General features: G+C 36.6%; 13 protein-coding genes across 24 annotated transcripts in view; 6 read left to right on the forward strand and 7 right to left on the reverse strand.

The window, feature by feature from the left end:
* The first annotated feature begins 19,851 nt into the window (after positions 1–19,851).
* LOC113056991 (uncharacterized) lies at positions 19,852–21,367 on the forward strand. The gene is made up of 4 exons (XM_026223966.1): positions 19,852–19,991; positions 20,107–20,173; positions 20,545–20,582; positions 20,688–21,367. Exons 1-4 carry the CDS (start codon positions 19,984–19,986, stop codon positions 21,214–21,216), a joined length of 642 nt encoding a protein of 213 aa, XP_026079751.1. The 5' UTR covers positions 19,852–19,983; the 3' UTR covers positions 21,217–21,367.
* Positions 21,368–21,430: 63 nt separating this feature from the next.
* Positions 21,431–24,064, reverse strand: fuom (fucose mutarotase). Of its 2 annotated transcripts, none has more exons than XM_026223968.1 (6): positions 23,738–24,064; positions 23,151–23,219; positions 22,753–22,824; positions 22,509–22,603; positions 22,160–22,233; positions 21,431–22,050 (listed from the first exon to the last, which is right to left on the reverse strand). In XM_026223968.1, exons 1-6 carry the CDS (start codon positions 23,862–23,864, stop codon positions 21,984–21,986), a joined length of 504 nt encoding a protein of 167 aa, XP_026079753.1. In that variant the 5' UTR covers positions 23,865–24,064; the 3' UTR covers positions 21,431–21,983. The 2 variants fall into 2 exon arrangements, with proteins under 2 accessions (XP_026079753.1, XP_026079752.1); XM_026223967.1 differs by having other exon boundaries at positions 22,509–22,607; positions 22,757–22,824; positions 23,738–24,047.
* Positions 24,065–26,160: 2,096 nt separating this feature from the next.
* Positions 26,161–28,735, reverse strand: echs1 (enoyl CoA hydratase, short chain, 1, mitochondrial). Its single transcript, XM_026223965.1, has 8 exons — positions 28,582–28,735; positions 27,987–28,184; positions 27,774–27,901; positions 27,592–27,691; positions 27,351–27,455; positions 27,148–27,267; positions 26,919–26,986; positions 26,161–26,829 (listed from the first exon to the last, which is right to left on the reverse strand). Exons 1-8 carry the CDS (start codon positions 28,670–28,672, stop codon positions 26,764–26,766), a joined length of 876 nt encoding a protein of 291 aa, XP_026079750.1. The 5' UTR covers positions 28,673–28,735; the 3' UTR covers positions 26,161–26,763.
* A 924-nt stretch (positions 28,736–29,659) lies between these two features.
* Positions 29,660–36,771, reverse strand: lgalslb (lectin, galactoside-binding-like b). Its single transcript, XM_026223969.1, has 5 exons — positions 36,466–36,771; positions 35,970–36,056; positions 35,795–35,883; positions 33,859–34,051; positions 29,660–33,307 (listed from the first exon to the last, which is right to left on the reverse strand). Exons 1-5 carry the CDS (start codon positions 36,496–36,498, stop codon positions 33,164–33,166), a joined length of 546 nt encoding a protein of 181 aa, XP_026079754.1. The 5' UTR covers positions 36,499–36,771; the 3' UTR covers positions 29,660–33,163.
* Positions 36,772–42,242: 5,471 nt separating this feature from the next.
* sertad2b (SERTA domain containing 2b) lies at positions 42,243–75,406 on the reverse strand. Of its 8 annotated transcripts, none has more exons than XM_026223972.1 (2): positions 75,147–75,406; positions 42,243–46,439 (listed from the first exon to the last, which is right to left on the reverse strand). In XM_026223972.1, the coding sequence occupies exon 2, from the start codon at positions 46,433–46,435 to the stop codon at positions 45,320–45,322; it is 1,116 nt and encodes a 371-aa protein (XP_026079757.1). In that variant the 5' UTR covers positions 46,436–46,439; positions 75,147–75,406; the 3' UTR covers positions 42,243–45,319. The 8 variants fall into 8 exon arrangements, with proteins under 8 accessions (XP_026079757.1, XP_026079758.1, XP_026079756.1 ...); XM_026223973.1 differs by having other exon boundaries at positions 42,243–46,442; XM_026223971.1 differs by lacking the exon at positions 75,147–75,406 and adding an exon at positions 55,891–56,317.
* A 4,062-nt stretch (positions 75,407–79,468) lies between these two features.
* On the forward strand, positions 79,469–88,205 carry slc1a4 (solute carrier family 1 member 4). Its single transcript, XM_026223979.1, has 8 exons — positions 79,469–80,148; positions 81,627–81,669; positions 83,162–83,227; positions 84,975–85,141; positions 85,284–85,517; positions 85,751–85,945; positions 86,330–86,464; positions 86,670–88,205. Exons 1-8 carry the CDS (start codon positions 79,634–79,636, stop codon positions 86,929–86,931), a joined length of 1,617 nt encoding a protein of 538 aa, XP_026079764.1. The 5' UTR covers positions 79,469–79,633; the 3' UTR covers positions 86,932–88,205.
* A 588-nt stretch (positions 88,206–88,793) lies between these two features.
* cep68 (centrosomal protein 68) lies at positions 88,794–95,322 on the forward strand. The gene is made up of 7 exons (XM_026223980.1): positions 88,794–88,964; positions 90,388–90,770; positions 91,246–92,631; positions 92,713–92,835; positions 93,416–93,512; positions 94,015–94,143; positions 94,348–95,322. The coding sequence occupies exons 2-7, from the start codon at positions 90,435–90,437 to the stop codon at positions 94,368–94,370; spliced, it is 2,094 nt and encodes a 697-aa protein (XP_026079765.1). The 5' UTR covers positions 88,794–88,964; positions 90,388–90,434; the 3' UTR covers positions 94,371–95,322.
* A 502-nt stretch (positions 95,323–95,824) lies between these two features.
* rab1ab (RAB1A, member RAS oncogene family b) lies at positions 95,825–101,851 on the reverse strand. The gene is made up of 6 exons (XM_026223984.1): positions 101,661–101,851; positions 98,980–99,052; positions 98,670–98,765; positions 98,011–98,106; positions 97,770–97,901; positions 95,825–97,023 (listed from the first exon to the last, which is right to left on the reverse strand). Exons 1-6 carry the CDS (start codon positions 101,672–101,674, stop codon positions 96,826–96,828), a joined length of 609 nt encoding a protein of 202 aa, XP_026079769.1. The 5' UTR covers positions 101,675–101,851; the 3' UTR covers positions 95,825–96,825.
* A 301-nt stretch (positions 101,852–102,152) lies between these two features.
* On the reverse strand, positions 102,153–105,212 carry zgc:153169 (N(4)-(beta-N-acetylglucosaminyl)-L-asparaginase). Of its 3 annotated transcripts, none has more exons than XM_026223981.1 (10): positions 104,966–105,212; positions 104,439–104,577; positions 104,099–104,255; positions 103,925–103,973; positions 103,687–103,725; positions 103,386–103,474; positions 103,226–103,241; positions 102,983–103,050; positions 102,552–102,656; positions 102,153–102,396 (listed from the first exon to the last, which is right to left on the reverse strand). In XM_026223981.1, the coding sequence occupies exons 1-10, from the start codon at positions 105,072–105,074 to the stop codon at positions 102,304–102,306; spliced, it is 864 nt and encodes a 287-aa protein (XP_026079766.1). In that variant the 5' UTR covers positions 105,075–105,212; the 3' UTR covers positions 102,153–102,303. The 3 variants fall into 3 exon arrangements, with proteins under 3 accessions (XP_026079766.1, XP_026079768.1, XP_026079767.1); XM_026223983.1 differs by having other exon boundaries at positions 102,153–102,422; XM_026223982.1 differs by having other exon boundaries at positions 102,153–102,432.
* A 413-nt stretch (positions 105,213–105,625) lies between these two features.
* On the forward strand, positions 105,626–109,296 carry tbp (TATA box binding protein). The gene is made up of 8 exons (XM_026223987.1): positions 105,626–105,743; positions 106,305–106,434; positions 106,916–107,250; positions 107,403–107,490; positions 107,700–107,791; positions 107,899–108,066; positions 108,334–108,428; positions 108,536–109,296. Exons 2-8 carry the CDS (start codon positions 106,381–106,383, stop codon positions 108,613–108,615), a joined length of 912 nt encoding a protein of 303 aa, XP_026079772.1. The 5' UTR covers positions 105,626–105,743; positions 106,305–106,380; the 3' UTR covers positions 108,616–109,296.
* Positions 109,297–109,522: 226 nt separating this feature from the next.
* pdcd2 (programmed cell death 2) lies at positions 109,523–112,319 on the reverse strand. The gene is made up of 6 exons (XM_026223986.1): positions 111,919–112,319; positions 111,311–111,550; positions 111,075–111,218; positions 110,889–110,989; positions 110,677–110,790; positions 109,523–110,287 (listed from the first exon to the last, which is right to left on the reverse strand). Exons 1-6 carry the CDS (start codon positions 112,232–112,234, stop codon positions 110,123–110,125), a joined length of 1,080 nt encoding a protein of 359 aa, XP_026079771.1. The 5' UTR covers positions 112,235–112,319; the 3' UTR covers positions 109,523–110,122.
* Positions 112,320–114,011: 1,692 nt separating this feature from the next.
* rhoua (ras homolog family member Ua) lies at positions 114,012–118,471 on the forward strand. Its single transcript, XM_026223988.1, has 4 exons — positions 114,012–114,121; positions 114,241–114,594; positions 115,379–115,437; positions 117,052–118,471. The coding sequence occupies exons 2-4, from the start codon at positions 114,345–114,347 to the stop codon at positions 117,502–117,504; spliced, it is 762 nt and encodes a 253-aa protein (XP_026079773.1). The 5' UTR covers positions 114,012–114,121; positions 114,241–114,344; the 3' UTR covers positions 117,505–118,471.
* A 24,002-nt stretch (positions 118,472–142,473) lies between these two features.
* Positions 142,474–143,769, forward strand: part of rab4a (RAB4a, member RAS oncogene family) — a 7,014-nt gene continuing 5,718 nt past the window's right edge. For both annotated transcript variants that reach the window (XM_026223995.1, XM_026223996.1), the window contains exons 1-3: positions 142,474–142,610; positions 143,042–143,122; positions 143,218–143,332. In XM_026223995.1, the coding sequence (XP_026079780.1) occupies positions 142,595–142,610; positions 143,042–143,122; positions 143,218–143,332 (212 nt within the window). In that variant the 5' untranslated portion in view covers positions 142,474–142,594. The remainder of the gene's footprint in view (positions 142,611–143,041; positions 143,123–143,217; positions 143,333–143,769) is intronic.

A 143,769-nucleotide genomic window follows, 5' to 3' on the forward strand; every position in this document is an offset into this window, starting at 1 on the left:
GCTCTTGTTTTTTTCTGTAAAATGTTTGGATGAACCCTCAAACACATGATTACGTTACGTTCTGCTCTTGCATTCTGTAAAAACTTGGTTTTGCATCGATGTGACAAATTGATTCAAACAATGTCCTAAACTCTGCAATGATTTTCTCCCATTTTTCCTCCCTGAAAAGTGCAATTCCTCCCCTGCAACAAAAAGCTACTGTAATACTCAGTAGGGTTATCTGTCAGCCCCGCCTCTCCCCCCATAAATGCAGTTCTGCGGCCTGACTGTCTTTAACCCAGCTGATAACGCTTTAGCCTCCTCGTAAAGAATAGGTCTCTTTTAAGTGATCCATTAACGTCCTGTCCCCAAGAGTCTGCCTCAGTCTACTGAAACAAACCAGGAAACCTTGAAGGAAAACAGGATGACAGACAAGCTCCAAGATCAAAGACCCCCTTCGATTCCCTCCTCTCGCTCCCCAGACATCTCCAGGCCTCCTCCTAATGTTTTCAATTAGGGCCTCTGAGAATGTTTCAAATCGTAACGTTATCAATTAGTCAGCAATCCCTGTGTTTGGTTCTAATGGCCTCAAGTTAACAGTGAAGATTTAGTGCCTAAGAGGGAGATATCAGTACAGGAAAGAAAGGTTTTCATGTAGGGGAATTTACGACTGTCTGCCTGCAGGTCTGCTTTCCAGAGTTACATTCTCCACAGAGCTTTTGGGTCTGTAGTGTCCAATCCATTCTGGCTCCTTTGAATAACCCATAATGATTTAAAATAGCGTTGTAATTTTGTCAGTGACAGGTCATAGACATTGTGTTTCTATAACTTCAGAAAACAATACATTGGCCTGTTGCTCTTTTGGAGAAATATATCAACTTGTGTGATTTTATTTTATTTCTTTTTGACTTCCACAAAAAGTTAATTTGTCTGTTTGTAGTTTTTGCTTTTTGTATTCCAGAGTGTAAGTTATAAGAATGGTTTGCCAGAAAAAGAAAATTTGCTGGAAATTTACTCACTAGATTTTCCCCGTCTGAACAGATTTGGAGAAATTCAGCATAACATCACTTATTCACCAGTGGATCCTCTACAGTGAATGGGTGCCGTAATAATGAGTCCAAACAGCTGTTTACAACAATAATCCACATGACTCCAGCCAACCTATTGATATTTTGTGAAGTTAAAAGCTGCGTTTTTTTAAATAAATAAATTCATCAAGACATTTTTAGCTTCCGTTGCTTCTGCCTAAAATATGCAAATTCTATCCATAATATTAATTCAAATGTTAAACAGTTAGATTTTAACATTTTAGAAATGTTCAGCAATTTTTTAATCTTTGGGCAAACTATTCCGTTAACCTAAAAATCTGCTTCATGTGGTAACTTCCAAATTATTATTTTGACTATTTTTCCTTGATTTTCATAAAGGCATAAATATAATTTAATTTGAATAATTATTCCCTAAATCAACTTAAATACATTATGTTACACCAACAAAACTGAATTTAAGAGTTAGATGAGTTAGAAATGATTCCTATGGTAACATTTGCAGTTATGTCCTTGCAAATTGGACAAAATTAAGTATCAAACAAAAAAAATGTTGGTTTCAATTATTTGTATTTAAAGTATCTAACTCAAGTAGACCCTTTAATTGGGAAAACTGGAGAAATTGAGAGAGCCAAACCAAAATGTGCATTTAAGTGATTTGAATTTACCGTATTCGTGCAATAGTGCTAGTGTGATTTTTATCCAATTTGATCCTATTTTTTATGTTTCCTGGTCAGGTCATATAAAATTCAAATTTCATCTAATATTAGATTAGTGTTTACATTGTATATTAACCCCAGTGGGCTTCAGAGGGTCCTGATTTATCCGTTCATTCATTTCTGTGTATTGCTCAGTGACGGCACTCTGGACCTGACTGCATTAGAGAGGTCAGGGGGCTCCAGCTGGCAGGCAGGGGCCACAGTGGGACCTGGAGACGGGTATTTCAGACGCCAGCATGGGGGAGACACTTTCACCTGACTGAGCGCTGGCCATGTGTTCAACCCCATGCTGACTCTGTCCTCACAGTTACCGAGATGCACAGAGTGGCCATTCTGAATTATTGCTGTTGTTCACTGTAAAAGTAAAAAAAAACTTTAACAGAAGCTATTTCTACTTCATCTGATCCATAAAACAACTGGTGTAAGCCAGATTAAATAATACATTTGTGATGAATAAGGTCAGTTAATTTAGATTTTACCACATGATGCTTCATTTGTTAGATGATAAATATTTTTATAGTTTTGTTTGATTCGTTCTCAAACAAATTTAACGTGAGCCTTGTGTTTCAAAGCCATTTTAAGTTGCTCTCAACAGTGTTATGTTAATTAGATGTATGTTGCAGGCCAAAGACTTGACAAAGTGCTCAATCACCGTTTAGTTTAGACAAAGAGTAATTAATTAAATTTAGCAATTAATTAGACATCATTAATAGTGCATTAATTTCTGACAACGCACCGTTGAACAAATCACCTGTGACTCTTAACACACGCTTTTTGTTTAACAAACATCCCACAGATCTCCTTGTGCATTTAAAAAGATCAGGAGTTTACATGTAAGCAAAGGAGCAGCCAAAGGACAAAAAGGGATACACATAAAACGTGCTTTAATGTGTGTCATTTGAGTCCTGGTAAACTCCAGTTAATCACCTATCAAGAAAATGATGAAAAATGGTGTTCTCAAATGTTGTGCATTTCTTCCAGCCAAAAAGACATAGTTTGAATATATCAGTAAGAGATTATAGCCACAGAGTACAATTCTCATTCCCCTATTTCAAGGACATTATGTGTGATAATTCTACCCACAGATCACTTCTTCTACAGTGTCTGGGAATTATGGGTGGAGTATGACAGGAACTATGGCTTTTTTATGTTTTTCTAAAGGTGGTGTTGTAGAGTGTACTTACTGTCTTGAGAAAAGTAGGACACAATCAGTCATTTTTGCCATATATTACTGCAATATTAATTCAAATGAATTATAGAACACCCTAACTTACTTATACTTTAATATACCGTGGGGCAAAAGTATAATGAAAACATTTTCAGATCTTTCAGATGTAAATGTGGTATGCAGCTTACTTTTATTATCTTTTTTCATTAGATTGATTGCAATAGCAAAGTATATTTAACAAGCAGTTTCATATTCCATATCAATTAGGTACATGTCAGTTCTGAATTGAGTAATTACCTTAAAAAAACAAATTCTTCCCTCTTTAGCCGCCAAACGAGAAGTGCCCAGCCTGCCAGCTGTTATTCTCCTGCCAAAAGTACAAAGAACCAAATGCTTAATGGGCCATTTTAGGCCTCCTGAAGTTGTATCTGTCATCCTCTTAAACAAAACATTATTTACAGAGTCTTTATGAGCTCATTTTGAAGTGATTTGTAGCGTGCTTGTTTATGCATCCTGTTTTGTACATGAAAATATAAATTTGAGATAATACAATTTGATGCAATATGCTAGAATTTCATGTCAGAAAAAGTCCAACAGCTATCACATAACCAGTTTAATGGTTAGAGGGACTGTGAAGTGTCTGTGTTTCTGCTACTCGTTGCTTTTCCTCTTCCATGCACGATTGAATTTTTAAGTTATTAAAGATTCGCCGTCACTCTCCCTGTGAAACAGCTGGTGGAGTGTTATGGCTCTGTGGCACAGGTTTGTGTCCCATTAGAGGTTATAGTGCTCTGTGACTGTGTAAAACCATAAAACAGGTCACAGCTGAATGTATGAGTGTCCATTTTCATATTAGAGTAAGAGTGAACACATGTCCCGTTGTGCTGCCACAGAGTCAGGTTTCATTTTTGAAGGCCTACGGTGCGCAGCGATCGAGACTCGTTGTAGATGGCAGAACTACCGCTGACCTCAAAGGTTGAGCCTGGCCAGCTCTCATGACTGTTTATTAAAACTGCATGATTCACGCTCTGCCAAAGAGCCTTTTTTTCCTCGCTGAGAGAGTCTCGTTTATTGTTATCAGGGCGGCCCAGTGTTGCTAAGGAGAGCAGGGGCTGATAGCCTGACATCAGCTTCTTCCAGCCTTACGGAGGTAATTGTTGTTTGACTTTTTCCAATACACAAGTGCATCACTTCACACGCAGATGTAACAGCTAATGTTCTAAGTGCTGGCACAATAATAATGTAATTCAAAACAGAAAAAAAGTGGTTTTATGAAAAAATAGCATTTGCAGAGTGGAAAATGTGTTTAAATAAAAAAGTACAGATCACAGTAAATAGCTATTAAATGGATTTAAGCGTTACCATATGTTTATGCATGTGTTTGTGGCAGGGAAGGTGTGTTTGTGTGTGTGTGAGTGCCTCTCTGTGTTTGTGAACTACAATAAATGTATAATTAGGCATTTTAAAAGAGCCTAATTAAGGGGACGTTAAAATGCAGGGCACCCTGTAGGCATGGCTGTATTTTATTCATGTACTGAGCTTTCAGCAGTTACTGTCCAGCTTCACACCACCGGCTACATTATTGCCTTTATTTGGTCAGTTTACCCTCTTAAACATCATTTAATAACTTTTTAATGCATTTATCACAAAGGTACAATGAAGCAGTGCTGTATGCTAAAAGAAGTGTTCATTCCAAAATGTAGTCATTATTTAGTCACCCTCATGTCAATCGCGGAAAATAAAAGTTCTTTATTGGCATTGATGGTTCCATGAAGAAACTTGAAACTTTCCATTGCACAAAAGGTTCTTTATCATGAAAAAAGTTCTTCAGATGATTACAACATTCCTCATACTAAGATTTTTCTAAAAACTCTACACAGAAAGGTTCTTTTTGGACCTCCAAATGGTTCTTCCTTTGCATCATTACAACCCCCCTGCCCTTTGAACCTTTACGTGCATCTCCCCCAAAATGAAACATTCTGTCATTATTTACAGAACGACTTCAGTGTTCTGCAAATAATGACAGAATGTTTCATTTTGGGGGAACTATCCCTTTAAGAGATACATGATGACTGATGCAATGTCATCATTTACAGAACAGGACCTAAAATCCAGAGAAGATGATGTAGAAAGCATATCATTAATCCATTGCTTTTGCAAAACATAAGTACTTTAATACAGCCGTCACCGCCAAAATGACTTCCATGAGTGGTTTGTGTCACGTTAAAATTTGCAATAAAAATCTGCAAAGCCATCGTAAATCAAGTATCTGTCAGCAGATCAGTGGTCTCATGGTGAATATGAGGGTTGAAGTGTGGTTGAAAGTGCGCTGTCTGTGAGGGGGAAGCCACAGTCTGCCCATGACTGTGCCAAGCAGCTCCAGACACACACACACACACACACTCATATGGCTTGTTTCTGCTCTGGTGTAAAGCACTGGAGAAAGATAGAAGCCACTGAAACTTTGTGGGGGCAGTGAGATGATGTTAAACCTCAAGTGTGATGAACTCTGGCCACTGTGATTAACCATGGATGCTGTTCAGAACAATTGGAATAACAGGCTCCATTCTCACTGAAGGAGGATAAAAGGCTTCCAGTCTGAATTATGTATATTGCTCTTCTAACACCTACATATACAGTACATTTTTATTCATATAGGATTTTTTTATGTAAATGTATATGCATTACTTTAAATTGTAAATAGCACTAAAATAATGATATAATAAAATTAATTGTTTCATATAAAAATTTTTTTTATACATTACCAGTCATTATATCATTACCAAAAATACTGCAAAACTGTTTTCTGTGTTGATACTGTATATTTTAAAATGTAATTTATTTTTGGGATGGCAAGGCTGAATTTTCTGCATCATTACTCAAGTCTTCAGTGTAAAATGATCCCACAGAAAATATTGTAATATACTGTTTTCTTATGCTTTTCTTTTTCTGATTATTTGATGAATAGGCAGTAAATCTTTTTGTGACATTTAGAAATGCATTTTTGCATAATGCATTCTTGCTGAATAAAATTAAAAAAATTATAAATAAAAAAACTATGCTCACTTTTGCTCTTTCTCTACCAGCCTCATTATATATTGCTTCCTTTTTTTCTAAGCTGATATGAAAAAAAGCACCTTCTAAATGAATAAATGTAAGTATATGTTAGATTTACAGCAGGAACCATGAACACATGGACATTATGACTAGTCTCAGTAACTTCCCTCACTGCTTAAAGTCATATCATATTCTGTTCTTAAGCAGCTTAATGTCCATTTAGTACACAAATGGGTACCAAGCTGTGTATTAGTGTTAGAGATGGCCTTTTCACTAAACAGGACTTTTGTGTCGTTTCTTTGACTGCAGTCTGAGCTGTTAAGTGACAAGAGAGATTATCTCAGTCCACAATAGAGCCAATCATTCTCCCCTAAGTATAGGGCCTAAACTCCCCTGAAAAGCATAAAGGCCCTCACATTTAAAGAGCCAGTAGAGGGAAGATCCCATTCATGACTTAATAGCCAAATGAAAGTTCCTAATTCAGCAGTTAGAACTGTGGCGAGAGCTCAGCCACAGCATGTCAGTTCTGGGCTCTGGGACTGAGCTGGCTTTGTTGGCCAGTAACAGTAATGGAGGGGGGTCCGAACGAGGCCTCATAATAACGTCCTGTTGTACAACTCCAAGGCTTTTCCCACGTACGAGAAAGCCGGGGGACAATGCTCCCCGCACTGTTCTCTCTGGTTCCTCTCTCTCCCCCGAGAAGAACAGGCTCCGAACGGCCCCCCTCAGCCACCCGCCCCACTAAGCTTCGCTCCGAGCTCATCGCCGGGTCAAGGGAGCGTTTAGTTCCATGATGATGGAGCGTATAACAAGGCTCCATACAGCAGTCAGCTGATGGCTGTCATCACTGTTGGCTTGTGTGTGTACCTGACTGTCCTCTCTTCCCTTAATTACCCATCCTCACTCTCACAGCGAGGTCCCCTCACAAATTACACCATATTGTTGGAGGAAGATTGGCCTGTCATCACGGAGAAGGGGAGCATTTCAGCATTGCCATAATGGCCCCGATGCCCGGCAGTGGCTGTACGTAGCAACCCTCAAAACCATCACCCCCCCAAATGCCCTGCCTCGCCGGCCATTACCGCTGGTGCCAGGTGACTCTGTGACCCAGACAGCTTTCTGCTATGTCAGCAATTCAAATGCACGGCGCCACAGTGTGGGGCTCGCTCCTATTCTCAGACAATGGGCAGATTCGAGCTCCCCTAAAGATGAGTTAGGGCCTCTGATAATACAACTCCTCCACTTTCGCTTTTTTTCCCACTGCTCCTGTGGAGCTCAAAGCAAATGAGATCCAAAATAATATGTGGGCCAGTTGTCTTGCTTGAACCGGTATCTGTCATTATAAACACAAATGGATGGAAATGACTTTGTTTGGAAAAGGAATGCCTCTAAAAGATGGTTTAGTTTACAACCATTAACACTGGTGTAAGATGTGTTAGGGAAGCTCCTTTAAAACTAAGATTCAAGCTTATCCTACTCAATCTATAATCAAGCTATATTTGAAAAAAGTAAGTTTGTTAGCAACAAAGAACTTCAAACAAACAAAAAGTTACCTACACTGAAGTAACTGAAAATGGTACTTTTTTTATTTCTTTTTTTTATACGTCCAATAATTATAATTCTGTTCCATAATGAATTATTTAATCATAGCCATAATCTGGCACAAAAGTCAATAGTGGTTTAAAATGATGAAGAATCTAAAAAAGGCTCACAACTTACTCAGGCAGCAAACAGTTATTCTATATAATACAACACCCTCATTGAGAAGAAAAACAAGTACAAAGATGCTGAATAATTGTGTACATTGCTTATATGATTCACCCAGTGAGTTGATTCACTAGAATGAGTCGACTTCTTAATATGAGAGAGGACCGGTTGGGATCAACTGAATAAAGTCATTGGGAAAAGTAGGTTGTTTGTGGGACTGTTTCGTAAACTGTCACCATACTGAGAAATGTCGGCAAAGGGATAGTTGACCCAAAAAAGAAAATTCTGTCATTAATTACTCACCCTCATGTCGTTCAAAACCTGTAAGTCCTTGGTCTATCTTTAATAAATGTAGGAGAGTACTATGACGCATGTGTGCACTTTCCCCAGAATGTTGACATCGCTGATTATGTTGATTACATTCAGGGGAAAGTGCACATATGGAAACTTGTGGAGAATAATTGTTGAAAAAAATTACATTGCTTTCTTTGCTCATAAAAAGTCTCATAGCTTTACAAAACTGAAGTTGAGCCACTGATGTCACATGGACTGTTTTACCGATGTCCTTTTTCTGGTCCTGGGATAAGTTCAGCTGTGTTGTTGTCTATGCAGGATCAGAGAGCGCTCCGATTTCATTAAAAAGTATCCTGATTTGTTTTCCAAAGATGAACGGAGGTCTTACAGGTTTGGAAAGACATGAGAGTGAGCAATTAATAAGAGAACTTTGGGATGAACTAACCATTTAAGTTAGTAACTTCAGAGTTTACTCTAACCCGGATCAATCTAAAGATCAATGTGAATTACTCAAAAGGTAAATTAATGTTTTTGTGACTTATGGTGACATATATTGTTGGACATCGCAGGCAGGGATGTTTAAAGACTAAGGACATTTGCCGTAAATCATAAGTGATATTACAGTAGACACAGTTAGAACAGACTCTAAGAGACTTTCTTAGAGAAAGTTTTACACAAGCTTCATTCATGACATGAGTGTCGTTTTCATGGGCAGATGTTATTCATTTCTTTTATTCAGCTGCTTGGTCTTGGTCTGTGTCATCAGTAAATCTTAGCTAGACTCTTCTAGTAGCTGGGTGAAGGGCTGTCTTTTTTCTGTCATGTTCATCCACTGCATGTATTGGAATGAAAATCAAATGTGATTTTATTGCATAGACACCATGACCATTCATCATAATAAAATTTTATATTGTCGTCAGTCAGTCATGGAGGTCTTAGTGAATGGCTTGTAATTCTTGCACTTTTAAGATGCAGTTTAAACTGTCTCATATGTTTTTATTATATGCTGGGAAGGTTTCTAATTACGCTAATTACTGCTCATTGACTTAATTGATGGGGTCTTTTCCTCTACCATAACCATTTTTTTTTGTTTGTTTTTGGATGTGCAAGTTAAATTTGAAGATTACAGAAACTAAAATAATCACCAATTTTAATGACTCTAGCATATGCATAATATAGTTAACTGATGACAAGTCAAGATAACAAGCAACAATCAGTCATAAAACTGAGAATACCTTTCATCTTTTAGCATGTTACCCAACACCCCAGTTGGCAAATTGTCATTTGGTTAAAAAGCCATAGGCTACTACACTCAAAAAAATGAATTTTTAGTTTTGTTCACTTTACCTGAACAATTCATGTTGAATTAATGCCATTTTGGCTATTTTTCATTTCAACATTATTGTGTCATGTTAAACTGACTTAAAACTGTCTCTCGTTGGTTTAACATAAAGTTTTCATTTTGAAAGAACATGTTTCAATCAAGTCCCTCAAAATAAGTTTTACACTTCCCATCATGCTTTGCACAGGACTGGATATGGGGAGAGAAAATGTTGAAATAAAGTGTTATTTTATGCAGTTTTTAATAAAATGTGATAATAAGGAGACTTTTTCATGTATAATGCTCTATTATGTGGGCATTTTAAAAGACTTTATATTGGTGTATTTTGTGCGAGTTACCATTGTGGTGAAGTGTGGAGCTTGTGGTTGGGTTGAGGACCTGGTTGAAAGAACGTCTAAAATACTAAATAAAAAAAAGCAACTTTAATGAGAGTGCTAGTGTATGATGTACACATAGTAACATCCTTAAACTGCAAACAATTAACATCATGTGTAAAGAAAAGTTATATCTTACTTGCTAATGTTTTTATAACACTTTGGCTAAACTTGCGTGGACAGTGGTTCTACATGATGTAAACATATTATCTCTACTCAGATATTTCATGTAGGATGAACTAAAGCAAACTGAGTAAACTCAACTAAAGGTAGACAAGTCCTTATAACTTGATTTATTCATGTCCAAATAACATTGTACAAACATGTGGAACCACTGTCCATGAAAGAATCATGTTCAGCCAAAGAGTCATTTGTTTGAGTGTACTAAGAGTTTCTACTTCTGCGTTCTGTTATTTTCTATTCATTAGTAATAATTTGGGAAGAGATAATAAGCATAATATATTATATTGAAACCATGTTGAAACTGAATCATTGCACAACTCATTTTTCCACTGGCCCATAGCATAAAGAGATTGAAAGGTGTTGTTGCAATGAATTGAGATAGCCTTCCATCACATGAGGCGTATCTAGCAAATGGCAGTTGTGTATAAAAAACAAACACGTTGTAAATGATAATTGTATGGCCTCGAGGTCCGTGAGCCAAACATTACGCCGATTTCCTCACTATTACCAGACAGTCTGCCAAATGAGTTATTTCTAATTACTCACACATGCCTAGCAAATGTGGAAATATACTGCGGCCTTGGCTGACACTGGAGACAGTACTTATCAATTTACCACAGAACAAAGCATGCATATTTCCATTGCGTTCTTTAACTTGGTTGTAAAGAAAATGTAACACCCAAATAGTATGTGGATGACCGTGACTGTAACCTCCCAACATTTCTCTATATGGAGTATATTCATAAGCACAATTGCTACGTCAAGCAACCAGCTGAAGGTTGGAAAATATTTTTTGAGTTTCATGGGATCCTCTATATAGTACTTATGACCAAATGAAAATAACAAAATTTTTAGTGTCAACATTACCTCAGCCCTGGCATTAAAAACAATGGCTAAAATGGTGTGGCTACGTGCTAGTCATTGAAATAGTGGCTCCTCTACAGTACTAAGGCAGTACTAAATTACAAAATATTTTCAAAACAAAAGACTCCAGCAAGCATTTAGTTAAACAGATCAGTGGATAAGTACAAGGTCTGTTCTATGTAAACTGTCTTAAGAATAGGGTTCAACTCTATCAATAAATAAATAATAAACGAATCACATTTGGTATTTGTTAAAAAGGGAAACGTAACAACAGAGGCTAAACAACTCATCCAACATTGTGGCCACATCCTTGAGCGAATGCATATTTCAGAGTGCTTTCACACTTGAATCATTTCAGAGGTCTGAGAGCTGTTCACATGAATCTTGATAAATGTGGGAAAAATGTAAAAGAATATCTTCCCCAGAAATGAAAATTGGTTGAAAATGTACTCACGCAAGATGTAGATGAATTTGGGGAAATTTAGCATTGCATCATTTGTCCACAAATGGATTCTTTACTGTGAATGGGTGCCGTCAGAATGAGTCCAAACAGCTGAAATAGCATGAAATAACAATGATAAAAACATTACAATAATCCGCAAGTTATCCACCCAGCTCCATTCCTCCAATTAATGTCTTGTGAAGATGATTGTAATAAACAAATTAGTTTTAACTCTCATTCAGATGGCACCCATTTACTGCATAGTGATGTAATGCTAAATTTCTCCAAATCTAATCTGATGAAAAACAAATTTTTCTACGTCTTGGATGGTCTGGACAAAAGGTGAATGCATTTTTAGCACATTTTCATTTTTTGGGTAAACCGTTTCTTCAAGGGTTCTGAGTTTGGTTCTTTTAAGCAGTACTAACAGCATTTCTGCATGTTTTTAAATCTCCTTTCAACTGTGAATTCAACAAAATTCAGTAAACACAGGGTTAATTCAGGGAAATTGAGACACCATTGAGATGAGAAGGAAAAATGGCCTAATTACCCTGAATGAACCTATTCAAGAGCCCATTTGTTACTTTGTTGACAGTTTATCATCATATGCAGCGTATCAACCTTCATTTTCCATGAAATGTGTGAATAATCAGTTTAAGAAAAAGTGACCTTTATGTACAGGCCATGTGATTTAGACTACATCACATGGTATGTGAAAATTACACATCAGTTCAGTTGAAGAAACAGAAGGTTGTTCAAAAAACATTAGCACAATCTGGCCCTTAGGATATATGTACACACTTGCTGTATTTCATGCAACAGTCAGCCAGTTGCAGTGTTAATTAAAGAAGAATAAGCCTAATAATGCTGTTGAAACAAATCAAAGCATTTTGTTTTCAGTTTCAGTTATGCCATCCATGGACCGTGAACTCCACATGTGTAGAATTTGTGAAATGTTTACCGTGAAGGACCGTTGCAGTCCCTAAATAGATTCAAAAATGTATAACTGCTCCTTTGAGCCAAATTAATCCATATAAATATATCAATTTCAATATGGGACCACAGTCAAATAGTCGTTTTGGTGGTTTTCCCCCCATATAATTTAAATTGCTGCAAGCTGCAGCATTTGGAAAATGTTCGAGCCCACAATGCAGTTTTCTGTGCATAAATCACACCATAATACTGCCTTTAAATAGTTACAGACAGATAATTTATTCTTGGCACACACTGGACTCCATACCTATGCCAGTGCGAGTGTGTCACGGTTAGTTGCCAGCAGTCATTATTTGCTGACAGCTCACGAGTCACTTTACTCTTTATTGTTCCTTTTAAAACACTAGTTTAACACCGCTCTCACGGTACGGTGATTATTCTCAAGCAAACACGGCAGGTGAAGATAGGATACTGTTAAATGTGGTTGGCTGTGACAAAGTTTTCTTTAACTCTGAAATGTACTAACCAACCGTCGTGTTTCCACAGGACTGTGTGATGGTTTTTCAGACCAGATGCAGATAGGACAGAATCCAAACGAATTGCTCTGTTTCATTTAATTCGTTTTTAGTAACTATAAACATGCTACACCTAATTCGACAGGTTTCCACTAATTGTGGCTATTTGTTTAAATTTTACCCTGTGTGATTTACGCAATGCACAGGCTGGCTCGGAGTATTCTGATAATTACTCTAACAAAACAAAAATCAAAATCCAACTGCGATCTCCTGCCTGCGATTCACCAGAAATGGCCTTATCCAAACTGAGCTGGCACTCGTTTTCTCCACGGTTTAAATGAAAGCACGCATGGTTTAGATTAAAGCATTGTGCCCCAGCTATTCACTAAGAGCCGAACGCTAATGAAAACCAACTCTGCTCTTTTATAATTCATTTGTACCATTAGCATATTAGCTTCAGCATAATGACAGGATGTCATTAAAGGATTTGGTCTATGACTAATGACAATATTTGTGCTCTGAAGTAGGTCAAACAAAGTAGCCAATTACTGTTCTTCCCATTACAATGATGAAAGCTAGAGATTAGCTACGCTTAGTTTTGGATAGATTGTTTACTAATAAACGTAAGGGGTTTTCGAGTCCCTCTTCCAAACAGGTTTAGCTAATTTAATGGTTTTTAAATCCATTTAATGATGATATTGTGACTTTGAAAAGGTACAGAACTCAATTTTTCCACTTTAAAAAATAGTTTGTAATTGTATGCACATAATTCTTTCTTTCAGAGTATTCACCAGGCCATTATATATACACAATAAAATATATGTAATAAAAAAATGTAACATAAGAAAATGTAACATTAAGTATTTCTCAACTTTTTATATTGTTTTTGGATACAGTTTTTCTTTATATCAGTTTCATCCTGTGACTCTCCAATCAGTCAATGCTTTGATCTGCCATATAAATGTTTAGCTTTTGTCCAAATGAAAAAGCCTTTTCTCTCTCTCTCTCTCTCTCTCTCTCTCTCCAGGTTTCAGTATGAATATCTCATCATCAGTTGGAGTGCTTCACTTTTCAGCAAATTCTACCACCCGTTTTTGCAATGCATGTAGATATACATGTCCTCTGGGTGGCAGTATGTTTAGAAAGTGGAGTCTCCAGAGCCTCCGAGGGAAAACTGACACACATGGATCCAATATAGGCAAACCTTCATACAGTTGAAGTAGACGACATGGAGCCATCCTTCGTTCAGAGGAGGAAGTTAGTGGTGTTCATGTCTGCTACTGTTTTTCATTTGCAGTCACAAAACTTTGGAACTATTTCCAAACAACTTCCCCTTTCACAAACGCAAAGGTGTACCTCCAGCCAATGTGATTTGTAAAGATGTTCAGATTGTAACTGATGTCTGATTTTTTAAAGCTATTACTCTTCATTTTGCCCTGTAGAATCAGAGACATTACTTGTTAGTCTGTCTTCCTTAAGTCAACGAACATGTTCGGCTTGTTAGCAGATTTTTACTTAACCTAAAACATTTAGCACACTACAAAAATTACACATTTTTCTTAATATTTTTTATTTTTTTATTTTTTCCTTGTTTTACTAAAAAAGATACATTTTAGACACAATTTTGTTTTCAATGTGCAATTAAAAAAATATACAAATTATACCAAACAATTAATTAAAGTTATACAGAATAATGTAACTTCATTGCAGCTATAAATTCATTAACACACATTTGCTGATAACGGTAACATAAAGTGATTTGGTTAGAATTTCTAATACATTTATTTTGATAATACAACTGATTTTACAATCATTTTTGAGAAGGCTTGGTATGAGAATTATAGCTTAAAATACAACTTTAGCTACAAATTGTGCCATTAAAATTAGACCTGACCAATAGGTAAAATAAAATCTTACTAATGACGATATTAGTCAGAAAAGAATCAGAAAACATCTGTTGTAGTTTGCTACAAGATGAAAACACCATCAGCAGTAAATCAGTTAACGTGTTTCAATGCACCGTCATCCACTAGTCTGAAAATTAGGGGGTTCTAAGTCATGAATGCTGAGTAATCAAACCCAGTCAAATCTGGCATGAACTAAGTCCTTTAGAATAGAGAGCATGAACAAGTAAATATCATTTTCTGCCACTTAGCACTTAATGTACCTAAAGTATATTTGGCTTTGACAATTCAATACAACCTGTGGTTTCACAGATTTACAGTGACACGTCAAAATAGTCATCCACATTAATTGGCGAGATGCTGAACAGAGGCAGACTTGGGTGACACATTGACTCCTAAAGTGAGGCGAGCAATTTTGCTAGAGTTACATCCATGATGGAATGTAGGTAACATGCTTGTCTGAGTCCAATGCCACAGACTGCTCTTTGACCAACTAAAACAAATAGTGTTCAACTGCTAATGTGCAGCCAGAACAAATAAATCAATCAGCTTGTTTTCACTGTGCTTAGTCCACAGATTTAGTAAAAATTAAAAATCGACTTTGCATATATTTGGTGCCGGCCAAGCTTAAAATGAGGGTTTACAGAATATAAAAAGGAATACCATCACTCGAAGTAATTTGAATAAATCTCTGACACCTACAGCAACAAAAGGTGTATCATTGCCACGCTGCAGTTGATTCTGCTTTATTTAAACATCTGCAATGACAGTAAAAACAATCAGTGTTGTGTGCCGTATAAATGTGTGGTTTAGGCATGTGCTGTAGCGCTCCATATGCGACAGTGAACGCAGGCAGAGTTTCACACAGAACTCGTGTTTCTCTGTTAGCCGCAGTGACTGAGCAGCACACAGTTCTGGAACATTCCTGGAGAGACTCAAAGAAGAACATACACAGTGGGAGTTTGGACGCAGCCCAAGAAAAATAAATCCAGGTTTACATTTTATGAGTAAATGAGATCATATCTAGTCGGCCCTTGAAAGTTATGAGAGAAAAATGCATGTCTGTGCTGCTGTTAAATCAAGATATTTCATTTAGATTTGATAAGTCATCATGTCTGCACAAGGCATATGGTTTGTGTGGGAGTTTGGGGTATAGAAATATGCCTTCAGTGATGTTGCTGACATCTGTGGTTAAGGGTTTCATGTAGTCGTGTTGATTAATAAATCAGCTAGTTCTTAGCAGTAAATTTGTTGCGTTAGGCACTTCTGAAGAGCTCTGTCTAAACACACACAAAGCATTTTCTCGAAGCATATTTAACTTTTGTGTAAATACTGAGTGTTTGTGTATTTTCAGCGAATGCTCTTCATTTATTGCAGAGGGGTCAAGAAAATACGTTTGCATTGATGGTTGTAAACCCAGTAGCTGTGACGACTGCCCACAAACTGTTCAATACGGGTTTATGTGACAGTGAGTACATAAACATTTGGAACTTGGATTTACAGTGAGTCAAGTGTCTACACTTAAAGGTCAGCAATGTGTCTCACATGTTCTTTGGTGTTTGACATTTGATTAAATGAAATTGCAGTAGGCATGATTAGCGGTTGTCTTAATCAGGCACATTCATGTTTTATTGATCATGAGATGCTGTCGATTATTCTAGTTTTTGTTTACTACGTCTCGTCTATGATCTTTACACAACCACTCTAGTGCTTCTCTCTCCCGAAATGTTTCTATATACAAACCCTGATTACCTTGGCAACAAGAGAAGGTGCTTGATCAAGCACGAGGTCCACATAACTGGCCCCAATAAATACTTTGTAGCACTTAATTTAGTTCCATGCCGTGGGCCATTAGCTCCTACAGTCCGTCACTCAGCAACTGTGCGGCTGATGGAGACAAAAGGCACAGCAGTGTCAATTTAATTAAATCCAGCTTGGCTGGGTGTGGCTGTTCATCAGCCACATGTAGCACATTTCTGACAGGACCAGAAATTACTATCGATGCCCTTTTACACAAAATGTTATTTTAAGTTATATGTGTTCCTGAGTTTATTCTGTTATTAAGATAAATTAGTGGACTGCCAGAGCTTAAGAACACAATGCAAATCTTGGGAACCCTAGTATTAAATAAAAGTAAATAGACAATAATTGTCATTGTTTAAAATATATTTATTTATAGACATTTTATTGAATTGGAAAATAATTTACACTGTTTGACCACAGAGGAATTTTGAGGGTCATTATATTAAGAAACATTATGCTTCACTCATTCTTTTTAAAATTAAAAATAATAAAATCAAATGTAATACAATGATCTGTAGAATTAGCAGAGTATGAATGACCTGCAATATTAAAAAGTGCATAACATTACTCTGGGATTTCTGGGTAAAGAAAATCAGTTGCAAAGATAAAGTAAACTTGAACCAGAATCAGCATATTTGTGTAAAGAGATTATTTTGCTCACTTCAGAAAGGTGATAACACACACAACAAAAATATTATTCTGATAAACAGATTTAGTGTAATAACGCTAAGGATTTATTGTTTAAGATAACTGATAACCCTCATGACCTTATAATAATAATCCTCATAACCATAAAAATGCTGCAGCAACTCATTTAAACTCGGCAAGACAGTACCCCGCAAAAAAATGACAAAGGCTAAAGAAAAGGCTGTTTAAAATAAATTTATTTCAAACTAAGTATTAGTTCAAATCTATTAACATATTTACTGACATATGGCTTGAGACTTACTGATATAAAATGTATAATTCAACTTTATTTGGAGTACCACTCGTGCACAATGCACACTTTTTAATGTTAAGTAAAAATGTGATTTACTTTCATCAATGAGGATTTTATGTTTTTATGAAAAATATTGTTTTTTAAATGCAAGATATTTCAAGTGTACCTGAAGTCCTTGTAATAGTTCTGCTTTAACACAATCAAATATAATTAAGAATGTCTTTAGTTTGACTTCAGCACTACGTCCGTAGTGTAACAACTCATTTTAGAGTTGTTACAATTTAGCAGACATTAAGTATACCAGTTCAGTATACTAAATATACAATTGCAGGGTATTTTTTTAATTATGCTTTAATACCTTTCAACTTAAAAGTCATATCCCATAAACTTGACTAGTTCAGTGTGATGTTTTGCAGCATGTTTCTTTACATGTGCCCTGAATATTTGGGATGGAAATTATCTCTAAACAAATAATCCATTGTTTAAAAAAAAAAAAAAAGACATGACAGACATTTGATTGTTGATTTACACAGTATCCTCTCAGGTTCCTCTTAGTTGCACTTATGTTTTCCTTCTATACTATTTCCTGTGGTTTGAACAGCATAAGTCTGCTTCATAAAGTTACCAAACGTGTTCTCTCTAGTCATTGTTTATGAGGGGAGCATATATTAATTTGTCACAAAACAAATCTTCATTCATTTAGAACAACAAATAGACATCATAACACGGTCCACAAGACTATGTAATGTAGATAATGCTATAATTTGTATTCATTAACCAGGCAGGTTTAATCGTTCTCTGTTTTAATCACTTGAGTATTATGGCTGTGAAACAAGCATCAAAGCGCAGTATGGGGCCCCACAGGTTTCGGCTGTATTAAAATCACAATCTGTCTAATTACAGGTATGCACAGTCACAGCGGTGAGAAAGGGAGAATGTTTCCTACAAAGATGCCTTGAAGGCTTTGTTTAATACACTGACTGGAATAAATTCCGCATGCGAGGAACTCAGGTGCCACATTTCCTGAGCTGAGAACCTTTTGAAACAGCCTTCCAGGTGAGAGTGAGACCGTGACTCAAGTTGTCTGCACTCGAGCCGTGAGTAAACATCATCTCGCTCTTGATCCTGCAAAAAAGCCTAATAATGAGGCCAAGCACTTGGCATTAAGATCACAGAGTGCTCGTCTGCCCTCAGTCTCATGCCGCACAGTCAGACGCTGTTTGCTGCTGCACAGATTTTTGACTCAGTTCCGTGGGAGATGAGAGCGTCTGCACGGGTGCTGTTAGTCACCGTGGGACAGCAATCACTTTTACAAAGGGGCTTTCTGAACAAACATGATGCTGTGCGGCCTATCACGCAGCAATTTTTGGAATGTGAATCAACTCCAATTCTGGGTCTCAGAGGCTTTTTAGTGTGATTTATTGGCTGCAGTTGTTTGCCCTGCCACCGAAGCATTAACAATTTTTAGTTAAATGCAAAATATAATCAATAAATATGTACAGTAAATGCAAAAAAATATATAATTTCCACTTTTAAAATGTTGAAACTGATCATGAACTAGTTTGTGGTTCATCACACACTAAGCCTCAGGTTTTGTTCCTGTTTTGTTATTGTTTAGACTAATTAGCAAATTTTACATCCAAGTTTACTCCATAAACAGAAGTCCACCTTCAACAGCATGTGCTTTAAAAATAGTAACTTTTAGTGACCTCTGAGATTAGTTTATAGTTTTCACATACACGTTATAAGCTACACGGATACGATGGAAATGACTTGAAGAGCTCTTGTGCATCTTGCGGCGGAGCGCCGTGTAACCCCGTGACTCAGGGTTGTGTTTTTATTTGATGCTTGGGAAAAGAGCACCACTTGGGTGGCTGGAGCCTTGGCAGAATCCTGAAGTCTAACTAACCTTTAATCCTTAATCCTCAACCCAAACCTGACCCTACTGCATTTATTCGCGTCTAGTTGTCGGATGTCTGTCTCAAACATCATTAAAACCAAAACGTCAGGATTTTCGTGTTGAATAAAAATGCTAGAGGCTTTACGTTATTCTTATTTATTTTATTTTTTTATCATGTCACTACTAAATCATTGTTAATTTATTAAATATTCGATAGGCTACTGGTCCTAATGTGTTTCCATAAACTTTAAATACGAAACAGGGATAGTCTGCAATAGCCTAACTCTGGAACTGAGTCCAAATGCCGATTCAGTCATCTACACGCGCATAATTTATTAATCTTTGACAATATACTGTAGGTCAGATAACTGCGAATGATTATCTGTTTTCAATTGGTCTGTACTTTCGACTTTATGTTGACAGGTAAGGAGTGTCTTTATCACGACAGATATTACATAATATCAGTGTTCGGCATGAATTGCTGATAATAGCCTACCAAATAATTTTAATCGGGGGATCTATGTAGGCAGCGTTGCATAGAGATTATTTTAATGAAGGATTAACTGCCTAAGCATAAGCAAAGCAAAAATAATTAATAACATGCACGTATAAAATTGAAATAGGCTACCTATACACACACACATATATATATGCACACTAAAAAAACAATACATCAGAATTCCTTGCACAAAGTTCAGCCCTAAACTCAGTTTATTGCTGAACTTTGATCTTTACAGGTAAGACAGTTATCATCAGCTCCATGTAAAACACCCTTCATATTTCATCGTGATTGTCACTGTATGAGGAACCACAATGATCAGGTGAGTTTTGATGAGCTTCATTGTTACATATGGATATTTTATTTTTTTATTTTATTTTTTCTCTAAGCTAAAAGCATGAGCTTCAACACCCTATGTTTTGCTTCCCACATTAAAGGTTTTCTGTTCTAGTCTGCCTATCAGTGCTGCTGTTCAGCACTTCAGCCAAGCCATACAGGCCCAGGGTATGTTTTACTTTTAATATGGACACTCTTCATTTACAGCTAAATATTTTGACTGTCTTAAGTTACCAGAGAAAAAAATAAACAATGGCTATAATCGCTTTTAATTACAACTGTTTTTACAAGGTCTGCCCTGACCCTTCTTGCCATTTTGAACAAGATGAAAAGGATGTAAATAATTTAACATTCATTTTAATGAACTTTCTAATATATAAATCTGTGATTTCTGAGAAGGCTGTACCCCTTCATCTTTTAATTAAATTATAAAAAAAATTTTTTTATATATATAATCTATATGCTAATGTTTGACATGTTACTTTTAAATATAAAAATATTATACATTTAATAATGTTACTTTTACATTTGTCCTACAGGAAAAAGTGTTGGGCAAAGCAGTTCAGGACACTATAGAGTAAGTCTTGCCTTCTGCACACTTTGAAGGATCTAAATAGGTCTGTATATAATAAATCTGTAAGAATATTTACAAATCATTGAAATGAGATATTATCCATTGTAGTTTCGATCACCCCAGTGGGAAGATGATCCTGGGAATGAAGGAGGTGGAGCCACCACAGGACATGGACATTACAGATTCTGACATCGATCCCAACATGTTGATCTGGAAAGCTGTAAAAAAAGAAATACAGCAGAAATATGACAGACCTGAAGAGGATAAAGATGCTCTCTACCACTCCTTTGACATAAAACATCCAGCTGATGGAAAACAGCCTGAAAACTATTTCCAGCCACTGGGACACAATCAGGTACGGATGCATGACAAACCAGAAGAAGATAGGGATGATCTATACCATGGCATGTTTGATGTAGCTGAAGAGCCAATGAGAGAAGAGAAGGATGTAATTGGAGGTGATGTCAGGCCAATCTACTCAAGCCCTGAAGAGGACAAAGATGACCTGTACCACGCAGATGTTAAAGGACATCAGTCTGACCAGCAGGCTCTGCCTATGAACATATTGCCCATTCGCCCAAAAAGGGTGCACACAGAGCCAGAGGTAGACCTGGATGCCCTTTATCATAAGCAATGATAAGATAAGTCATGTCTAAAGAATTGTAATACTGAATGTTTATTCATTATAGTTTTAATCAAATGCTCTCTTAAATTAAATGTGTTTTAACATGATTTCTTTTTAATATAGCTAATATTGAACATAAGAATAAAACAGTTTGTCTGTTTAACATGTCTCAAACTCATCAATACTGAGAAGACTGTGACCATAATTAATAAGGCGTATTGATCACTTTTTTCATTGAAGCACATTTAATGAAAAGTAAATGAAATACATTTTAATAAAATTATTTAAAAGTAGAAAAAGTATTTAATAAGGCAAGGATTAAGAAAAATACAGTTTTTCCACGGTCCTAACAACAGATCATTCACAGAGCTCAATTAAGCAGCTGTTTATTCACAGAACAATGCACAACAAAATGAAAAGTGCAGGTGTGGACTGCGATTCATATGCTGGACATGAAAAGATCAATTTGACCAGTTATATTTAAAGTTTAAGATTAAATATTTAAAGGTTAAACAGAACTGACTTTCATTTCACAAAACTTTCAGTGAAAAAAAGAAAAGAAAAATGTATTTTTCAAATAGTATTTTATTGTATGATTTTCTCTAATCTATTTATTAAAGAAATTGCCTTACTGCTTATTTTACAACATCACATTACAGAAAACATGAAGAGAAAATAATTTGAGCTTTTTGAACAATTACAAAATCTAAAATGATGCCATTAAATAAATAACATATATATAAACGTTTTCTGTATGTGCTGTACCAAACATCCTTATTTTAGCACTGTTCACCAGGCGGAATGACACCTTTCTTGATTATGAGATTTCCATACAGTGCAGTCTCCCTGTAAGACAGATACAGATCATCCATAATTATTATTTTTCTTAAACATAAATATACAATCATGTAATTGTTAAGCAGACCTATCATAGATCATAAATAGAAATGCTCACCCAGTTGCCACAACAGCAAATGACTTCTTGGCACGCTCATAAAATGCAAACCGTTCAACAAATCTGAAGTTACCCTGAAAGAAAAAAAAAGCATACTAAATTGTAAGACTGTTTGCTAATGTATAATATATATATATATATATATATATATATATATATATATATATATATATATATATATATATATATATATATATATATATGAAATTTGAAGTAAAATATTATATTATTCAGATAATATTTTATGTGCTGGACAAATTATTTATATTCCCTTTGAAAATATAATTTAAGCAGTGATGAATAGACCTCATCGTATGAGTTATAACCCTTTATGTATATAATAGCTTACATCTGATCCTGCTTGTTTCAGGAGGTCAGAGTACTGGTCCCATACCGGCACTTTCAGACCCTTAAATTTGTCACTGTGCACAAGATCCATGACAGCTGCCTAACAAATCAGACCTTATTTAGTGTCAGACACAATCTACAATTATGATAAATTACATACATTAAGAAATGGAGGTGAAATTTGTGGTATAGCCATTAAAAAATAAAAGATGCCAGATAATGGTATAAATATAATTATAGCTTACCCACCGAATCATCATAGGTATCAAGAGGAAAAAGCTTCAGAATTGCCTTCAGAAGTTCTGGTATACCTACACCTTAAAAAGTAAAACCATATACTTGATTAAACAACTTAATGCACAGCAATCAGTGACAAAAATGTCAGTTGCATATTAAGAATTATTTTGGGCCAAGTAGATCTGCAACTATAACTTAGGCTACAAATGATCAGTTATCATTTCTTCTGTAGAACCATAAAAATCAACATGAGATTTATTTTAAACAGTGTAAGAAATGTACAAAATCTTTCTTTTATTTTTTTTTATTTTAACTACGAATATGCATGCAATTAGTTTAACAGTTTTATTGTAGAAACAATACCTGCTTTATTTAGTAATAGTCTAGACGCTTGTAGAACACATACCGTCCGTTCTTATCTCCACTGGACCACATTTACAAATAGATGATGTTGGAAAATTTGCGTCTGCAAGAACTTAAAAAAAAAAAAAAAAAAAAAAAAAAAAACAGTGATACATGACAATCCATACATAAGAGTTCTTATAACTGTATTGCACTGATGTCTCGTCTGTGCTCACGAGACAAACCAGATCCACTCAAAGCTACAGACGGACAGAAAATCAACGCTTTTACAACATCCGCGGGAACCAAATTTGCGGATATGTGCTTTGGCTTAGACATAATAAAAATGTGACATTTTTATGAGAGACAGCCTACAAAATGTTTTGAGTGACATTTTGATGATCGAAATGAAAGCGCAAGTTGCGCGGTTCTGAGTAGCCTTCGGACTTCACGCTTTACTGCACAAACTGGGATTTATCCGTGGCGTTTTTACATAAACCAATGACATGATATATTTATCCTAACAGGTACGTTATATCGTCTTATATTCATCCAGATATCAGACGCGTGACACATGAACGCCAGGCTTCAGAAGTCTGCCGTGACGTTCGTAAAAAGAAACACTGTGGTCTGATCTCATTAACGACTTACCTAGTTCATCTCCATGACCCATTTGCGCCAAAACATACAATAATTCAGGCGTAATTATGGACGGGATTCCTTTTAGTATAACCATTTCGAAACAAGTGACAGAACACGAAAGTTTGTGGAGAATCATGTGACCTTTTATTGTATTTCAATTGGTAGAGCTACAGTACGTCTCTAACGCAACCTGCGTTTCGAATAGCTTACGTAATTTGCGTACCTCTGGGTACTCGTGACAGCAGCCTAGTTTTAACTATTTATTTCATATTAAGCACGACTGGTTAAACACATGTCTAATTTTACTTTCCGTTTCAGAATGAGAAGGCATATTTATGTTCAGCATTGTCTTTGCATAAAATTACTTATTGTGTTATTTGAGTTTAATTTTTTATTTTTTTATTTTTTTTTTTAGTCATAACCTCTTACATTTTCAGAAACCCAGAATGCAAATGTATTTCCTAAAAGTCAAGTTATCAGAAAGCAAACAGAAATAGCTTTTGCGTGAGAGGTTAATGACATCCACTCGATATTTTTCTTTATAGTTGTTTTTGCATTTACATTTAAAACATAGGCCAGGCTAAATAAATTTTTAATTAGCAAACTACTACCCATTAAAAAAAATACCAAATAGCATCAGTGGAAATGCTAGAGTAGCATAGTTGTAATATGCGTATAGATCTTAAAATAATGCAGAGCAGATTAGCTTATATCAACAGGTGTTTACAAAATCATTATTTCACAGGTTGTGACTCGTCTGACGACAAAGTAGGCTACTGCATTGTAATTTTGCGCACAGTGTGAACCATTAGACTAACGTGATATAAAGGTAGTCTAAAGTGCTGAGGAAAAATCCTTCCTCAAGTATTCAAGTCCATCATTTGCGGAGTGACTGAAACACTTTAAACTGATTTTCAAAGAGCCGCGCGCACAGGCCTTCTGCGCGTGAAATTGTACATTATTGCTCCTGACTACACGCTCAACAATGGTGTTAAATTCCCACAAGATCCAATGCTAATAAATATAATGTTTATTGTCTAAACAAACTGTTATGTCATTAAGAAAAATGTGAGAATTTCCCCCTTATCTAGTTGGCCATTTATTTGTGAAAAAAAGAAATTAGAAAGCTAATTGAAGTTAAACTCGCGTCTAAATGAAGAACGACACTTAGACGTGCAGCTGCTACTGATGAAGAGGAACTGCTGGTGATGTGGTTGTAATTCAGGGAAATTTGCTCCAAAAGAGGTGTGTGGAGGCTTTGCAGCTGCGAAATGTAGAGTGAAAGTGGAAAGATGGAAGACTGATGGAAGAAAAGACATTCGGAGGAGCCAAGACTGTCTGATCAGTTCAAAGCGCTTTTCTTTTACCGAGGAACCATGCTGCTCCCGCTTTGGTTCTGCTTTTTTAAATGAGTTTATCACGCTATGAGGAGCTGCCTCTGCCAAAATGTAACGTTTTGCCCCTTTTGTCTGCGCTGAGCGCCTCAATTCGGTCTACATTTATTATTTTGACCTTTCGTTAGCAGGGGATAGACTTCAAAGTGGACCCTCTCTTTTGCTGTCTTTAAGGAGACCTTTGTGCTGCTGCGGTGTGTGGAGAGAACGGTTTTTTTCTCCTCTTTTAAAAGTTTTGTTCCAGGGGCTGAGAAGAAAGCTGGAGTCTGAGGGAATATTGAATGAAAATTAAAATCAATTAGGCTATGGACTTTTGAGGGCTTGGAAAGACGCCGTGCGAAAAAAAGCCGAGATTTTCAAGTGAGAAAATGCTCCGAGTTGATATGCAATTGAGATGAATAGCCTCTTCTTTTAATTACATTTGCTGTGGTCCTTCTGGATGCTGTACATGAAATAGTCAGTGTTTAATGAGTAAAGGTGGGTTGTAAGTTATCCGGTGATCTTTAACCTGATGAAAGTTATGACTAAACGACATTGCAGTTATTCATCAATAGCTAACTAGAAAGTTTGAGCGGTTTAGTTTAAAAAGCTGCGATAGTTTTCATAACTTGCATTTAAGTTATTGAAAAAGGGATACAAATAGCAAGTTATTAAAGTTGAATTTAAAAAATACATTAAAAAAGAGCATATCTATAGTAAGCTGAAAATGCTAGTTATTTATAAACCATCGTTTCAATATACAGTGATATGTATGCCTATATTTTAATATATTTTTTAAAAAATGAACTCGTTTCTAAGAACAAGGCTAGGTTATTTTAAATATTTTTTTCCTATGAATATGTTGATCTTGTCGTGGGTTATAAGCAAACTTACTTCACAAAGCCGCACGAAACCTGCATTGCGCTGTATTTATAAACACTATAGTTCGTGTCTATTGTGCCTATTATGCACTATATCAGATGAAAACACTTAATAAAATTAATTAACATTGAAATAAATTGTCAAACAGGAGATATATCATTAAAAAAAAATCAAAAATACTAGGCTACTACAGCGACTTTATTATGAGGCTACATCAATGAAAAAGTCGCACGAGTGACTGAAAATACATCCACAGCTCCACCTAGAGGGTACAAAATGGAATTGCAACGTCTTTTCCCAATACATTTTAGTCATATATTCGCCGTATCAACATACAAAGTCAAATCAGATGGGTTTTGTAAAACCTTCATCAGTGTTGTACAGTAATTACAAACAATTTAGAAAGGTTATGGCAAAGCCATGTTCTCTCTCTTAACTGCTGAAGTGTATGCTAGTACAAAGCATGACTAAGTGTTTAAATTATACACAGTTACTATACTGGGTGCCTCTATTTATGGTGTATCAGCAAAGAAGGTTTTAAGGTAATAATACCAGACAATCAACAATACCCAGGCATTAATTAGAAATGGGTAATGTAGAAACCAAGTTAAATATGAGCTCATTGAACTACATGTAGGTCTGTCAACCCAAAAGTACAGATCCCAGTGTTTTTTTTCCTGAACACTTGATAAGAAAATTAAGGCAAAGTATTTTAATAACCACATCTGATCACAAACTAAACACCAGGGTTTAAAAATCACCATATTTTCCACTGGATTTTTAGTTGTCCTGGAATGCAGCCTTTCGCTTCTCAACAAAAGCAGTCATTCCTTCCTTTCTGTCCTCCTGAAAATTAGATCACAGCAAGAATGAAGTCATCTTTTTCTTAAAAAAAAAAAAAAAGGAAATGAATAAGTGGGAAAAAAGTGACGCACCGTCGCAAAGGTTGCATGGAACAATCTTTTCTCAAGTCGATTGCCCTCAGCTAAAGTCAGTTCAAATGCTGTAATTAAAGATGAAATTAAACTCAGTTTCTAAATGGCTGCACAGGACTATATGTATTTTTAAATCCGGTTTGGATGCATGAGCAAGTAATTCATGAAATGTGAGCAGAATATATTTCAACAATAAAAGTATCAACTATCTCTTTAATGTAACTCTTACCTGCGTTAACAGCTTCCTTTGCCATGGCTGAGACAAGTTTGGAATTGCCGGCTATTTTCTCTCCACATTTGATCGCTTCTGAAACCAGCTGATCCACAGGAAACACTTTACTCACCAGACCTGTGGAAATTAATATATTATTCCACTTCTTAAACTGAGAGAAGAAAGAAGCTATAGTGGAAAAGAAAGTTTGAAAGACGAACCAGACAGTTTTGCCTCCTGAGCTGAGATTCGGTCTCCTGTGAGAACCAACTCCATTGCAAGGGATTTCCCCACTGCTCTTGTAAGCCTCTGAGTGCCACCAGCACCTGAAGCCAAATAAATCATGTCATTTCAGCTGCCTTTTATTTTTTTTTATTTTTTTTATTTTTTAAGTATTCCCATTCATAATTGTTCTTCACCAATTATTCAACATAACATTAAAAAACTGATGCATTATTGTACCAGGAATGGTCCCGAGCAGGATTTCTGGCTGTCCAAACTGTGCTTTCTCCCCAGCGTAGATTATGTCACACATCATGGCAAACTCACATCCTCCACCAAGCTGGACAGAAAAATATATTTATGTTTATGCTTGAATCACTCAAGGGGGAATCTTTATGGGTGAATTTAAATATTTCACCTACCGCAAACCCATTGACCGCTGCAATAACAGGCTTTTTAACTGTTGATACCCTGTTCCAATGTGCCAAGAAGTTTCCACCATAGCATTCTTGAAAAGTTCGATTCTGCATCTCCTTAATATCAGCTCCAGCTATGAAGCAAAAGTGTCAATAAAACACAATCAATCCAGAACAGTTCTACATAACACACAACTAATTTGACAGATGGTTTCACACCTGCAAAGGCTTTTTCGCTTCCTGTGATGATAATTGCCCCTACATCGCTGTCAGCCTCGAATGCATCAAGGGCTTTGCCCACCTCCACCATAAGCCCATCACAGAGAGCATTCAGAGCCTTGGGTCTGTTCAGCTGGATGAAACCAACATTGTTCTTTTCACCCTTTTTGTCAACTAGTATGTACTGATACTGGCCACCTGCAGTAGATATGAAGGCGGGGTCAAACTAACTCACAATGGATCCATGCAATTTAAAATAACTTAAAACAGTATTGATTTAGCATATATATCACCTCATAAGAGTCCACAAGTTGTCGTGGCTTTTAACTGTGGAAATATCACTAGTATGCGCACTATATGTACATTATTATTATTATTATTAAATATGATTCAACTGTAAACAATCGCACACACATGTAACTGCGGCTACTATAAAGCTCAGTTTTTCCATTATTAAGTTGCAGAAACTAGTATAACACATTCAGGAGTCACAGAACTAGCGCAGGCAAATGACGCAAGTTTCCAACAAACGCAAAATTCGAGAGCGACACTGAAAAAGAAGCCATTAATCTCAAGGAGACGTGATTTCTGTTACCTGAACTGCATTGCCTTGTTGCAGCTAATGCAGACTGCAGCAGTTTACTGTGTTTTAGAAGTAACCCTGTGGATCTGCAGAGCAGCGACATGGCTGTGGGGTCAACGGTAACACTGCGACGCTGGAGTCGCACTGGTTGCCCGTCAATGTTTACGTCACTGCCTACTCGGGATGCCAGATACTGTATTAAAACTCCCCTTCCTTTATTGTTTGACGACTGCTCTCAGTACCAATAATGAATAGGCATGTGGTTTTTTTTTTAGCATTGAACCAAACACATACGTTACACGTCTTTCAGAGATGTTAAAAGAGTTAATGATTTTATATTTCCTTTTAAATACTTTTATTAGACATAGCCTTAGACATGTGTGCACACTATTCATCCTAAATTGTATGTGAAATTAATAATTTCCAATACTATTCAGGGCAGATAGGGTGGACAGTATGCACTGGGACGTAGGGTTTGTTTTCTTTTACTGTCTATGGTTTTAACACTAGAATTATATAGAAAAGATAGATGGCAACGGGAATGTTTTGCGCGTATAGCTCCCTCTACTGGTCACTTTCGTGAGTTAACTTGTCATTGTGACAAATGCACTGCCTTTGCTGTTTTTGTATTGCCCATAGAAAACGTATAACATACATAAGGGCTGATCCAAGGGTAATGTTAATTATGGCTTCAAAACATGTTATACATATTACAGTCAATTAAATAAAATGATTTATTTCTCCAATGAAAGAAACCAACCAGTAGAGGGCACTTTATTCTTGCAATGTAGAGTATTTACAGAATTTGATGCGGTTTGCGGTATTGCGTTTTGTTTGAACTGGTAAACCGCCAAGCAGTTTAAAAAATCAGGTGAAGCTTATGCTAAGCGTACTCAGGACACATTAAATGACTTCAAAGACTGTAAGGACTGATTTATTGGTCTGCAAATCGATTAGAAAAGCACCGAAATTCATGGAAGTTACAAAATTCACAAAATCTCGCCTTAAATATCAAAACACACTGCTTTCACATATTACCTTGTTTATGTTTATCCAGATGTCCAAACAGAATTAATCACCACAGGTGTACTTTTAGGGATTTGTAATGCACAATTTTATTCTCACATACTTTTTTTCACCCAAATGCTACTCTTTAGTTGTACCATACACATTGAAGTATTTTACAGGGGATGCTGGATGACAATATTTCATACCTTGGCAAATTATGAATTTACTGCTTGTTTTTTATTAGTTTATATAGCAGCACCTGCTTCAATCGCACATTAAGTGCATTACCAAAAAAAAAAAAAAAAAAAAAAAGATAACTTTGAAAAGTGCAACTCAAAATTAAATCTGTTAGTGTAAATCATTAGTAAGAATACCATTTTAGATCCCAAACAACAATGCCATATTTCTGGCAGATTTGAGATGAATACCATTACCAAGTTTCAAAAAAGCACACAGAACCAACTCAGGTTTTAATTCATGAAAATAATTGTGCACCTACATCCAACATCACAAACTAACTCTAAGCAATGGGCCACTTTAGTAATGCATAAACACATCTGAAATATTATCTTTAAATAAAAGAACTGAAATATTAAGCTCTAAAAGCAAAGCTCTGAAAATCCAAAAGAGGAAAAATCTAAAGAAATCAACTAAAATGTTGACGAACTGGAAAACAGTGAAAACTCAGACTAAATATCACATACACCACCATACAAACACTCTCTTTAATGTCAAGACATGATTGCAGTAGCAAAAAAAAAAAAAAAGTATATATATAAATAAATGAAGCATAGAGAGGCCCGCTTTAGTTTATCTACATCCAAAGTTCGAAGGCTTCAGAACAATGGTTTACAACAAGGACATTCATTTTCTACCCTCATATATGTGAACCAGTTTGAAAGACTGTAACTTCTGAGATACAAGACAAGAAAGAGCAATAAAGATGGAAGCATTAGAACTGGTATCAGTAATTGAGAATACTAGCAGGATCATAGGGAGAAATGCAACTTCAATGAACTGTAAGTCACTTTGGATAACAGCGTCTGCCAAATACATTCACAAAATCTATTAGCATACTAAGGTTTCTTAAAGCACAGTCAACACTATTGGCATTCTCTCCTTGTGTGTTCATTCTCACCGGTTATTTTTGTAAATACATATTCTCCCTCCCCATGTTTCAGTTATCCAGGTGTATTTTCACACACACTCATTGTTCAGAGACAAAATAAAGAATAGTCACCGTATAATTGTTAAAACATCACCACACAGAAGGAAGCTCACAACTCACTACAGATTTAGCAGTTAAATAGCAATACTGTTCAGTGGATAATATTGGTCTAGATGACCAGGTTTCATTTGCTAAGCATGTCATATCAAAGTATGTTTGCCACAACATGTCAGATGGGTGTGTGGTCATGAAGCATTTTACTTGTGCTGCAGTACCGATTCTCAGTCTCGATTAAACCATCTCTGCACGAGTTTTGAGGCACAAACAACTGCAGAGAAAATCAGACATAAAAGTATAAAAATGACCTACTTCACATTAAATGTACAATACTTCATTTAGCTGGAGCTTTCGGTCAGGAGTACCTTCTCAGCAGATTAAGGATCTTTAATATTGCACTTTAATAAATATTCTGATTTCAATGTTGACCAGACGCTGATGTGGGCAAATGTCTTTGGCTGGTGTTAAGTACTCTCTGGCATATAATAGAATTATTTCATCACATGAAATTTAGTCACATAGATGGATCAGTAAAGAAGACAAAACATTAGTCCTTAAACTTCATCCGTCACTGCCTCCGTGTCCATGTATTCCAGGACAAAGACTGACTAGAAGTATAATTTTAAAAATATTACAATAGTGACCATAATACTGAATATAAAGTAATACTGACTAATAAGGAGCATTGCTGACTCTTTCACTACAGAGCAGGGCACATTCATCCACACTACATTCAACACCATTCAGCATTTAGGGTCAGGAAGGTTTTTTTAGTTTGTTTTTTTAAGAAATTAATACCACTTAGTTTTCACAATAAAGTTAGTTAGTTTTAATACAATTAAATGTTTCTTGAGCATCAAATTAGCATATTAGAATTATTTCTGAAGGATCATGACACTGAAGACTGGAGTGAAAACTCATCGTTGCCATCATAGGAATAAACTACATTTTAAAATAAAATGTTTTTTTTTTTAAATATAAAAAAAAAATATATATATTTAAAAAAAAGTTTTTAGTGCAGTTCCCATCAAATAAACGCAGTACTGATGAGAGATGCCTTTTGAAAACATTCCTTTCAAAAATTCTAACCGACCCTAAACTTTTGAATGGTAGTGAACATGTGTATGATTAATGCAAATCAAGAAGCATTTTTGGATAGGATATCCAATCCTGCAAGAGCAGAAGAGTGGACAGCATTGTGGGAGTACGGGGCAGAGGATCTCAGCAAAATCACTGCTGAATACAGAAACATGCTGACCACTGACTATGTGTTTATATATTAAGAGGAGTGACATAAGGAGTATGAAGGAGGAGGAAAGAATAATAGATTTTTTTTTTTTAAAAGATGCTCACTTTACACCCACAGCGAAGCTATTACGAAGCCTATCAGTGGATGACAGTACATTCAAGAAACAATTCAGCCCTGTTATACCTGCTCCTTTTACGAGGTGCTAATAATAAAGCGTAAACAGATATAAGCGGAGTTATATTTTGCTAAATTGCTGCACTGAAGTCATTCTGGATTTAACATTACACTGTTGTAATTAAATACTGTACTGGCTTGGAAGAAGATTACTGGATGATCGAATTTCCAAAAATTAAAAACTTCCTCTACCTCAAAATTAAATGACCCTTATGGTTACATTCTAAAGAATTTCTGTGGAACACATTCTTTATCACCCAAAATGTGTAGTTGCAAAGAACAGAGACAGGAAAGGTATTCTATTTAAACGTCTACCATACAACCCCGCTACACGATTTGGAGATAAAATAACATCTTCCTTCCACGATATTTTAATTATTCAGATTAAATAACACAAATCAAACCCAGACGGAACAGCAAAATGCGGAATCTGAGCTCCTATATTCTAGCAGCCTAAGCATTTCAGAGTAACTCATCATAATTCAAAGCAAATTTCTCATCAGAGTGAAGAAGTAAAATCACCATTTTTTTTTGATTTCCTGAGTTTTGGATCATTTTGAACCTACACTGCTAGAGCACAAGAACAAGCACACTGGCAGTGTCTATGAAGAGCAGCTAAATCCCAGTGGCATATTGTATGTTACTGCCACAGAGTGCATATCAATGTGTGCGATCCCTGAAAAAGTATTGAAGCTAAACAAATAGGCTAAGCTACAATGTGAAGCAAAGATACTGGAAAACACACATCTGATATTGCAACCATTCATCAAACCTGTTATGATACAATACTCAGAAATCATTACAATGTGAGGATAGAGGGCAAAAGAGAAGTGGAAATGCAGATGTTGTTGATGTCTTTGTGTGAGCTGCGGCAAACGCACAGGTGCAGATGGTCACCTGTGAGAAGTCCTTTCTGGCGCGTGCTCAGGTGTGCTTGGTTAGCCCAGCTTGGTGATCTGAAGACTCCCAACTATCCGGATCATATTAATGGCTGGCAAAGACTTTACTTTGTGATAAAAGTCAAACAGCTGGTGTCCATCCACAAAGATCCTAAAACGCTGGTGCTCACAATGGATCTCAATCTGTATCAATGGGGAAAGGACAGGAGAGAAAGAGCGAAATCAGATCAAATCAAAAGAATCCTTTGTCAGTCATCGAGACACATTGTGCTGAAAGGAAGCACTTGTCTTACTCTGCACGGCTGCTTATCTCAGCTCAACAGTGACCCATTTTTTGGTTCGCCTTCAGCCCAGATTACAAACAATAAGCACTCATTATCTTCAAGCATCTCTAACCACTTTGGTCGTACAACTCTCCGCCACGTGGAATAATTTAGTAACTGGCTGTTATAAAGGAATAAACAGTCATGCAAAAGCAGTCACACTTTCTGGATTTATATACAGCAGTCAATATTTGAAGTGGATCAAATTTTGACTACTAATATATATACATACATACACATACATATACATATATATATATATATATCACTGGATATTTCCTTCTGTCTGAAAAGATACCTGCATACACAACAGCGGTAATGAAGCAACTACCATTAGTTTTGCACACTACTTTGGACTCATACTTCATGCAGATTAGAGAGCATGTAGATGTCAGGGTTTCAGCTCATTACCCTAAAAGGCTGGTCCGGGATGAAGGGGAAGTAAGATATGGGTGCCTCTTCCTCACTCCATTTCCCAGAAACCCGTGCATTCCTCAGAAACTGCCTTTCAGTGAATCTTGCGCTGAGTTTAAGGGCCACATCAGTGAGCTCTTCATCATCGTTCTTCTCCTCACTGTGGCCACAGGTCAAACTGATGTCAAAGCTGTGCAGAAAACAAACTTTAAGCATGTAAACAGCCAATTTCTGGTGCAGTGTACTGCCTAATGTTCTTGGTCTTCTTTTTTTCAAGATTTATTCATGTGTACTAATAGGTTTCGTATGTTATGTCATCATAACCATATTACTAAACATAAAAATATGACAAGCTTTGCATGAAGCATTACAAACTGTGTGCCAATATACCAAACATTACAGAGAAATAGCATGCATCTACTTTATATAGTAATTTAGGCCTGCATTGAAACCCATTCTCACACGGAGTGAGCATCACAGTGCATTCCTAATGGATCAGCAGTCGGTTTAGAAAGGCTGAATTCCTGAGCTGAAATGACACATTAGTACCACTTAACCATTGACATATTAGAACTGTAATGTGCATGCTTAATTCAAATGCTGCATAATCACAATTTAAAGACTAAGCCAACAATTTAACAAACTGCTCCATCCCCTTAGGCCAGGAACCAGTACTATACTCTCAAAAAAACAAATGACCAGCACATTAATAAATTAGTCTCAGAGAACAATACTGGCAAAACTCTCCAGTACCAAAAAATATCCTTAACACAAATGCAAGTCACTTTGGATAAAAATGTCTCCTAAATGCATTAATATTTATGGCGACAAAAATCCTTTGGAACTAGATTTAAAGAAACATTAAACAACTACACTACTATTTAAAAGTCTGAAGTTAGGAAAAAATATTTAAACAAATTTAATTATTATTCAGCCAAGTTTAATTACATTAATCAAGTGATAGTAACTTTCCATTCAAAAAATTATTAAAGCAAATAAATTAAGCAGCACAACCGTTTTCAACATAAGAAGTTATTTCTGAAGTATCACGTGACACTGAAGACTGGAGTAATGGCTTTCGAAATTCAGCTTTTCCAACACATAAGTTGCACTTTAAAATAAGTTATTTTAAATTTTCTATTTTAAGATTTTCTACAACATTACTGCATACAACATTTTAGTGTATTTAGCTCAAACATATTCAGAGTTGGTGAGCATGAAAGACCTTACCAAACCCCCATTTTTTAACCATAGTGTAATATCACAAATTAGTGTTAAGTCTTTTCAGCCTTGCCCATTCTTAGACTCTCATATGGAACATGCCTTTTGGGTCTTCACTTACTTACAATAACCAAATACTTTATTAATAAAAAATAAATATTTCACCCTAGTCCAGCTCTGTGGAGAGAGCCCTGTTACGGTTCTATATTTATAATATAAGGAAAGCAGTGACAGAACTGCAACAACGTGAATGGTGACTGAGAATTATAGTAAATATACTCCTAAAGTGTTCCCAGGTGTATCTATCTACATATATTTATAATAATATGTATATATACAGTATACCCTGCCTATCAGAGGATAAACTCATACTGGCTGGAACAACATAAGTTTATTGTGAACTAGCAGTGAATGAAAAGATTTACCACTTATTATTTGAATCAACATACTAAAATGTTACATTTCCAAGACACACCCAATGCTCAGTTTTTATATTTGTTTCCTTAACAGCTAATGCGAACACCCATCATCACTAAGCAGTGCACGCCCATGCAGTGTGTCTCAAGAAGATCAACACCCCAGTGCAATCTGAAACAAGAGGCTTGGTTTCTCAAAACGTAGTGCTGCCTATCTAGACAACATTTAAGGTGACTGTTAAACTGCTAGAATGTGCACATTCTTAAATGTATGCAATTTTGATATGAAAACATACCTGTCTGGCTCTGGATCAATGATGCCCATTATAATAATTTTCTTCCCAGGCCTCATCCCACCTCTGATCCGTCCACTAAAAGGAACTGTCTAGTATATCAGGGGGAACAAAAATCATCAATGTAACAGAGACTATATCATAAGAGAAAACAACGATACTTTTAAACATACTCTACCAGAATACGAGAGATGTCTTCTTTATCAGGAGAGATAAGCCCAGCATCTCCGAATGAGTTATTAAGGTGAAGATCATCTTCGGTATTCTTCAGATGATAAAGACGAGATTTACAAGTTTAAGAAAGCCCTTAAATGTGATAAATGCAATAAAGCACGAGCGCTGTATGCAGATGCACATGCAAATTATTAACAATAAAACGGCACTCCTTCTACATCTGCACTTCGACAAAATAAAAAACAGAATGTGCACTAAAAACATAAGAGAGAACAGAAAGATTTAAGTATTCTTTGTCTATTGCGGTCTTCCAAGTCTGCATTTCAACATAATCATTATGTTTTTTTCAACTCTAGGTGTGAGATGAACGAGTCATCTCTTTGCATGTGATGCATACGGATTTCCACTGTGCTTACTAAATAAATCTATTTTATTAACATTAATGGCTGACTGAAGAAAATCTGAAGCATTTAAGATTTCAAACGTTATTTGTGACTTACTATCGCGTCCTTTTCCATGCTCGCCACCGCCATCTTGAACAAAATACCATAGGATGCTTATCAAAGGCGGTCCAGCCCAGGAATCTGACAGTGTCGTGGCAGACCGGACAGGGAGCTGCAAGGTGCCTAAGTTCAAGAAGAACGCGGTAAAACAAACAGAAATCCTCGAAACGAATTAAGAAACAACTCTATTGTGTTGCTACGCGTGAAAGAAATATGCTGACGCGGATTATCGTACGGGTGGAGGTTAATCCCAGCCTCTATATGAACCTAATCTGCTCAAATCTCATTGGATCGGAACATAATTACCAACAGAATAATACGTGGCTACAGTTCAACACTTTTTAGTTTTAAAACATGTGGGTTTTCTTTCTTGAACGGTCTATGAATATTTTTTTTGTGTGTTCTTTGTAATGACTCATATTTTGTTAATATTGCATGAATATTTATTGCTAGGTAAATATATTCATTTCTTTGCATTTTTTGTTTGTTGTGTTGGATTTCGTTCAATTCTGAGAGAAAGAATTAAATTTTTTTCAGTATGTTTCTGATCTTTAAAATGTGCGCCTTTAGTGAGCGGCGAGAGGGAGACCCCTGGTGGCGGCTGACGAGAATGCCACCAAGTGGCAGAATAGATTGTGTTAAGGAATAGTAAAAAGTAAAAAAAGTTAACATTTCTTGGAAGATTCCATTTACCATTGGTCCATCCAAGATGTAGATGATTTGTTGGAGAAACTTAGCATTCCACAATTTGCTCACCAATAATATCGGCTACTCTGCGGTAAATGGGTGCCGTCAGAATCACAATAATCCACAAGGAATACACAACTCTAGTACTTCAGTTAATGTCTTGCGAAGTGGTTAGTGCCTTAAATTAGAACACGGCTCATTTTGAATGTCCGTCAATGGAGAAACATGCTTTTCAGAGGCAGGTGGTGTAGTTACAGAATCTACCAGCAGAGGCTATCAACGTCCAACAAAAGCAGACAAACCCTGACCCTTGGTGACTGTGCAGTTAACCAGTCAAATGAGAGCTCGAGGTTTCGGTCAGAGAGTGGTCTGTGGTGACTGAACCTAACATAAAATAAGTTGGTGTTCAGTTAAATAACATATATGAGGATTCCACTTCCCCACATTCATTAATAATAATAATAATTTTTTTTTTTTTTTTTTCAAACCACTTTTCCTATATGCAGGGTCACAGGGTGCTGGATTCTATCCAAGCATTTCATGCTGTAGACGGAAAGACCTTGGATGCATGTCATTTTATTTGTGATAAAACAAAATTATATTTATTTCATTAATATGATTTAATTTAATACATATTTTTAGTTTTATTTGAGTAGGGTCATTACATCATGTGCTTTTAGAGCTAATGAATATTTCTTTGACAGAGTGTGGACTTTTGGGTGACATCGAAGGGTTGCATGCACTGTGACCTGCTCTGTCCAGAAGTGTATTTGAGCATGCAAATTTAATAAGTGTTTATTTAGCAGGGCCAGCCTGTAATTAGGTTAATGCTGCAGCCGCTCTGCACTGCTCTCCCACAGCTCCATTCTCCTCACCTGCTCAGGCGGAAAGCACCACAGACGGACCTGGCACTGCCTGCCATGCTCTGTTCATGCCCGCTTGGGCCTGCTGGACACCTCACCCACCTGCCACTCATGATGCCAATGTTCCCTCTAACTGACATTAACCGTCACCTGCTAATATGACTAACTGTAGAAAATGCTGTAAAAGCCTTCCAGGGAATTAAAGAAATAAACATCCAGTGAACAGCTGTGATAAACGTAGAATTTAGCATGTAATATTCAAGATCTTTCTTTCAGTCTGCATTCCCCATATCAATATATTGCGATCTGTTTCTTTTTCTCTGTCTCGCTCCCTCGCTGAATATGGCTTATTGTGTGTTTTTGTGAATGTCAAGCTCCCACACACTTCCTCACACCCACTCTCTCCATAGCAGCTGTGTGTGGTCTGTTTCTTACTTCCTGTTCTGGCTCCTCACTCTGGGCCTTTCCCCTCAACACACGCACACACACGGACACAAATACAAGATCACATGAATTTATGTACAGTCACATGTCTGCCAAAACACTGCGAACACATTCACAGCAGCACACCGTATAAAACTGTATAAAAAGCATTGATCTGAATGAAGTGCCTGATAGCGAATCCCCTGTGTTATGCAATAGGTTTAAAAAAGAAAAGCAAGTTTGACAGTCTTGGCTCCATCCTTTAGGGCTCAGCGTCCTTCATAATAATTAACTCTCAGTGACCTTTGATACAAATGTAACCCGGCGTAAGCTCACTGTTATATGAAACTTCTAAGATCCTGTAGTCTATATGTGTCTGCTGCCTTTAAAACTTACATTATCCACTGTTGTTTTCATTCAAAGTACTTTTGTTTCAGGTATCCTAACTTTAAAAATATTTCTCATAAAATGTCATTTATTTTATTTTTATTCTACATTGCTTCTTTTTTACATTATTCAATCAATAATTGACTGTATTCTGACAATAACAATTTAAATACTAATTCAGAATTTTAGAGGGAAATCAATGTCATAACTATATATTACTTTATAACTTAATAAAGAAAAGTAAATTAATAGCCTGGTTATTGCATGATTGGATGGTCTTTGCTTTGAAGGATGAATACCCATAAGACTTGTATGGGTATTGTATTTGGTAAAATGTATTTGGTATGCTTGAGCAAGCATGGGGACTTACAGGAGATAGTTTACAGTTCTCCCACCGCTCAGTCGCTACAGCATAGTAATAACAATGCCAGTGCTATAGTGTTTTTAGACCAGCATACATACTGATAAAACGTAATGTATTGATTTGTACTACAAAATACATATACAACAAGGGACGTTAGACTTTATTAAGTTTAGCTCTTGTATTGACATTAATATCCTGCAGTAACCATTATGGTAATTACTGTTGCCTTTGGTACAGTAGGTAGATGTTTCCAGCTAATGCATTTTAAATTATAGCAAATTGGAAAAGTTTACTGGCTAACTCTGTCTACACTTAATGCAACAGTATTTAAAAATGTAAAACATTTATCCTTTATGTGTTTCAAAAAGGTTTGCTAGCATTATATTGTTAAATATTACTTTCAGCCTTACTTTCAGTCCTCACAATAGTTTTATAATGGTACAAAAGACCATAGTGTATTATTTAGAGTAAACTGGTCAAACAGTTGCTCTCCTGTTAAATATGAAAACTGAAAATGTCAGATATTAAGTGTCTAAATGCTTCCTATGATTTATGATCTATACCAGACAGATTCCGCAGATAGATGAGTGAATGTGCATTTATAGAGTAATAATAATGATGAATAGTAATCAAGTACAGTAACACGTAATATCTGTAACAGGGACACAGTAAATACGCATTACCATGTATTCTTCTTCAGAGTGGGTGAAGATGCCGCTGTCGTGCACAATTCAAATTCCAGCCAGAGGGGGCAGCTATGGGCTGGTGTGTGTGTGTGTGTGTGTGCGTGTGTGTGTGTTACATAAACGTGCAACTGCTTGTGTGCCTGCTGAGCTGGGCTTGTGGTTGGCGGAGAGTAGGTGTGGCTTCTTTCCTCCATGGTCACAGCAGAACAAGATCATTCAGATATTTGCACAAAGCCAACCTGACAGGGAGAAGGGGAGGGGAGGGAGGGGAGAGCAAGGCTTTTGCAATCTCTCTCATTATTCTTCTTTCTTCTCTCTCTTTCTCTCTCTGCCTCCACGGAAACAAGGAAGACTGTCTACTTCATGGCCTGTGAACTGAGCAGAATCAAATTAGAAATGCAGCTGCATGGGCAGTTTACTTTCTCCCTCTCATTCAATTTAAAGGGATAGTCCACTCAAAAGAAATATTCTGTCATCATTAACTCAACCGCATGTTGTTACAGATGAATCTAGGGGAATGTCTAAAGTGTCATCGGGGTAGTACCTTTTCAAGAGGTACTAAGATGTCATTTTAAAGCAATATTATGCACTGTTTAGGGATAAATAAGGTACAAATATTAACGTTTCTACCTTAGAGTCCATCCCAGTAATAGCATTGTTCTTTTTTTGAAAGTGTATATTAAAATAAAAAATAAATTTTATACATTTAGCAGACGCTTTTATCCAAAGCAACTTGAGCATTCAGATTAACATTTTTTACCTAACGTGTTTGCTGGGAATGGAACCCACCATCTTTTGCACTGCTAACACGATGCTCTTCCACTGAGCCACAGGAACTCGTTCTTATTAAGCAATTAAGTATAATAATGCTATTTGTTTGTACTTGGTATAACGGATAGTTGATGGAGACCAAGGTTTGTCATGCTGACATTGGAGAGGTGTGCAACGAAAAAGAACAAAAAATCACTCTGGTGTCATTTTGTCCATTGACTTTTCTTGTCCTGGGATTATCGGAGCAAAAGAAAAGGCTTGAAGACCCCCCACCTTCTCAAAATTAAATATAAAATGAAATTATAATCATTAATGTTAATGTAAAACTTCACAATGACTTTTTAAATCGGACATATTTATGAATAAAACCGGATATTCAAGTGGAAAATGTTGAATGTAATTTTTATTAATCAAAGACTGGATGCTGAAGTGAGTGTTACTGGAATTAAGTCAAGTCAGAGGTCAAGAGGTTAAAAAGTTAGAGGAATATACCTGTCTATGTAAACACTAATGAATTGATACAATCTTACTACTGAAAAATCAAATATGTCAAAAGAATATTATATAAAAAAATTAATATAAAAGACTTGATGAGAAAAATGACTGAAGTTAATAAAACTACAAACATAGCAGCACCTTCCAGTCATGCATTACAGTGAGCAGTAGTAAAAAAAACATTCTTTTTTTCTTCGGTTTGACCCATTTCTTCATGTGGATAAAAGTGGGCCAACAAAGAACGTTGAAGGGAAAGGACGGATACTAACCACAGCAAATTAGTCAGCTTTATGACACAGGCCCAATAACGCTTACTGGAAACAATACTGTATGAGAAGGCATATATTTTACCCGCTATCTGCACATGAAACATGAAACTTGTTAAGAAGCTTGACTAGAAAGGGCCGGAAAAAGAAAACAAGCCTTTTATGACAGTGCATGATTAAAGAGATGAACTGAAAGGTTAGAGAAAAACAACTAGAGTTGTTATAGATAAAGGAAAGAAAAACATAGTAAAAGTGAGATGGTCAGCGTGAGTGAACGTACAGCTCATACACTGACTCACCACTCTCATAAAAAGCAACATGATCCACTGCTTACCACACATTCTCACTGACCTGAGATCAGTATGTCCATGTTTCGTGCCGGCCATCCCCCTACACTTTACACAGACACTGCCACGTGCTAAAACTGGCCATGCAACACAGCTGTGCGGCCCCAATACTGGAAATAGACTCCTGCTACCAGCTCGGACTCATAGGTGCAAAATGGAGGCAACTGTTGATGCGGAGAAATGTCCTCGGTTTCATGCAGGGCAGCTGGGTGACTCAGAAATTACACACGTTTACCTGTTTGTGGTAAAAGACCTTTATGGAACAGTAATTAAAATAACCATTTTACAGAAATTTGAATAGTCCAAAGAACCAGTTTCCACTATAAATAATTATTTTGTGCACTGGAAAGGTTTCATGGATGTTAAAGGTTCTTCGTGGAACCACAGATCCTTTAAAGAACCATAATTTTCAAGAGTGTATGCATTCACTAAATAATCTTTAACAGTGGGATGCTTTAGTGTGATGAAGAAAAACAAACACAGTGTAATTTTTATCCATTTATTGTATAATATAAAACTAGAAAAGTAAGACTGTTTTCAAATTCATAGACACACGTCCATATTTTTATATATATATATATATATGTATTCTACAGTCCACACCTTGATGCAAATACAGTGATCATCAGTTGATGGGTTATTTTTCTCAAAATGAATATGTTTGTAGGATTGCATAGAAAAAGGCACAGCTCCAAGCCCTGAAGATACAGCCTTTCTTAATGAGCAGAAAAAGGGTTTAGACCCTCCACCACATGTTGTCTCTCTTTCTCACACACACACACACACACACACACACACACACGCACTCAAACACACATATAATCCCAGTGGTCACTATCCTGAAACCACATTAAACTGCCCCGAATGTGTGGTTTGAACCATGGGACAGTGAGAAACAACAACCAATGTCATCAGAAATCATGCTGCCTTTCTTTTTTTTCTTTTTTTTTACATTTGGCATTGAGGGTTATCAAAAAGATTTTCCCAGAAATAGGCTTTGGAAGATTGAAATTCTGAAGTTTGTAGAGGATAAAGTATTGCCTACAAACCTTTCCCTTGCACACAATCTGAAATATATAAAATATTAAATACTTATAATTAAATAGGGGCAGGGAGTGTTGACCTAGACAACTAGCACAAACACCACCCCAAATTATAATACAAGAAACTAAACAGACACAAAATAATGCATTATTAAAACAAGACGAAAAATGGCTTCCACCCCAATTAATAAGCAGTGATACATTCCCATAAGCATAATACATTCCTATCTCATATTCTGTACAAATTACAATCTGAATGTTAGCTTAACGTCAAAAATAAATATATTTACACAGGAAACAAAAATAAATAACAAAACAAAAACACTCCAAATCCAAAGAAAATCCTATAATAAGTAACATTAATCATAGTTTTGATTCCATAGATTTGTCCGCTCGGCTCTCATTCACTCATGTTTTCAATTCTCAGATGATCTCTCTTTTGAACTCTGGGTGGTAACAATCTACATTTTCACCTCTCTGTGACAGGAAGTTCAAATCCCAGATTATTTATGGTCACACTTTTATGATAAATTATATTTCATTTAAAAATAAACGTTTTCTTCCCTCTCTGACATTGCACTCTGAATGTTTTATTCTGATTCTTACCAGGAAGGCATATTATGCACAGTTTTTGTCGGTATGTATATCTAACATTATTATTGTAAGATAGTTTAGTGCGACAAATGCCATGTGAAGCTAATACAGCTGATATGATAAATGGTCCCTTTCCTTCGATGTCAGGTGCACATAAAATAATCCTTCCAAACCTAATCTGATCAATCAGTGGTTTATACCAAGTGTTTATACTGTGTTGTCTATTGAACATACATGCAAAATACTCTTCCATCAAACCTGTGCATAACTAAACTCCACCTTAATGTAAAGCGATCATTTCTACTGGCCAAACAACACTAAAACCCAGCAGGACAACAGAGAGAGAGTCTGGTTGGAACATGAACAGATACCATTAATAAACCTCAAACAAACAATGGTATAAATAAGATAAAATAAGACCAAACCATACAAAAATCATCTGACATCTGTACAATTATGAGCTATAATCCTGCATGCATTAGTATGTTAACAGAAATGTACCGTTGTACTGGTGAGAGATGTATATGAAAGAAATGTTTGGCAAACAGATGATGATGATGATGGAAATATAAAAAAAAAAAACTGAATAGCAACCATAAACTTTCTTGCCTGGTACAGTTTTTTGTTTTTTCTATTTTGCATGAACAGACATGCATAGACCTTCTTGTTGTGCATTAGTGTAGCATTAAAACTGAACCAGCCACTCACTGAGTGATGATATGAAGCCAAAACAAAGGCCAAAAAAGAGAAGTTACGACAGATAAAAAAGGAAATGGCTGAGAAAAGTTGACAGTTTGCTTATTACTGATCAGAAAAGCATTGATTGCATACATTATTTGTATCATAAAGGGGTTTTAGCATTGGCTTATCAAAGAAATGTATCTGTAAAACAATGTGCATCAGAAGACATGTTCAGTTATTGCCAGCTGAGATGTAAACACATGGAATCTGAGCCGTTATGGCAGAACACAAGAAATTTGGTTGGTTGACTGTGAATATCTGACCACTACACACATCCATGTATAAATAATCCAGTAAAGCATATTTCATAAATGTGTCTATTTCAGAAATGCATATGTTTTACTCATTTAATGTTAAAGGGGTAGTTCACCTGAAATTAAAATCTTATAATTTACTAAAAATGTCGTCCCAAACCTGTAACTTTATTTCTTCTGTGAAACATGAAAAGCTATTTAGAAAAAGGTAAACAGGGTGCAAAAAAACATTGGACCCCATTGACTTTCATTATATTGACAAAAAAACTTATGAAGGTTTGGAAAGACATGAGAGTGATTAAATTGTGGACTATCCCTTTAATGAATATTAAAATGGAAGCAGACGGAAAAAAAGAATAAATGACCACATATTAACAGACTACTTTAAATATTACTAAAAAGCAATAAAACAGCTTTGAATAGAAAAAAGTTAATAAAATAACCAAATTGCTCTCATTGTGCTTTGTGAAATTGAAAGAAAAATATGAAAATATGCTGCCGTTCCACATTCTTGCACCTTTATACTGAGATGGGGAAAGAGAGACGCTACTCCTCTAATAATCCAACTTGTTCGATTGGAAATGATGATGAGGAAATTGAGACAAGACAAACAAACAGGAATTTAGCAAGTGGTCATAAATGATGAAGGCACTCAGATCTGCTAGAAGCCAAAGTGTTTTCTGTAAGATTTCTTCATGTTCATTTTTGGGAAAGGCAAGCACAGTGCATGCACAGTGTTGAGAAGTAGTACTGGGCAACGTTACCATTAAAATGGACAATTTCCTTTGTTTTTAAAAACAAAACAAACACAAAACTGTACAAAAAAGCCCCCAAACAATCACAAAGTGATTTTAGTTTTCGTTCTCAGTTCATATTTAAAAACTCTTTGATTGGTTTTGCATTTCTTCCCCAGTTCCCTTCCAAACCTGGTCATGATCCCACAAGCACCTCCATAATATGGTCCAGTTCGGTTAGGTCCATTTTGAAAGGCTGGTTCGAGCTGACAGCAGGAGCGCCACCGCTGTAGGGCGAAAGAGTCTTGAGGAGCTCGTCTGCAGTCACCATGGGCGCCAGTTTTGAGGGGGCTGTGCCCGAGGACGAGGTGCAGGGGTCAAAGTCGTACATGGAGGTGTCAATGTCTGCAAAGAGGATGTCGTCCAGGGCCAGGTCTGTCAGGAAGCCCGAGGACGAGGCAGAGGGTGAGGTGCTCATGTCCAGGCTGGTAGGAGGAAGAGTCTCTGGCGCATTAGGGACTGCAGAGCGTTCCTCAGGCAGCGGGACCAGACCTTCAAGCTTTGGGCTGCAGGGCTTACTGCAGTCTTTGGAGTCCAAGGCCCCTGAGTTTAAGCTGGGGGGACACAATGGCAGTTGGAGGGACACAGTAAGGGATGAGGGGGAGGTAGCACCTGGCGCTGATGTAGTTGTAGGTAAGGGGGAAGGACAGAGCTCCTCAATCTCATCCAGGGCAGAAGAGAAGCTGTCTCTGGCCACAGATGAAGGGAGTCTGGGAAGAGTTGGTGGAAGAGGAGGAGCCAGCAGAGAGGGTGATGTGCAAAGCGTGACACTGTCCTCCTCTAAAAGCGAAGCTGGGGTGAGGCAGGCCTCCAAAGGCGCTGGGTTTGACAGCACTGGCGAAGGTGATGTAAGGACCGGAGAGGAGAGTGCCAGCGACTGGGACAGCGGTGGAGCTACCATGGACAACACACTGAAAGCAGGCTGCGCCTCGCGGAAACCTTCATCCACAGGGTCGTCTGGAGGAGGGGAAGCGGGGAAGAAGATCGGTCGCAGGTTGCCCTCCTGCTTCAGTTCGTCCTGGATGCGCCTCAACATGTTGTTGATGAGCACGCGCTTTTCCAAGCTTGGCTCGGTGAGGGGCCGGTGGTTGTACAGCTTCATCAAAGACATGTTAAAGATGGTCTGCCTCTGCAGGGTGTAGGAGACCTTCGAGAGCCCGTTGGCCATCGCTCCGGCCCCTGCCGCCAACGCTTTGCCTTCCAGCACCTCTTCATCCTCATCTAGTTTCCGCTTTGCCCCTTTACCCAACATATATCTGCTTAGGAAGTAAAGAGAGACAGAGAGAGTGTTAGCCATACAGCCACTCATTACCTTTATGACTCACTGCTGTTTTTCTCTCTTATGACTCAGCACTAGTTCCATATAAATCTCTTGATCTACAGAAAAATAACTAATGGTAAAAATACACTCATTTCTAGAAACTGAGATGTTAAAGGTGTGTAGTACTTTCTCCATGGCAGTTGAACATGCTGAGACAACAACAAGTTTAGGTTATGTGGCCTTCAAATGAAGTTTGAAATATCATATTGTGGGAACCTAGAATTTCTAGAGTTGCTGAAATGTGACATTGGAATGGGAGTGTTGATTTAAAACAATGCTGAAATGGACTCGGAGGTACAAGTTTGCATTTGATTGCAGCATTAAATCTGCTTAAAAGTATAAACAATGTGACACTATCAAAACATTGCTCTGTTTGTTTGAGAATTCTGACCAAAGCAGCACTGGCTCAACCAATGAGCTGAGTTCAGGGGCGGAGCTGGTCGATTATCTGACTAATAGCAGTTAGGGGGGTGTGTTTGGGGAACCTGTTTGATTATTTTTGTTATTCTGCTGGATGCCGCTAGTTCACAGAAACTGCACATTTCACTTTGAAATAATAACACTTTCCAGAATAACACCAAAAACTTTTTTTTTTTGATCGTTATTTTAGGCTTTTCTGCCTTTATTTGAAATCATGGTGAAGAAGGTTACAGGAAAGTACAGAACGCGCCAGGGGAAATAGCATCAGCACATCACTCAATCTTGGCCTGACATTTTGATGATTCACAAAAACACCAATGTCATGTATAAAAGTAATAAAAGCTTTTGTAATAGTGTTTTGTGCATGGCCATTTTCATAAAAACATTTTTGAAACTATATAACCAATAGATGAATTCAACAGTTGGTATGACCCAGTTGACCAAACAGACTTGGTTAAAAATACAAGAAATTGTTTAGATTAACAGATTGGTGGCTTGAAGCTTGGTTGCTATGACATTGGTCTGCAAGCTGTTGTCATATTAGCATTCGTTGCCGCCGCTGGGGTGAGAGTCTGTACGGTCTCGGTGCATTCGTCGCAAAGTGACCAAAATGCCTCGCGTTACAACTCAGATAAGGTGACAGAATGGGAAGACACTCAGAAATACACACAGTGTTTATGCAATCACAGCATCTCCAACAGGACATTAACAACAACACTATCTAAGCACGAGAATTCACCCTTGAGTTACAGAGAAAGACGTGCTGCTGGAAATAACTGTACTGCATGAGCTGCTACTGCAGGAGCATTTACAGGAATACAGCTCTGACTACTCCTTCCTGAACCGTGCTGCAGCGAGGAGGGAGGCAAATGTGTGTCAGACTTTCAGTAAGTACTCACGGTGAGAATGTGTCACACGAGCGCAAAGCCCTGATCACTCCCTGTTTAAACACATACTGGCTGCAGGAAGACAGGATCCAGCTGAGTGTTCGGTGGCAAAAGGGGACAGAGAGGAGGAGCGAGTGTGTGACCTATGCTGAGCTTTGAATGTTAGGCAGCTGTGTTCTCATCCACTGTGCACTAGGTTCATGCTACGAGATTTAAAACAGATCACATGAGCCACTATAACATAACAGTAGACTACTTCACCAGTGCTCTGCAAGGAGAGAGGTAGAAGGGTTGGGGTTATGGAGACAGCATTGACAGATGGACTGAAAAACAAGTTGTACACTGGAACGTTTCCCTGTGCTTACAATGTAGCGTGACTCAAATGTGAAACTATTTTAGAAAAAGATCCTTTGATGAAAGGTTTTTCTTTTGTATTGAAGTAGTCATTTAAATTTAATGTACTAATTTAATGCCTGCTTTTATCCAAACCGTGTTTCACTGTATTCAAATGATACCGTACATTTGGGTTTCCAGAGAACTGAACTCAAGACCTTGGAATTTATTGCACCGCAAACTACTAGTTGTACTACATTAATACATTTTATTAATTCTGTGATACTCTAGCATGTTTAGAACAGCATTCGCCACCTCTTTTTAATAGTTTAACGCAACATACCTCAATATTCAAAAATTAGTGGTCGGTAAGATAATTTTTTTTATGTTTTTGAAAGAAGCCTCTCATACTCAACAAGAATGCATTATTAGAAATGAGATTTTTACAAATCAAAATTACTGTTTCGTATTATAATGGTTTTTAAAATGTAATTAATTCCTGAGATGACAAAGCTAAATTGTCACATGATCCTTCAGAATAAGATCATGTGACAAGAAGATCCAAAGAATTTCCCAATATGACTGATGTACTGACCTCATGTGTGTACATCATTTCAAACATAAAAAACAAAGTACAATGTCAATGTCTTACAATGTAAAACTTTTTATCAAGGAAGAAAATACTTACTGTCCCTTTAAGACAGTATAACCAGTAACTATGGTGTTTACCTGACTACGGTCGATAGGAGGATTTGGTGATGTCAGCGAGAAAGAAAGCTGTTTCAGAAGTTATTAAATTTTCATGAAAGATTATGAAGACTGATATTTTTTCAATTAGAATAAAGAGTGCCAATGAGTCATTCACAGAAAGACTATGAATATGGATTAAGAGCATAAAGAGTCGATTTTGATTTTAAACCAACTTTAAGGTCAGAATAAGGGTTATTTATCGAGTAAAACATGTACAAGTTATTTAAAACAACAGATCAGTCTTCTCTCTAGCTCACATGGAAAGCACAGAGACAGGCAAACAGGAGTGAGTGAGAGAAACAGAAAGAGAAGGAAGACCGTTCCTGAGGCCTCCCCTCATTAGCATAAAGTCAAGCCCGGTAGCAGTAGGCAGCATTGCAGTGTGCTTGAACCTAATACAGGCTGACAGCCTCACGTACCCTAGCCCTCCCTGCACACACACACACACACACACACTCTGCGCAGACGCAAACGCAGATCTGTCAGGCAGCTCTTCTCACTCAGGAAGTGTAAGTGGCTGGGCCTGTTGCCTTGCTGCCTGTTACCATGACGAACACAGTCAGCTGGGAATCCACCCAAAGGGTTGTCAAAGAGAGAGAGAGAGAGAGAGAGAGAGAGAGAGAGAGAGAGAGAGAGAGAGAGAGAGAGAGAGAGTTTGGGGGAAAAGAGGAGCTGAGGAAAGTTAAAGAAAGAATTGTTTCTTTTCTTTCACTGCGCTGCTTCTGAGACGATGATTCTAAAACAATAAACGACTAGCTGCAGAGAAAAACACGTTATGTCTGCTGGAGATGGATGTGCATTCCAAAGCATGGCTTTTACATGCAGAGCACGCGAATAAATCATAAGATGGAGGGTTTATGTACAAGTAAACTTGATTTGCAATCTTATTCAGTCCGGTTCAGTTAATTTAGTCGGGGTGGGTGGAGTTGGGTAAATTATTGAGTTTACAGAATATCTAGAGAGATATTTAAAACTTTAAGCCATGAGATGAGCTCTAAAAACAAGTTTGATATGGAAAAAGAACCCAATAAATAAATGAATAAAAGAACAGTGACATAGACAAGAACAAAAATGTTAGTGGAGATATTAAAATTAAAACTGTAACATTCATAAAAATGTTTTAAGTTAAGTTTTGCTTAAAAGTTGAGGATGCAATTTCAGGCTGTTTTCAAAAGGTTACTGCAAGGCTGAGTAACAGATAATAAGTCGAAGAATGACTCAAATAATAAAAATGGCATCTTACACTAAGCAACTAAAAAGTCACAGCAAATGTGTACTCAGATCTGAGTAATTCAAAGAGGCAGACAAAAATGTAGCTGTTAAAAAAACAGGCAAACATCATGGAGTGCCACAAACTGTTTAGTCTTTCGTTGTGTTTATAAACTCACCCAGAGTGGCCCTAGAACTATATGCCATTGTCTGAAGCTTTCAAGAAAGTCTTTAGCAAATAAAGTTTCCCACAGTAATCCACACAGAGGAATGCCACGGCAGCTGAACATGTCCTTGTGACTCACGCTGAGGAGTGGATACGACTGTCTGCAGCGCTCAAATGCCACTGCCGCCCCACCCTACACATTCCTTCTGATTGTGCCTCTGACTGCTTCTGCTTCTGCTTCGCTCCATCGTTTTACTTTCATCTTCAGCCTGAAAGGTCAAAGTGTGTATCCTTCTGCTCCCCAGTTCAGAAGTACACTGGCCAGGGAGTTTCGAGGCCAGTCAGGTTCTATTGTCAGAATTATTCCACTGCTCTGAAACATGCAACTACAAGTTCCTAGAAAGCATCATAAAAACTAGTACATATTTGTCACTCACCTGCACATCCCTAATTATTATTATCCGCTTATTACTCAGGAATTATATTTTTTTGTTCATTTATATATATATTATATATATTATATATATATATATATATATATATATATATATATATATATATATATATATATATATGTGTGTGTCTTTATTATAGTCATATTTATGTATGTATATTGCTTTATGTATTCCACTAAGTAATTTTTCTTGTTGTAGCTATGACAAATTTGCACAATGGCATGCTATTTAGTGGGGCTGTTGATTAATACCGGATATTTTTTTAACTATTTAACTATAATTTATTTAATCTTGTGATCAAATAAAATAATTATCACTGTCTCAATGTTTAGAGGATTGAAGGCCCTTGCTAGTGTCATAATTTGTGTTTAAGATACAGTGATTCACATCATAGGGAACTAAGAAATATGATGAGGCGCAACCAGAGAGAAAGATCTTCATCACTTCTTGGTTCTCTTGGTTTTTTGACTCGTTACGGTTGCCAGTTGCAACTTACCTTTACCAGAGTGACTGGACAACCTGTACACTGGCTCCTGACCTGGATATATTAACCATAGGGGGACAACAGGAGGAGCCAGAGAGAAGGAAAGAGAGGGGAATGTTGAGCTCTCCTCAGTAAGAAGTGCTGGGGCAGCACACAGTGTTCCCTCACGCAAAGAGACATTCATAAACAGACAACCTGTCTCCTTGCCCCATAATACACCAGCGCTGAGCAATGACCCCGAGTGAAAACCTTCCAAGAACAGGAAAAAAAGTGTCAAAAATTTCTCTGTTGCAAGACAGGCTTTATAGAGTTTGACAAAATGGCTGGCAGAGTCCCACCTTTGAAGGACACCTTCAGAAGCGCAACTTAGATCCCATCCTATAGCAAGGTGTCTGAGACACAGCACCAGATAATGGTGGAAATAATGTAAAAAATAAGGCAGAGGCCTTTGGGGAGGAGAGCTCTGACTGAGTTGTCAGAAAAGAGTCTGGAAATATGTCAGGTCTCCTAAGCAGGCTGCACGTTCTGTTCCAATCCTACACACAACACATCCTGCACATGAGGGACCGGCTGTGATGCTGGAGCTTCGGCACTGGGTGTACTGGTGGAGATGGAGTGAGAGACTGCAGCAGGAAGGATGGTGTGAGCAGGCGAGCAAGTGCTGCTGAGAGGATGGAGCACAGAGCGCAGAGTTTTCAGTGATATTATGATCCTGTAACAGGATCTGCACGTTTCCATGCCTGTGCTTTAGAGCTCCCCTCCCCCCCTCACCTCCACACAGTGCTATTTCAGATCCGGAGGGTACTGATTCCCACAAACACACACATACACACTCACTCAATCACTCACTCTGTCTGTAGCTCTTAAACACCTGCAGAAATAAAGGCACAAATGTAGACCAAGTCACATGCATGTAGATCTATACATCCATCCATTCATCAATCCATCACTACTTGCTGGTCAGAGGCACTTGGAATTAAGGGGAGGGGCTTTTTCATTCTAAAGAACTGATTTAGTTTATTTCACAAAAATACAGAAAGACTGCATATTTTAAACAAAAGTGATTTTTGCCAACATTTAGGAGTAAGAACTAACTTTCATAAAACTCTAACTGTGCTTTAATGGGGTCTTCAATGATGATTATGACGATAGGAGAGGGGAGAAACTGAGAAACTCTCAGTTCTGTAGTATTATTGTACAGAAACATTTCCAGCACATTTCACCATCCGCTCCACCTGGGCTCTGTAATTTGTTGCAGTGCAAAGATGGAGTGTCATTTAAATGGGAACTCCCCATAAAGGCTCAATAACACTGAACAAACAAGCAAAACAGTAAGAAAGTGAGACTAACAGAAACAGGGAAAGAGGCAAGACAGATAGAGAGAAGGCTGTGGGAGAAAGGATAGATGGATAGAGAGAGAGAGAGAGAGAGAGAGAGAGAGGGAGATGTGTGAGACGGTAAACATAGAGCGATCGAGACAGACAGATGGAGAAGGCCCAGACGCAACATTCTCACACAGCACCGAGTGAAAGCTGCAGGGGTCAGACAACAGTCTGACATCTTAAAAACTAACAAAATAACATGTCTGTAAAACTGTCGCATGCTGTATCTGTACTGTACCTCACCCGTGCCTGTTGTACAAGCTTTACCAGACCATGACGTCTTACACTAAAGACAGTCAACTAAAAAGTAGACAGATATGCATCTGTTGCATTACTGCAGTTTTCTAGAACATGATCTCACTTGTGTTGGCCAAAACTGAAACGTAATAAAACAAAACATCAGTAACTAGGCAAGCAAGCACTGTGTGGCAATGTAAAATTTTTGAGCTGTCTGTCTTTACTTTCAGTGTGTCTAAGAGAGCTGATGAAAACTCATTCTGCAACTAATGCTCTTCAAATTAGCAGATAAGATGTCCGTTTGTCACAGCTTTTTTGGGCCACTGTGAGTCATAACTAGTAACGATATGTAAAAAGAGTGAGTAATGGCTGATATAATTCTGTTACATTATAGATATTTTGGAATTTGAAAGATTTCTCTTAACAAAGCTGAATTTATTTGTCGAAAATAGAATAAAACATAATATTGTGATACATAAGTACAATTTATAACAACTGCTTCTGCTTTCAATATTTTATAGGATTTATTCCTGTAATGCAAAGGTGAATTTTCAGCAGCCATTACTCCAGGCTTCAGCATCACATGATTCTTTAGAAATTATTCAAATATGCTGATTTTGCATTCAAAAAACTATATTTCTAATTATCAGTGCAGTGTTAAAACATCCGTAACTGCTTAATATAATTTTTTTGGAGACCATGAACAGAACCATCTAACAACCAGCATAAAACTGCAATTTTACAAAAGTCTCTCATAAATGAAGGATAGATGGAGAGGATGAATCACTTCAGAGCAAGCAGAGCTATGGATCTCAGTCTCAGAGAGCAGCAAAGAGGCGGCACACTCAGAGAAGCTTCTTTACGTCAGCAAGAGTAACAAGAAAACCTGCATTACAGATTTCCCACAGGCACTGATTCTGAATGTTGCAAAGCACTGTATCATGCACATATACTGTACACACTAACACTGAAGAGGTTCACTTTGTCGGATACTTTATGCATAAATCAAGGAAGGATATATGAAACGTGTGCATGTATATTAACAGAAAACACTCTGTAATAAAGTAATTCTGACAAACCCTGAAAGAGTAATTTAACACTAAAATCATTCCTTAAATAATTCCACTGTTTCTGGAGAAACTTAAGCTGTGTTGTAATATATGGTGAACAAAAAATTGGGAGTGCAATATAAGAGAGGAAAGATTCAAACTTCCCTTAAACTTCTCCTAAACGTCACACTCCTGTTAAAAAACAGCTAAATAGTAGCTGAGAGAGGAACGCAATTCAAACCGGTTTGACCAGCGAGGCAGAAGTCTTGGAGCACTATGTGAAAGTGTAAGATAGGCACGCACACACAGAGATACACACACCATTTAAATGAAAATAAAACTCAAGCAACAGGTGATGGAAATGAAACTATTTAACAATAATTATTAGTCTTCCTTCTTTTGTGTTAGTAGTCCTCTTCTTTACACTAATCAGGTACAGTATCATATCTCTTTTCAAGAGACTGGACTGTGAGACAGGCTATTTTACTGAAAGTAATAGTATATAACTGAAAATTATATAATTCACAAGACTAACAAATAAGCCCAACTTTGCAACGTAAACCCTACAGGAAAAACACAAGTGGCCCATCAACATGTATACTGGTAAAGAACAACTTTCTGATGTCCACTCTTCAAAAAGTCAGCGAGGTGATTTCTGGACACTGAATGGTGCCACTTTGTGACATTTACAATTAGATGAGGGACAAAACCTCATTTTTCTTCTGTGACTGTGTTGCAGGAAGGAAGTGCACATTTAAAGATGACACGGAGAGTGCAACATGTAAATGTCACAGAGTCAGTCTTTTCGTTTAAAGGAAATAAGACAGCAACACACAATGCTCAGACTGACAAAAACAGGGGTTGTGATCTACTTTGCTTAATGTGAACCGTGCAATCACTAGAAAATCCAACTGGACCTTGATCCTCTGAATTTACTGAGTGTGTGTGTGCATGTGAGCTATTCGGACTTTGAATGCCAGTGTGTCTGACAAGGATAGCAACTGCAAAATAACCTCTGCTGTGAGTCGCCACAGAATTCACTGACTTCTTTACAGTAAAGATAATGAATTGACAGTTTAAGTGATGAAAACAACATAGTATCTTAACTACACAGTTATAAACTTACTGCTGCAGGTTGTGACTTAAGCTTTTTCTTATTAAATTAAACTTTAAAAAAGTTTAACTCAGCTGTTTCTACAGTGTGTTTTAAAGTGAATTTTCATGAAACAGCGAAGAAAGGTATTGCTCACACACCACCGAGACATAAAGACACTGTCCCTCACAATCCCCCCACTGCCGTTTTCCAGTATGTGCATTTGTTCCATGACGACCAAATAGGCCTAAATTTATTTATCGTAATCAGAAGCCAAAAATAAATCAATCTACTGTGTCAAAGCCATTCAATGCCTATTTACCATCTAATCAAAACCATGTTTAATTCATCCCTGTTCATTCATTTAACATACTACAATCATTTCAGAGTTTCAATGTCATCAACAGTTAAATTGAAAGTGGTTGCAAAGTGTAATAAACATGCTGTCACTTTGATTTTAGTTAAAAATCACTAAACAAAAATGTACCTTTTCTATTTTAATTAGTTAAAATTGTTTACAGATACAGTAAAGCCCAACATCATGCTCTTACCTATAAAAAACATCCGATTTTATTGTCAAGTGTCTGTCTGGATCTCTGTCTCAGAGCCGAGCTCTTCAGTCAGTCAATCGGATCGATGTCTTTAATATCAGTATAGATATATAGAGCGCAACCATAAAAAGATTTAGAAATATCTAGATGTTCAATTTGACTCAACTGGCGACTCGGTTCGTCTACAGAGCGGGTCTGCCTTGGGTTGCGACATGAATGTGAACTTTCCTAAGATCGCAGCGACCGCCAGACAACAATGCACGAATACACGTATGACTGTTGCCTCTGCTATGTGCAACATCAGTGACGCCGCGGCGTTTCCACGCCACTTACATGATCTCAGTTATTTATGAATAAGCTCCGCGCTTACCTCGTCTACTTCAAGTGGAGGAATAAACTGAAGCATCGGGATGGATCTTTGTTTTATTGGTGACAGTCGGCCCCGATAAAACTCTCGCAAGCTGATGAGAAAGGTCGGCAGTGAGTTTGTGGAGAGAGAAAAGGACAGGAGACTATCCGCGAACCCGGAGTCCGTCACTATGACCGACACATACGCCTTCCAATGCGAATGACGTCGAGAGAGACTTTAACTCGACTACACAGAGCCTGGCCTCGGAAAAGTCCAACCCCCTACACACGCAAGCACAGCCTCCACGCGTCCACCCACTAACTCTCGGGCTTTGACTCAAATACTATCTCGCTGCCTTCCTAGACAGCGTCACGGGCGCGTCGCGAGACACTTGCGCGAGCTGAACTGACGCCGAACGCGTCTGTGATGAAGTAGGCAGCTTAATAGGTCTCGAGACATGATCCTATTCTATCTTTACTATAACATATAGAAATGGGACTAACAAAAGTTTTTGTAGTCGACATGTCTTGTTTCATCTGAAACTAATATCGCCTGAAGCTCTGCTTAGTCTGCAGAAAATGTGAAGTGACAACTTCAACAGGTCAAACTAAATTTCATATTAAACAGTTTTATTTTATTGTATTCTAAGGGGTTTAGATTTTTTTACTCAAATGTGTGACCATTTAAATCGCAGATTTGTGTACTTTTATATGTTTTCTTAGAATAAGCATAAAATAGCCTAAATTTAAAAATAAAATAAAAACTACAGAAGTATGCGTGATAAGGTTGCATTTTTATCCTAATTTAAGCTGTCGGTCAGTACAGGCTAGCAAGAGAAGGGAAATATTTGTTTGATCATTTTTAGTTAAGTAAAAGGGTTGAAGGCTGAGCATGAGGAATGCAGTCAACATGACAGTTTGTGTTAACATTGTGATTATTCACTGCCATGCTGTAAAAAGCGTCAAATCATGATATTATTTTACTTTTTTTTTTTTTTTTTTTTTTTTTTTTAAGGTTTTTGTAATGGATGGGGCTCATGATTTAAAAAGGTTGTATACAAAATGTTGGACACCACTGAATATTGAATTTTTTATCGTTAAAAGATTATCAAAAATCTTTTTAATGCATACAACAAATCAGAATTAATCCATGTGATACCAAAGTGTACTGTCATACAAAGGCTAGAAAAAGATATTTGAGTGCATATAATGAAAAAGGGTTTGTTTAAGAAGAGTGAGCATATTAGAGAGCAATATGCATGCTCGACTTATAGTTCCCAACAGCTGCATACTGTATGACCTTACTGATGATCCTATAGAGGCCTCAAGCTATAGAACTGCCACCACATGGCAAGGACAAGCACTGCATTACTCATAACCTGCTTTATACTGTAACCCTGTAAATTAATACTCCAGCTGTATAATAACAGTTAAACATAAGACAGTTAAATCAAACAATATGATTTAAATTTATAATAAACAGTTCACAAATTTGTTGCCAGCATCAAGCATATCTGATGCAAAAATTCATCCTTTAAAATTATCTTAATGATTGTTCTGCCAGATATAAATACACATCATTTTAAACTGGACACAAGATGACATATGAGATCATAAAAGTTGCACGCTTCTTTTAAGCAATGCATCATCCCGGAATAAAATGCTTCACCGTCTGCCCTTATTTTTAGACTTGATTCCCTGTATTTATGTGGCAATTAAGCATTATTTCCAAAGTAAATACACAATTCAAAACACATAAATAAACTTTACTCTCTCTCCAAGGGAACCAACTAACACAGTTTGCACACTTCAGCAATGCAGTGTGATTTATTGCCACCACTGCAATAACACAGGGCACATTTCCATACAAGTGTACACCGTTCATGTACCATTGCCAGTGTATTTGGCAACAAGGCATTATGGCAGGCACAACGCTCACCTATTTTAAGTCAGCAGCGTGCTTAGGTTTAGGATGTTGCCTGCTCAAATGTTAGAGAAAGTCTTACATATTGCACAAACAAAAAACAACAGTGAACTGCACAAAACATACTAACTTTATTAAACATCTGAAGCCACATACACGTCTCACACTTCTCGAGAGCTATGGCTCTGAAATTTCCCACATTAAAACAGCACTGGAGTGAATGTGAGACAAAAAGCAGTGGTGTGAATCCATGTTCCTGTGTCTATCTCCGCGTAGTTATAAATGAGGAGGAGAGAGCTGAGCAGAAGGGTGGTTCTAAATAAAGATTTCAGGTCAAAAACAGGAAATGGCTCAGTTAGCAGTCGAGGTAGGACGGAGTAGTGCTGGCCGCTGGGCGGCATCTACAACATCCCCTTTGTTCCCCCACACTACAAGCAAGGAAGCGCAGCCCGTCCCATTTCTATCTCTCTACCCCCATCTCCCTGTGTCTCTCTCTCTCTCCCCTCCCTTTCTCTCTCCCTCCGGATCTCTCCTGCCTTTCTTTACGAAGCCTGCCTCATACGTTGTGACAGTGTATGATCATTTGTTGTGAGAACATCCCAACAATTGCCTCTTCAGCAAGAGCGTTGAACATGGCATGAACAGTGTGGGCATCCATTCAAAAAACATATGAGTCATTACCCAATAATGAGCAACTGCTTTATTTCCTGAGATAATCCTACTATGATGTGCAACTCTTTTGTATTTAAAGGGATAGTTAACTCAAAAATTTAAATGTAATCATCATTTACTCAACCTCATGTTGTTCCAAACCTGTATGAATTTCTTTCTTCTTTTGAACACAATAGAACATATTCTGAAGAATGTGTGTAACAGTTGCTGGTAGCCATTGACTTACATAGTATAGAAAAAGTCAATGGCTACCAGCAACTAAAAGGTTATCAAAAATCTTTTGTTTTCTTTTGAACAACTTAATTGAGAGTTTAGACAGGATTTTCATTTTTTGTTTAAGTTGAGAAACAAACAAACAAACAAAACTCTTATAAAGTTTTCATTATATACAGTCCTAAAAATAAAGATTCCAAAAGGGGGTTTCAGAAGTACATAAAACATTTATTTTTAAGAGTGTACTCAGACAGACAGACAGATAGATAGATCATTATCAAAGGACAAAAAAAAACTGTCATAATTTACTCAGCTTCATGTCATTCTTACCTTTATGAATTTCTGTGGAACAAAAAAGAATATTTTGAAGAATGGTTTTGTCCATATAATGAAGGTCAATGGGGTTCAAAACAAACTGGACAAAAATCCCTTTAAAATATCTTCTTTATGGTTCCACAGAAGAATGGTTTGGAACATCATGAGGATGTTAAGTGAGTAAGTACTGCCAGAATTTTAATTTTTGGGTGAACTGTCCCTTTAATTGAAAAGCTTCAAAACAACAGGTCATGCATGTCTGAGGTACAACATGAAGCCCTCTTCTCATGATTTGATGACAGATATTTGGTGTTGATATCACCAAAAGTGGTGTGAAATCACTCTATTACACACAGTCATGCAAATAAAAGAGCTGCTTGATTGCAGTGCTGTTCATTACAAGCCTCTTCAGGGTCCCAGTGACACAGAGACACAGGGTTCTGGTGCCAGCAGAAACGGCACTAACTAAACTCCTGCTAAACCCACCCCTCCACACCACAGTCCACTCCACTCCTCCTCTACACTCCGTTGAGTACCCTTGGCACGTCTGTCTCCCCTCATTGTCTAATTTGGCTCATTATCACGCAGACACACTTCAGCAAGGGGTGCTCCCTCATCTTAACCTCATATCTGATTGCGGCCATTGATAAATACCTGTTTAAATCAGTGGCCTGAAAGAATCCCATATGGAAAAAATGATACATCATATTAAAAAGTATTTATATATGTGTGTGTGTGTGTGTGTGTGTGTGTGTGTGTGTGTTACATTTTCCTTACAGCAGCCTACATTTAGGCTTTATTCTAAATTATTTATTTTTATTCAAATGTGTTTTGTTCACATGTTAAAGACAAATAAAGTTACAAACAAATACAAAACAAAAAGGTTTTCTTCAAACATGACATATGTAAATGTATTTTCTGGGATGGATTTGTTTTGCTGAATTTTCAGCAGTCATTACTCTAGTTTTCAGCGTCACATGATCCTTCAGAAATCATTCTAATATGCTGATTACCTGAAGAAACATTTTGTATTATTATCAGTTGAAAACAGTTGTGCTGCTTAACATTTTTCTGAATTCTTTGATGAATAGGAAGTTCAAAAGTACAGCATTTATTTAAAACCGAAACCTTTTGTAACATGACTTCACTGTTACTTTGGATCATGCAACCTTGCTAAACAAAAGTATTTATTTAAAAAAAAAAATTAAAGTTTCTGTGCAATTACATAAGTTTCGCATATCTTTTCTTGTCTCATGACTCATGAGTATGAGCATGTTAAAACACGTTTCAATAGCACTGGGATTGAAAAAAGTACTATCCATTGCTCTATGTGAAACAGAAAAAAAAGTAAGAGTTCATCTAAACTGTCTGTTTCACTGACTCCGTTTAAAACAGATTCAATTATTTGGCATGACTCAGAATAAAGAAAGTCAAAAGTTCTCTGTGTGACATTGCTCATACATTAATATATATATATATATATATATTCTTAAATATATCCAAGTAAAGATTACTGTTTATTACCATTCAGTGGTATATTGATTATAAATAAAATATCAATCAAGCTTTTTTGTTTCAGCTATTCAAAAATGCTATATTTTATTTTGAAACATTTGGCAACAAAGTCTGTGAAAATATATTGTCTTGACTATATTGCCCAGCCAGTAGTGGCCATGGAAGGTCAGAAGTCAAAACCGGTCTGAAATCTGATTCCCTTTTTTCTTCATTTATTTATTATTCATTGTGGTTGGCCCATGTCTGAGGTGCACCACGTGCCAGGCTGTCAGACAAGCATGACATGAATCTCCCCTATGCGAATCCAGCTGCCCACTTTCCCTATGGCCAAGTCTATCGCATTTCCCTCTTGTACCGCCTCCACATCAGAATCAGACCCTCACGACCCAACTCCTCTTACTGCATACATGTGCAGAGCAATGCTACACACCCTGAGTCATGCAACATTTCAGAAAGAGAAACCTGGAGGGAAAACGGAGAGATATGAGAATGTGTGTGCATAGCACTCTTGCCTTGCAGGAAGTGGGTAGGTAAAGAAGAGGGGACAAGATAAAGCGCAGAAACACAAAGAACTCGCATATTTAATTATAGGGATCATCTTAACACGAGCAAGCGCAGGAATTTACAAGAAAGCCTACTAGCAACGCTGTGATAACAGTTATTTTAAAATAAACAGAAAATGCGATCGCTGGATAACAATCATCATCTCAATAGCAAGGAAACAGAAGATAAATGAAAAAGGGTTATTGTAAGTCATCCATCACTGCTCTCCCTAAGGTGCTGTGTATTAAGCAAAGAACAGCAGGCCATGCCATGAGGCGTGCTGTGCTTTAAGAAAAAAAAAATGGAAAGAACGCTGAACTTTGTGTACACACTTGTGTTTTATCCCATTTCCATGGTGATTATGCAGAACAATATTGATATAACACAGCGTTTTCCAACCCTCCTCCAGACATTAGTAGGTTTGCACGTCTCACATGAACATACGCTCACATAAATACACTTACACACCCGGGTTGGAGCAAAACCAATGCAGTGATGGTTGTGGTTTTGGAAGTGGACTCCATATATGACAGGACACCATACATCATGCTGTTTTTCTCTTTCATTCTGTGACTCTCCTGGCTGGGGCTGGAGAACTTCAAAACGCTCAAGATGTGTTTATTGGGAGCCAAATTTTTGAGTGGACACAAAGACCCAGAATGAGCGGAAAGGTCCTACATTAATGGCATGATGTTTTGGCACAGAACATATTCAGTAAAATCCGGCAGGAAAAGGAAGATATTTCATTAAAGGTTGGTGCCATGACTAAAAGGAAATTTTCTGTGGGAGGATAAAGAGATAATAATTCAGCATGAATATGAAGGAAAAGGGTCAATGACACGACACACTTTGTTTTATCTGCATCTATTAATTTATTTGAAATTCTTTAACTCATGCAATGACTTGACTGACTATCAGTTTCATTTGGATAAATAAAAAATCATTTTGACACATTTTTTGGGAGGCATAATGAGGTGGGATATGGGACAGGTTTATTGTTATGGGTTGGTTAAAGTGTAAGGAATGGATCAATAGTGTAATTATAAATGTAATAACAGAGATTAAGTAATTATAGATGTAATTACACACAGGTATTTTTAAAAATACAAGTACAATGTAAAAAACGCACAAGTACACAATAACACTGTACCAAACGATCCGTTTAAATGTAAGTACATAGTAAGGCCACTTAATATAAAGTGGGACCCAAAAAAAACTTTTTTTAAAAGGAAACCAAATTAAGCAGAATCTTTTATTATTATATCTAAACAAAATTATTGTGTAAAACATAAAACAGGAAAGATATCAGTAGAAGACCCTTGTTAGAGTCAATAGGTCTCCTAAAATCTAAAATAATTTGACCTTTTTAATGCCAAGCCAAAGTTGTAAAACATCATGTAGTTATTCATTGTATTTGTAAAAAACAACTATATATTTAAGAGTGTTATTGACAATAAAGATTAAGATTATTCTCACATGTACAGTATTCAAGGTGTAAGGAAAATACTTGAAATATCCACACCACATTAAATATTTCATATCATTGATTTTAAACTTTTCTTAGTCCACTTAACAAGTGCATTTCTATTTTTTTCCATGTTGTTGTACACTCACATATTTGTCACTGGCACTTTCTCTGAGTGTGTCTGTGAGTGTGTACACTGGCTCCATCAAAACTTTATCACGTGTGCTTGTGAGTAATTTGCCATAATGTCTGTAAATAATGTGTTTGAATGAAAACATAATTACATGGGCGAGCACGAAAACTAAGCAAGTCTTTCTGGTGTGTGTCTGTGCACTTAATGCCCAATGAATGATTGCATTCCTATTGTGCTATTCATAGACTCACGACTAATGTAACAGTACCAAACCCAAGTTGAGAGAGACGGTAATTGCAGAAAACAGGTACGTTTCTACAGCGGTCACACTTGACGGCAAACATTCTCCTTTCATGATTTGCCTTTTTTTCTCCGGCTGACTAATTCAATAAACATTCCAGCATCGTACATTGCACTGTCTGCAAACTTTGAAACTGTTTTCTCTAAACATTGGATATTTGTCTTTCTCACATCAGGCAGTTGTTTGATAGGGTACAGTTGTTTGATCCATGGTACAGGCGGCATGAATTTATTAATATTAGTCACAGCTGAAGATGGTCTGAGTCATAAAAAAACATGTTTTCACCAACATGGCTTCAAACTAACAGACATAATAGAAGAAGTAGAAGAAGAAGAAGAAGAAGTAGAAGAAGTAGAAGAAGAAGAAGAAGAAGAAGAAGAAGAAGAAGAAGAAGAAGAAGAAGAAGAAGAAGCGAAAAACAGCAGGTTTCAAATGAAGACGATTGAATGTCTTAATGAAAAACAACTCATAGCAAAAAGCAATCATTTTGGTATTTAGGGCTTCTGCATGCCAGCACCTCCGTATTCAACATGTCTCTTTGTGGAGCTCCTAAAGAATGTCTTAAATCCCAATTTCTATGTTCTTCTTTTTTTCCCCCCTGTTTAATTTTGGTATTCTGTGGTCCACTGCTTCAGTTATTTTAGTTTCTGTTTACTTGCTGAAAACACTTCAGCATTTGTTGCCGTGTATGCTCCCTCTGAAATGGCCTGTTGAAGAGAATGAAGCCACAGATGTCACTAAGAACATCAAACACCGAAAAATGAAAGGCACCAGAGTGCTTGGGATTGTGGGTAATGAAATGATTGGACAACCCTGGACCAATGCCACTAATGAGATGTCACTTGGGATAAGAGCTTCACCAACAATCACTGATCACAATTTGATGTTCTCAGTATCAATATTAGCCAAATTCAGAGTTTGATGACCCAATTTATGTCCTGTAAAACAGAAAAATGAGACAATAATTACATATCTGCAGTCCAGACTCCCTTGAGCCAGGCCATTTATGGGTACATTGTTCAGCCTGGTCAGTGTGGTTGTTCGAGGAGCACAGTGGCGTGATCTTTGCGGTGGGTGCGTATGAGTTGTCTGTTTACAATGGATGGAGGAAGACCCCTATGGAGAGAGTTTGCTGCTCCAATAACTAAGGTCCAGACACACAACTCTGCAACACAAACATTACGGTCTCTATGATTCTCGTGCTGAACATTTTAGTCAGAACTACTGAGCTCCTAATCTATAGCCCTCCCTTTGTTGAACATGTAGTCGTTCAGTGAAGTCTGTGAAGTAAGTTGACAGGATAATTCTTCATGCAAAATCAAAAATACTGCCATGGTTTTATAACATTTAAGACAAAGATACACCTGAAAGATTTAAGTTATGCACAAAGTAAAACTGGTCTCAAATGCAATTAATCTGTCAATTAATCAACAGTTGAATGTTTGTAATTTTAATTTTCTTTCTTTTTTTCTTTTTCTTTTTTTTGCTGTTTTTGCCATTATTGTGAGAGAGGGGGGATGGGATTGGCAAAGAGCTGGGACCCAAACTCGGGTCGCCTGAAGCACAACAGTGCATGCTGTATGTCGGTGTGCTTGCTGCCCACGAGGCTATTGGCAACTAAAATTGAGAAATTTGATATTAAAACAGTAGTTTGTAGGAATGTTCTTTTAAAATAACACCAGTGTCTAATGGCGAGATCCTTAACTGTAAAAAGACTGTAAAAACGAATTTAAACAGCTTGAAAAACGCACATTTGAATAAATATTAATATTTATAAAATATAAAATAATTAATATTTTATATAAATTATTAACAAATACTAATACTATTGTGTAATTTTACTAAAATTGTACAATATTTTTCTATTTTAATATATTCTGAACTTTCATTTATTTCTGTGATGGCAAAGTAGAATTCTCAGCATCCATTATAGGTTAATATGCTGATTTGGTGCTAATGAATCTATTTTTCTTATTATTGTCAGTGTTGAAAACAGATTTTTAAGCATTCTTTGATGAACAGACACTCCAAAAGAACATTAATTTATAATAGCAGTAAATGTAAATGTCACTTTCAATCAGTTTTGTGCATCCTTGATAAATTATTGTATGAATTATGTATGCTCTTTCCAAAATAAATAAAATAAAATAAATACAGTTCTTTCCTGTCACTATCCACGGTATATCCATGCCTGTAACTCTCTACACCTTATTCCATTTTTGTGTGACTACATTTCCCAGGATCCTCTTCAACACAAAGCCATCTGAACTAATTTGCTTCAGAAGTCACTTTTTCTTTGTACTAATTTCACTCACTTACAAAGTGATTACCTGACCTTCGTAAGAACACTAATGCCTCCTTCAGTTAATATCAGCCTCCTTTTCCCTCTCTTTTTCCCTCTCCTGGGTCACACACACACACACACACACACACACACACACATATATTAGGCTGCTGTATCTGTGTATGTGCCTCAGGGCTTCTCCGGCAGAGTGAAAGAGAAAAGCTTTAGCTATCACAGCTGTTCCCAATGCTTTAGTCCCCATTGCTCAGCAACAGAGAACAAAACAAAAGCACATCCCTCCCCTTCAGCCCTTTCCATCTCCTCCCATCCTCTCCAGCACCACTACCACATTACGAACCGTTCGCTGTGCTCCGGCTCACTCTCTCTCATACACACACACACACACACACACTTCTGTCCTCATACCCTCACCCCTCCCACCATCCTCACACACAAACACCAAGTCCTTTGTCCACATTCACTTGGCAAAATATATATTCTGCACTAAGAGTGATTAGGAGTCTTGCCAGAACAGTAGTATGAACAGTAGACAACTCGTGTTCTGTTGAAACAAACCCAACTAAAGCTCCACACAAACTTGTCATTTCTGTTGTTGTGTTTTACTTGCTGAGGAACTTACTAAACAAATTGTCACAAGTCTAATTTGTCAACATAAATTTGTTGCCATTTTTGAGGGTAAAAGAGTATAAACTTTACACAGACTATGTCCCAACAATGGCAGCAAAAGTCACATATATTCAGCAAATGCGTATAGACCCAGGCTAAATGTAAACATTGGGAGCAGTGAGACGAGACATTATTTTAACTGGCATGGTAAATATAACATTGGGTCGGATAATTGAAAGCATGTTAAATGCTTCTTGCCCAGTCTAAGGCAGACATATTGCTAGTCACAAAATACAGAGAGAGGGAAGCTAGACACAAATAAGCAAGGGGCCAATATTGGGCCAATATTAGTATAATAAATGTATAAAAAAAAATGATATTGACTGATACCAATATATTGCGTATCCATAGCAGGGTTTTTGATATTGACAAAAAAATTACATTCCATTGTTGAAATATCTAATGATTCAAAAAAAGAAAGGAAAACGTAATATAAATAATATGCCAGTAGGTGGCACCAAGTCACAGCTGTAATGAGTCATTGAGTCATTCATTCAAATAAGTTGTTCAAATGGCACATAATGATCACAGTATGCAGTACATTTGTATTTGAAATTATTTTGTGACCGATTAAAAGTATGTTCTATAAAATATGAATGCAGATGAAATTCAGACATACTACATCCCCATGCTGTTACTGTCATGTGACCTAGCAGTGTCAGTTGTGTCCCATTACTGCCATTCATAAATACTGTCAGATGAGATAATTAAGACACCATCCAATGCACTATTCAGAATCCTGTGGAAGTATTGGGTCATCCAGGTACTCTTTGCCTTCAATTTTCAAATACTATCATGTTTGACATATACTCTGTTTTTATCCTACTGTATAGTATTGATTTTTTATTTTATTTTGGACAAAGCAGCTATCTTTATGAATGGTAAAATGAATCACGGACTCACCCAATGTGTTCAAAAAAGATTCAAAAGTTCTGTTTTCAAATGAGAAACAGAGTGAAAACAGACAATAATGACTCCATAGTGTCTAAAATGTAAGTTAATTAATACAAACGTAATGTTTATTAAACTGTTGTCCATCAATATTATATTTATAATCACAAAGACTGTGATATTGTTTATGATCAAAAACGTATACAGGGTAATTTTATGTCCTAGTATCTTGAATTTTGGGTGTATTTTTCTTTTGTTTTGAGCATAGTGATTGAAAACACAATAACGATCAGTTCGCATGTATTGGATATTATATACATATTGCACACCCCTAATCCATGCAATACAATCTTTGGTTAATTTCCAGGTTTAAATTAGTCATTAAATCCCAGATGATCAATGTAATCGTTGACTTTTGATCCTCAATACAGGTTTGTAAAAAGACAAAGACTGACATATAGAGGGTGGTGGTGTCTGCCTGATAAACTGAAGCAAGCTGCTTTCTATCTCTTCCAAACTTTATGCTGGACACCATAATGAGGAGGATTAAAAAGAAATACAATAGGTGTCTCCTAACAGTGCTTTAAGTTTCCCAACAGCCAGGTGACAATAGGGAGGAGCAGTGCCTGTCAAACACCAGGTCACAACACTGACAACCCACCCAATCACCACGAGCAGGAGGGCGTGAATCTCATATGGCACACAGTGCCCACAGCCCATTCACACACTCAGCCATGATTTTGACCGTGACATGCTAGGTGAAGGAGTCGGATTAGATATCGAGCATCTGTTTGATGAAACGGTGAAGGCGTCTGAATGGCGTGCCTCTCTCTGAGACAGCTGCTGTGCTATTAGAGCTTCTGTAGGTGCTTCTATGGTTCACACGCCTCAACAGTGAACACAAGAGAATAACAAAATTATGAAAATATGTTTCTGTCTAAGGGATCTCAATAACCTTCACCTTTATCAGAAGTCTTCAACCATTTTCAAGGTTTGGGACCCAACGTTACACACTGCATGTTAAACTTACTTATAAAAAAAATGCCACATCAATGTATTTATACTTATGATGCTTACATATACTTAAACATCACAATTTAAATGTATTTAATGTATAAAAAGTTTTTTGTGTGGGTGTAATGAAACTTTTTGTTGAACTTAATTTTAACTTGTCATGAAAATAAAAAAGAAATCAATTTAATTAGATTTTTCTTTAATTAAAATTCACTTTTGACTTTTGTATTATTTTTACTTTAAAAAATTAAATTAAATTAAATTAAATTAAATTGTTCCAAAGCAGTTTTACAGACAGTTTTAAAGACTACCTGTTGAAGATCCTTAGTCTATAACTTTTGACTCTATTTGTATTTTTATTAAAAAGTATTAGTATCAGTGCTGTTCAAAAAACTTTCAATACATTTACACACACACACACAAAAAAATAGGCTGTCAGGCCATCGAAACGTTTCGAAAGACCAACGCTTAAAAGAGTGAACTTGCTTCAACACACCAGCTCCGTTGTTTCTATGTTAACTAAGACGCCTTTTTGTACAAGATAGTTATTTTACAGCTACTGGCGGCAGGAGAAGAGAAATTGGCTCAAAGTGGTGTAATAATAGACAGTTTTATAATAAGAGTCGAGTCGACTTTGCTCCACTCCACAGACATAATGAGGAGGCTGGACGAGAGGGCCAGGCATGTGAGAATGCACCCTTTATTCCTGCAGCTCAGAGCCTCACTAAAGCCTCTGTTGTGCGGGTTTGGCATACATTTATGACACAGGGCACCAAACCAGCACCGGTTCTGCATCTTTGACTGCAACATGGGGCTCAGATGTTAACACATGCAGCACACTGTGCAATGAGCCCACAGCAGTTAATCAGCTGATAATTACCCCACTGGTGTAAACACACTCACGAGCATAGGCACTCCTGTGGATGACAAGAGGTTTATTATTTAAGTACTCTGATAAGGTACCAAGCATGTCAAGTAATGACACCTTGTGAAATCATGGTATAAATTGAAACTAGAGTTGCACATCAAGAAATATCTGGTGTTGGTGGGAGAAAATAATAAGCTGAGGTCGGTAAACTGTTGTGTGAGAGGTTGAGGTTTGATCTTTCTTACTGTACTCAGTGTCTGATAAGATCCCAGAGACAGACACACCCACGGATTCTCCTCATCTATTATTCAATAATACCGACAATTCACAGCACAATCAGACTAGGGAAGAGACTATTTGAAAAGCAACAACAAGGCCATGTCTCTGACACACAAAGAGATCGGGCAGGATGCAGGACTAATGTCCGTGTTGGCTATCTTGCATAATGAAATGAACCAAACATAACAGATCAATAAACAATACTGTAAGAATGGTTTCAAATAAGTAATCTCTGGCAAGGCAAAACCAGAAATTAAATTCATCCTGGATGACACTGTGCCCTTCAATTGTATTTAAATGAAAACTCTGTCAGAATTTACTCACATTTATGGATAAGAATGTATTGGCTATGTATAATTGCAATAAGTGCCGGAACTTTCAAGCATCTTTCAAAAAAAGCACCAAAGAAAAACCATGCACTATATTTTATATATAGAAGAAATTATGTTTTTGGAGAAAGTTATACTCGCCAAGTCTGCATTTATTTGATTGAACATACTGCAAGATCAGTAATATTGTGAAATACAATTTAATACAAAAGAATATATATTTAACATTTTTAACATTATAAATTAATTTATAAATTTAATGCATCCTATAATAATTATAATATACATTAATATAATATACTATATATATATATAAACAAAACTTACTGACCCCAAACATTTGAACATTATAGTAATTGAGTCATTATTCACTGGCACATTAATTACGGTTCATGAGAGATATAGCAATAATTAATTTCTTTTTTTATAATTCAGGTAATCCAGTTCTTGATTTTTTTTTTCACAAATCAAAATGAATTTATCACCCAAAACTATGTGAATTTAGAAGATTTAGAATATGGCACACAATTCATATGGACTCATTTAATGGACTGCTTTAATTCATTTTTTTTAACTACTGACTATACAGACAATTCAACCAGCAGATTTAAAATTTTAGTGTTCAAAGAAAAAATAAAGAATGCCATGAAGTTACGTAAATGATGACAGAATGTTTATTTCAGAGTGAACTGTCCCTTTAAGACATGTTCACTGCAGGACAGAGAGATCTTGTATGTCCAGCAGAAGATGTGTGCTTCAGTGCTTAGTCATCAGAATTCCCCTGTTTTCTGCAATACACACAGGAGTGTATCAAAGCAACCCTCAGGGGGAAAACATACCACACACAACATTATTCAATTATTAAATACTACTGATTACATCTATATTTATTTTTCCTTAAAGTCCGCGTGAACCGGAAGTTGCAAACGACTTTTCTCCAAGGTTGTGACGTATTTTTCAGAGAGAAACAGAATACTAAATGAGGAAAATTAGTGGGTGTGGCTTTATTTTCCAACTAGCACCTGATTGGATCTAGAAAAGTAGGTGTTTAATGACAGATATCTCACAAACCCCATTTAGTGTTCTGTCCAATGGGACAGAAGTCTTTTGTGAATGCCTCAACCAAAAATGCACCTCCTCGCCATCTCTCCATTCACGCGCTGTCAATGCTAGCAAACACACAGGCAGCCTGTCTACTGTCGGTTGGAGGGGCGTGGTTACGAACGCTAAGCAGACACCCAAACCTACGTCATCAAGGAAGGTCCTCCAATGCAGAGGGGAGGGGCATTTTCAGATTTTGATTAAAGATTACAAAGCCAAAAAAACATTTTGTGTGGATTGACTTGCATGGATGAATTGTTCACCACAAAATGCTCAATTTAGGCAAACAAAGTACATATGGTCAATTTTGAGTTCAGTTAGACTTTAAAAGAAAATGTGATGTAAACAAATTTCAGAGTTACATTTTAAATGAGACTATAATGATAACACACATTTACTGCAAAGGACTGACAAATGTACAAACATACTGTATGAAACCATTCACACACTAACTCCTAGTATCTATCTAACTTAAAGAGGTGCCCACAGACAATGTATTAATGTATTCAGAAATGTTTATTGATTTGCCATTTTCCACCCACGATATTCAAACATATCATGACAACAAAGAATATTTTATACAAGAAGAGAGGGAAAATTATTCTGATGCACAACTTGTGCACACAGCACAAATGTTTCTAATGCTAGAGGAGGGAAGATAGGCTGCATTGAAAATATGCCAGATAAATAGATAAAGAAACAGGGCAAGAGAGACTGAGAGTCTTTATCAGGGGTTTTCCTACATTTTTTGCAAGTGATTTTACGGAATTGAATAATATCTGATGCAATCAGTGTTTTATGTGAGAACCACTAATGTGGTGGCTAATTCAACCAAAATATGTATGCCTGAATAACACAAAGCAGATTACTAATGTGAAGCACTGAATTGAACTTTATACTTTAAGAATTGTATACTTTAAAACACTATGAAAGAAATCAGAAACATGTCAACATTCTAAACCCTAAAGACGACAGAAAAAGTGCCATTTGCTGTGAAAACATGGTTATATTCATATTCAATAATCAGGCATGGGAATGAGGCAGTTTGTTGTATTTTTGGCATTTGCTTTCAGAGTTTAGGTAATCGGGATCCATTAATTATCACAAATGCCATAGTTAAACAACTGAATATGGTAAATTTGTAAGGGGAGGTACAATGTAAAATAAAAATGCTCACATCCACAGTTTAAAATATTTTAGCTAGCTTAATATAAATAAGACTGAAGTTCAAAATCAAGTGTCAAGTGCCTAGATCAATACAACTATAAAAAGGTTAAATATTAACTGACCGCAAGTAATCAACAAGCAACAATGTACATAAACTACCTCAAAAAAACTCGAAAAACCATTTGCAACATATCTATTGTCTAAAAAAATGTAAAAAAATAAATAAATAAACAGAAATAGTCAATATTTCCATGTCAGGCTATAGGAATATACTTTGTGTCATATCAAATCCACAAAGACAGAACAGTGAATTTTGAACATATATAAAGTGGAGGATGCATTAGGACTGGAGAGCATGTTAAGCTTCATGCATTGTCATGGTATGTGCAGATGCTATGCTTTTCTGAGGCCCCTCACCGGCTCGTTCTCTCATGCCTCCTTCTTCTTTAAAGGTGGATGTATGAAATATTAATGCTGCAGTACAACTGGCTGCAGGAGAGAGGCCTCTCTCTCGATATGTGTGCGTGTGTCAGAGAGACAGCTGGCTAACTCTGGCATTGCTGCTGTTCCAGAGACACCCGATCTCTACAAAGCTCCCCGACCTGCTGGGGCCTTCGCTGCCACTGCTACTGCAGATCATTTGAGAGTAAATACTCGAGAACACTGACTCAATATCAGCACAAGTTAGAATGGTATTACAATTAAGAGCTGTAGTTCTCAAGTGCTACTTGTATGTGTCACTATTTGCATATTCTTTCAAACAGCTAAAAGCCTAAACAAGTATAAATGACTCGATCTTTCTTGACTTATTCAAAGAAAATTGGTGAAATAAACTTGAACAGAGCCACTTGTATCATCAGCAGGCTGACTTTGAGGATGAGAGGATCAACCACATTTCTCAACCCTGGCGCATTTTCTTCTAAATGAATGACTGGTTCTTGCACATTTTGCGACACTTTCAAAGTGAAATGTCCAGTATGTGGTGCTAAAACCACATTAAGTTTTGTCTGAAACAGATGAACATGAATCTGGCAATGAATTATTACATTGGTTTTTGTACGATTTACGCAAGTTTGGAAATTAAATATGTGAATGGTGCTAAATAATTCCCCATCGCATTTGAAAATGACATACCTACGCGTACCCCAAACTTAAGCAATAGTGGTAACAAGATCAAACATGAGACCATACATTTGTTGAAGCTAGCTTGTTATTTTTGCTTGGTGTGCTTCTTTAGTCTTTTGCTCTCAGATCCATACCAAGCTTACCACATCACAAAACCATACATATAAAGCTGATTATCTGATGCAAATCTCAACATACATTAGTTTACAAGTGTTTAATGAAGGGTTTTTTTTTTTTTTTTTGCCAATCAGAAGCATCTTTCAAATCAACACAAAATACACATGAAAAATACCTTGACCAACCGCAGGAAAACAAACTAATCCTGATCAAACTGTGGTGACTTTAACAGTTAATAACATATTATAGCACAAAACAGCAATACATGAAAATGGAGGCCGCAGGTTATAAAGTTCTTAAGGGGAGTTTTGACACATCTCTCTAGAGGTTTAGCATTCAAAATCCCCAGGTCGTCAGCGTGCTTGACGCTTCAGAGTTCAATACAGTGAATGTGCTTCCTGCACATTATAATCAAAAGCAGGTCACTGCCCCAGGCACTGGCAGTTCATTTACACAGAATTCAAAGCAAATGCATTTGAGCAATTCAGTAACACTGGACTCATAATTTATAGCACATTATAGAATGTCAGAAAATATAACTATGGCTATATTATAGATTTAAGCCTTCCATGAGAAGTCTACTAAAGACAGAGGCTGGGGCTAAGCACATGTTACAAGAGTACAAAACAGACTACAGAATTAAGACTTGCTCCTAGCTGGTAAATGTCATATCCATGCAAGACACTGTCATTATCCATGCAGGCTACACACTGCAGCTAAATACAGTTGTAATTTCTCTTCTGAGTGCTTAATCCCACTCTGTAAACACAAGGTTTGGTTATTTATGGGAGTGACAACTGTATTCAACAACCAAAGTCACTTTTGCATCCTTTTAAAGTTTAAAAGCTTGCCATTTATAGGAAAAAGCAAGCAACAAAATGTATTATTAAGTCATATCTCTTTAGAGTAAAATACTGTGTAAAAATTAAACTTTCAATTTTGACAACATCAATATTATTAAAATGTATCAGGCTGGCTGGAGAGTGTATTAATTGGTCAACAATGACCTCTAATGAGGTGACGAGTCTGAACTCTGAGCTCTCTGTACACTGTACACAGCACACCCTAATCTGGATTATCAACTAAATTAGATGTGTCGCTAATCCGCCATTGCCAAACTCTTGCCTTAACCACTTGATTTCAGATAGGCGGGAAACACAAACCAGTTGGGCTACCTTATCGGGACGTCCCCTTTGACCCATGCATCCTCTACTATTATCTAGCTAGATTTTTTTTTTTTTTTTTTTTGAGAAATATACAATTCAGTTATTTCAGACTACTGCAGTTCAAGGTTCATGCATGAAAAAAAATATATATATTTTAGCAGTGTAATAATTATTTTCAAGAGGGTCAACTTTTTAAAGTTGGTGTGCAATAAAATTATTTTCTTAATGCATATTAATATTACTGTAAGTGATTAATTCATGCATGTTATTTTTCATTCTTCTTGTGAAACAACATAATTTTCTCTGGGTGAACTATGCAGGACTTCTCCAATCATTAAATCCAGTCCACATATCAAGATCCAATCAACAACCAGCGAACTGAACCAAGTCCTTGCCCTACATTTTCTTTAAAATTAATGCTTCCATTTCATCATAATTTAAAAAGACTTTTCATTAAATTACTTTCTGGTCATAATTGATTGAGGTGCATTTTACGCAATCAAATTTTTCTTCGGCACAGATTTCACTCATGTTCAAGCTGGTCAAGTGAATTCACTGACTGCACTGACCATCAGAAACCTGCTTAGTTTAAATTTAACATTTTGCTAAAATTTCAGTAATGAACCTTCATTTTCAGGTGCCTGAAATGTTGTTTGAAAACCCTTCTAAAACATATTTGTATATTGAAGCCTTTTTATCAGAAAAACTATGAAAACACTGATAAACAAAGAGACAAAAACAAAGAAAACTCTTCAGACGTTTAGTGATAATCTAGCATGGCTACTGTGCAAAAATAAAAATAAATCTGTACGGGGGAGATCACTGTCAAGTCAATGGCCTCAGAAAACAGTTACATAATAAAACCAAATCACAAAAGAATGTCTTGCTTACTCGGGTCGATTACAGAAAAACATCAACACGCAGCAATCATAAGTATCTCGTGTGGCCTTCCTCGTTTGAAACATTAACTATTTTGCATCCAGAAGACGCCAGTGGTGGGCTTCTACTAGCAGGCTGTGTTTACAGATATGCCAAGTTTGTTAACATACGTACTGTATGCAAACAGGTTACTGCTGGGGTCATTACAAGCTTGCAGGAGCAACCCACAAGACTGACCTGTCAAAACACTGGACTTTTTGTCTGAAAGTTCAGTAGGAACGTCCACTCACCCTTCTGAAGGACTTGCACGATCCGGTTAAATGAGTGAAAATCTCAGCGGATTTATTCTCGAATGCGTTTACATTGCATCAGTGCATTCTGCATGCCTTGCTAGTCGACATGAATTCACATGGCACTCTCACATTCACATGAGCGCCCCGTGCCTCATCAGCCTGAGAAAAGAGTAAACAGATGCACATATGAGAGTCAGACTTCAAAGTGTCCCTAAAAGTAGGAGGCAGGTTGCCTTCGGTGACTCTCCTCGTAGTCGCAGTTGCAAGACATTGGATTCGAATGATAGGTTGTTCTGTGAGACGAGGCGGAGTCCCAGTTCTGGCGCCCCGCCCCCTTTGGTAGAATCAGCCAACCAAAATGCAGAACAGGCTGCTGTTCGTCATGTTATTTAAAGAACCTAACAGACTAGTAATGTGGTGTTTACAACACGATGAAAAATCAGCCTAAAAACCATTTCACTCTGACAAATTATACACGAGAAACATATCTACAATTTAAAATGTATATTTAAAATATAGAATGCTTATATAGTTTGCAATGGGTCACTGTAATATCTACTTGAAGTGTCGGTGGTAAGTTTCAGATTGCCAGGTTTGAGTTCATCAAGTGGCGGAACTGAGAAAAGGCAGCATGCTCTGGCAAGATGCCCACCGACAGCTTGGCTCAATCTTTTTTCTTACAAGTTCAATCTCTACTGCATAACAGGAAATTGAGTGTTCAAAAAAGCCTGCCACTGCGGAAAATAGACATTAACTAAAAAGCAGGGAAAGTGGCAAAGATGTTTTCTCTCACATGCTTGATCGTCGGTGAATTCACCAGCAAAGATAATACTGATTTTTACTAAATGGGACAAAGGGCCAAGAAAGTCTACATACATTGTATGTGTGTGTGTGTGTGTGTGTGTGTGTGTGTGTGTGTGTGTGTGACACAGCCGATGGTGCGTGGTCTGAGGGAATAAGTGCAAACATTCATTAATCTTGGAGTCTGACATTGGATTTCAGGTGTTCAGGGTAAAGCTTGCTGTCATGACAGACTGGTCATTATCTGCTTACCATAACCTCCCTATTATATTGTAGGTCTCTTAGAAATAACAATATTTATGACAGCATAAAGTGTATAATGTAAGTGTAATGTTGTCATAATTCTCATTGAGAAAAGGGACTTCATAAATCACCATAATGAAGCAAATCCTCATTTATTATTAACAGTACTTTTACAAGAAGAAGAACAAAAATAACATGTATTTTTGCAGTGCATGGACATAATATTACAAGATGTTGTGCTTACATGTCGAATAAGCAATGGTAAGTAGTGCCTGAGGACAATCACACCCAGTATTTTACTCAAACAGAGAAAGAACTTTACAAGAGGAAATAATGCCATCTGGTGGTTGGAGAATATTATTGCAGTTTTAGGCAGTTCAATTCTGCTTCTCTCTGTCTCGATTAAAGTTGCCTGTCTGTTCACTTCTGGTTTAAAACACGTTAGACAACAAAAAAAAGCACAGCAGACTCTAGATGTTGCTTATAATGCACAGATTACTGTACTAATGAGTAAACAAAATATATGTTTAGAAGCATGTTTACTTTAAACATCCCATAATAACGTTTATAGATGCCATATTTTGGAATGGAAGTCAAAATTTAACCAGTTGTTCTACAAAGTAAACCATCAAATACATTTAATGTAAATCTGGCACAGATATCAGATTTGTGACTATATTAGGAGGGAGTTATATGGAGAGAGCTCATCTTTCTTAAGCAAGACAACAGCTGCAGGATGTGGTTAGATTTGACATAAGGTCAGACATTTGTTTGCCCTCTATCTCATTGTATTACTTTTACAATGATTTTAACAATACCATACCTTTAATGCAAGCTCATTCATAAAGTTCTTTTCAGTGTAGAAATAATTTTTGTAACTATCTGGGGCCTTAAATATGAATTATATTCACATTTTGTCCAAGCTTTCTCACAGTGGGCTTCAATGTATAATAGTAACGGTTTGGCAGCTGTGAAATTGTATTCTTGGAACAGTATAGTTGAGGTTCAGGGGAAAGCAGCAACAGACAGATAAAAAGAACTGAGATTTTCATTTCTTAGAGTTATTTAAATTGGGGCAAAATGTATAGGTGAAATGCTAAAATTATGGGTTATATCATTTGAATATTGCATTAAATTCCAGAGCGCAGAAATGGAAGAAAAGGATAATCCTCAGAAAAAAATGTGGCAAATGCTGAAAAACTGCAAATGTTAATTATGGTAATGATAAAAATACAAAATTGCTTTTAAAATGACAAACAACAATAACATACAGCAATAATAATTGGATCATTCAATAAAAATAATAATTTTGTGTCCTTCATGAATATATGTGAATAATAAAAGTAATATTTTAATAATATTTAATAATATTTAATAATATTTTATTAATATATTATTACAAATGACAATAGATATATAAAAATACAAACAATATTATAAAACAATATAATATAATGGACATATACTTTATTTTTCTCTTTAGTACAATAATTTATATATTATATATTATATATATTAAACCTATTATATACAAGTACATTCAGAAATTACTTTTTACTCATGAAACATGTTAGGGTTCTTTGGCTAAATAATGTTACAACAAGCCTGCTTGATCAATAACCAAAGAACAATGCCAAAATTATTCAGCAAAATAAGATTTTCTTATCAAAGTGATAAATTGTTGTGTTGTAAAAATGTGTACACTCTCCTGAAAGTTATTTTTGATCAACAGCTAAGTATATTGAACCAAAACTTTTAAAGAAAATTAATTTCCTGACGATTAAAAGTGTTATACATCCCAATTAATCATACTCAGATTTAATGCTGGCAGCATTGGAAGCACTTGGGAGAGAACTGTCAGGTGACTTATTTTTTAGCATAAAAGAGGACAATGGTACAAAACGATTACCAAATTATTGTTTTAAGTGTGTAAATAGTGCAGAAGTAGCACCAACATTCAAAAACAATGGACTTTTGATAAGGTTCCTGAAGCACTCAGGTCTACACTTTGTTTTAATTTAGTGATGAGTGAATTTGTGCTACAAAAAAAGGCAGGAGAAATAACATGCTCAAGTGTCTCAGAGCCGACAAAAGCTATGAAAAATGCAACACTTTATCTCACAGAGTATAATGCAGCCTGCAGAAGTGACATGCATGGTTGTTGGCGCAACTAGAATTACCTACTGTAGCAAAGCCAAATAAACTCATTTAACCTCTTCCAAGGCCCATATTTACAAAAAAGAGACTTCTGGGAATCCCAACTCTGGTCTCAAGAGACCAACTCAATCATTTCTGATCCAAAAGCATCCAAGATGTTCTGGTGTTGCTATAGAGCAGCAGTATGCAGGGAGAAGTGCTTGGTACCCACAGCGACATTCATTTGAAGTAAAGCTCTTATATGAATGAGTGCTGAAGGTGTGAGGGAGTTTGTGCTTTATCAATGCTGGCATGAATTCACACATTACTGTGTGAAAACTTGAAATAGAAGATGCCACCCTCCCCTAATTCCCTGCATTAGGGCATTTTTAAGCATGACAACAAATATATTCATTCTACAAAGGTGAAAATCTTTCAGTGGACATGTATTTCACTTAATCTTAATGCTTTTGAGCAGCTGTGGGGGATTCTGTAGAGACGAGCTGAGCAAAACTCCCCATTATAGACCTGAGCATTTAAGGAGCTCGTCCTCCAGGAGTGGACAGATATGAGAAATTTGTCATGAACTTGAACACTCAGTGCCAAGAAGGGTCAGAGCAGTATACTTTAAGTTCTGGAGGACATACTAAGGACTAGAATATTATACATTTTCTCAATTAAACCTATGGGTGTACTCATTTTTGCCATCCTTCATTTAAACAAAATTGCCTAATTTACTTATCTTACAGAAAATATTGGCATATATTTTGTTGTTTTTATTAAATGTTTAAATTTTGCCTACTTTCCATCAATTATATAAGTGATCATAGAAAATACATCTTTTACATTTATTCAGAGGGGGTGTACTCATTTATGCTGTGCAATGTGTGTGTGTGTGTGTGCAGTGTGTATAGGCTTGCCATTGTTTATAAAGCATGCATAGACAGCTAGACAGCTAGATAGATAGATAGATAGATAGATAGATTTTTTTTACATTTACTAACACACAAAATAGGAACATATAAAAAAAAATCACCCAATAATAATAATAATATGCATGGATATCAGCAACCCTTTGCCTTGTTGCATCATTTCATCTTGGTCCAGGAGTGCGCATGTCCTGGATCCTCATCTTTAAAAGACCCCTCGTCATTGGTAGATGCAGCACATGTCTGTAAGTGCCGGCTGGTTTTTACAAGCGCTCTCCAGTCCGCTCTATTCCAAGCGCGCACGCGGCTGATGAGAAAAGCCCGGCAGCCTACTGCTTTTAAACGTGTGGAAAGACTGAGCGTGTAGAGAAAAACATGGAGGAGAAGAAGAGCGAAATCAATGGACACGCCGGGCACAAAAGCCCGTTACCAGCGGTATCGATAAAATCAGAAAAGAACAGCTTTAAAAACCGGTTAATGGTCTTCCTCAAAAGAAACCTCCTAGTGATATTAACGGTGTCCGGGGTTCTGGTGGGCGTCGGGTTCGGGATGATGGTCCGGAACATGAACCTAACCCGAGCGCAGATGACTTACTTCGCCTTCCCCGGAGAGATGCTGCTGAGGATGCTCAAGATGATCATCCTTCCTTTAGTGGTTTGCAGTCTGATCTCTGGCGCTGCGAGTCTGGACACGCGCTCGCTGGGGAAGCTCGGAGGGATCGCCGTCTCTTACTTTCTGGTGACCACTCTGATCGCTTCATCCATCGGGGTAGCCCTCGCCTTCATCATCAAACCCGGCGTGGGAGCGGGAGCGCTGAACACCAACAACTTGGGGCTGGAAGGCGTGAGCGCCAACAAAGAGACAGCGGATTCGTTTTTAGACCTTGCAAGGTATTATTTGGTAATGGAAATTAAAACAATAATAACAATAGCCTGTCTTTCAATGTGAGAAATGCAGCAGTCCACTAGCTATATAGCAGCGCTTAAACCGCGCGTGCAAGTGTCTGTGATGATTAGCTGTGTGAGTGCAACACTTATGAATGCAAAAGACGTGAGAGCAGAACATGTGACAATTCATTCTTTACATCTTTCTTTTCTTTTTTAGGCATTTAAATTACAAATTGATTTGTATTTAATTATTGCATAGACAGGGAAGAGAAAGTTGTATCCCACACAGTGAGTTCAGCAAAGCGGAGCAAATATGATTGATAAGCTTAAAAACTTACTAAGCAATTAATAACTGTCAACAAAAATGTTGTTAAATTTATTTAAGACAGTCTGCTTTAAACATGTCAGATAGTGTGACATTTTATAAAACTGTTCTGTTGGATTTTAATCATTAATTATTATAAATTATTAGTTATACTGGCATACATCATGTCATACAACAAGTTAGAAGCCAGGATATTTCATAACGGCCCAATTGTTGCTGTGTTATAGGACAGAAATAAGGCTATATATCTGTTACTTTTCAGATGGTGGGTTTTACATTAAAATTTTTATAGTAAAAAAAAAGGTTCATATGTTTATGTTCAGTCATTTCAAAGAACCAATTCATGAGAACATTTCAAATGGCACTTTGAGGCTTTTGCATCTGAACTCTTCAAATAGTCTTAATAGTCTTTAGCTGCTCCAAAACAGACTACCATCTGGTGGGGCTGTGATCGACGAAGACCTGGATCAAACTGGTTAGAGCTGATAGACCATCATGGAGTACAAACAAGCACCAAATTTGCACACACAAAAAAACATTTAGTTTTTCCATCAGCAACATACATTTGAAAATTAGATTTTTCATAAAAGAAAAACACTTTTGAGGATTTCTTTTTAAATATTTTTTTTTGTAAATTCCAGCAAACATCCTTCTTTTTTACCAATCATAAATTACATCACAAAAAATACACTTTTTAGTTGTTCAATCTATGTGGGACAATGTCTTGAAACCTGAAAATCTTGAAAACCTGAGACCTGTTAAAAAGTTTTTCTTGTTGCAATATAAATCTGCTATGCAATTATGTAATAATCACTTGAAGAACATCTGTAACTGTAACTGTAAGAAAATACATTTCTTTTGGCCTCATAGTTCACAGGGTTACTAGATTAATCCTCTTTTTAACGCAGGTCATATGACGAATAAGAACTCAACTCAGTTTAGTTTAAAATAATCCATTCTGTTGCCCAAGTGAATGATTTTGGATATGGATTTGCAGATACAAATATGCAAAACTTCCTTTGTGGGTCACTCATGCTGCGACCTGGTGGGAATTTAGCAAAGAAACATCAGTGGTGTCCATCTGGGATGATAAGAGCTTGTTTTTACACATGTCTGCATCACTGGTTTATCTTTCTTGCTTGTTTTTCCTTTTCAGAAACCTGTTTCCATCCAACCTGGTGGCTGCAGCTTTCCGCTCAGTAAGTTAATTTTTTTCCTCCAGGTGTCACAAAAACACATACACACTCACACAAGCAGCAGATATGTTCAAAATGAATATTTGTAGACCATTTCCTCCATGTTAACAGCTCCTTCATCTCTTATTGAGAGAGTCACAAAATGGAGTAACCATTTTTGTCCCTGCTCAATAAATACCTCCCATCCTCTCTCACCACTAAGCAACCAGGCAGTTACCATAGCAGGCTGATTCCATTCTTTGGTGCCTGGCAACCTGGCTTGGTTCAGTGGGTTGTACCACACAGGCAACTGCTCAACAGTGAGCACGCTCTGCTCAAAGAGAGGTCAGGAGGTTCGGTGGCCAGGGTGGGAGATAATATCTCTGTGCCTAGACCGAAGCATGTGGACAACCCCATTGACACAAACCTAACGGGCACCCAGTTATCAATTTGTAAAAAAAAAAGATGTTTTTGCAAAGGCCAAAGTAGATTTAGAAAGAGAAACAGGGTCATTAGGTGCAGATGGGATGTTTCTTTATCCAGTAGGATTTCCATCGACATTTACCTGGATGGAGGCCAGAAAGGCTTTAAAAAGGAAGAGACAGAGACTAGCAGGATTAATACAGAAATGCCTGGGAATGATTTAGATTTTGTTATCACTGAAACATCAGATTTAACAAACACTTTAAATTAAACAGTGCCGATTTTTAATATGTAAAAACAAGTTTTTCTATAAAAACATGCCATCTAGCTTGTATTTTTTTTACTACGCAAAAAATATATATATATTTTTTACTAGTGCTGTCAAACGATTAATCACGATTAATCTTATCCAAAATAAAAGTTTTTGTTTACATAATATATGTGTGTGTGCTGTGTATAATTATTATGCATTTATAACTACACACATACAGCATATATTTTGAAAATATTTACCTGTATTTACATGTATATATTTATATTTATAAAATGTATATAAATATATATTTAATATATAAACGTAACATATTTTTCTTAATTGTATACATGCATTTGTGTGTGTTTATTTATACTTAATAAATGTACACAGCACATACACATATATAAACAAAAACAATTATTTTGAATGCAAGTAATCGTTTGACAACACAATATTTTTTAACCATTAATTTCAAATTCTTACCTATTCCATTTCTTCTTTTGAGATAGTAAGGATTGACAAAAACTAAACAGAGTGCTCCTGCTCATATAATTGGAGTTTCTGAGGAACAGGGGTTCTGAATAGTAGGGTTGTGGGGGATCACTGTCATTGTCTCTGTGTACGCCAGTCTCAAAGTCCTTTTCAGCTAAACTTTAAATGCTGCTTTTGTGAGTATTTTGGCACTAGAAACAGGCTCAGTGCAGACAAATAATCAAATGCATCACAGTTCATGAAGCTGCACACTGGAATGGATTGAAATCGGTCAGAATAGCATTGTGATAAGCACTGCATGTAGCTCATGATGTTCGCCTTCTCTGTCTTTCACTTTTGTCACAGTATGTCACTGATTACAAGACAATTCTTGTTGGAAATGGAACAAATGGAACCATCAACTACCAGAAGGTACATAATCTCTTCATTTTCTAATAATATTTGATTATTATTTTATAATAATTTAAAATATATGTAATTATGTGTTATTTAGCATTAGGTCCTTCCTTTTCCTATGTTAAGAATGCATCGTCAAATACATAATTGTCAACACACACATCATGCCACTTGTTGAAATGTCATTTGAACCCAGTAATTTTGTGCTTCTTAAAAAAATAAAACTCAAGTCCAATTGGGGCCTCTTGGCTGGTTTTATGTCCAACCACTCAGTATGTTGGCCCTTTGGCAGCCTTGAATGAGCTTTCTGTTTGTTTGCACAGGGCCAGGGTTGACGCAGCCGGTTTTGCTGCTCCTGTCCCACTGAGCAATGTTGCCAACTTATTTCAGCGAAAGTTGCTACAGGAAGGTTGATTTGTTGCTAAAAGTTGCTTAATTATGTTGTGATGTCATTGCATAATCACGACGCAAAATTGTGTCACAACATCAAATCTCTAGATTTTTTTTTTATTTAGATTTGTTTGCAAAAAAATTAAATGCATAATATAATATTAAAATATAAATGACTGTATTTTAAAATAAATTGAATTATTGAACACTAAGAATTTAAGTAATTGTTTTATAGCTAGTAAACTAGTTATGGCCTACTAAACATTCTAAACAATTATGCTTTAAGCAGTGTACTAGAAGTTTGTACACTCTAAGATAACTCTGTAAAATTAGGGCACAATCAACAGTATTGTTGTGAAAGGATTTTCAGTATTGTTTATTTTTTTACCTGCATTTTAAATGACGCATTGTGTTTTCAGGTTACAGTTGATAATGGATAATATCCTGGAAAATTATTATATCTTTTCCATTTTTGATCAACAATCGCAGGGACAAGCTACTAACAAGGTGTATCATAAACGAACAATTATTAAATTATTATTATTAAATTGAACAAATGAAAATAGCAGTTAACTCAATTTACAGTCAGTTAAATTCCATTCCCACAAGCAGGCAGATCAACATGAAAATTATGAAAGATTATGTCCTACCACTTGCAATTTAATGTTTAAATCTATTCCATAAAGGTTTCCTTTCAAATTCAGTAGTAATTATGCAAAAATTAGAAAAAAAAGCTGACCTCATGCATCTGAACTACACTATGTACTGCTCTATGTGATTAACCTTTGTATAAATTATTGGGTCTTCATTACATCCTGGCACAGCTAAAATGTCTCATATCTGCTGGTGCATGGGCAAATATGTGGGCAATCCCTCAGAACGCTTGAGGTCCATAATTGCATAAGTAGGGCTTACAGAACAGCCAATGCTGTGTGCCAAGTGATGAACCATGCCTGGATGTGTGATAAAGCCCAGAACAAGAGCAGGATTCAGTTGAACGGTAGCTCAGTCCCATCAGATCTTCATCACCCCATTGCCACCACCACTAAGGAAAAGTCAGACTGAGAGCCAGGCTTTATCATGTTTTGTCTTTTAAAAGCCTCTCGTCCATGCACAATCATATCCAATTCAGTGACAAGGAATATGAGTGGGAACAATAGTTAATATAGGCTAATTAGCTAAATCTGCATTTATCAGAGCACATTTTGTCACATTTTGTTGCTTAATACAATGTCAGCTTCTAATTTAGTTTACTATTGCATTGTTTACCTTTGACCAACTATGTGCTTCCACGAAAAGGGAATGGTAATATCATAATATTTTATTATTCACTTATGTAAGCCAAAGACAAACATGTTCTGGTGGTTTTCAGGTTCCCTATGGAACAGATGCAGATGGAATGAATATTCTGGGCCTTGTTCTCTTTGCTATGGTTTTTGGAGTTGCTTTGAGAAAGCTTGGTGCAGAAGGAGAAGAGCTCATTCGCTTTTTCAATGCATTCAATGAAGCCACCATGGTACTGGTGTCTTGGATCATGTGGTAAGTAATCTATCTAATCAATCTATCTATCTAATCATATTTAGTTCTGAAAACTCAAAAAATGTAAAACTTTTATATATCATAAAACTTAAGTTGTACCATGCACATCATGTATGATATATTCTGTTGTTTTGTCCTTCAGGTATGTGCCTTTTGGCATCATGTTCTTGGTTGGCAGTAAGATTGTGGAGATGGAAGATGTGGTTCTGCTGGTCACTAGTTTGGGGAAGTACATTTTTGCTTCTATTCTGGGCCACATAATCCATGGTGGCATCGTCTTACCTCTTATCTACTTTGGGTTCACTCGTGCAAACCCCTTCAGTTTCCTGTCTGGCCTCATCACACCTTTCACCACTGCCTTTGCTACCTGCTCCAGGTATTTTGTCATATTTCATATATTTCTATAGTCCTATAAAGATGTTCATTTGACTCCCAGAATGTGGCTAAAAAGCATTGTTCCATTTTTTCCTGGAATCGCTATAGTCATGCTAAATCATTAGTAGTGTTGCTGATATGCAAAAAATTTCCACATGTAGAATGGCTATGACCATATTACATCTAATTCCCTGTTACATACTTATACCCTTTGTGTTTTCTGTGCCTGTGCAGCTCAGCGACACTGCCTACCATGATGAAGTGTGTGGAGGAGAACAACGGTGTCGACAAACGAATCAGTCGCTTCATTTTACCGATTGGAGCCACTGTCAACATGGACGGAGCAGCCATTTTCCAGTGTGTTGCAGCTGTGTTTATTGCCCAGCTCAACAACGTTGAGCTCAACGCAGGACAGATCTTCACAATCCTGTGAGTGTACATCGCTATGAGGCCTTTCTTCAATCAGCAGGAGTATTGATAGATACCCTGAAACATTCCTGTATCTATATTGCGTACATGCAACATTCTCTATATCTAAACAAGGCAGCGATGCTAAGCTTGATTTAAATTTACAAGCAACACACACCCTCCCTCTGGAGCCTGTCCCAGTGTGCAAGGTTACGCTGTTGAGTGTGTAGCAAGCATTATAGAGCTGAGGCTCTGATGGAGGTCTGGATGATGATAAATGAGCTATCACCATCCTGGCTGTTAGAAACATGGCACTTAACTCCAGGGAATTTGTTTCTGTAATAAGTGAATCGTTATTCACTTAGGAAAAAGCATCTGCTAAATGACTTATTTGCTTATTCAAAGGGTGACAGCCACTGCCTCCAGTGTGGGGGCAGCAGGTATTCCAGCTGGAGGGATCATCACCATCGCTATCATTCTGGAGGCCATAGGTCTGCCCACCCATGACCTGTCACTCATGTTGGCTGTGGACTGGATTGTGTAAGACAGTGTTTCCCACACATTCTCAAAAAAAAAAAAAAATTTTCTAATTCTGATATATCTTTGCTGCCTATATTTATGTAAAACATCATAAGAGCCTTCTAAAGCTTCTTATCAGAATTAAAACTATAACATTAACATGCATACAATATATAGGCCTTAAATAATCTGTTGGGTTAACAAACTGTGTCTGATGTGTGATCAGAGACCGAACCACTACTGTTGTGAACGTGGAGGGGGACGCACTCGGTGCTGGCATTCTCCACCACATCAATGAGCAAGAGATGAAGAAACGAAGAGAACAGGAACAGCATCAAGAGGAGCAGGAACTGCAGGAGGTGAAGGTGGAGGTGGTGGCTAATGTCAAAGCAGAAGAGGAGACCTCCCCTCTCGTCACACACCTGAACCAAGGAGACAGTTCCTCGCATGAAACACTCGACAAGGACGGTGTGGAGTCTGTGCTGTAAAGCGCTGACTGTGGTCTCTTCTCTTTCTTCTTCACTCTTTCACTATCTCACTCCTTTAAAAACCACTGTAGACATGATGTTACCACCAGTGTGAAGTTTACATCAAGCATAAAGTTTATTCAGATCTGTGACTGGAACACTAATGGTCAGTTTGCTCTTTTACATTTAGTACTTGACAGGACAGGTTCTGTTATGATAATCTTATCCACTTGTGCCAAAATGATTTCATATTGTCATTTTTGTGTTTGGGAATATGACCCAGATTATGTGCAAAGTCTAAAAGGGAACATTTCCACTCTGTGAGCAGATATCTGGGAAAGAGATGGATAGTAATGAAAATCATTCACTGACTGACCTCTTGCTCTGTTTGTTTGCTATATTTTAACTGGCTGTGTGAAACATTAACTAATTTGAAGATAGACAGAAAGTATTTGCTGTAAATATCTGTGTCCCTAATGGCAAATCCTGTTGCATTGTGGTATTGTCCGTTGATTTATTGGGGACTGTATCAAAACTGTGCATGTGTGCTTGTGCAATACTCTAGCAGATTCTGAGCTTGTGCTTTATGTTTTTTTAGTACTGTCAGATCTGGTGAACTTTAAATTATGAGTGAACATAAAGCTCACCCTGTGTCCCAATGTGCATACTATCCATCCTATCTGCCCTAAATAATATTGAAAATTACTAATATCACATAGACTTTATGATGGATAGTTTGCACATTGGGACAAGGGTCAGAGATTGAGACAAAACTCAGGGTCACAGGTGATATTCAACCTGATGATGATGAGAGACACACTGGAGCTCAAACATTTCCTTATAGACCTCCATTCTTTACATCAAAAATACATGTTGTGGACCCCAGAATATTATCCATGGTATCTAGTGACACTTAGTGGTCGATGGAATTATAAACATTGACTTTGTCTAGGTTTTATTTTTATTTTTTGTACATTCAATGCCCAGCTTTTTAAGTTTGGCCATTAGTTAAGAAGTAAACGATTTTAAAACGAATTTGATAAGTATGAATGAGTTTAATTTATTCTAATTGTTTAGCCTTTTGTACCGCTTTGAGAATTATTTTTCGTAATCTGTTGCAATAAAAAGATTCAGATGTTAAAGGGTTTATACGAACTCTAAAAGCTGTTAATTATTACGTGATTAGTGTGTTTTATATGCATTTACTCCTTGTACTTTTTCACTCTCTTTTAACTGTTATCTTGTTACCGTCGTGTCAGTCTCTGCTTACCATTAAATTAAAAGTATCTGATTTACATGCAGTTTGACGATTTTTATGCAGTTGTATTGTTAAGAGAATCTATTCTTAAATCTACATTGAATGCATACTCCTTTATTTGAGATGGATAATTATTTTTGGTAACTAATAATGTAACTGTTTCCTGTGAGGATACAAACAGATTGTCCTCTAGGAGGCGCTTACACGTCGCTTTTATCCCTCACTGGAGACTTTTATTGACTAACGTGTTATCTGTAATCAACACGTCCAATCTTTAATATAATTCAAAGGATTTACAGTGAATATATTAAATGAAATCATTCACAGCAATTTCTATAAAGTTATTTTTAAATCCTCATTCTAAAATCACAAACGACTGTTATTGGCCGTTTATGACCAGCGATGAGAAATGTAACAGACGAGGCGTGACAAGACGCTATTTCAGCGGTTTCATGACTGAATAATGACCATGAAAAAAATATAATAAAGCTCTCTGCCAGTGTCTCCCCCAAATAAGTGGTAATTTAAGCCACATTATGCGCATGCGTATTAATATGAAACTTGATTCGGTGTGACTGAACCATAGACAGTAAAAGAACTGAACTTTGGCTCGTTCGGTTTCGTGACGCCATTGGCTGGAAGCGACAGTCTCGCGCTGCTCGACCCGCCTCCGTGTTAAGAACCGTTTCCTCCATCGCTTGGATTCCACAACAGCAGGGTTTTATTTATCGCATCATATCTCTAAACTATAAACGTAGTTCGTGGAGCTGTCGAGGGATTTCCTTAGTCCAAACCGGTACGTAAATACAGTTTATGATCAATTATGCAGGGTTTTCAGCTGTGAAAGCCAAGTGAAAGTGATGTGGACAGAAGTGTGAAGCTGCTGTATGACACATTCATATTCTTCCTGGCTGATGATACATAGTAGCTTAGCATCACTTTGTGTGCTGCCGCTGGCTGTGAAATGCATCTCATCTGTCATTTCATTGCTGATGCATATGTAACTCAAGAATAATTGTAAAACATTTTCCGTACAAGAAAGTTATTAATTAATTCACTATAAATACCTTTCCCAGGCCACGCATTCTCAGTGTGCACGTTCATTCTTGTACTTATGTTCGTATACACTTGAGTTCAATTTAAGCTTTCCTTGTTTTATTAAATCCCGCAACTGTTAAATGAACTGCTTCCTCAGCCTACATTTGTATAGTTTGCACAGTGTTTGCATATAGTGTTTAATTTCAGAATCACTGAGAACTGCAGGTTGTGGCTTGCAAAACAAACAGATTGTATATTTTATTGAGATTTGTACTATGTTTGAAATGATTTAACAGTGTTCCCAGTGTTAAATCAGAGGAAATGTATAATGTAGACACTGCCTTCTTTAGGCATTTGTTTGATGACCAGGTTGCCATCTTAACTGTCTATCAAGCCTATATAACCTTCTATAGCATTTGAACTGTTTGAATTGATCTAGTGTCACTGTAGCCCAAGGATCAGTATCGGAACAACTTGGCTGACTTTTATGTCCACAAATAACCGAATTCAGACATGTAGCCCTGCAAACTGTCAGCAGTTATGAGAACCCTGTCAGCAAGTGTCATATTAAAATTAAAAGGAACTGCGTGAGGGTTCAGTGGTGAAGACACGTGATTGTCTTTGTTTGCAGGCAGGCTATGATTTAAATGTCCCCCACGTGATCACCTCTAGTGACATGCCATTTTCTGTCGGTTGCCATGGACACCAGTCGAATCAGCCAATCAAAAAACAGATACAGTCTAGTATTCCACAGAGAAATAGTACAAGAAACTGCTTTGTTTGCACGCTGTTGCATTTATCAGCATTCATCTGACACATAATCCTAAAAAGTCTAGATATATTTTGCCACTGCACAGTTTTATTATATTTAATTACTAAATAATTTTTCATAACATTTAATTAATTTATCATGTAGCTTTTAACTAATTTATTTATTTTTTACTTTTAATTTAAGATTTTTCATAGATAAAATCTGTTCGTAGTAGTAGTACTCTTTTAGTTAGAGATGGACAAGTAGCATTCATGAATTTCAGGCAAGCCTGAACATGTAGCCTTAATGAGATTGCTTATGCAGATCTGAAAGTAACTCTATTTGAGTAAACAAGCCATCTCATGTTAGACCACACTTATCACAGAGCTTATTCAAGTGGTGTTTAATACACAGTGTATTTATGTTTTAGCTGTCACTCAGGCCAAATGAGGAACCACAGAATTTGGATGTGTTGCAATGGCTCTCGGAGTTGACAAGGCATTATCAGAAACCTCCTCACAAATGGAGAACACGAGCCATGGGAGGTGGAAGACCAGGATCCCGGAGGTGATTCACAGCAGGCAAACTAGACCCCTCGGTCACAGAGCTGTTGAGAGGACAAGGCATACAAATGTCCAGGAGGCCAGGGACTCATACAAAGAGAGGAGTGGCAGCAAAAAGACGGTCACTATGGCACCTGTTTCCAGGTATATGCCAGACAAAAGCCTCTATATCATGAGAAAACCACTGATCTCAACACAATGGCAGGTGCCCATCCTGAAGAACTCATCTACACATGAAGACTCGGAGAGGGTAAGAATCTAATGAAACAAGTCTTAGTGAGCTGTAGAGGATTTTTTACTGAATTTCCAAATTTGTACAGAATTTAGCATCTAAGATGGTTGCCAAATAAAACCTTCCAGTTTTGAATCAGATTCGTTTAGTCAGTTAATCATTCAGAGCTGTTACTGGGTCACAACTGACTCCCTAACTGAACCTGGAGTTTGGTTATGTCTGATGCTAAATTAATTCAAAGATTCTCTAGCCTAGTCATCAAAAATCCTGAAATAAAAATCACGTTTTCTAAAAAAAAAAAAAAAAACTAGTAAGCAACAGTCTTTTCAACACTGATAATTATAAGAAATGTTTTTTTGAGCACCAAATCCCAAACTTTTGAAATGGTAGTCTGTGTTTAATTACAGGATCCAGTGGCTCCCTGGTCATGGGTTAGGCTGTATCCCAGGATTTCCTCTTAACCATTTCCTTGTTTTGTCTTTTTTTCCCTCAGATCAGTTACAAAGCAGATTCCCCTAAAGAAAAGGATAAACGTCTGTCAAAACAGTCATTTAGACGTATCCCAGAAGATACTCCATTTTATAAATCTACCCCACCATTATCCAGAGAAGACCTGGATACCTCCATGAGCTTATCAGACCTCAGACTGTGGTCATGTGATGAGGATCCTATTTTTAACACTTCAGCTGCCAAACGCAGTCTGTCCAGTCCCCCCTCAGCTTCTTTGAGCCTCACAGCACCCTCAGTGCCTAAGTGGACATCCACTCCTAGAAGCACTTCTTATCCGTCCAAGTCTCATTACACAAGAAAGGTAGAAACAAGACCAGCTGAGATGATGGACAGAGGAAGAGATTCTCTTCTTAACCCAGGATCTTACAGTAAGAACTGTCAACATGGGTTCAAACACATGTCACCTTATCAGGCCAACTACTGGGCCTGTGCCATCCCCAACTCGATGCCACCCTCTCCGAACCGTAAATCCCCCAGTTGGGATCCTGAAAAGGAGTACCAGGAGCTCCTGGACTACACGTACCCTCTGAGACCCACCATGGCTGGTACATTGGGTTCATTAGAGGTGGATCTTCTCTTGCGAACTGATCCGTTGTTGCAAGACTCGGGCATTGAGTTGGACCACTCTTCCACTCTGTCTTGTTTAGACCTGTCCTATACAGGGACTCGACAGGAACAGTGTAGCCCAGGAACAGCGCAAAGGTCAACTAAGTTTTGTGCTCTTAACAAGTCACATTCGAAGTCCTTAGATGGCATCATGTCCAGTAGCCTGTACTCTTCACTAGACCAAGCTGGCTTGTCAGAGAGTCTGGACGGTGACAGGAAGCCAGGGGGCCATTATCGTAAATTTGGCATCTTCTCGACATTCAGACCTGTACCCACTTTCATTAGATCAACTCACATCCTTCCTCGTCATGATTCGCTGGACGAGTTGGACATAGAGTTTCTTCGCCTACCAGAAAGGCTACAAGAACTTCAGGTGCTTTCACAGCAGCTAAGGGACATTAGTGACCAGATGAGTCAACCAGTCATCACCAGCTGGGAATCCCTGGAGAGCGAGATCACCTCAGTCCGATCACCAACGGCTCAAGTGGGAAAGCAGGAACCACTGGTGGAAGAAAGGGGTGTTGAAGCAAAAGCGGGATCAGTTTCTGAAATTCCTCTCACACATGAGGATCATTTAGAGAAAGCAAAGGAGCCTGGTTCCACAATCCAGATGATTAGCCAAGACGTGACTAGGAGGAACCTGAGGGAGGTGGAAGCTGTTATGGATCAACTGAGCGGACTGTCAATGTCAGAGCTTCAGAGGACAATACAAACAGACCAGAATGAAAATGAGACCAAGGAGTCACTAATGCAGCACATACAAGTGAGTAGATGCTTCTGTTCTGATCGTGAAATCCTGAAATGGCTGAGAATTAATGAGAAATGTTGTATCTTTTTATAATAGGCATTTTGCTCGAACCTAAAAAAGCTGATTCAGTGGCTGCACAAGGTGGTAGAGAAAGTAGAAGTTCTTTCTCCTCCCATGGTTGACTTGGAGAGCGTCAAAGCCTCCTTGGCTGATTACAAGGTTTGTAAATTACACCACCATTTAAATGAAGTTTTGGGTCGGTAAGAGCATTATTATTAAAATGATTGAAAGAAAGTAATATGTTCGTTCATTAAGGATGTGTTAAATGTATCAAAAAAGTCACCAGGTGCTACAAATATATATATATTTAAATAAATTCTGTTCTTCTGAACTTTCAATTCACCAAGTATCCTTAAAAAATCTAAAAAAGTTTCCGAAAATAAGCTCTGTTTTCAATATTGATAATAAAATAAAATAAAATTTGAACAGCAAACCATCATATTAGAATGATTTCCGAGGGATCAGGTGATACTGAAGACAGGAGTAATGACTGTCAAAAATTCAGCTTTGACGTTAAAATAGTAAACGGTTAATTCTAAGTCTAATACTATTTCACAGTATTACTGTTTTACTGGATAAATAATGCAGCTTTGGTGAGCATAAGATATGTTTTTTTGTCTTTCAAAAACATTCAAATACAAATCTTATTGACCCTAATGTAACAATAGGAAGTGTACAAATTTGATTACAAAAGAAGTTCATTCAAAAAGTACATAACTGTAACACATGATATTTTCAGAGTTTTCAGGAAGATGTTCAGGCTCATAAGCCCCTCACAGCAGATGTTCTGCAGACCGGAGAGATGCTTTTGCATTGCATGAATTCAGCCTCTCCATGTGAGTCTCCCTACCTTTATCTAATTATAATGGAAAAGGAAAATATAATTTTTCAAAAAGCTCTCTACCATTCTGCTGCTGTACTGAACCTTGAATTGGCATGTCTACTTTGGATTTTCTTACTGAACACTCAGTAGTGGCTCTAAAGCTATGAAGTGGTGAAATTTAAATGTTAAATTAGAATAAACATTAGATCTTTTTATCTTCCGAAGCACTGTAATGCACTCTTTGTTTCTTGATCAGTTGATACACTTCTCCTAGTTTACTGCTTCTCAGTTTTGGACATGTTGTGCAGTGTAACCCAATACTCCGTTACATCAGACCGAAAGAGGAAACGCTCTGCTTGGCGAATGCGGCCATGCATGCTTAACTTAGAGAGCCCTGCTGTTGCCTAGCTAGCATACTTCATTTCAGGATTCACATCAAGCATTGTTTTTGTCAACACATTAGTCTCTAGCTGTCCTCGTACTGCTGCTAATATTTTTTTCCTTGATTCCCTCAGTTCTGAAAGACACACTGGTGCTGATAGAGAGGCAGTCTCACACACTGGAAACTCATTCAGAGTATCTTTTCTCCTCTATTCTGTCAGCCATGGACTGCCTCACTGACCCCAGATCTGAGGAAGCATCAGGTAAATGATCAACTATTATTCTAGTGTCCTCTGGTGTCATCATATGGTTATAGCTCTCGAAATGGATGACTGAATTGTAATTATTGTAATATAAAGTTCACTATTCACATGTAACTTCAATGCGTCACTTTGACTGTAGCCTCTTTTTGATTATTAAAAATAAAAAATCTGCATCATCAAATAGTTTCTCACTCTTCTCCACAGAAGCAGTTCCTGAGAATTATTAGGATTCTGGGAAGGCTCACTGTCTTGACTGAGACTTCCTTTTTGGTGTTTCCACATCAAGGATCTGAAACGCTTCTTACTTGACTCATTTGTCACCATTATCTTTGTTTTACACTCTTAACACGTTTACTGTATTCAGAAGTGGTGTTATGTGCTGTTGTCACAAGCTTGAGTTATCTGTCACAACATATGTGATGAATTGTTCACTTCGTATTTTTACACACCAGCTTATGATATTCTTTTTTTTTTTTTTTTACTCAGAAATGTCCTGTGATGGCTCTACTTAGTAATAATGTTTGAGAGGTGTTAAGAGGTGCACAGACATAGTGCCAATTGTGATTGTGATCTCAGGGTTATTACCCTATTAAGTTTTAATGGAGAGCAGTCCAGTCTCCATTTGCATCCATGCAGCTTTAGTTTCCTTTCTGATTAACCTGTGCTTCACAAAGATATACTGTATTTTTTGACTGATAATTAGTGTGATCTTTTTGATTGTGTTACAGCAACAGTTCACCCAAACATTTAAATCTCATAATTTACTCTCCCTCATGTCATTCTTCCGCCGCATATAAAAAGTAATAATAATAAAAAAAAATATATTTTGAGAAATGTCTGTTTGGTTTAGCACACATTGAAAGTCTATAGTGTCCGATGTTGATTAGTTATCAGCATAGTTTGAAATAATACCTTCCCTGGAAGAAAGAAAGCCTGGAGTGAGTAAATGGTGACGATTTAAAATTTGGGGAGAAAACAATGTCAGTGTGTTAACATCAAATGAAATGCAATAATAATTGTGAAGCATAATGCATTTTGTGAATTCAGCTGAATGAATTTGACAGCATTTGAATAACTTCAGCTGCAGAGATCATGGATTGATGTGCAACTGTTTCTTTTTTGTTTGTTTTTTTTACAATAAACATTCTCCTTTTTGACGGTTTCTTATTTTGGTTAATAGGTTAAAATCTACATTTCTCTGCAAGTTTTGATATGGATACTTTATTAAATGCAAAATTTCTTAAGTCCATTTCTGTCATGACCGCTCTCGGAGGGATGGGCATGTTAATGTACATTACAATGTTAATGTATTTGGTCTTGGTGGAATAGATCTGCTGCTGCAGAGCAAGTACTGAGAATTGCTACAGCTAATACATCCACAACATACTGCTGCTGTAAATATAACCCTGTGTCTCATCTGGTTGCCCGTTGACGGCTACATTGACCAAAGTTTTATCATCGTGTACCATCAGTCTAACTTCACTTTAACAAATAAAATGGAAATTAAAGAAAGCTTAATAAAATGTTTAAATCCAATAAAATAGACAAAAAGCATTTTAAATTTAAAGTAAAATTAAAACTAGAAATATAAAAGTTCATTCAAAATGAATAAATATTTTATTAGTAAGTAAATATCTAAAACTGCACAAAATGATATACTAGACATGAACGGTTTCCAAGGTCATTCAAAAAATTAATTCATTTGCCTTTATTATGAAAAAGAGAACATAGTGTTTGAGTCACATTTGCAATTGCTTTCAATGTATTCCGCAGGTTAATGGCCAATATCGAGCGATCGTTTATTAATGGAACAATATATTTGCATATAAATGTTGAATAAATAAAACAAAGGGTTTCTACAAGTCCCACCAAGAATCGCAGACATACTGATACTGTACAGTATGGTCGTACAATATTTATTTATATTTTTGTTAACTTGTTACACATCGCGCAACAAAACGCCAAGAGTCTGCAGCCACAACTTAAATGCAAAAGAAGGTAAAAATACTAATCATGTATGTAACTCTACAGAGCTGTCAATTCAGATCTTACATATATATACATAGTGTATATGTACATATATTTTACGAAACATGTAAGACTGTGAACCACTGCAGCCTGGTTGATCTCAACAGACTGGCAAAACAATCCGTGGGGACAGAAACCTACACATGCAAATATAAACAGTAAAAATCAACAAGTAAGAAAAGAAAAGGACAGAAAAAGAAAGTGTCATTGAATTTTGACCACAGACCAGCCCTGCAGTAGGAATGCAGTGAGATAAACACACATTATTCTTAGAAACCTGCACACAGAAGATTTAAAATCGTTGAGTGTAAATGAAATCCATCTTTTTTTGGGGTGGGCTTGGTTAAAAGCAGCCCCTGACAGATGGCAGGGGTAAAGGGGACTGACCATTACCAAATCTCAGACCTCTCATCAGTTTAAGTTTGTGAAAAGCAAGGGGGGGCAGCAGATTTTTGAATGTTTTTGGTAGTGCGGATACATACAGTACAACTTGGGTAACTTAAATTGTTGCCTGTTTCACGCTCTCTTTTATTCTTTCTATTCTCCATATTCACTCTTTGCTCCATAACAAATGATCTATTCTCCTTTCTTTCTCCTATCGTGGGGGCTCTTGCTCCAAGATCCAACGGCCAATGTGAGGGGGGTCGGGGGGCCTCAGCAGCAGCCTCCAGATGCAGGCTTCACTGGAGTGCTCTGGATCTTCACGTTAGACTTCTCAGAGCCTCCAGCTGTGGCTCCGGGGCCCATTCTCTTCTTGATCTCTGCAGCCATAGTCATGAAGGCCTGCTCCACATTGGTGGCGTTCTTAGCGCTAGTTTCCAAGAAAGGAATGCTAAGGGAATCAGCAAATTCCTAGAGATAAACCAAGCCATTCTTTCCGTTAGAACACTGGAGAAGTGAACAATTGCAAATCTTATGTACTCACACACACTTTGCTCCAAAACCCAGTGAGCTAGGTTTTAATATATATACACATTTGTTATTTATAATATATATATATATATATATATATATATATATATATACTCATTTTAGTACTTTAATTTTATTTCAGAAAATTGCCAAAGCAACCTCTCTTTTTTCATGCAGTTTTTATTTCACTGAACTAATTCTTTTTATATATATATATATTTTCATGCAGTTTTTATTTCACTGAACTAATTCTTATATATATATATATATATATATATATATATATATATATATATATATATATATATATATATATATATATATATATAAATATATAAATAAAGAATTAGTTCAGTGAAATAAAAACTGCATGAAAAAAAGAGAGGTTGCTTTGGCAATTAACGGAAATAAAATTAAAGTACTAAAATGAGTCAAACTGGAAAAACTAATGTACTGAAATGTAAGGTAATTTTTACTAAAGTGTGTATTCTATATTTTTATGTTCATTGCAGCATTAAGTCATTGGCACATCAACATGATACATCTACTGAATTCAAAAGTATCATATGCACGTTATCACTGCACATGTATGACATTCCAGATCAGTCTGACAGTAACGCACCTCACTGGGCTTTGAGACAGAGACATAATAATAGTGGAAGTTAAATAATATGAAGCAATATTACCTTTGCCGTTGTGTAGTCCACCACTTTTTTTGTTGTTAAGTCACACTTGTTGCCAACCAATAACTTGTTAACATTTTCACTGGCATAGCGGTCAATCTCCTGTAGCCACTGTTTAACATTATTGAAGGACTCCTGAGGGCATAAAAATGTTCAAACAAATAAAGTAGAGCAGAAATGAGAACCTTTTATTTTAAGGTATTTTCACAGGTGTTTATCGTGAAATTATGACACTCGAGCTCACCTGGTCTGTAACATCATAGACTACGATAATGCCATGTGCTCCTCTGTAGTAACTGGAGGTGATTGTGCGAAACCTCTCCTGCCCTGCTGTATCCCACTGTAAGGAAGAAAGAATCGAATGCAAAAATAGGCTCAAAAAATACAACTTTTGTACTACTTCAATAGTAGGACTGGGTACTGACACAGATTTCACAAATAAACTTGATTCTCTTAATGAATGCTGTAAGCTAGGCCTATACAGGGAACCCCTAAATAGACAATTTGAAAGCTGAGACTTGGTTTCTTATCAAAAGTAACAAACTTTTGTGATTATTTGATCAAGTAGTATTTAGTGCAGTTCTGCTCACACACATTAAAGAATTGATATCTCTTTATCAAAATGGAAATTTAGTACTCAATATTGTTATGTTAACCCAGCCTTATATAAAAGCAGCAGACAAAGGCCCATCTCTGACATAAATTAGATGGAAAGATCAAGTAAATCCTTCATGATGAGCACTGACATAACTCTGCTCTCTCTCTGATGATGTCTCTACACATCTCTAAAACCATCCCATCGAAACACAGCGCTCACTTCTCTTCAGTCACATGCTTGTATATTCCATATATTTAATCTTATACACAAACATTAATTTCATTACAGGACAGAAAGGAACTTACGATTTGAAGCTTGATGGTCTTTCCGTCTAATTCTATAGTTCTTATTTTAAAGTCCACACCGATAGTGCTAATGTAGCTTTCTGTGTATGTGTCATCCTGAAAGAAGCAAAACAGCAGGAGAATCAGAGGTTTCAGTAGTCAAGTCTCTCTCACAGTGCTTTGAATGAAAATATTAACTCCATATAAATGTGATACAAGTCTTTTAGTATGCACATTTATTTTGTACAGAACCTCTGCAAAATTTTATTTAACCTCTGCAAAAATGATGTCTCTATGATGGCAAATGCAGGACAACTTGTAGCCTACTTACTGCAAATCGGAGAAGAAGGCAAGACTTTCCAACACCAGAGTCACCAATCAAGAGCAGCTTGAATAAATAGTCACTGTATGAAGAGAAAGAGTTACAAAACATTAGACAGTCAATATTTGTCTACCAACTTTTGACAGTACTGTTGTGTGAAATACACGCTACTGTAGAAGTTTGGGATTGGCAATACTTTTGAAAGAAGTCTCGCCAAGGCTGCATTTATTTGATCAAAAATACATGGAAAAAGTACTGTGAAATAATATTACAATTTAAACGTTTTAGATTTTATTGTTTTAAAATGCAACTTGTTCCTGTGATGGCTGAACTTCCAGCAGGTAATACTCGAATCTTCAGCATTCATATTAGATTGATTCTTGCTGATTTGGTGTAGAAACATTTCTTCTTATTAACAATGTTAACAACAGTTGCACAACTTAATATTAAGATATATCTTGTAGAAACCAAGATTAATTAATATTAATGGATTAACACTCTTTCTCAGGATTATTGGACAAATAGAAGTCTTTACTGTCACTTTTGGTATCCTTGCTGAATAAAAATATAAATTTCTCTAAAGAAATAACTTTTGAATGAGTGTACCCATTATATTGATGCAGACAGTTGGCCCTACATCTCAAAACACCCAAGCCTGAACCCAACTGTTGCTTTCGTTCACTGTATATTAAACATTGTTTATTTTCTAGATGTACATTTGGAATGAGGTCATTAAAATCATGTGAAATAGATCAGACCCTTGCTTTCCAGCACTGCAAGACCATTTTCTGATGCAACTCAGTTAAACATGGCATAAATCGGTCACTGGTCCACTATTGCATGCAGAAAATAAAATCTCTTTTTAACAGAAACAATGTGCTTGAGGATCTCTGAGGTCTGGAAACTTGAGCAAGCTGATTAAGCATTCCACAGAGAGGGAATTCTGCCCGTTGTGCTAAATCCTCTGTCCCTATTCAACATGCCCTAGTAAAGAAAGATGGTGGATCGGCCTGGTCAACACCAGAACGGTCAGTCTTCATCTCCATCCTGCCCACTAAACTGAATTCAAGTCATGCTCTCCTTGTTAGGTTGACTGCAACAAACGCTCCTGTGTAGACCTGCTTCACAAAAACTGCATGTAAAGCCCCTCTGTTATACACCGGTTTCTGATTTCTATCAGACAGAATAGGTAGCTATAGTGTAAGTGTCTTCAGCTAAGTATGTCTTGTTTAAACATGAAGATCTTAAGTTCTGCATTATATCCTACATGTATGTTCAAAATGTGTCATGAATTCTGACTTGCAGTCTCTCAAAAAAAGAAAAGAAAAAGAAAAATCACTATTCATGTTCTTTCAGGAAGCCACAAACGTATTCACATTAATATTGAATCTTTCATACAAAATATATGAAGAACGAAAGAGAAAAACAACTACCATTTTAATAACCCCTTACTACAAAAAAAAAAACGAAACAAAAAAAACAACAACCATATTTCACCCTAATTCTGACCATGTATAATACAAGCAACACCTGACACGAAGTCTATTAAGGAACAGAGTTGCTTAACATTCAGTCTAGTGATAGTTGTAATGAACCATGTAGCTTGTCATTTGGCATGTGACCTACACATGACTAGCACACAATAGAGGAAGGGATGGGCACTCCAGTTCCTCCAGACATACTTGACATCTGCACATCCAGATATTTAGACAGGAGTGTAGAAACCTCACAATTCACTTCCAATGTTCCTTTTAGGATTGTGTAAATAAATAATGATAAGGAAATAAAGATAGCACAAATCCGACTGGTGCTGTGAAAATGTGGAAATATGCATGTAATCTTGCTAAACCATCTCTTATTTCTAAGAAGCAGACAGAAAACCCCCGACTTTATCGTATGCATTTAAGTTTAGTGTCCATGTGTACAGTAATTATACACAATGCACGTGACTATATATCTATGTGCAGCAAACCCAGGTAATAAAAAAATTGGATAAATGCTCAAATTACTTTACAAACTATAAAAAGTGTCTTGCCACAAATGAACGCGACTGACTGGTTAAGTTACTCGCTCGTAATTTGCAAAGACCACCTTCCTGATATTGACATCAATTTTTGAACTAGTTAGCTACTTAAACCGCAACCATCTTTCTGAACATATTAAAGGCTCAGCAACAGGTTACCAAACCACGTTAGCGATACAGTTATTCATCTACTTCACCAGCTCGTCGAGCTGTTTAAAAAGTAAGTTTAACGAAAAGCTATCTGAAGACGTTAGCTTACATCAGCTAGCTTTCATATTAATTTCTAATGAAGCCTGGCAAATAACATGTGTTTTAATAGAATGAGATGGAAATAGTATAATATACTAAGTGTTAAAGGTGTGGTATGACTAATTGATGAGGTCTACTTGTCATAACGCGGATGGATATTAAAACCGGCGGAGCTCAGTTATACAAACAACAGTCTCTTAATCACAAAAACACCTATTTTAAAGAAAGCTAAATATTAAAAATGCTGGTCTTTAAAATGAAGTTGCTTTCCGGCTTTGACTAAGTGAAATGTGAATACAGTAAGATTAGTTGCTGGTAAGATTAAACACACAAGCTAGTCATCATCGCCTCTGCCTGTCAAAAGTAGCTACAGGTAAATTATGAGCTCAGTGAGCCGGTTAATAACTCAACCACTTACTATTCGGGATTCATCGTGGACTGGACACTGTGAAAACCGTTTGTCTTCTAACAAAACAACTCCGCGGCGTGAAGGTAGACTAGAAACTATAACCTCTCCCCCGATTAAAAAGTAACTAGCTGGCTAGCTACTGCCGCAAAGGCTAGTCAGTTGAAACCCAAAATGGCTGACTCTTCAACCAGGAAATAGGAACTCCTTAAACCGATTGCGTAGGCAATGTCGTCATCATGACCTGTGCGGATGTTGTAGTCTAATTCAGAGATCATCTGACCTGCTCGAACGGAATATGTCTATTGAAAGAACTACAACACCCACATCTGTTTATTAAACATTCACGATGAGTTCTGTGACTTGAACCGTTCGTGCTGAGGACTGCCGCAATCCTGCCCCCTATCATGAGGGGTAAAATATTACGTCATTTATGAAACGTGGCATTGGCTAATGTGAGTGTGACTCACTAATCAATACGTGTCAAAAAAACTAACAAGACAGTGACCCACCAGGTACATTTTTTATTGATTACGAAAATAATGAGCAGCGGTTTTCATACAAAGAAATGAAATGTTATCACAAATGTTAAAATAAATGACGTTTTATGACCAGCCACATACTTATTGAGTAGAAATTAAACATTTATGGATTTCTATTGGTTAATGACTAGCTCCTCCACCGAGCTCAACCCTTGGTTCCAGAAAGTGTATGGAAACTCCACTGAAGATGCAGCTCCCACCTCTCCCTGGGTAAGACCATAGTTCAATTAGGCTGAAAGAAACTTGAATCAGCTGCAATTAAGGGTGTGAGCTGCTAAAATGACCCCCTTTACAAATGTGTAAGTTCAAACAGCATTCAAGCAATATGTATTATACTGAGGTCAGGAAATACAGTGTTTACCTTCATATTCAAAGAAATAAGCCCAAGTTCAAAGCATTTATCGCCACCTATTCTCCTCTGTATGTCGGCAAGTACAGCCTGACAGGCTTCATTAGGAGATGAGCCCTTTATAGCAGACAAAAGATGATAGAAATAAGAGCCAGATCTAATTTACTACAACACAAAAAAAAATTATAATGGTTTAATTGTATTTTCAATGACCGCCTTCACTTTACACCACCTCTAATTTAAAAAACACAAACATCACGATACCCAGATCCTCATAGAATTAACCCTGAAATACTAATGTGTAGAAAATGTGTTTGAATAATTCAGATTACATCTTCACATTTTGATACATTTGGACATTATCCTATAAATTATAGATTAAATAAATACACAACTGAATATTATTTCAAGGTGATAATTTATACCAAATCAGTATTACATACTTGTCTCATCAGCTGCACAACATGAAAGCTTGGGCAGTAGCACATGATTTTGTCTCCATCACCTGTAGCTGCAGAGAGAAAGAATATATACAGTAGGTATATTCTACAAGTGTAAAGTGTGAAGTCTCCAAAGGATCTGTATACTGCATGTTTAATAGTACTGTGTGATATTTACTGAGAAATAATGCATTTGTACAAGAACAAGCTCAGATGCAAAGTAAAAAAAATTATAATAATAATTACCTGCTGCAGCACCCACCTGAAAATACAGAGAACAAGGTTGTAAAGAAACTTGTCATACTTGTACAAATTAATACATTTGACAGTACAGAATTAGGCTATGAGCTGAATGATTAAATCCCTGCAAAGCTTATTAAATGACCTATAAAGCTGCACAACTTACTTTATGGTCAGCGTATAGCCCACAGCCTGGAAGTGGAGAATCTCCCACCCGCCCTGGTGCTTTGAAGGGAGCTCCTGATGTGGAAACTCCTGCACAATGTGTGTTTATTTAGGCACATACAAATGTTTGTTGTAAAATAACTGAATTTATATGTAAATACTTGGCAAATGTCCATTCTGTATTATAAGACTCATATCCATAATTGTATCATTTTCGAATAGTTAAATATGAACGTACTACATCAGATCAATATTTTTATTAATAAAGCTTATGTAGGAAATGTAAACATTTTCAACCTTACCTACTGTTATGTTACCACTTAGATCAAGAGCTATAAGACCTGAGAAAGTAAACAAGATTAAATAATCACAAAATGTTACTGTTATATATATTTTTTACATTAGGCCATACTTGGTTGAGAAATTATTTTGTCTGCCAAATTCACAACCTAGTTGAGTCATCTTAACTTAAAAAAAAAGAGTTTGGCCCAGATATGATTTCCTCATCGAGAAAGCTTTCACATTATATTAATCTCTTACCTATTGTATCATGCCCACCTCTGACCAGTTTATTTTTTTCAAGGTACTCCTTTTGGAATACATAAAAAGAAACAAAGAAAAATGTCATTAAAATCAATTAGAAATTATGTGTTCTTTCTAGGGATTGAAATAACAAGTATTCTATATTGTGCGTGTGGGTGTGTGAATGAATACCCGGTAAGCAGTAGCTGAATGGTCGGAAAGCATATTGGCATTGGGTTCAGATGTAAAACCCAATTCCTGAGCAAATGCTTCTGCTCCATCTCCAACAAGCAAACTGTGAGGACTCTTCTCCATTACTTTGCGAGCTACACGGCATGGCTGTGCAATTCTAGCAATGAAAACACAAGCATACAAGATGGTTCAGGGCCAGATGGCATGGAAATTAACCTTTTTTCATCCTCTTTTTTTTTTTTTCAAACAGTGCATGACAAATGAAAGCATTGTACTCTGGAGGCATTTTGTTACATGTAAGGAATCCCCCTGGGTAAATTAATCAAGCCTTTTTTTTTACCCTCGAAGTGCAGCCACTGCCCCAAATCTCCCTGGCACACCTTCCATAATTGCAGCATCACATTCAACCACTCCCTTGGAATTTGGATACCCTCCTCTGCCAACAATGTGCCGTCCCGTGTCTACATCATCTTCAACCTCTAAGAAAATATACCTCTTATTATTGATTCAGAAAGATCTATTGTTATTATTTATAAAAGAAAGATAATACCATAATATGGAAAACTATATACTTACCATGTATCACACACTTATGAATATATTTCAACACTTCCTGTAAACCTCTTAATTAAATAAAGTTTGCTTACTTTAACAAACATAGTCTTGGGAGTAATATGAAAAAGGGAACTGTAAAGGTAGTAAGAATAGTTAGTATTTTGTTTCATAAGCTTGAAAACCAGTTGTTTATCGTCCATATCCCTCATTTATTAACAATACCTGCGTTTTTCGACCACCTTTAAAGAATAAAATTTTTACGTAGTTGATTGATGAACAGTAACTTACAAACAGATGTCTATTTATATGTACCTGCAATTGCTGTTTCTACCACATCTGTAGCATTTTGTCCAGCTAGCAGCATGCATCTCATTCTCTCCACTGCAGGACGAGAGAAAGACCATGTCCCCACAGCTGCCATTTGACTTCAGTTCAGGCATTAAAAAACATGTTTTTGTGTTTGGTAAGCGTTCGTTTCCCTCTTTTTTAAGAGTTAAAGTGTAAGCCCGAAGATTGTCAAAACACATTTTCAAAATAAAAGTCAGGGCGTTTATTGAAAGTTATAGAATTTGTAATGGACATAGGTGAGAGACCTAATAAACATATAAAGTAGAATTTTTTTATATTACTTTGGAAGTTGTACATACATAAAAGTGGTCTGGCTTATCACTTTTTCATATATGATTAAAAAATATTACAATGTTTTGAATAAATGTATAAGCAAAAGGTAAAGGTAAAGAGCAAATATTATTCCTAAACATTTTAAGAGAAGCAACCGCTTTTTACTACACTCTAACACTTTTTTATTTTTACATGTACTTATTTTATTTTATTTTATTTAGCAAACAAATAGTGGTTTCCTCATTTTAATATCTGTTTTTTATTATAACAATATACAATTTTGTGCTGTTTAAATAAATATCCATGAATATAAAATAGTGCAAACCAGTGATGTGAACCCATAATGCACCGGAAGCGCATTATTAAAGTCGGCGGAAGTTGTGAGTTCTCATGTTTTGCGCGCTACCTGCGCTTCTGGAACTATTCCGCACGAAGCCATTGCCAGCCTGAGCGATTCTGTGAATTAACGGTTTGTTTGGACGTTTTTTTTCCATATACAATCCATTACACCACTTCGGCAGAAAGCTGATATATATGTAACGTTAGTATAAACTGTTTGAGTTTGTTAACGAACAGATTAGCTCAACGAACTAGCCACGTTAAGCACGCTGGGCTTGATTCTGCGCCGAAGGCTTCACTGTGATAATTTGTCAGCTCTGGCGTCTCTTTCTGTTGAATGTGAATTGTCATGTTAAGCGGCGTTGTTCATGTGATATAACATTGATTAGACTTTTCTTAGAACCACACTGCAGTGCCAATAGCATCAACGTTACCCTACTCTTGGTGTGAACATTGACACGTTCTATATGTTCTGTAAATTCTTTTTAAATGTATATTCCCTATGAACTTCGAGTAATGACCCTGTGCAGTCTTCATTTTACCACCGAAACATTAAATTATGTTCCCCTCTTTTATATATGCACACATTTATTTGTGTACAGCGTACGCAAGTTTCTCAGAAGACATAGTGCTACACTGTTGTGTGAAAGTGTGTTTGTTAGATTGGTTTATGTGTTCTTTTTCACCACAGTTCTTTTAAAGCTTTTGGAGGCTTCAAGCTAGTCCTGAAATCACTACTTGGTTGTTTTGCTTCATAAGCTGTCAATATGGAGCAGAACAACAGCATACCTCCTTTCCCTCCAGGGCTGGCATCTCCGCAGGTGAGTAATGCACTGCTGGGTAAGATTAAATACACTCGAATACACTACATTGCTTTTAAACTCTGCACAGATTTTGAAATATTAGACATCATACACTTGACAAGAACTGCAGAGAAAAACTAGGGAACCATACTTTACGCCAGGTGTTTTCAAATGGAAACCTAAATATTAATGTCCAGGTGCAAGGGACCATCATTCTAGAAAATGTGATATGAATTTTTTTTTTTTGGAAAGCACCACATTATACTATGCCAAGTTCATATTGTTAATGTTTGTTTTATAATTTGGAAAATATTTAGCTGTACTTGGGCTACATTATTACATTATTTGTCTGTTAGTTACATTTATTGTAAATTCATTTACATTTTAATATGTGCAGGAGACGTAGTATATTCCAGCTTTTGCATAATACAGATATTTTAATGAAAACTGTTTCAGTACATCAGCACAAAGTTAACAGTCCTCTCACGTCTATTCAAAGGGATCCATGACGCCTGTCCTTTTCAGTCCCATGATGCCGTATGGCTCAGGTCTTACACCACAGCCAGTGCAGAACACCAACAGCTTGTCCCTTCTGGAGGAGCAGCAGAGACAGCAACAGCAGCAGCAACAACAACAACAAGCAGCGGCCTCACAACAGCAGAGTGGGATGGTGGGAGGTTCAGGCCAGACACCCCAGCTGTACCACTCACAAGTCTCCACCACAACAGCACTGCCAGGCAACACCCCACTTTATACCACACCACTCACCCCTATGACCCCCATTACCCCTGCCACACCGGCCTCAGAGAGCTCTGGCATCGTCCCCCAGTTACAGTGAGTTCTTTAGCTGTCATCACACAATCCTGTTAAACTGTTAAACACACCTGAGTGATCATATGAGTGTACTTCATGCTTTAGTCTGCGGACTACAATTTCTATGTATTACATGCAAGAAAAATAAAGTATATAAAATTGTTATTTTTAAGGAATATTGTGTCTACTGTGAACTTGGGGTGCAAACTTGACTTGAAGACGATAGCACTCCGAGCCAGAAATGCTGAATATAATCCAAAGGTAAGATGTTTAAGTTTTAAGTGGTTAAAAAGCTTAGACCATTTGATTTTATTTCCTTTTTTGTATTTAATTTTTTTTTGTGGACCTTTTGGCAAAGATTACTTCAAGTAGATCACAAATAGATGTTTTCTGAACATTAACAGTTTATGTAATGTCTAGTTTTGCCTTCATTTTGATTGAACACAAATATCCATCAATAACACTTTCAGCGTTTTGCTGCCGTCATCATGAGAATACGAGAACCCAGAACAACAGCACTCATCTTCAGCTCAGGGAAGATGGTGTGCACTGGAGCCAAAAGGTACGAATGCCATCTGTGGATTTGCTGTCATTTTTTTTCCTCGCACAACTTGTAGAACAAACAGCAGTGTGTGAGTTTGCCTTTTTTGTGTGCACTCACTTCTGCAGTGAGGAACAGTCCCGATTGGCAGCCAGAAAGTATGCCAGAGTGGTGCAGAAGTTGGGTTTTCCTGCCAAATTCTTAGACTTCAAAATTCAGAACATGGTTGGCAGCTGCGACGTCAAGTTTCCCATCCGATTAGAGGGCCTGGTGCTTACACACCAGCAGTTTAGCAGGTTTGTCTGGGTTTATTTATTATTAATATTGTTTATATAGCACTACCCAAACTAAATTAAGTACTTTTGTGTGCCTTATTAGTTCTGAATAAATGTAAATTATTTTTCAGCATTACTGTTTGTATCACTTAGGTTATGTTAATTGAGTGTATTTTACTATTACACTGTATTTGCAATTTCCTGATCTTTTATTCAAGCGTGAGCAGCATTCTGACTATGAGATGGAAAAACTACAACACTAATATGCTGCTAATGCTTTTTCACCAGCTATGAACCGGAGCTATTTCCTGGATTAATCTACAGAATGATCAAACCCAGAATCGTCCTTTTAATATTCGTTTCAGGAAAAGTTGTACTTACAGGTGAGATTATTGTTGTATTTAATATGGTAAAATGAAACCATGCAGTTCTAGCATGATATTGTGTGTAATTACGGAAGTTGCATAATGAAAATTCTTTTTATTTCCAGGTGCAAAGGTTAGAGGAGAAATTTATGAAGCATTTGAGAATATATACCCTATCCTGAAAGGATTCAGGAAGACTACGTAATCTTGTTCTGATATCGCTGGTGAATTACTTCCTGAGCCCACCAGTATGTCTGGGGTGACCTACGCAGTTTTATTTTCTTTTCTAAGCCTGTAAATATGGAGGACACATTTTCACTCAAAGTTAACAGATTTGAGGGTTAAAAATGCTTTTATTTTCTTTTTAAAATGTTTATCACCTGCTATTTGGTTTTCAAAATACTGTTTTAACGATGTCCGAACATTTTAATGTTTTGAATTCTTTTATGGTTTTATGATGTTAAAATGTTAATTTCATACTTTTACACATTCCCTTTATTAGTAGGTTTTATGTACTGCTTTTCCGATTGTCTGTAAGTGAGAGGAATCAGTCTGTAGCAAGCAATGTCCATGTTGATCAGTGCATGGGGAACTTTTGTTTTAAGAAGTGCATTTAGGTTATTTTCCAACAACGCTTTGGAAACAAGTTTGCGAATCATCATCGTTGTTGAAGTCATCATGTGGATTTGGCCTTTTAAGTTACGGTTTTCAAATGAGATTGGTTGACAGATCTAACGGATTTAATTGCCATTTCATTGTATGATGTCTAGGTCTCCCAATAGCCCCATGTAAAGCACTGACATCTTAATTTAATACTTTCATCTATGTAACTAATTTACTTTGCTACATTGAATGCAAATAAATGTTTGCCAACTTCAGTCTATCACTGCATTGTAAAGTGTTACTTCAATATGTTTTTTTTTTTTTTTTTTTTTTTTTTTTTTTATGATAGTGATGAGATTACATCTTACTTTAGTAATGTTATGATGACAACAGAAATGACTTTTAAGTGAGGAGAATCAGTATTAGTATGTGAGATTATTTTGGATTTCATACCAGAATTACACTAATTAAACCATATTCTAACAACAACAAGGCAGGATATCAAGATGTTGAATTTAGAAATTACAGGCTTTATTTAAAACCGATGTGTTAATGTTTATATACTACCCTTCGATCTAGGGTTAATACAATGTTTTTTAATATTTTGAAAACCAGTTTCTCAAGGCTGAATTGATTTCATAAAACAGTAAAACTAATTCTGTAAAATATAACATATTTCAGTAGATATTGTCATTTATTCCTGTGGTGGCAACACTGAAGACTGAAGTAATGGCTGCTGAAAATTCAGTGTCACATGATCCTTCAGAAATCATAACATCTTGATTTGCTGCTCAGGACAAATGATTAATGTTGAAAATGGCTGTACGGCTTTGATTTGATTCTTAAATGAGGGGAAAGTTTAAAAGAACAGCATTTGCTTGAATCTTTTGCAAAAGTACTTACTGTCACTTGATTAAAGCATCCTTGATAAATCAAAAAATAAATATTACTTTGTCTGAATTGCCTAAATGTTTGGTAATGCTTATTGTGAAGACCTCTTTTAGGGAAAGAAATGTATGTCCGTGCCTTAAAATAACCAAAGCCTTTATTATAATGTGGTTTTTCCATGCATAATAGTCTGAATTCTAGTTCATTTGACTAGACCAATTCTACACTGCTTGATCTCCTGAAAAGTCTTGTTTCCAGATGAACTCAGCAGAATATTTGGTGCCTTGGTCACAGCTGTCAGCACAGGTGTAGATGGCCACTGTCCCCCAGTCTATGCTGGCATCCATTGTATCCACTTTGAGGTGATTAAGTAACTGAGGCATGATCTGAAATAGACAGTGACACCTTAAACAGTGCAATGCATTCATCTAATGCCATTTATGACTGATTAATATTACAATTTAGCAATGGTTTCCTTTTTTAAAATAACTTACTGATGTAATGGCAGAGTTAAATTGTCAGCATTTATTACACCAGTAGTGTAACATGATCCTTCAGAAATCATTTTAATATGCTTATTTGCTGTTTAAGAAAAAATTCTTAGGATTATACGTTGTGTAGCCTAAGGTTTTATTTTTCAGAAATCTTTTGTAATTGTCTGATCAATTCAATACATCCTTGTTCTTTCAAAACAAATCTCACTGACCCGAACAGTAGTATATGCATGAGTCATGACTATGTTCTCTTTATATTTAACATGTACACTTTACGTTACCTGAAATTCAAACAGACGTTTTGCACCACATGGACATTCTGGAACATCCTCCTCACGTGGCACATGTTCAGCTGACACCCAGAGAGGAGATCCTACTTTGCAATACCGCAAAACCTTAAAAATACATGTACAAATCACACAGCCGTTTAACCACACAACACACAAAAGCCATGGCCAGCATTTGCACTTCAAGCCATGATTTTGTAACTGACCTGTTGTGGTTCATTAGCAATGCGCTTCTTGAACTTCTGAAACACTTTAGAGTCTTGTGTTTCATGAAGGGCCATACTTTCAAGTTCACTGTCCTCCAAACCTGAGAAAATAAATAAACTGTAAATTATTATTCCTTGACAAGATGTGGAAATAGCAAGCTGCCAAATCTTATCTGATAGGTGTACCATTATTTAAGCATGCCATGCTCTCCTGATCCAGACTGTGGGCTTCATGGAGTTCCTCATCTTTTGCTGGAAGCTCTTCTGCCTCTGTAACCAGCTCCCACTCAGGAAACAGAAATGAACTGAGCTCCTCAGAGCATTGAGAAGCTGTGGATTCAGATACGAAGACAACATGCAAACAGATTAAAGGTAACAGATCTTGACTGAAATAATGCATAACATGTCCTGCATTTACTTACACTCATTAGAACATTCTTTCTTGTGTCTCTGTTTCCAGTCTATGGTCTGATGCTCTTTACAGCAGTATGTGACAGAGTGACATCGAGAGCAGGCTTTCTGTCCCAGACAACCACACAGCCTGCACAGTTTGAGCCCAGAGTCCAGCACCTGATGCTTATTGACAAGCTGCTCTGGCTTCTCATCAGGTGGAGGATCAAAGGGGTAGAAGTCATTTTTTCTTGGCAGCTGGCATCTAAACACTGGGAATGTGGGATAGCACAGATAGTACTGTGATTTTAAACCTATGTTATAGAGAAGCTTATATTTATGAGCCACAATTAAATGTCTGATTTTATTCTGTGGAAAATAAAAGGAGATCTTCTGAAGAATGTTGAATGTTTCGGCTCTTATTCACTTCCATTGTACTTACCAACATTCTTCAAAATATCTATTTTCATGTACCATTAAAAAAATTCAAAGGGGTTTGGAAGGTCATGAGCATATTAGTAAAAAAAAAAAAAAGATAATTTTCACTTTAATAAAACTTTACATAGAAATAGGTAAATATATAATTAAAATATGAAAACATTAAAAGGCTCTGTTCAAAATATGACAGATTATACATTACCTTTAAAACACTTGTTATCATTTCGCGTATAGCAGGCTGGTGTCTTGCAGCAGAACACAAACAGTGTCCTGTGAAAACATCGATCATATTCCGTTATTGGTGCGTAGACCTGAAGAAGAAACACTGTTGGAAGTTTACATTTGTCACACTGTAACTCAGACACTGTTGGCAAATCCACTTGGCTCAACCACGCAGGTCTCCCTCCGACTTTACTTGGAAACTGGTTACTAAGAAGCTGCCATGGTTCTGCCTCCTCTAAGAAGCCCAGCAAGACCTCACGGTTTGTTTTGGATTCGTTCACTGTATTCGCAGCCATCTGTCAAACTCTCGTGTGCATATAAAGCTATAGGTTTCGAAAAAATGTGCGTGTGTCTGTTCATCTGAAACTGAGTCTCGGGTGAAACAAGATCTGCGACAATAGTTCCACACGAAAATAAGAAGCCAGAGCAATAAAACACACAGAGTGTAGATAAAACTCCCTAATATTATATAAATTAACACTGTTACTAGTTTATATTAATATTTACTATTAGAATGGAAAGCATTTTTAAGTATGTAGAAATATTTTGTTATTGGGGGAAACCAGTTTCAGCATTTGTCCAATAGATGGCGAAAAAATTCTTCGGTCCCACAAGTTTCTGTCTGTCTCTCTGTCTGTGAGTGAATGAGTGACCCTGGACCACTAAACCAATCTTAATTCGCGGTCGCCGTGATTTTGCAAAGTACGACATAGGTCTGGATCAATATCTTTTGTTATTATTATTAATAATATAGATTTAACCCATTATTATTACAAATATAGATTTAACCCAATCCCTACCCCTAAACCTAACCCTACCCATAACTTATTCCTAAAATCAGTGGGAAAAATCATGTTTATGCTTATGCAATATAGCACAATTGTTTATTTGCCTACATTTTTTTTTTTTTTTTTTTTCTGTGTGTTGTTGTCTCTGGAAGCTTATGTCACTAAAACATATTCCTTGTAGGCGCAAGCATACTTGGCAATAAACCTCTTTCTGATTCTGATTCTGATTCTGAAATGATAGCTGATTAACATGGGTGAAGAAGCACCTAACCCTGATTGTAAGCCTAAAACAGATATTTCCTGAAAAGTTATATCTCAATTCTGATTGGAATGTTGTTCAAGGATCAACAAGGATGTTGGTCCAGGAGCATGTTGTAATTGGAGAAAACATGCTTCAGCAATAGCCAAAGAAACATTGTATGGGTCAAATTGATACATTTTTCTTTTATGGCCAACATCATTAGGATATTAAATAAAGATAGGATTCCATGAAGATATTTTGTAAATTTCCTACCGTTAATATATCAATACGTATTTTTTATTAGTAATATGCATTGCTAAGAAATTCACTTGGACAATTTCAAATGCAATTTCTCAGTATTTAGATTTTTTGCACCCTCAGATTCCAGATTTTCAAATAGTTGTATCTGGGCCAAATATTGTCCGATCCTAATAACCCATACATCAATGGAAAGCTTATAATGCATAAATCTCAATGTCGAAAAATTGACACTTAAGACGGGTTTTGTGGTCCAGGGTAACATATAGCATAAGAGTGTTTATATGCAGTGTGTGTGTGTGTGTGTGTGTGTACATAGAGAACGAGGTCGATATTTCATATTGACAGAAAGTTGCAAATACGTAACTTAACTACTTGAAGAATTTAAAGAGATTTATGATGCTGCCAATATTCACATTTTGCAGTTCTGATATATATATATATATATATATATATATATATATATATATATATATATATATATATATATATATATATATGCCTAATAAACACTAAATATTGTTCAAAGGACAGAAGTGTATATATGCACTTTAACCAATTTCAAGGACATCATCACTGATCACAAATAAAAATGCTGACGCGTGTATTCGCGCCAGTTCAGTTGAGTTTATCAGTAATGACAACAGGTCTGCTGAACTTCAGTTCACGGATGAATGCAGTTCAGAGTGGATGATGTCATGGGCTCTGTCTCAAATCCCAGTCAGCAACCTTGTGTACGGCCAAAAAAGCTGCGCGCGCCTCAAAACGCTGTCGAATGGGCGGTGCACTAGACATTGAGACACAGCCGCGGTGTTTGAGAGTAGCTAAAGTGCTCACTCAGACCAGTTTTAGAGAGGGGCGGAGGAGGGCTCGCCTCATGAGGGTATAACGGCAGTGTACGTGGGGGCTTTGTATTTATTTTTGCTTCAGAGTTGTTTTGTTTTATAACCAGATAAAGCAAACACTTCTTGATTTGAAATGTAGCTTTTAGCGGACTTTTTTATTCTTTGTAAAGTAGGTTAAATGGACGCCGCGGTGAAATCGGAGACTGGTGCTCCGCTTTCTCATTCACGAGTGAGCTGACTCTCTGAAACCGCTGGACGGTCCGTGTCTTCGGCGATGCCTCCGCAGGGAGGTGGAGAATACAAGCCGGCTCCAGGTACAGCAGTGCCGCCGGTTCCCCCGCGGAGACTCCGGGGCAGAGATTTATCATCCGCGGTGAAGAGCCGCTTCGGGGCGGCAGCGGAGCGCAGGGTGAAGTGCGTGCTGGTTGGTGATGGTGCAGTGGGTAAAACTAGTCTCATTGTGAGCTATACCACAAATGGATATCCCACCGAGTATGTTCCTACAGCGTTTGACAACTTTGCAGGTAAAAATCTTCCCAGTTTAATTCAACTAAATATAAATAAATGCATAAATAACATATATTTTAAAAATGTAAATACTTTTGTAATTAAACCATAAATCTAGTGATTAGCTGGTCCAAACCGCTGGTAGACCATCTTTTGACCACATAAACCAGCTACCAGCTGATCATACCAGTACTGCTATACTGATTAGTTTTAATACTGATTAGGAATTAATAACCAGCTTGCACCAGCTAATGACAAGCTCGAACCAAAAACCACTCCAAAACAGATATGAGTTCAGTAGGATTTATATATATATATATATATATATATATATATATATATGCGATTAATCGCATCCAAAATAAAAGTTTTTGTTTACATATTGTATGTGTACTGTGTATATTTATTAGGTATATATAAAGACACGCTCATACAGCATATATTTGAAAATATTTTCATGTATATATTTATATTCATATAAATTATATCATATGTAAATATATTTAATAAATAAACGTAACATATTTTAATATATACATGCATACGTGTGTGTTTATTTATTTATTTATTTATTATTATTATTTCATGACAAAGAATGATGCAGTCATTGCAGTTTGCCATTGACTTAATTTATTTCATCACATGACCACATGATTGTTTTCTGTCTGTTTTTGTGGTGAGTTTTTGTCAGGCCAGCAAGTTCACCAGCCCATTTCAGTCTCATTTGTCAAAGTCCATGTGTCTTAATAATGTCCAATGAAAAGGGATAAAATGTCAAATTGATTCTCTTCTCCTCTGCAGCGGTTGTAGCTGTTGATGGCAAGCCTGTGAAACTTCAGCTTTGTGACACAGCCGGTCAGGTCAGTCCAGTAAACCCACTCAGTACCACCAGACCCAAACAAACCAAACACATTCAAGACAGTGCAAGTTCATCATGTCACTGTATAAGGATGACATATTATTTGCACAAACACACGCTGGTCGAAGAGTCGTCTCTTAACTGTAAACAGACAGACCCACGAGTCATTTCCTAATTAGTCATACGGTTGCCTGTCCGTAGGATAAGAGAAAGTGATTTAGTGTTGTTTTGCTTACTCATGATAATGGCTTCTGGTAAAGTTCAGCTGAAGATTGCAGCCCAGTCATCATAAGGAAGTATATGCTTCAACCTATGGGAACATGCTATTATAGGTCAGTCAGTGTTTTTTCCTTTGTGGGAGGGGGGAAACCAGCTCTAGGGGAACACAGATGGGAAGCAGTCTAATTGTGATGAATTGGGCTTGATCCGAGGGAAATGGAGGCCTACTTTCAGTCGGGATACAGCTGGGGTTAGTCACTGGAAATGTGAGATCACTCTGTTTTCGATGAGTTTAGCAAGCTAAGAGGAGACAGTGAAGGGAGGAAAGCCAAGAGAGATTTGGATCAGTTCTGTTTATGCCAGTGGAAATGGAGGAAGGGAGAAGAGAGAGAAACAGATAAAGAGTAAGAGAGTAAATTTATTAAATTGACAGAAATGTTTTAGTTTATATATAAATTTGTGCATGCACAATTCCCTTATTTTTACATTTATTTGTCATCATGTAGCACTGACTTAAAGTTAATCTTTAAAAATAATAGTAATTTAATATCATGACTACTAAATGCAGTTCAAATTGAATATCTGTTTTTGTATATTATAATGTTGTGATGCCTAAATTCATTTGTAACAACACACTTGCATATCAATTATGAAATGGGATTGTTTGTTTGATGGTTTAGAATGTGTCCAGTTGACTAATATGAGAAAGTTTGGGTCAGTAAGATTTTTTATTCCACTTTTTATAAGTATACTTTTTATATACTAATTTTATTAGTATTAGTACTTTTATTCAGTAAGACCCATTAAACTGATCAAATAAGTGCTGTTCCTTGAACTTTCTATTCTTCAAAAAGCCTGAAAATAACTCTATCAGGGTTTCCACCAAAAGCAGCACAACTGTTGCTGAAATATTTCTTGAGCACCAAATCAGCATATTAGATTGATTTCTAAAAGATCATGTGACACTGAAAACTGAAGTAATGACTGCTGAATATTCAGCTTTGCATCACAGGAATAAATTACATTTTAAAATATAATAAAATAGATAGATCATATATTTTTGGTCATGAAGGCATCCTCGGTGAGGGTAAGAAAACAAAAATCTTACCAACCCCAAACGTTTTAATGGTAATTGCATGATTTTACAGAAGTGTTTACAATAAAAAAAAATGGGATTAAAAATAAATATGTTAATACACATACTGCATAACGTCACAAAATTACAAACAGTCATTCTGACATGCATAGTAAGTCTGTATCATAACTATTAAGGAATCTAACAAATTAACAGTATAAATAAATGCCCTTTTATAAACTACTTTGAATATTTCAAAACTACAAGTGGTAGTTTCTTCAAGAAGCTTACCTCTACTGAATCTTTTTTTACTCTGTGCAGGATGAGTTTGACAAGCTCCGGCCGCTGTGCTACACCAATGCTGATGTCTTCTTGCTCTGCTTCAGTGTGGTAAGTCCCTCCTCTTTCCAGAACGTGAGGGAGAAGTGGGTTCCTGAGATCTGCCGGCACTGCCCGAGGGCACCGATACTGTTGGTGGGCACTCAGGCTGACCTGCGGCAAGATGTCAAAGTGCTCATCCAACTGGCCCAGTACAAGGAGCGGCCGGTGGACCCCCAGGAGGCCTGCATGTGTGCTGAGGAAGTACAGGCCGTCTCGTACATGGAGTGCTCAGCGCTCACTCAGAAGAACCTGAAGGAGGTGTTTGACACGGCTATAATGGCCAGCATCCAGTACTCGGACAGCCAGCAGCAGAAAAGACTGAAGAAGCGGACGCCCGATAAAATGAGGAAGCTCTCTGAGTCCTGGTGGAAGAAATACTGCTGTTTGGCATAGACGTAAGAATATGATTGCATACTGTTGATATGAATGCGGTTAGACTGGAACCAGCTTTTTTGGATAGAAATGGACACAAGATCCATCTGCTTTATGAGACTGTGTTAGTGGATTAACATGAGCACACCGGGCCGTGAAATTAATCGGACATTTTAGAAAAGATCGGCCAGCTTTTGTGATGAAATGGAAAGATTCATAGAGACCCAAAGTTGTCCGCTGTATTTTAGGATCTGCTCTTCATTTGGAAAGTCCCAAGTTAACCTCAGATACTCATGTGAACAATTCAGGGCGAGAGTCATCTGTCTTTCTTTACCTTATCTCTTGTTGAAGAGGGTTTCAAGTGGACTTGAGATCTAGTTTCAAGATCTAGTTTAGACTGCCAGAACTTTCCTTCTTCATTTAGACACTGTGAAAAGCAACCTGGTCGGTCTCAGCATGTTGTTAGTGTTTTAATACTTCTTTTGCTTACAGAATGGAATTACTCGCCTTTGTTATTCCCTCGTCTTGGAGGATTATTGATCCAGAGTGGGTTCAGTCTGATATACTTAAGTGCTCCTTCATGTATCTGTCAAAGCATTAAGTGTGATGTTGAGTACAAGCAGATGTTTGGACACACTATCAACTTGACATCACTGACATTTACCTTGTTGTCCTCTGAGGGTGAATGATTGTCCATTTTAGAGACAGCAGGACGCTGGCACATCTCTCCAGGCTGTCTTGTTTACATTTGGAGTTAAGTTCAGATCCAAACATGCTGTGAGGTCAGGGTCTTTTGAGAGTAAGTACGTACACTTAGTAGGCCAGTTGGATTGTGTATCTGGTCATTGAACCTTGAGCTTCATCAAAAACAGTGTTTTAAGTGAAGCATTTCAGTGCTGTCAGGAGGAATCTGACTGAGTCAGACGTTATTGGGTATTTATAGGAATATACACTAATGTTCATAAGTTTGGGGTTGGTAAGATTTTTTGTTGTTGTTTGTTATAAAATCTCTTTTGCTCACCAACATTGCATTTCATAAACACAATAAAACATTAAATACAGTAATATTTGTAAAATATTATTACACTTTTAAAATATCTGTTTTCTAATTTAATATATTTTCAAATATTATTTATTCCTGTGATGACAAAGCTGAATTTTCAGCAGCCATTACTCCAGTCTTCATTGTCACATCATCCTTCAGAAATAATTCTGTTATGCTGATTTAGTGCTCAATAAATATTTCCTATTATTATTAATGTTGAAAACAGTTGTGCTGCTTAATATATCTGTAGAAAATGTGAAAAGAGCACCCTTTGAATTAGAAGTTTTTCAACTTGCGATAAAATGTATTAATTGCTTTAAAAAATCATACTAACCCCAAACATGTGAACATTAGAATGTGTTGCACATTTTCAAAGAAGGAAAAACTTTTTTAGTCTACAGTTTTCAACCAGAAACTATAATGGTTGACATTGCTTGTCAATTTCTGTTAGAACAAGACAATACTTTTTTTTTTTTTTTTTTTTGCATGAAACTTCAATATTAAATTTTAGATTCTTTATGCCTTTGCAATTATGGCACTATTTATAGGTGGAATTTGTACATTCCTGGCATCAAATGAAATTCCAATCTGTTTGTTATGAGATGGACATGATATCAATCAGGGCTGTGAGTTTGGTGCGGGGTGCTGGGTGCTGGGTGGGGGGTCTATCTGTATGCTCAACTAATTGCAAATGGGGAGAGATTTTTTTCCCAATTGTGTTATTTCAGATTATTTACTTATTGATTCAATTCAGTTAATTCAGTTATGTCAAAAACTGGGGCACCAATGTTAGTGGTGCAGACAAGACACATTAAACATGAATATTAAACAAACCATTTTTTTTCCATATTTCCCTGAATGCATTAGGCAGACAGTTTTATCCAAAGCAACTTGCATTGCATTTAAGTCATGCATTCCATGGGAATGAAACCCATGACCTTGATGTTGCTGGTCACTGCTCTACTGTTTAAACTACTATTCTACATTTGTCTCCCCTAAAGGACGTCATGCTTTGATAAGCATTGCAGTCCTATGGTTAAATGAATCCTATATAAAATACATGGAGTGTTTCTCCAGAGCAAACTGCAGATTTTATCAGGCTTCCACATCAGATGAACTGGAAAAGTCACCTGCTGCTATGCAAAATGTGAAAAGAGCATAAGCTTAATGACACGGTAAGGAAAAGTTAATGTTTCACTGCATAAGTTGGGGTTGGTGTGCAAGTATCACTAACGTCACTAGTGGCAAACATTTTTCTTTCATGAGCACAGAATGAATCAAGAATGAAATCAAGATGAGTTTTATGTTTGCCACTTGTAATGTTAGACTGTCAGAATGTGGCGAGGCATTGAGAAAGAAGTAGGTGGCTCTGAGAAAGTGATTACAGGGCTGTAAACCGCAAGTGTTGAAGGTTGCATAGTGAGAGATGAAACCCAGACCAAACAATTATATTGATTTTAAAGAGAGGAATTAAAAATTCTGTAATGATTTACTCAACTTCATGTTTTTTCAAACATTTTGTGGAGCACAAAAGAAGATATTTTGAAGAATGTCTCCATTGTTTTGGTCTATGAAAAAAAGTGGTTGAAACATTCTTCAAAATGTCTTCTTTTGTGTTCCACAGATAAAAGGAAGTCACACACATATGGAAAGATATCAAGGAGTGAATTTTTGGCTTTTTTTGGTGATGCACACTCAAGACATTTTTTTAAAAAGGGGCATATTGTAACAGTATATTGTATTTAATATTTTATCAAGAGGTATTTTTGTGATCTCAAAATTGCATATGTTGCAAAAACAGGCCTTAAGTTCAGACTGACCAAAGCATTTGAGCGCTAGAGTGCTGTGTGCTTTCCCAGGGCAGGATCAGTTACTGAGAGGTTTTTGACAAGTCTCCAAACTATCACTTCAAACACGCAGTGTGTTTATTCACTGCTTTGATGCTTTGATTTGCACGTGAGTTGCATTGCAGTGTTGTATATTTTCTGTGAGTGAGCTCACTGCTGCCGCGTCCCACCAGACGGAACTGTTCAGGATCTGGTGCTCGTTCAGACAAAGCTGACATGCAATAACAGAGACCTCCCTGTAGATTGTAATCTTTCTCAGAATAAATATACTTTTTGTCTACTTATTGTCTGTGTGTATCTTCTTACACTGTTTTGTTCATTTTCTTGGGATATGTTATGAAAAGCCATCAGTGAAGGGGATAATTTCATTATCTCATAACCCCGTTTATAGTTAATACTTGGTAAACACTGTCTTACCTGCAGGAATAATGAGGCTGTCTGTTCATAGCAGGTTATATACAGTTCACCGTCTGGGGTTTGATGTTGTCTTATCACTGCAGCTGAGAAAATTCAGCAATTGTCGAATATTTTTTGTTTTAATAAATGCTTAAATTATATTTTGTAATGTGACTTTATATCTAAAATGATGACGTCATGATTTGTATCTCACAATAGCAATATCATATCTGAAAATGTGACTTAACATCTTGTAATATGACTTTATATATTTAAAATATGACTACGCATCTCAATGTGATTCCATACATTGCAATAGTAACTTTGTTTCTTGAAACTGTGAATTTATATCTCACAATTGCAACTTTCCTCAAAATATTACTTTATATCTCACAGTATGACTATATTTTGCAATGCAACTTTATACATTGCAATGGTAATTTTGTTTCTTCTAACTATGTGACTATATTTCAATATATCTCATAACGTGACAATACATCACAATGTTACTTTTATATACTGCAATTGCAATTTTGTTTCTGGAAACTGACTTTATATCTAACCGTGTGGTTATTTCTCAAAAATGTGACTTTATACCTTAAAATGACTTTCTAACTCATAATGTGACAATAGCTCACAATTTTAATATGACTACATCTCATAATGTGACTTAGTACATCACAATGCAGCATTTATATATTACAACTGCAATTTGTTTCTGTTAACTGACTTTATATCTAACCATGTGACTATACCTGAGAAATGGGACTATATATCTCAAAATGACTTCATATCTCATAATGTGACTTTATATCTCAAAATGCTTATGCATCTCATAATGTGAATATATCTCACAATTTCAATATGGCTATATCACATAATGTGACTTAATACATTACAATATGACTTTTATACATTGCAATTGCAATTTTGTTTCTGTTAACTGACTTATATGTAACTAGGTGACTATATTTAAAAAAAATGACTTTATATCTCAAAATGACTTTCTATCTCATAATCTAACTTTATATCTCAAAATTACTTTACATCTCATAATGCTACTTTATTTCTGAAAATGACATTTTATATCTTGTTATAAATGTGATTTTATGTCATAAAATGTGATTATTTGATTTTGATTTCTCGTAACTGTGACATTATATATCACAATGTGGTTTTATACTTCAGAATGTGACTTTATATCTCAAAATGTTTTAGTTTTTTGGGGGGATGTAACATTTATCTTCAAATATGACTTTCTATAAATTATTAAACAGTCATTAGTTAATCGGGAAATCATGGAGATCCTACTGTATATTAAAGGCTTTATGTAAATAGACGAGACTGTAGCTGCAGGTGTTGAAATGACTAATGTAGGCCGAAAAGCTATGGCTGCTCTGTGATGTCTTTGTTAGTTTAGTTGCATTATTGCCAAGGAGTTGTTTTATCTGGCTTTTAATAACATTTCAACAAGCACACGAAACAATTAAAGTGGCGTCTGGGTTCATTAGCTCCATTGAGCTGCTTTTTAAACAGATGACATGCTCTTTCTGAGCTCTAGACGCCTTAACTGCTAACAATGACATATTTGGGACACTTTTATCCAGTTGCTTCATATTGCGTGTTTCTGTATGGCAGAGGAACAAAGAAAAACGTCAATTTGCAGCCCCTTCAACCGAAAGATCTCATGCTACAAATAACTTTTAAACATTTGGGCCAGTATGAATCAAACATGACAGACTCTACTGATAGTTTAAATAGTTTCCTCTGGAGTTCCATACAGCTTCCTACGCAGGGTCCGATGATGGACGCTATTCAAGATTCTGGCAACACTATGAGGGAACATTTGACTTCATCACAGCTGTGGTGGCATTACTGAAATATGAATTTTACAAGGAAAAGCTAAGTTCTCATTATACGGTGTTCTTATGAAGGTGTTGATCTGAAGCCTAACCTTTGATTTATATGTGAGATATATTTACAGCTGATCACCAGCATGTTGTGTTTTGGGTTCTGGTCTTCTTTTTATTCAGTAAGCTTCTTAAATATGTTTTTAACAGTTATACAGTATTGTTCAAAATAATAGCAGTACAATGTGACTAACCAGAATAATCAAGGTTTTTCGTATATTTTTTTATTGCTACGTGGCAAACAAGTTACCAGTAGGTTCAGTAGATTGTCAGAAAACAAACAAGACCCAGCATTCATGATATGCACGCTCTTAAGGCTGTGCAATTGGGCAATTAGTTGAATTAGTTGAAAGGGGTGTGTTCAAAAAAATAGCAGTGAGGCATTCAATCACTGAGGTCATCAATTTTGTGAAGAAACAGGTGTGAATCAGGTGGCCCCTATTTAAGGATGAAGCCAACACTTGTTGAACATGCATTTGAAAGCTGAGGAAAATGGGTCGTTCAAGACATTGTTCAGAAGAACAGCGTACTTTGATTAAAAAGTTGATTAGAGAGGGGAAAACCTATAAAGAGGTGCAAAAAATGATAGGCTGTTCAGCTAAAATGATCTCCAATGCCTTAAAATGGAGAGCAAAACCAGAGAGACGTGGAAGAAAACGGAAGACAACCATCAAAATGGATAGAAGAATAACCAGATTGGCAAAGGCTCAGCCAATGATCACCTCCAGGATGATCAAAGACAGTCTGGAGTTACCTGTAAGTACTGTGACAGTTAGAAGACGTCTGTGTGAAGCTAATCTATTTTCAAGAATCCCCCGCAAAGTCCCTCTGTTAAAAAAAGGCATGTGCAGAAGAGGTTACAATTTGCCAAAGAACACATCAACTGGCCTAAAGAGAAATGGAGGAACATTTTGTGGACTGATGAGAGTAAAATTGTTCTTTTTGGGTCCAAGGGCCACAGGCAGTTTGTGAGACGACCCCCAAACTCTGAATTCAAGCCACAGTACACAGTGAAGACAATGAAGCATGGAGGTGCAAGCATCATGATATGGGCATGTTTCTCCTACTATGGTGTTTGGCCTATTTATCGCATACCAGGGATCATGGATCAGTTTGCATATGTTAAAATACTTGAAGAGGTCATGTTGCCCTATGCTGAAGAGGACATGCCCTTGAAATGGTTGTTTCAACAAGACAATGACCCAAAACACACTAGTAAACGGGCAAAGTCTTGGTTCCAAACCAACAAAATTAATGTTATGGAGTGGCCAGCCCAATCTCCAGACCTTAATCCAATTGAGAACTTGTGGGGTGATATCAAAAATGCTGTTTCTGAAGCAAAACCAAGAAATGTGAATGAATTGTGGAATGTTGTTAAAGAATCATGGAGTGGAATAACAGCTGAGAGGTGCCACAAGTTGGTTGACTCCATGCCACACAGATGTCAAGCAGTTTTAAAAAACTGTGGTCATACAACTAAATATCAGTTTAGTGATTCACAGGATTGCTAAATCCCAGAAAAAAAAAATGTTTGTACAAAATAGTTTTGAGTTTGTACAGTCAAAGGTAGACACTGCTATTTTTTTGAACACACCCCTTTCAACTAATTGCCCAATTGCACAGCCTTAAGAGCGTGCATATCATGAATGCTGGGTCTTGTTTGTTTTCTGACAATCTACTGAACCTACTGGTAACTTGTTTGCCACGTAGCAATAAAAAATATACTAAAAACCTTGATTATTCTGGTTAGTCACATTGTACTGCTATTATTTTGAACAATACTGTACAGCCAGCAAGATGAGCAAAAAAGCAGCCTAAGAAATTCATTCAAGTCTGAACTACTGGTCTGGGGAAGCCTATTTCTGCAAACGAATAAATAAATAAATAAGTAAATAAACAAACGGGGACAATGCAATGTGACTTTATGACTATAAATTTGTGACTGTATATCTCACAATGAATTTATATATATATATATATATATATATATATATATATATATATATATATATATATATATATATATTTTTTTTTTTTTTTTACAAAAAATCTCCCATTTGTTAACATTAATTAGCTGTATTAGTTAATATAAACACTGAAAATAAAGCATTCATAAATCTTAATGTTATTTTCAATATTGACTAAAACATTATTTAAACCAAAAGTTATGTCCAAATAATATCATTGGTAACACTTTATGATTGGTTCCAATTGTTAACATTAGTTAACCACAGTAGTAAACATGAAATGGCATTTAATTATCTTTAGTGGCTTACTTAACCTATGGCACTTTATTGCATAGTGTTACCACATTATTCAATGACCATGAGCTAACAATAAACAGTATTTGTATAAAAATGTAAATACTGTACTTTAAATGTAAACATTAACTAGGTAACTTTAGCCAACTTTCTCACAGTGTGGTTTTTATCTAACGATGTAAATCTTGCCCTATTAATATATATATTTTTTAATTTTATATTTATTTTTCATTTACAACCTAATATGTTTCAATCTGAGGCTGAAACGTTGTCCATATATTTCTGTATAAACCCCCCAAAAAAGAGTCTCTGCCTATGTTTGTGTGTGTTTATGAGAGGAATATTATTACATGGGAATACAATATGCAGAAGGATTTGCCTCCCAGAGACTCCTGATCAAACAGGAAATGAAGACAACAGACAGGAAGAGCTGATCTTGCCATCACGGATAATTTATCAGCGATCACAGAGCTGCTCGGTCATTTATTGCACTCAACATATGGTTATAATTAGTCTCCTTGCATGGGTGAATGTTTCGCATGTGAGGACATTATCAACAGGGATAGAAGTAGCAGGGACAGGGACGGAACTATAGATTTTCTGTAAAGTAAATCAATCTTCAGTGCTTGTTATGTGAGCTCAAGGCCTTGGGAAAATTCCAGCGTTACTTCCCTCAGTGACATCATGACATCACCTCACAAAGTAGCTCTGTTTAATTATCAGGGTCCATGCACACATTCAAACACAATGAAATTAAATCTGCACTGGCCTATATTGTGCCTTGACTGCTGACAATGCAGGTGAGGGTAAATTCAATCTACCAGCTACCCAAAATCTCAGTATGGTGGCCATTCCACTCGGCCTGGTGCTTTGTGCGATTATGGGTCAGGGTTGAAGGAGCTGCGTGCCGGTGTTAGGGCGCCCACAAAGCACTAATCGCACTGTGAAAGCAGGGACTTTGACGGCCGCTGACAGGCTGAGGAATTCCAGAGTAGCACAGTGTCTGAGAAAGCCATTGCCACGTCCCTTGTAGCCAGGAGAAACTATTTTGTCTTGCACCATTTTGAAAGGAAGAAAAACACCCGAAAAAGCCATCTGACAGGTCATTTCGAACTCCTACGCATAGCTTTTGCTTCCATGGATAATGTGAGGTTACTGGATGTACCTCAGCAATTCAGAGCAGTACAAAAAGAATAAAATGAAATGAGGGTTATCACAGTGCATGAGGGTTATCATACTGGGCGCAGTGAGCAAAGCATAATATAATGACAGCAGGATGCAAGTCTGTCTTTTCATGGATGGAAAAACAATGAAACAATAGACAATAGAAAGAGCTTGATTCTACCACATCAGCTGAGGTTTTAAGAACGTGTCGAGACATAATTACAATTTTGGCTAATCCATGTTATATAAAACTAAATCTATTGTTTATGTAGACATCGTTTGTGAAATGTGTTCATTCACTGAGTTTGTTAGAAATTATAATTTTCTGTCAATTAAAATAATAGAAGTATTTTAAAATTGCATTACATTGGTTTTACTGTCATACAGTTTATTTACCCAATGTTGTCATTTTAGTTAACAAGAATTAGCAAAAGTTATTTAATAAAAGTATTCTATTCTATTCAATTCTATTCTATTCTATTCATATATAAATATATGTATTCCAAAATGGTTTCTCTGTATTCACCAGTTTATCCAACCTTATAATTTTAGTTCATAAGTATTCACAAAAATAATTATTAAATTAAATTAAATTAAATTAAATTAAATTAAATTAAATTAAATTAAATTAAATTAAATTAAATTAAATTAAATTAAATTAAATTAAATTAAATTAAATTAAATAAGGAATAATTGATGACAGGCCGTTGATTTATTAAAAAAATAATGTACACCCGAGGTGGTGATGCAGCCATGATGTGAAGTGAACACCTCAGACCGTTCGTCAGCCAATCATTTTTTTTTTTATTATTCATAATCTAATTCTAAGATTCACTGCAAGACAATAATCAGTTTTTGTAATAGGACATTTTTCTCCAAACCTAACAGTTACTGATATTAAGTCCTTGTGTCAACTTCCTTATGTGCAAACTAGCCCTGGTCTCTCTCTCTCTCTCTCTCTCTCTAGCAGTTTGACATACTGGAGGCAGAGCAGAAGGGAGGGCTCAACAGAACGACTGGCTCAGGGCAGACTTACAATCCCCTTATACTTATTAAGTTGCATAACCACAAACTGTCACCCAAATTTTCACAGAAATTAGTCAAGGTGCTTACTTACTGGAAAAAGAGAGTGAGAAGAAAAAAGAGACCCTCTTTATGAGAACATGTGCTAACTGAATGAAAACTCATGCGTTACTATGGAGCATTGTATCTAAACAGTGTGATTACAGTATAGAGGACAGCTGCGAGCCAGCCATGTCACTGTAAAGCGGAGAAATACACCCTGATCCCATGTCTTATGTAAGCGCTCTTTTGTCGGGGCTGTTAACCAGGGGGCACTTGTGTTTGTGTGTGTGTGTCAGAAGAGACTAGCATCATGTGTAACAGTTCTGGCTACAGGCCAGCGCTTTCAAACACCACATGCAGCTTATAATTGGGTCCAGGCCTTTCTGTAATAAGTTCTGGAACTGCTGGCAAGTAAGAACACAACAGATGAAGAATATGAGCCTTACAGAATAAAATACTGTAATTATGAAAATAAATAAATAAATATATTTATAAATAAATATATAAATATATAATAAATAAATATATCTAAACTGATACCGGTGCAACTTTCACGTCTTCTTTGTCACACTGTGGATTTACTTTTTGCAACTAGCTCTATTGTGCACTCATTTATTGATTGTTTTAAATATGACCAAGAAAATGTGTTGATTCCTATTGAAATGATTCAATTTTGCCCACAACATTTGCTCTGTGGGTGAAATCCAGTAATTGTAATAAGAATTGTTAAAATAAAAGTTGATTGTTAAAATAAAATGGATGGTACAGTTACTCGTACACAATACAGTATAGTAAAAACAGAAGTTATTGGCAGTCATAATCACAAAATACTAAGTGTTGTGGACACCAACATAGACTGATTATTTTAAATATTGAACACGTGTTGCCGAGATCCCGTTTTGATAGTAGCCACCAGAATTTTTAAGGCTCTTCTTGTGATGGTGACATTTTCTTGTAAAAATATTAATATGATTCCTAACAAAGATGGAAAGAGAAACTCACATACATTTTACTACTCAAACTGCACTCCAACTCCAAACTGTTTTAACACTTTGGCTCTAGAGCAGCTCTGGAACAAATCTGACTATTAAATTACTAACACCTTTAGAACTGCTTGAAGAACATTTGACTTCATGGATCAATTAGTCTCAAAACCTCTTCCGCAGCAGGTGGGGATTAGTTATGTAACCTAAAATGAAGGTGCTCCGAGACATTCATCCGTTCTCCCTAAATCCAATTCAAATTAGGCAATATACTGTACATAGACGTCAAAAGATTTGTAATGCATTGTAAAAACCTACAGGCAATATTTACCTTTCAAGAATAAAAGTCTCATTTATTCCCACCTACGATCTATTTAATGAGATGCCAATGACGTCATCTACTGCCTCACTTTAGTTTACTGTCAATGGAGCCACAGCGCGTAACTTAGCCGGAGTGTCTATGTCCCAGTTTGAGCCCTATAAAACCGCTTTGGGGCTTTTTGAGAGTTGATGTGATTGATGGTCGGCGTGTGAATACTAAACAGTGAAAGTGGTGGCATGCTGAGAGCGCTACACAGAATAGGGTGAATGGAGTGTGTGTGCTGTGCGCATGCTTATGTGTGTATCCAAAAGCTTGATGCTGTTCTGGGGCGTCCAAACAGAGTTAAGCTCTGACTATCTGCCCTCGCTGCCAATGAGTCAAAGCACAGGCACAGAGAAAGCATTAGCCACGCCTCCAAAGCCACAAATGATTGCACACAGCTGTTTGCAAATACACCTTCATGTTGTGGAATAAAGCAATGAAAGCTCTTTGTTAAGTCAGTTGATCCCTGCTGGCCCCTAAATCTGGTCTGTGGGGGGTCTTGTAGTGTTTTTTTGTGTCATAGGTTCTGTCTATAAAATGTGTGGCCTATACCAACCGAACTGACTGTTAGTTGCTGTTTTAGAAGTGTGAAAAAAATTGTTTGAATTGGAGATTGTGTTATTTTAGGAGTTTCCACTCTTTCCGCTCCACTGCTTTAGTCAGATGAACGGCATTATTCCAAAGTGTTTTGTCTTGTTTTTGGATTTTCTCTGCTGACACAATAAAAAGCAGCAAGTGTTTTATTGCAGCAGTGAATCATTTTCCCATTAAATCAGACTCCTAGCCTGACACGCATTTTGGATGAGTGTGAGTTTGTGTTTGACCATTGAGATGTGCTGTGGAGAATACAACTCTCTCATGATCAGCGTGAAGAAGAGTACTATCATTCATGGGAACAAGAAATTCTTTCTTTTCTAAGCCCTTCCAAATACAGTATTTCTTTATTGACTCTTCATCTGCTGAATGAATGCTAAAGCATATTCGTGTTTTCCCTCAAAGCTTGATCAAGTGACATCAGAATGATCGTATTTATGAGCTGAGCACCCATGAAAGCAACCACCAGCATAAAGTTTGAATTACTTGTGGGGAACTCTTTATATCCAGAATTTCTTAATTGGAGGTGTCCAAAATTAAAAGTTAAATTACTAAAGCAATGTGGTATTTGATCATAATTAGAAGTTACATTGTAGTAGTTAATTGTATAGTAGTTAGCAAGTTTTACTAGATTATGTTACCCATCATTCTCTGTGGCCACCTAATTTATAATATTAATATTATGAGATAAATGATACACCATTTATTTCAAACATTTATAATTATGTGATCATTTTTGACCAGGTAAACTTACTTACTATTACTTACAAAAACATTGTACCTTTTATTTATTTATTTATATTTTGAGCCATTTTAAACACACTATACTATGTTACAAATTATCCACAACAACTGCACTAAAATAAAATGGATTGTACTGTTAATTGTATGATCTATAGTATATAGTGAATAAGATTATATTGTAATAATATCGTTAATCTTATTAAAAATATATATTACATAACTTAAAATACATGAAATCTACATGTATGGTTATCATGTGAGATTATAGTGTCAGAAACATGTTGTTTTTTGTGTGTTGTAGAGGTAATAGATATATTATGTTAAAGTACTCTTAAAAACATACACGAAGCAAATATACTGGTAATTTGCTGCCAGGATGTTATCCTTTAATTTCACAGATACTGTATGTGTGTTAAAGGGGTCATATTATGCTTTTTTTAAAGATAAATTATTTTGTGCATTTGGTGTAACAGAATATGTTGACATGCTTTAATGTTCAAAGAACACATTATTTTTCAAATACTGTACATTATTTTAGGTCCTCTATGCTCCGCCTCTCTCAAACGCGTCGTTCTCTACAAAGTCCCTCCTTCTGACAAGCACAGTCGGCTCTGATTGGGCAACTGACCCAGTGCATTGTGATTGGCCGAACACCGCAAGCACTAGTCGGGAATGTAACACCCCTTTCCATAATTGCGAGTTTCATCTTTCAAAATAAATGTAAAGTTAATAATGTCACAATGACATAAAGACACAGTGATGAAGCTCGTATGTGTTTGCAGTACACAAGCCACAGATGGTTAAGACAGCTGACTCCACTGTGTGACCGTCTCTCTCTCTCTCTCTCTCTCTCTCTCTCTCTCTCTCACACACACACACGCACACGTGTGCACACACATAATGCGCAAAACTCCACATCTGAACAGTCAATAGCAAATACTTAAACTAATAACAAAACATACTTACAGTAGCTGATTCAGAAGCGCCAGACTGTCGTAGCGAACTCAGAATGACCTCCTCTCCTAGGTTCAAGAAAAGGTCATCCATAAAATGCATTGATGTTCTGCTGTAATTAACCTTAAGGATTCCTAAATGCATTTACTTTCTGAAGGCCGAATAAAGTGCTTTTTCTTTCGCCTAGATACACAAAGCATCTCCCTGACACGACTGCTTCAACACTAACTGTGGTTACTGAAACCACACCTTCTTTTTTGCGTAACATTTGGGAGGCATTACACAAATATTTCCACAAAGTGACGTAGACGTGGGGGCATGGCAGAGTCTTAACTTTGATAAAGAATGTCTCTTTGGATTTGAGACTTTAGTCTTTGCAACTTTACAGATCTTCTTTATGCACCAAGAGCTTGTAACACTCCAAAGAGAAAGGAAAAGTTTTAATTGCATCATATAACCCCTTTAACTCTAAAACACAACACAATGCAGTACACAATTCAGGCAAAACACCTGTGTAAAATAAATAAGGAAAAATCCTTCATACTAATACAGTACACTGTGCCCTTTTTTTTTAGATCAAAATGCATCAGATTGTCAATTCAGGAAGACGTGCCTAAAATCATTTTATCCACTGGGCATTCTGGATTCATCCAGGTCACACCCAGAGAACAAATATACAGAGACTTCCTCAGAAACCTTCCTCTGACAGCAGATCTGCTGACTTCATTCAGCCCCAAACCTTCCTTTTATCACAAGTACATCAGAGTTCAGAGAGGAGGGACTGCATCCCTGCTGCATGGAGAGGCTGATGAGCAATGAGAGGAGGAGAGCTATAGAGAATAGATAAAAAATGATTTTCTTGTGTAACATTCATTTAAAGACATCAAGCTAAAGCAATGCCAACAGGTGAGTTGCATCACTGAATGAGTCCAAAGCATTTGACTGTAACCAGAAAGCTGTCCTCCAAAATTCCCCCTTTCCAAAGTAAACCATTTGACCATAAGCTGCATCTCACAGCTGAAATCCCAAAAGGGAGATGGGATGGACAGATCAGATAGGACATTTGAGTAGAAGCACAACAGTTTCTCTCCCACTCACTTTCCTCTCTGACCTCTCCACCCTCTCTGCATTAATCATCAACACACGTCCAGAGAAGAACAGGCCCAGTTCAGTCTCTAAACAATGAGCTTTTGAATGCATTTCATTTAGTGCAGATTTATGGATATTCCTACTTAAACTCTAATAATAATGTTTTGGACAAAAGTTCAGCTTTAGCATGTATGTAAAATTGTCAGTTGGTCTATTCCAGGAAAATGAACCAAAATAACGATGACTCATCCTGCACTACAAAGATCAGATGTCCAATCAGATGCTCTCTAGAGTGAGAATGTCCCGCCCACCAATACCACATGCAAGGGTGATAATGTGATAATATAAACCCTTACATTTCCATTTTTTTTTCAAGTTTCTTTATTAATTTGGTTACTTTTAGGCCTATCATCAGATAAATTATATATTCTTAGTTTCATAAATTTTTTGTCCAATGCATAGTGCACATAACGTGTGGTCAATGTTTCACACAGATTACTGTGTAAATAATGCAAACAAAATAAAAAATTAAATAAATTGGTCTGTATTATGTTAATTATACACAATATGGTCAAAAAAACATGAACAGTTGTTATTGTTAATATATAAACAATAAATTAACAATAACCACAACTGCTATTTTTTATATACATTTTTTTTATATGCAACTGGTATTTTATATATTTTTAACAATTTCTGTGAATAACATTTAGTCTCAAAATCACAAAATGGTCTACACTCCTTTTCTTCTTTTATTTTGTAAAACAGCACATACAGAATAGAGGTTTCTTCTTTTTGCCGTCTTCAATTAATCATGTAAAATATGGAAATTATTTTATATTATCACATTTTGCCATTCTGCTCAAAACTTACAACCTTAATTTGTAATTGCAGAGGTTTGAGAAACTCTATGGTTCCTCATATCTGGTCCTGGATGGTTGCTGCCCTGCAGAGTTTAGCTCAAACCCCGATCAAACTACCTGTGATTTTGACCTTAATTAGCTTCCTCAGCTGTGTTTGAGCTAAACTCTGCAAGTTTTTGTATTCTATAGTTAGCTATATTCTGCTTTATATTTTAGCTTAAGTCTCTAACCATTCTCCAAATATGGTTTGGTTTCTGGGTCGCATTCCATTTGCCACATGTATAATTGTGTTCATTGGTTCTGCCTTGCCCAGATCCGGTATTTATTCAGCATGTCTGTGCGGGAGAGGAACAGCAGCCGTTATCTCCAGTGATAATAGCAGAGTGACATAAGAGGATCCGTCAGTGTGGGTCCAGCCATGTTTGGAAAAACAAAAAGTGAAGAGAAAAACATGTTGGTTAGAAACATGGAAAAGCAATGCAGAACCGGCTGTGACCAGATTTATTGAATAAAAACATTTTAGTCAAGTCATTATAAGTGCTCAGAGAGTGATAAATACTCTATACAAAGGAAAGCAATATAATCTCACATAGGCTACACACATACACTCAAATCGTTATGCTAACATGATTTATATGCAAACAAATAAAAATAAAATGCTGCTGATGCCACTACATACTGCTGCAGCATAATGTTGACATTAGACTATGATCTGTTTTGTGACAGATTGTGTTTGCTCAACTATGCTTAATTTCAGAGAAAATGTATGTAAACTAATATCAAATCAATCTAAAAACTTTAGCAATCTTTGATCTCTTTAAGTAGTAACTGTATTTTGCCTTGGAATGGCAGAATACTCAAGCTTCAGTGAAGTAAGGTAGGACCATTTAGAAAATGACCAACAGTCCACTGTTTCTGCCAATAAAAATGTCTACGGTTATGCTATATGGAATCAGTTATGTAATTGCTGGAGACAGCCAAGAAGAATACGTCAGCATATGGAAACCTCAATTATATCCCCTGGCTGCACTGCACTGGACAACATATTAATATATTGCTCTGATTTCACCCACTGTTCAGATCAACCATATATGATCAGCTGCATATGATTTTCAAAAAAAAAAAAAAAAAAAAAAGTGGGAGTCACAGACATGCACATGATAAGATAAAGAAATAAAGACACCGCACTGTTGTTTTAGACAGTATTTCAGACCTGATTCACATCCAAAATGTGCAGGAAACTCAGTGGCGTGTAATGATGACAGCAGTTTGTCTGTCATGCGTGGACTGCCTCCCCTTTCCTGCATCTCATGTGAATGTGTGAGGCCTGTGCAGTGGCTCATGACAGGGATCCAAGCACGTTCTCAATGAGATAAATCTGCAGCTGCATTTTCCACTTATCTGTCTTATCTCCTGGAGCCATCCTTGCCTCCATCCACCCATTTCTTTGAAGAAATACGGCATAATTCTAGCTCGTTTTAATGGGTAATTCATTGGGATATTATATTTACAATTATTTTCACCTCATCAGCTCCCAAACCAACCAGCCCAACCACAGTTCCCTGGTGTAGAAAGTCATCTTCTAGATTTGGATAATAGTAGTATAACTTAATAGTAATTATTTTATTTATATAATAAAACATGGCTACTTTTCTCATATATGTTCACATATCATACACCCTTCAAAAGTTTGTCTTAGATTCTTAGTCTCACTAAGACTGTGTTAGTATGATCAGAAATACAGTAAAACAATAATATTGGTAAACATTATTATAATTTAAAATATATATTTTTTAAATTTTAAAATGAAAATATATTCCAAGTGGCAAAGCTGAAGTTTCAACCATTACTTCAATCTTCAGTGTCACATCATGATTCAATCTGATATGCTAAATAAAATTTAGGAATCTTTGATGAAAAGAAAGGTATTCGGTAATGCGATAAATCACGGTAAAGAATATGCACAATATTGTTATCGTGGGTACATCTAAATACTGTGAATAATTATACATTACAAATTATTCAGAATTTGGGATGCATTTTCAGAATACTTTTCCCATCAAATGGTCAAAATGCACAACATCACATTATGTTTCTTTAATCTGGACTACAACAAGCCCTAGATATTGTTTGAAAGTGTTTTGATTCTTTATTGTTTGTTCACACATTACATTATGGCTTCATTAGTTAACATTAATTCATTAGTTAACATAAACTGCCAATAAAAAAATATTTTGAAAAATAATCAATCTTAGGTATTCCAATATTTCATAACACATTGATAAAATTGAAAGTTGCAACTGTGTTATTTAATGAGCTAACATGAACTAAGACTTTTTAACAAAGATTAATAACTTCTGTGGCAAATGTAGCTATTGCTCATTGTGAATGTTAATGCATTAACCAGGTTAACTAATGTCTTATTGTAAAGTTATACCTATTGGTCTTTATAGTTCTTTTGATCTTTAATCTGTGTAAAACGTTTAACTTTATATATTTTTTCTGTATTGCTTTATTGTATTTAAATATTCAGTTATTTTGTATATTTTGTTATAAGAAAAAGTTATACTGTATTATGGCTGTATACAAACATTTCAATATTGTGATAATACCTTGATAAAAGCATTAATTGCACCATGAAATTTTGATACCGGCATATCCCTAGTAGTGACAGATCGCTGTAGCGCCTCAGTTCAAGCGGCATGTGAATTGATCATCTCTTCCTCTTTACTAGTTATAACATGAAATAAACATGAATGAACATCAGTATCTTGTTTCATCTGCAAAAAGATGTCAATAAACCATTTTTAAAGTTCAGGCCAACCTCCCGACATTGTCTAAATTGTTAGTCAGATATAAATAGTGGATTCGGCATTACGATCCGTCAAATCGCCTGTCAATAAAATTCCCTGTGAAAAGTCAAATATACTTTGTATTTGAATTTAAATGTGGAAAAGTCTGCAGTGCCTTGAGCATACTATGTATTAAATGTATTACTTATGTAGGATAAAGGGTGTAATGGCATTTTAATTTTTGATATTTAATCCAAATTACCCAATATCACTCCAGCAATGACTCAATGACCTAATGACCAGTATAAATATGGCAGTGGACAGCATGAGACGTGAGAGGAAGGTTGGATTGCTCATTAAGACAAGTTGCAGTGTGGTAGACAGGCTAATCTTCTATAATCCCTGTTGTCTCAGAAGTAACTTTCCCATCTCCTCTTATCCACGCTCTGCTAGTCTCCAGAGCTCATCTCGTTATATTCCAATTATCAGCGATTGTGTTTCGACCCTTTGGCGTGAAAGACACATTGAATAAAAGATCAGTGTTTTTCTAAGGTCCACATCAGTGGTGGTGGAAGATTGGCTGACACTGGAGTACAGACACATCTGTTTTATTCAAGTGTGAACGTGGCCTTGGGCAAATAATAATCTGATACTAATTTTGAGAGAATGTGATCTTTTCTTTTCCCTCATTAGAAGGATTGCACAGTGCAAGTTTATAGTATTTTGTTATTGTTTAATTTTGAACAAACATTTAAAAAATACTGTGTTGCATTTCCCACAGATGTCTTCTGCTGCTGAGGACACCATAAGGTCTACAGCTGTAATAGATACAACAGCTGGGCAAATTTGTCGAGAAAAACAGTTTATTTATTGCGTGCTTCTGGATTTTATCTGCTTTTATTATTTTTGGTGTGTATTTATGACTTCATACCCTGGTACCTTGGGAAAGATGGTCGTAGCATCTGTGTTTCTGAATGCACATGAACGCTTCTGACAGGATCTATGTATTTCCGTGAAGTTTCGAAAGGGTCATCAGTGGAACAATTGACTTGTGCATCTGCATCACGACAGCTGGGTTCACCCCATTAGTATTCAGTTCAAGGCCTGGTGAATACAACCACTTTCCAAAAGAGACATGCATTCAACTCAAGCATATTGTCACAGATCAAGTCCATCTATCATGGTGCTCTTGTTCCTGACCATCCTTAAACCATCATACATTTACCAGCTAGTCTGGTTCAAAGGCATTGGACTGTGAGAAATAGATGATAAAGTTGATAGACCGCTACAGAAAAGTTTTAAATTTTTCGAATTTAATCCAAAAAATACATTTAAATAAAAAATGTAAATTAAACATTTCATAAATTTTATTTATATCTTATGATTTGTAATGACTTCAATAAAAGATAAACATTAACAGAAAAACTGTCAAAACAGCAGTATTGTTTCTGGATTTTAGGTAGGAAAAATAAATATTGCTGAATCTTTCATATTTATTATAAATTTTATGCCATATATATAATACATTTTTTAGTTTATTTCTCTTTAAATGGAATTTCAGTGTGGTCTCAGACATTTGGACATAGTCAGTTTAAACAGTTAATTTAAATATTCAATTTAAACAAACAAACAAACAAAAAAAAAGCATTTTTTATTGCATCTAAATTATATCAACATAAAATAAAAAATTAATATTGTCAAATATTATTAGAGTTAGAATTAGACTGCAAAGCTGAATTTTCAGCAGTCATTACTCCATCACATGATCCTTCAGAAATCATTCTAATAAACTGAGCACAGTTGAAAAGAGTTGGGCTGGGTTTGTGGAAAATCTGATACTGTCTTTCAGGATACTTTGATGAATAGAAAGTTCATATAAACGACTTTTATTGGAACTTGAACAATTTAAAAGTAATCACTGTCACTTTTGATCAATTTAATGCATGCTTGATTTAAGAAATAAATAAATAACTTTTATTTTCAAACAAAAACACTAGCATAAGTATAAACATTTACATACTCTTTATTATCTTATTATCTTACATACTGTTTTATTAGGTAAAGTAAGGTATGCGTAGTTCAGTTACGCCATAAAAAACTGCCATGCCGTGTATGTAAGATGAATGTGTAACATGTTTAGACACAGATCACAGTGCTGATGTCTTGCAGCAGTCAGCCGTGTTCCCATAGAGCCCTCTAAAGACTCACAGTGACCCAGGGCAGACATGCCAGTGATCCCAGCTCCCCTTTGTGCCAGGTTACTAAACGCTAGAGCGATCAAAACAGGCCCAAGACCTGCCTCCTCCATCCCTCTCTTTTCAGCCCTCCCCTTGCCTCTCTCTTTCTTGTTTGTCTGTCCACTGCCTCCCAGGCTGTCTGTCTCCAATAGTGATGTGCGGTGAACAATAGTGAACTCTTTGTACCATAAAGTGCTATGGAGGCGGGGCCGCATGAAAGGGCACTTTCAATAACAAGCCTTTAAGAATCGATGGAAGACATTTTTCTCTGCTAAGTTATTGCAGTTTGGTTGAGTTTATTAAACATTCTCATAACAAGTGACGTGCATTGTTATGGGAGATAACTGAGACAGCATGTAGTTAACATCAACTTCTGTTACTACTGAAATAATGAGTAGCTCAACTGTGACCTTTAGGATGAATGTCCAATGACCGAGCTCCCTCATACATATTACATCAGATTATTAAGTGAGTTTGGCTGCGTGGTGCAGACAATAGAGAGCTGGCCACAAATCACTTTAAACGCAGGCCAGTCAAGGTTTTAAGACCAGGATGCCGAGTATCGCCACCCAGGCAGTCTTTGAGTGATTTTTAGGCCTGTTTATCTAACATCTGGGGTCCCAAACATTCGGTTAACTGCCTCCTACTTTGAAAGGTTTTTTTTCAAGTGAGATACTTCTGTACTTGTTTTTCCCCTGCCAAGCAAAATGTGGTCTCATATTTTCTTAAAGTCATTATGATATTGAAATTAATCCCATATCTATACTTTAAACTAGTGTTATTTTATTGTGAACAATTCATGTGTGTATTTTATGACTATTCTTTTCTTCTATATATCATAACTGAGTCTTCTCTCTGTTAACGCATGCCAGGCTTCTCCAGTCAATTCACGTCTGCATCTAATCAACAACAAATAAACATAGTCCCAAAGTCTCTTGCCTTCTCATGGAATGGAAAGATACAATAAATATAAGAAAAAAAACTGAAATCTCTGAATTAACTGAACTTTTCAAAATCAAATCAGTATTTTGATTAATCTCAAACCAATTTTTTGAATCAGTTCACTAAAAAGATCCTTTCTAGGTAGCAATTGGTGAATTCTTTGCTATAAGTGAGTAATTCTCAGCTAATTTGTCCAAACCATGTTCCTTCAGTTCCTTAAGCAATCATTCAATGAAGGTTGCCTGTTTATTCATTAGGTCTTATTAATCAAATGCTACATTCTATGTTATTGCTATATATTGCTTTATGCTCTTAGCCTTCTATAGTCAGTCTGGAAATTAATCACACACTTATAAAGGCAGAAGCTGTATGACACTCTATATGTGTCATTTACTGTATTCAAAAGTGAATGATTGGATGAGTGATTGAGTTTGGAAGAAGCTTGTGAATGAGTGAACGAGTCAGTTTGTGTAAGTAAGTGAACAAGAATGATTTGTTTAAAACAAAGAATCATTCATGAAAGGAAACACTACTATGCAAACTTTCAAAGAAAGAATCCAACAACTTTACATATCCAACACAGGGTTCATATAAGCTCAGTGTCCAGTGAAACTTTTCTTCCTTCTCACCACGTTAATCTGTCAAGCCTCAGAGCAGCTTTCGCCTTTTCTGGACGCAAAACAACGGCGGTATTCAGTGTGGTTGTGATTTAGAGTGTGCTGCTTGGTCCCAGAGTTAAATCTGTAGTATTTGTCTGCATATAGAGGATACTGTGCTACAGGATAAACAACCGCTTAACAGCACACTGCATTTGAAAGTCAGAAACACTGATGCACTGATCGCAGATGAAGGCACCCAGTCAAAACCTTGCTTTTAATGCAATGCACGACTCTCTGGTGTGTTTTCCCAGTCCCCTTAAACTAACAAGCCATATGTTGTGCTGCAAGGTTCTGAAAGAACATGAGGAATCTGGTTGCGTCTGCGCTGTTTATGCTATTAGTGTCATAAAGAGTGGATTGATTCCATATATAAGGGCTCAGACTCAAACAACCTGTAGAGTAACTGAAATCTCTTGATGCACTGCAGCATACCACAAAATCTGGAGGCAGTTAGATGCATCTACATAACATACAAACTCTCCAACACCTGTTAAAGTAACTGCATGCACATTTACTACTAAGTATCTAATTTCTTCAATTAAGCATGCCTACATTTTAACATTCTAAAAGAAAGCTGGGAAAACACACTAAACAATAGCATTTCTAGTCCTGTCGTGACAGTAGTTTTGATACTGTTATGTGTTATCGGACATTCTTTGCCCTGAGGTTTAACCTGGCACAGATACAAGCCTTTCTAATCATTGGTTTTAGCTGACAAAACCTCCCACATTTCAAAATAACATCCTGGTGCAGACAGTGTGATGACAATTTTAGATTCCAAGGACAGTTAACTTCCCTTCTTCCTGGTTACCATTGTGCTCTTGTGATAGCAGAGGTCCTCGGGGATAAATGGAACCCCCCTTTTTCCATACCACAAATTCACAATGGCTTAGGAAGAACTTTTACATACATAACATAAAGCTTGTGCGATGCTGCAGTACCTGTGTTTACTACAGTTGCGTCTGGATGGTACCTTCTTAAATAGGCCGAAATTATCATTATATATAACAGTTTATATATAAAACTTTTGATATTTTCAGAAGTTTTGATATATTAGACATTTTTGTTCACTTCATAATTCCCACACTTTCTTTTAAAAATGTGGAAAATAGAAAGAAAGAAAAAAAAGGTATGTGTTCAAATGTTTGACTTGTGGTGTACATGACTGTATATGTAAAAGCATGTTAACTGAGTGGTTTGTTTACATGTTGACATAGCTCTTTGAGCTCAGATTCCTTTATTCAGTCATGTATCTTTGACATATATAGAGAGCCAGGAAGGATCTAAAACAAACAGGACACATGAACATAGAAAAGAGATATGCAGCCTATACATCCTGAGGCATTATGCAATGAACCCAGGACCACTGCACAGCCATCTGGAGAAGATATGTGGAAGCAGCCCCATTCTTGTGTGTTGAAATTATATTCGATTTTCTATAAGAGCTTCAAGTGTCACAGTAGGAATGACAGAACTGTTGGCTCTGCACTATGAACTCTCTGACCTTTTTTTCTTGCTCATTTCAGATGAACTAATTTTTAAATGAAAGGAAATTGTGAACTGATTATGTATACCATCATAAAAAGATTAAACAAAACCGTTTTATGTAATACTCTGTTTCATATGCTCCACATTATGTTTGTGTGTAATAACATTCATTAGTCATTACTGAATGACATGTGGTCTACAATTTATAGAGGGCAATTTACATCAACCATAAGGAACTGTTGCCCAAGCATCCATGATATGCTTTCAAGTTTGGAGTCTTGATTTCATTTAGACTGTTTTGACTCCATCACGCTATTTTCCTGATCAATCCCATGAAGTCTGTGTTGTAATGATGGATGCTGTGGTTAATGTAAGGGTAGCATACAGTGCCTATAGAAAGTCTTCATACCCCCTAATTTTTTTCACATTTTGTTATGTTGCTTTATTATGTTAAACTGCTTTAAATTACTTTTTTTCTCACATAAATATTCACCCCATTCACCATAATGACGAAGCCAAAACCGGATTAATTCCGACTTTGCAAATGTATTAAACAGGAAACACTGAAAAAATGACATAGCCCAAGTCTTCATACCCTTTGCTTTGACACTTGAAATTTAGATCAGGAGCATTCCAGTTTCACTAGATCATCTTTTCTATACTCCGACTGGAGTTAATCTGTGGCAAATTCAGTTGATTGGACATGATTTGGAAAGGCACACGCACCTGTCTATACAAAGTTTGATGAAATGGATATTAAAGCAAAAACTAAGCCATGATGTCAAAGGAATGGCCTGCAGAACTGACAGACAGGACTGTGTTGAGACAGATCTGGTGAAGGCTACAAAACAATTATACTGTGTTGAAGGTTCACAGGATCATTTGGCCTCCCTGATCCTTAATGGATGAAGTTTGAAACAATCAGGACTCTTCCTAGATCTAGCCTCCTAGCCAAACTGAGCGATCGAAGGAGAAGGGTCTTGGTTAGAGAGGTGATCAAGACACTGATGGTCACCCTGGTGGAGCTCTATGATCTTATATGGAGACGGGAGAAACTTACAGAAGGACAAACATCAGTGTGGCACTCTACCAGTCTGGGTTTGATGGAAGTGACCACTGACAATCATAAACTGTGGATTTAAAAACAAAATATAATTTATTAGTTGTGAAAGTTACAAAGAGATCAGCCCTGTAAAATGTGCATTAAATTATCATATTAAGAGATTCAACTCGCACATAACTGACTACCACCCCCTAGTGGTGACTTAAAAGCACTTTAGTTGGAGTTTTGAAGTAAAACAGATCTTAATAATGTATGAGTTTTTATAGAAAATGCAAAAAATTAATTGTTAACATTAAGATGTACATACATTTATGTTAAATATCTCAAACCATAAATCAATAAAAAATATATATAAAATCACCCACGACCAGGAATAAAATGCATACTTTCACTTTTAATTTTTTTTATTTTATTTTATTTTATTTTAATTTACATTTGATTAACTTTTAGAAAAATTTTGCATTTTTGTGTCATTTTGCAATGGAATCCTTGACCTTTATTTTGAAAATCTAAACAGGAAGTAGCTGCTCCACAAACTTCCGACTAGGATGCGCGAAACCCTCTAAGGGATTTCCCTTTATTTGATATCCTTGTTGATTGCCTTGAGGGTGAAAAACACCGTCTAAACAGGCTAGAAGCACAGCGTCAGTCATGTCAGAGACATACGGTAGGGTGACTGATTTTCCTCTTCTCCTGCCACACTTCTTATCGGCAACATAGCATGAATTTGAGCAAGTGTCCCGAGCTCATTCATCACAGTATTTGCTTACAAGCTCTGCTCAGTGCCAGCTCGGCAGCAGCCCTCTGTCTGCCATATGCTTCATCTGTCGACGCCATTCATAGAAGTGTTCATTACTCTTTGATTAGTCCATTAAACCAGTGCTTATAGTAACAATAGTTTTAGAAAGACCGTTATTTATGTGGATATATCTTGATGACAAACCTCTTTAATGTCTAACGTTACATTGGATTATGACTAGTGTCAACAGCTGATTAATGTTTTGATATAGTAACATTCCTATACTATCCTATTATTATGAGAATCCTATGCAGTTTTTGACAAAACATCTTTATTGTTTTTGTTTTCCTCCCCTTTAGATTTCCTGTTCAAGTTTCTTGTTATCGGAAATGCAGGAACTGGAAAATCTTGTCTGCTTCACCAGTTTATAGAAAAAAGATGTATGTCAGTTTCTGTTATCTTATCATAAAACTAAACAAATCTATAAAATGACATTCATTGTTCTGTTGCTGATGTCTTTTCCTTGTTCTTCTAGTCAAAGATGACTCGAATCACACTATCGGGGTTGAATTTGGCTCGAAGGTAATCAGTGTGGTCAATAAGTTTGTCAAGCTCCAGATCTGGGATACAGCAGGACAGGAGCGTTTCAGGTGTGTTCATACGGCTGTTTCACTCTTAAATCGGCCTTGTCTGGAAGGACCACTGTGAGAATAGGCTTATGATGATCATTTCCAGATTTGTTCTCAGGCAGTCAGATGGTGGAGCATTTGTGGAGGGAGTGATTCAAGTCCAGACAGCATGTAGGAATTTATAGTACCTTGCACAGATTCATTTGTCAGCGCTATCAACATGCACTTAATTTGCATTGAACATTTGCCCACAGTTTCCTTAGAGCCAAGATAGCCTCATTTCATTTAAACTGAAAAAATGCTGATGTCACAGAAACCACCTTTTGTTTATGTAGGTTTTTTGCGTGCTTATGCATAGCTTTGAGACTTATTAAAAAGATTAAAAAACAGATTTTTATTCTTTAATCTTGTCTTTACTTGAACAGGGCACCAAATGAGCCAAATGTACCACTGGTGCT

Source organism: Carassius auratus, chromosome 38, assembly GCF_003368295.1.
Source record: "Carassius auratus strain Wakin chromosome 38, ASM336829v1, whole genome shotgun sequence".
NCBI classification, from domain to species: domain Eukaryota; kingdom Metazoa; phylum Chordata; class Actinopteri; order Cypriniformes; family Cyprinidae; genus Carassius; species Carassius auratus.

Coding starts and splice junctions, on each gene's coding strand:
- fuom (XM_026223968.1), bottom strand. CDS start 23,864: ATGATTCTCCACAAACTTTCGTGTTCTGTCACTTGTTTCGAAATGGTT. Junction 22,825..23,150: donor AGTGGAGATAAGAACGGACG/GTATGTGTTCTA, acceptor TTACTTTTTAAG/GTGTAGGTATACCAGAACTT. Junction 22,604..22,752: donor TACCTATGATGATTCGGTGG/GTAAGCTATAAT, acceptor TTTGTTAGGCAG/CTGTCATGGATCTTGTGCAC.
- zgc:153169 (XM_026223981.1), bottom strand. CDS start 105,074: ATGGCAGCTGTGGGGACATGGTCTTTCTCTCGTCCTGCAGTGGAGAGA. Junction 103,974..104,098: donor ATTCAGCTACTGCTTACCGG/GTATTCATTCAC, acceptor GTATTCCAAAAG/GAGTACCTTGAAAAAAATAA. Junction 103,475..103,686: donor AAGTGGTAACATAACAGTAG/GTAAGGTTGAAA, acceptor CACATTGTGCAG/GAGTTTCCACATCAGGAGCT.
- rab1ab (XM_026223984.1), bottom strand. Junction 98,766..98,979: donor GCCTTCTTCTCCGATTTGCA/GTAAGTAGGCTA, acceptor TGCTTCTTTCAG/GATGACACATACACAGAAAG. Junction 97,024..97,769: donor TGGACTACACAACGGCAAAG/GTAATATTGCTT, acceptor GTTTATCTCTAG/GAATTTGCTGATTCCCTTAG.
- echs1 (XM_026223965.1), bottom strand. CDS start 28,672: ATGTCGCTGCTCTGCAGATCCACAGGGTTACTTCTAAAACACAGTAAA. Junction 27,902..27,986: donor AAGCGAAAAAGCCTTTGCAG/GTGTGAAACCAT, acceptor TTTGCTTCATAG/CTGGAGCTGATATTAAGGAG. Junction 27,456..27,591: donor CCTGCTCGGGACCATTCCTG/GTACAATAATGC, acceptor ATTTGGCTTCAG/GTGCTGGTGGCACTCAGAGG.
- pdcd2 (XM_026223986.1), bottom strand. CDS start 112,234: ATGGCTGCGAATACAGTGAACGAATCCAAAACAAACCGTGAGGTCTTG. Junction 111,219..111,310: donor GAAAGAATGTTCTAATGAGT/GTAAGTAAATGC, acceptor CTGAATCCACAG/CTTCTCAATGCTCTGAGGAG. Junction 110,288..110,676: donor AACGTCTGTTTGAATTTCAG/GTAACGTAAAGT, acceptor TGTCTATTTCAG/ATCATGCCTCAGTTACTTAA.
- cep68 (XM_026223980.1), top strand. CDS start 90,435: ATGGCTCTCGGAGTTGACAAGGCATTATCAGAAACCTCCTCACAAATG. Junction 92,632..92,712: donor CACTAATGCAGCACATACAA/GTGAGTAGATGC, acceptor TTTTTATAATAG/GCATTTTGCTCGAACCTAAA. Junction 92,836..93,415: donor CCTCCTTGGCTGATTACAAG/GTTTGTAAATTA, acceptor TGATATTTTCAG/AGTTTTCAGGAAGATGTTCA.
- LOC113056991 (XM_026223966.1), top strand. Junction 20,174..20,544: donor CCAAGCCATACAGGCCCAGG/GTATGTTTTACT, acceptor TTTGTCCTACAG/GAAAAAGTGTTGGGCAAAGC. Junction 20,583..20,687: donor GCAGTTCAGGACACTATAGA/GTAAGTCTTGCC, acceptor TATCCATTGTAG/TTTCGATCACCCCAGTGGGA.
- tbp (XM_026223987.1), top strand. CDS start 106,381: ATGGAGCAGAACAACAGCATACCTCCTTTCCCTCCAGGGCTGGCATCT. Junction 106,435..106,915: donor CAGGGCTGGCATCTCCGCAG/GTGAGTAATGCA, acceptor GTCTATTCAAAG/GGATCCATGACGCCTGTCCT. Junction 107,491..107,699: donor ATGCTGAATATAATCCAAAG/GTAAGATGTTTA, acceptor TAACACTTTCAG/CGTTTTGCTGCCGTCATCAT.
- slc1a4 (XM_026223979.1), top strand. CDS start 79,634: ATGGAGGAGAAGAAGAGCGAAATCAATGGACACGCCGGGCACAAAAGC. Junction 81,670..83,161: donor TGGCTGCAGCTTTCCGCTCA/GTAAGTTAATTT, acceptor CTTTTGTCACAG/TATGTCACTGATTACAAGAC. Junction 83,228..84,974: donor GAACCATCAACTACCAGAAG/GTACATAATCTC, acceptor GGTGGTTTTCAG/GTTCCCTATGGAACAGATGC.
- sertad2b (XM_026223972.1), bottom strand. CDS start 46,435: ATGTTGGGTAAAGGGGCAAAGCGGAAACTAGATGAGGATGAAGAGGTG.
- lgalslb (XM_026223969.1), bottom strand. CDS start 36,498: ATGGCGGTGGCGAGCATGGAAAAGGACGCGATA. Junction 35,884..35,969: donor AAGACATCTCTCGTATTCTG/GTAGAGTATGTT, acceptor CTGATATACTAG/ACAGTTCCTTTTAGTGGACG. Junction 34,052..35,794: donor ATTGATCCAGAGCCAGACAG/GTATGTTTTCAT, acceptor TTTTCTGCACAG/CTTTGACATCAGTTTGACCT.
- rhoua (XM_026223988.1), top strand. CDS start 114,345: ATGCCTCCGCAGGGAGGTGGAGAATACAAGCCGGCTCCAGGTACAGCA. Junction 114,595..115,378: donor AGCGTTTGACAACTTTGCAG/GTAAAAATCTTC, acceptor TCTCCTCTGCAG/CGGTTGTAGCTGTTGATGGC. Junction 115,438..117,051: donor TTTGTGACACAGCCGGTCAG/GTCAGTCCAGTA, acceptor TACTCTGTGCAG/GATGAGTTTGACAAGCTCCG.